Source organism: Photinus pyralis, unplaced genomic scaffold (assembly GCF_008802855.1).
Source record: "Photinus pyralis isolate 1611_PpyrPB1 unplaced genomic scaffold, Ppyr1.3 Ppyr1.4_LG5, whole genome shotgun sequence".
In the NCBI taxonomy this organism is placed as follows: Eukaryota; Metazoa; Arthropoda; class Insecta; order Coleoptera; family Lampyridae; genus Photinus; species Photinus pyralis.
Genome location: NW_022170596.1, coordinates 1,385,826 through 1,530,004, shown reverse-complemented (window position 1 = coordinate 1,530,004; position 144,179 = coordinate 1,385,826). Strand labels below are relative to the sequence as shown.

At 36.2% G+C, this 144,179-nt stretch overlaps 2 protein-coding genes across 3 annotated transcripts; both read left to right on the top strand.

The window, feature by feature from the left end:
- Window positions 1–20,167: 20,167 nt before the first annotated feature.
- Window positions 20,168–20,723, top strand: LOC116171421 (cytochrome b5-like). The gene has a single exon (XM_031488258.1). The coding sequence runs from the start codon at window positions 20,237–20,239 to the stop codon at window positions 20,627–20,629; it is 393 nt and encodes a 130-aa protein (XP_031344118.1). The 5' UTR covers window positions 20,168–20,236; the 3' UTR covers window positions 20,630–20,723.
- Window positions 20,724–48,686: 27,963 nt separating this feature from the next.
- Window positions 48,687–111,920, top strand: LOC116171420. Of its 2 annotated transcripts, none has more exons than XM_031488257.1 (5): window positions 48,687–48,899; window positions 63,723–64,711; window positions 68,412–68,487; window positions 88,725–88,824; window positions 111,674–111,920. In XM_031488257.1, the coding sequence occupies exons 2-5, from the start codon at window positions 63,818–63,820 to the stop codon at window positions 111,903–111,905; spliced, it is 1,302 nt and encodes a 433-aa protein (XP_031344117.1). In that variant the 5' UTR covers window positions 48,687–48,899; window positions 63,723–63,817; the 3' UTR covers window positions 111,906–111,920. The 2 variants fall into 2 exon arrangements, with proteins under 2 accessions (XP_031344117.1, XP_031344116.1); XM_031488256.1 differs by having other exon boundaries at window positions 48,687–49,054.
- The last annotated feature ends 32,259 nt before the right edge of the window (window positions 111,921–144,179 follow it).

Below are 144,179 nucleotides of genomic sequence, written 5' to 3'. Positions count from 1 at the left end.
GATAACCCTGAGGTGCTAAAAACAAATTAATTGTATTCTCATAAACGCCATTTATAACAATAACAAATCAGGTTGCAATTCGTTAATGTATTAAGAATTTCCAAGCGCAGGTCTAAATTCTATTGGATTCGGTGTCCACTAACACCAACTTGATATAACACGCAAGTAGGTGGTTAAATCGCCTTTACGTAAGTATACGAAAAACGAAAGTAGGTAGTCCTTGAGCGTAAAATTCTCATCAACAGTTTCATCAAATACACTACGATGCTAGTGCAAATATACTCGTACTACGAGGCAAACAACAACAATTGGCAATACGACGGAAAGCGGCAGTACTACAACGCTATAAAACAAAATGTTCATAAATACCTTTAATGTTTCTGTACCAGGAGATTTAGGTACATGTTCACGGTTTTCAATCCAAATGGAAATTATTGGCCCCCCAGCTGTGCTCTGCACGGACCAGCTACAGAAACCTGGCTGATGTTTCTTCGATGTAGAATTGAAATTGACTCCCAAGCTGTGCTCTGCACGGACCAAGTATAGACTTCTCGTTGTGTTACCGATGTATGTATGTACAAAAAGGGGTTGCTATTGGATTGGCTACAGTGCTCGATGCCACCAAAGGGATGGGCACTTCCGCCACTGGCAGTTGGATTAGGCGCTATTCCGGAAAGGAAAAGATCAACGTGTTTCTTTCCTCCGACACTCGAGGGATACCGGAGGCGGGCTGTTCAGGGTTTCCTGGCCCTCTTCAGCCAGAGAACGGAGAATGTAAGGATGGGTAAAGTTAAGGGATGGGAATGGAAGAAACGGAGTTTGGGTGCTGAGAGGGAACAATACTGCTCCAGCATTCGGCTCATTTCAACATATTGCTAGCATAATGCTAAGCTGCGTACGTCTGAGGAAAACCTTCTGACAAAACCCCGACTGCAACGTGCGTCGAGAACCCACCATCCTAGAGACACGAAGCCAACGGCAAGAGCGTGATACGCACGCCACCGAAATCCCAAATGCCACCCCAGAAAACAGCTGGAACAGGAGCCCCCAATGACTGACATCACCAAAATAGAACCGACGGCGACTACGTGGCAATCTGATGGAGGCCCTACAGACCCTAAAAACCACACTATAACGAATTTTTCCGGCGGTCAGCTAGCAGACATAGTCAGATTCTTCGAAGACCTGGAAAAACATTTTGCAGAAGCGTACGCCCCTTCGACAGCTTGTAAGAAAAAGGCAGAGAAACAGCTACGCGGTGGAAATCATATCCCCATTTCCAACTTGCCAACCGACGCATGAACTAGGTACCCACGTCGCCATTTCCGTACAAGGGCGCACGTCCTCCGTCTTGGTGCGGAGCCACACACAACTTCGTCTGCGGAAACCTGAGAGGGAAACTAACGGCATATAGTCCAGGCTAAATAGCTCCAACCGCTTCCCAAAAATACTTCAGTCTCAAAATGGACTCTCTCGTCGGAGACTACGTCCGCTCGGGAACAACCACCCTCACCTACAGGGGAGGCGCAAGAGAAGGCAATGCAAACGGTCCACCAAGCTCGATACCGCACCCGCTACGCGAACTACACACCAGCCCGCACTCAATATCAAGTAGGCGGCAGGGTGATGGAGAGATCCAGGGATCAACATACCGGGAACTTCAACATAAAATACACGGGTCTCTACACGACAGAAGCCCTGGCGGGCGGGCACGAATGTTGACTGGGTCAGACGAGGGAACGAATTAGTGAAGATACACGTGCACACGTGTTTTGTCATTGAACATTCAGTGGCGACAGACACATCTCGCTCTTATTTTTATTACATTGACCAGCTTCACTTACTCATCCCGAATATACACACGTGATGCTGTATCTATTATCTTACTTTATTTACACCTGAAATAAAATTGCATTTCTAACCGTCTGCGGTTAAATAAAAAAACCAATTTATGAATGAATGAAATAATTAATTTCCTTTCAATGCTCAAACACACCTCTTCATACACAGAACAGAAAATGCAACCAACGCGAGATTCGAGAAACTTGCGTTTGTATCCACCAGCACAGCATATATTGATTATTAATTCGAAAATATCTTTAGGTATATTCGCAGAAACCTACAAACCCCTTCTAGAAATTCTTATTAGAAAATTTCTTAGAAACTGATTTCGATATTTCCTGGAAACTGTTATGAAAACTTATTTAAACATTATTGGAAATGCTTGTGTTTTGTATGTGGGTATGAAGTTACCAATTTTTCGCTCAAGCAGAGAAGACAGCGGTGTCGCATCAAGTGACGATTGTACCGTACACGACCGTGACCGGTAGGTGAAGGAAAAGTCGGAGATACTGTCGATACGATACTTACTTAATAGTGCGCAATTGTTTTGTTAATTCCAATCTAAAATTCTCGCACTTGAGACTTGACTTATGAGGCTTATTATTCAGAAAGTCTACGTTTGCGACACGAGCGAGCTGGCGAGCGAGTGGAGTAAGTGCAGATCCCGGGTGAATAAGGGTTATTTGTGTTTTACATATGGCGTTATGCGGCTGTCATTTCCAATGTCTCCGATGGTTGCAAGGATTGCGAAATCTGTGAATTTTTTTATAAACTGATAGAAATCGGTTTCGAAACCTTTCTGAAAACCTTCATATGGCTCTTACTAGAGATATCGATGTTCATGGAAATATTCTTCGGTTCCAGAGACCCGTAGTAAGCTTTTCCAAAAAGGTTTTGGGTTGGCTTGGTAGCTTTTTGACAAGTACTCTTGGAAAACCTTTCAGGGAGCTCAATGGATTATAGAATTTCGTATCAAATTACCCGAACTCGGACCCTCTAAGAACATATCTACAACGTTTCTAAGAACATTTGTTACGGTTTCGTTAAGGCCGCTTGACATGGAGCAATACAACGCGCAAGAACTTGCAGAAAGAAATTGCAAGGTCAAATCCTTGCATGCAATAAGAATTGCATGGCATTTGACATGGTGCAATTCTATTTCAATTGCCACATGTCTGCCAACAGAAGAAAAATATGAATTTGTCAACAAAGTTGCTAACCTCAAATAAAAATGAAATTTTGACTGCTTGAAGAAACATGAAAATTACAAGAATAAATAAGATTAATAAAAACAAGTAATGAGTGCGTCTCTAAGCATCATAGTTGCCGCCGCTGTGTTTTACTAGGTTGGTGACACAAAACCAACTAGATTTATCCCTAGAATTGCGCGATTCATGCAAGAAAAATAGCACCGGTCCTATAAAAATTGCATGCAAGTCTCTTGCAGCAATTGATCAGCTGGCTTTGAACTGCGCATGCCTTTCGCAATTTTTCTTGCAACTTGCATGCAATTGCAATTTTTATTGCTCCATGTCAAGCGGGCTTTAGAATAGTTAGAACCTCACATAGACACGGAAAATTTGGTTAAAATTGCAACAGATTAACCACCATAAGTAGAGTTGCTTTTAAAATAGGCAGAACATGTTAGTTGTGTAATTTGATTTCTATCCAACGATTGCGTGTGTCCACCAAGCTTTTTCGTATTGCTATATTTCATTGATATCGTTTAGTTGTTTGGTCATACCTCAAGCGATGTAGGTTTAAGCAATGAAATAATTTATGTATATAGCACACATTAACCCCATAATTAAAATAAAAATAAGTATCCCCCATGTAATCTACATTGCTAAGAAACTTTTTATTGCTATCCCAGTTTTGATGGTGGTAGATAATAGAGCTCGATGCATGCGATTAAGATACGAAAAGGCGATATTTTCCCCATTTCTCCTCCCCATTTATTTTTAGACCAAATTATCCTTTACTATATTACCTTTCTGACGTCAGCGTTGAGTTTTACTAATGCGTAAAATGTCAGATAAGGGCTTTCACCGTTTACGAAAATAATTATAATTAAGGCTAAATACGTGTATTATCTGTATACGTATTAAATATCAATATTTCCAGTACATTACCCATAATTTTTATGGACTATCTTATCACATTCATATTTCTAAAGGGTTGAAAGTTGCGGATTCTCAGATATGTTAAATTAATAATGCGTATCTTATGTATTGGCACTGAGAGAAAACCATTTAATTTATCAACTTGTGAATGGGATTGTACGAGGGATTGTAACCATAATGTTTCATTTTCTATACAGATGCGTATGACTCGACACTTTCATTATTTCATATTTGAATTAATGTAGTACATCAAATTCGTCTCGCAAAACTTTCTTTTAAACGTTTAACGAAGCTTGTATTCAAATAACTCTCGTAAAAGCACCCCATTATTAATGGGAAGGTAAATCCCTATGTAACAATAACAACATTTCCACCATTATCTCAGTTTTCTTGTTGGACCTGCCGTTATGGATTTTTTTAGGTAAAGATTAATATTATGTAAAACGTAATGGTGCGATATACAGGGTGTAAATCGACGGCGTGTCATAAATGTAACGGGTGGTAGATTAGGAAGTTGTCCCACAAGGACCCAAGTCATAAAAGTTACACCTATTTATGCTAAATTCTAACATCATGAATAATGCAACTACAACGTTTGCTATTGCAAAATATGCGCAGACTGCGCAATGCCAACTTTCTTTCGTATGGAGATATTTCTTTGAAATATTAACTAAAGGTGCCAATTATTGGCCGGACAACGAAAATGGACAGAATTCCACGAAATTTGTAGTGTACATACTTGAAAATTGGAAGAAAATTAAAAACTCTTTACTCTTCTCCATACATAATATTATGGGGACGTTTAAGACGTATGGGGGAGATTTAGAGTTTTCAACTTTCTTCCAATTTTCACCGATGCCTACCCCATTTTGAGTAATAACATGAGATGGATACTTCCGATACTTGTTGAGTTGTGTCCCCCGCCTACTAGTGAGTAGTGAGTCATGAATTTTACCCAAAATAGTCATGAAACCTTCATTTTCATGCCTACTTTATGTCAGGAAAGTGTTAGTTTCCATGACGGAGGCAGACCAGTCTACTTTTCCTGCCGCCTGTCACTTTACCGGCCGCACTTGTCACTTTACCTGCCGCACCTGTCACATTGCTAAATGTCTATAAAGACTCCTGTCATCATTGACAGATTAACATTAATCAAAAGTTCTATATGAAAATTGAAATTTTATGTTAAAATACGATTTCGGGTAAAATTTAATACAAAACTCGTCAGTAAAATGACATTACTTGACTAGGAAATTAAAGTACTCAATATTTCCTTGCCAGTAATGTGTCATTTTCCTGACTTTTATGTAAATAACTATTACCTGTTTGAGGGTGGCTCCCAAACGAAACGCGTTAAACCCGGTTTATTTGGAAAAAGTGCTTCTTATTTTGATCCCAATTTTTATTTACATACTTATAACACCCTGTATATTTTTTATACTAAGAAAATGTGAAGGTGGTTTAAAAAAACGTAAATAAATCGTAAATTATATGAGATAGGTGAATGGAGTTTTATGTTTCCGTTGTGTTTTTAATTGGACGGACGCCACTGAAGAGCATTGCCCCTAACGCCTCACATTTTCAAATTACATGACATCAGATCACATAAAACATTTTATTTATGGAAAAATATCAATTTGGGATAGTTTTCCATTCAAAGGGTATTAAATCAAGTTCAAGCACTATTTGCGGTCAAAAAAGGTATCTAATGTGTTATTTTAAGAAGAAGATGCAGAATACGAAAAGTTAATGAAAGAAGAGTAATACCATTTAAAGTAAACCGGTCAACGGAATATCGAAGGATCCTCAGTATTATACCATCACCTCTTTAACGGCCATTTATTTTAATCTTACCACTTCGATCCATATATGCTACAAAGAATATAAAATTTGAAATGATTTTGACCGATTTTAAGGCGTGTTGCAGTGTCGTACGGACAGAAGGGTGGAGATTGAATGGCCCGTATGAATAAAAGGAAGCATATGCGTATACTTGCAAAATTCAAAGTAAATACTCGTAACTGCCCCTTCATAATGGTCTGTTTAGCATGGTTTAGCAGCGTTGCACTGCGTCCTGTCCTGCTGATCAGCAGCGCTGCTAAGTCGCCCAGTGCTTATGCCATATGCTTATACTTGCAAAATTCAAAGTAAATACTCGGAAGTGCTCGTACTTCCGAGAATTTACTTTGAATTTTGCAAGTATAAGCATATGCTCCCTTTTATTCATATGGGCCAATGAATCAATGGCCCGTATGAATAAAAGTAAGCAAATGCTTATACTTGCAAAATTCAAAGTAAATACTCGTAACTGCCCCTTCATACTGGTCTGTTTAGCATGATTTAGCAGCGCTGCACTGCGTCCTGTCCTTCTGCTTAGAAGCGCTGCTAAGTCGCCCAGTGCGAAGGAGCACTTACGAGTATTTACTTTGAATTTTGCAAGTATAAGCATTTGCTTACTTTTATTCATACGGGCCAATATCTTGTCTGGGACAACGAAATAATGCTTTTAGCCTTTTTTCTAACGATCTCGGGGGAAGAATATCTATTTTGAGATGTTTTGATGAAAATACATATAGTCAACAAAAATGCATCAAATTCATGGCTTGGGCATTGATATAATGCTCTTAGTCTTTTTCCCAACGATCTTCGTGCATGAATAACGATTTTGACATGTTTTGATCAAAATACTTGTGGCCTATCACGATAATGCGTTCAAAAACTTTACAACTCCAAATTCATGTCTAAAGAATAATTTTGGGTACATTTTGCTCTAAAACTTTTGACCTAGATCACAGAGAAGGGTTATATGGTTACACATGTAAGAGTCATAGAGAATAACCTAGCCAACTCCGAACTCGATATATGGACTAGGTCCTAGGGAATGAAATATGTTGATTTCTATTACGTTGAGCCCACAGCTTTCCTGTTCCTGATTCACTTCTTGAAAATCAATATCTCCTATGTTAATGTCCAACGTACCCGTACACCAAATTTCAGCACGATCGGCTACTTTAAAAAGAGAGATAATCCACACGGACGAATAGATGGACGGACAGACGGACGTACAAAAATCAAAAGCTATAAAAAGTAGCTGGGGATCTTAAATAAAAGTTATAGCGAACATAGATGAACAGGCGGACAAAAGGACGGACAACCATACAAAACTATAAAGGATCTGGGAACCTTAAGCAAAGAGTAATTATGGTTACTCTTTGCTTCACTCTTTGCCTTAAGTTAGTGTAGACTTGCAGTCTAAGTGGAGGTGTAGCAATTTTTTGTATTTTTGTTCGATCGTAAAATTAGTCTTACTTTTGTGTAAAGTTTAGAAAAATTATCTTTAAAGGTTCCCAAGAAACATGTAACTAACGCTCGCCATGAAAGACCCTGTACAGTGTAGGGGAGCATCAGATTGACTATATTATTTGGGTAAGTTTGATATTGAACATTTTTTTTTTATATATTATATTAACTGGATCGGCGCACATGGGTCATACACAGCTAGTTTAAAATTATTGTTTAACTAAATAAATAAATATATAATATAAGATGTTAATAAGAAAATAATAAATAAGAGTAATAGTAATCTAACTATGAACACTTTTAATCACCGTCATCAAGTAGGATATCCTGTGGAAGTCTGGGTTTTAGTCTAAGGTTTTGTGATCGTTGACCAAGTGCGTAATAAATTGAACCCGGACAGTTTCTCAGATCATGAAGGAATTTTGTTGTTGTGGTTTTTATGAATGCACTAATTGGAGAAATATTGAGTTCGCGGCTGACTTGAGCATTACGCACAAACCAGGGGGCATCGGTAGCTATTCTTAACACCTTGATATTGAACATGGATATTATTTTAAATAGAGATAAATAAAATTCCTTTTAGAAAATTTCTTCAGGCTACTAAAAAATCGTTTTAGGCCCTTCAATACTTGCCATTGACGTTTTGAGATACATCAAGACCACCTGAGCCTCTGGCAGGACTATTTAATCTTCAATGCTCACAAAAAGCCTCAAAGATCCTTCAAAGCTTCAGTAGTTAACATCTTGACAACTCTTCAAGGTTTTCCCAAAACTTTTTGTGACTTTTTAATATCCCTACTTGTCTTTCCACAGTGCCTTTTTGTGAGTTTTCAAGGCTCTACCGCCACTGCCATTATAGAGCCTTAAAGACCATTCTTTTAAAATCGTGTTCAAGGCGTCAGAACCTTGGGAGGCTTTATTCAATGACTAATGTTGTCTAAGGGCATACACAATCCTGTAAGCGTAAGGCCTCCAAAATCCGTTCAAGAAGTTTCCACACTTCTCATTCTTAATTAATGGTAACAGTTACTCCGTAATAGCACAGATGTAATTAGTATATTTAAATCTGTGGTGATAGTAATTGAAGCATCAAAAGTAAGTATGTCCCCCCATATATCAATATATCAGAAACGCAAATTTTTGAAAGTCTATAAACCGCAATTATTTAAAATAAGAACCTATTTTAAATCAAACGGAAAGTAACGTTTCGTGTATCGTATCTTATAAGTAAGTCTTGCCATATTTCATAGGGGGTGGATAGTTAAAAATTGCCTTAGTAAGTGGAGCGATTAACAAAATTACTGCATAAATTCTAATCGCCAGCAATTTGTATGATAATTTATTTCGTAATTGCACCTCGCTGGATGAGTAAATTACGTAAGTACAGCTGAGACTTTTTTTGTTTATTAAAGTAAACGCTGCATTACGATAACAGAGCGTAACGCTTTATTACGTGTATTATTTTTCATCAAAGTTAACTACTTTTTAATAGTTTTAACTTTTACCTTCTTATCAACGAGCTCCTAGCGAGTTTATAATTTTGCGGTGTCTGTCCGTCTGTCCGTCCGTTAGCACGATATCTCGATAACGAATGGACCGATTACGATGAAATGTGGTAAGTGGATTCTTTATTAAAGATCGGAGTTCGTGAATTTGCAATGTAGCCCAAAAAATAAGGAAGGCCCTTTTGACATATCCGTGAGTTATGAACCGAATTGCATGTAATTCAATATGCGTATAGCTTTAGCCATATAAAACGCAATTCCAAAAATTGAGCGTAATCGATCAACATTCACAGTGCCCTTTTCGCATCTCGACCATTTATAAACCGAATTGCAAACTTTTGTTTATGAAGGTATTTAAATGAAATTTGATACATAGCCACTTGGAATAAAACCAAATTTAACGCCAGTTTCAAAATTTCATTGCGCATGCGCAGTGTCAACTTTCTTATTTATGGAGAGATTTAAATGAAATTTGATACATAGCCACTTGGAATAAAAGCAAGTGTAGCGCCATCTTCCAAATTTGGTTTTGTGTAGGATGTGCAGCGCCAACTTTTTTATTTATGGAAGCAATTAAATGAAATTTCATACATATACACTTTAAATAAAAGCAAAACTAACATCAAACTTTGGTTTTGCACATGCTATAGCCATACCCAGGAGCTCGTTTTCTATATTTGTTTAGTTTATTTAAACGAACATTGAACGAATTCATTTACTAGTCAACAGTAATACTTACAAATGTCTAGAACGTGTCAGTTTGCATTTGATTTTTCACGGAAAGTAGTCACAAAAATGCTTGAATGTTACTTCTTAGGCATTAGAATAATGCGTTTGAACGTTTTTACTGCGAAACTGGTGCTAAATAACAAATAACGATTTTAACATCCCTTCGGATTCAGTAGAGAGCTTGGAATGCAATCGGTGTTGTGAGATCCCCGACACAGAGACAACTAGAGAGAGGGAAAGAGTTGAGAAAGCAGTTTACTGTGGCAAGGTGGGACTAACTGAGCAGCATACTGGAGAGAAAAGGCGACTAGACAGAAATGATGTTGATAAGCAGGCTATATCGGGGGCAGAGGACGGCTATAAGAGTAGGTAATAGTTAGATCAGGGTCGTTTGAAATTGGAAGAAGCCCTCATGAAATGGTACTGGAATGCTTGTAAAATAATACTGAAGTGAAGGTAGACGGTACAACATTTCCAATTTGCAGACCATATGATCCCTTTGGCAGAAAGTGTCCATGAACTGAATAGAATGCTGTAATATATACAACACTCATATGGTTTGCAAATTAATAAAAAGGTAATGAATATGGAGGAATCGGAAAGCTTAAATATCCAAGTAGGGGTAAGGGTTTAAAACAGGTGAACAGATACAAATTTTGGAACTGAAGTAACGGAGGAATGGAAAAGCATGGCCGAAATAAAAGCATGGCAAAGGAGGCGTTTAGGCAGAACAAGATATTACTTGCTAGAAAATTGAGTTACAGTTGAAGAGAAGGCCAGTTTGTGTGTGGAGCATCATATTAAAGATATACACAAACTTCTGGAATTTATTCAAATGGGATAAGTAGGAGAATCCATTATATTCGTCTTTGTATGGGAGTAAGGCTACAGCATCTGCAGCTTTGTTTGAGGTTAAATTGAAAATAATTCCCAAGATTTTCCTACTGAGGAGTGAGGACATATGTGGTTTTTGGTCCCAAACACTTACGTACTACTTTTCTCGCGTAATTTGATAACAAAACATGAAATCAACACCTATTAATAATAATAATAATAATAATAAATAGTCTTTATTGCATTAAATAAGAAAGAATATATAAAAATAAAATATAAAAAAATAATTCGGATGGCGACGACCATACCTAAAACTCCTTCTATTTAATTTGATTCGCATGACCATAACAACCATGGAATGTCGTTCGCACACTTCATTTTGTTTCAAACAAACCCGTACTTTTCCAAAAGTGTCGCTCTGGTTACGACAACACGAAGGGTTATCAATGAATGTAAAAAAACTTCAGGCATCATAGAGATAACTTCAGTTAGATCTCACGTAATCTCTCAGTAACTGAAACTGTTTGCGTAATGTATATATTTGAAATGAATTTTCGTCTAAACGGCGATGCTGTATGTACGTACAGCAGAAAAAAATGCGTTGATTTAGTGTAATTGTGACAAAAAGCAGGTAATATATGACTCACAGGCATGTTGGTTGCCTAGCGAACAGCTGGACATGACAAATGACCAAAATAGTCCTACGTAGATATCAACGGATAGAATTAATTTGTTTCCAACACACTTTTAAAACGGAACCGACAATTATGAAATCCGTTCTGTTGGTGTCTACCCTCCTTACACATTCTTATTTCTCCTTAGTGCCAATATACAGCATTCAAGCGGTGCAGACAGTATCTTTGAACTGATGAAACCAATTGAACTGTAAACCATTATTCCTTAAGAGCCATCCATTGCACAATTTCAGTTTTCTACAATGCCTCATGAAATCGGTGCATTAAAGTGAATTACGAGTAATAATTTTCAATAAAAGGCAACCGACGTAATCACTTGGTAGATAATGAGAAATCAATACCTACCATATGCTAAAATGTTTTGTGTAAAACTACAAGCGTGAAGAAACGATTGAAATTTCAATTGTTTCTTGAGAAAAGAGAACATTTGAAAAAAGAAATAAAAATAAATTTTGAGGGTATCGTCATGGAAGGGTAGTTTTAATTACGTCTAAATCGTTGTACAAGGTTTGACGATTTATTATCTGAATAATTAAAGGAATCGATAGTGTAACGTGATTATCACATTAATTTAACGTCAATGTATAGAGGGTCGTACTTTGTAATGGTGCATATCTGTATTGTAATCGTTGGTAAAAGGATGAGTGTAGTTACAAGTTCTGACACAAAGTTCCAGCTAGGTTATATTTCCAAAAAGATATGAGATATGAATGGAATGCCACTTATGAGTGGCAATCACAATTTGCCAATTGTAATAAATTGCGACTTATAAAATCCAATTGTCGTTTACCACTTTCCTTTAACAATCGTTACTTATAACTGATAATTTTTGATTCTAAGATTTTCACTTAATTATATTATAACGTAAATGTGTAATGAATTTTGAACAGGCAATCATTTTAAAAATATGTACAGGGCTGGTCCTTTGAAAACTTGAAATTTGTAAATCGCACACCCTGTATTTTATTCGATTGTTAGATTCTACGTTAAATTCTGAGACAGATCTTGTAATGATCTTAAGCCTCCTACTATATTGGCGGCTACCGCCAACTTCAAGTCACACCGGAAGATTTAACCATATTCTGTAGTAGCGGGAATGCCAAACTAACATGGCTGCCTATTTGAATGTTCTCGCTTAAGTTTCTCGCGAGAATCTGTCACTCGTCATGTAGGACACCTACGTTGTGTAGTAACTGAGTTCTAAGCAGGCACTGAGGGCGGTTTATGGGTAAGGAACACCAAAAGCAATAGCTGATTAAGTTTATATTGAAACTAATACCAATACGATTACAGAGGGACCCGCATAATGGTCCTTAGCGGCGCCCCTGCAGAGAGTCTTAAGTGGTTCTATACTACTCCGGCATTTACTTTACGAATTAGGAAAACTGCAGGAAAACCTAATTCGGAGTAGTCCTATAATGAACAACATCCAATGTACAGCACTTTTGAGCCCTCTCGAAACCGGGGTAACTACAACAAACACGCTATGAGTAACCAAAATGGAATCGAGCCATTCCCCAGGTTGTAATGATCTACATATATTACAACACATACATCAGATAAAACTAAGAGATGTTAAATATACCTCGCCGGGCGGGAGGATTACCCAGGCCCAGTGGGGTGCCTGAAGACGTGGGCTAAAGTTGTTGGGTTCGGAACGAGTGAAAATGTTAGTGTTAGGTTCACCAAGGCCCGTATAAACTTGAATAACTCGATCCCCTCTAAACATGCACACTTCCCTCTTGATTACTCACAGCCCCAAATAAGCAAATATAATGAAATGCAATAAAATAATCGAGAGTGACTAAAAAGCACAATACACAAATATGTACACATGCACAGATACAGCCCTACCGGCAATGAAACACGATTGACAATACCAACAAAGGTTACACATCAAGAGGTACAAGTGATTGAATTCAGTAGGTACATAAGTAAAGGGTTACAATCTGCATTCAAGTTAAACACATTTATAGATTAATTGAATAAAGCAAATACCTCACCTGATATAAAAAGCAAAAGCACACAGCAATGATTAAGGTATAACAAAATATCTCAAGACAAGCCGTACTTTACACTTCAGCCGGTTACAAGAAAAAGACCATGAACACACATGTTAAATCCTATTTATTGACCACCCCAAGCCACGCTGTAATTTGATCTGCTAATACCCCTAAAAACCACCCGAAAATCGCCCATTCCCTGCAGTTCACGCATTTCTAGGAAAAAACTGGACTGCAGGCGTTTGAAATGGTAAACACATGTGTTCTTCCTAGAATTCCATCCGTCTCATCTTCGCTCTCTTTCCATTTTCTGTAATCCCACCAGATTTCGGTTGGCAGCTTGTGTAACTAACATGATGTATAGGGTGCTTCGTATCGACAATCATATTCACAGGTCGTTGCTAAGGTTGGGGCATCTCAATCTATAGAATATCTATAATATTTTTTACCGTTTTCGAGATAAAGGCTGAAGAATTCTGAAAGAATCCAATTTTGAAGGTTTGCATCTAGATAACTACATACATCAAATAGAGCTTCAGTCTGAGCAAAAACACGTGAAAAGCGCATTTCAATAATTATAAAAATGTGGTTGGCCATGCAAAAACAAATCAATTATTTTCTTATGCAACTATCAATATGGTCTGCAGTGAGGTAGAAAAATTAGAAATCGTTTCCGTTTATGCAAAAAACAATAAGAGCAAAAGGGCACCAACCAAGAAGGGAATATTTAGAACAATATCCCGACCGTCATAAGTACCAAGCGTTAACACGTTGTTTAAAATTCAACAGCCTTTAGCTCAAAGACAATAGCGATTTATCCTCAGATTTATCATCATTTAATTAAAATGCTTTTTTAGGCTATCATCACAAAAACGTTGATTTTGTAGTCGCTTTTGCGGCCATAAAGTTTAACTTTATTGTACGCTTCTGTCAAACTTTACTTTATTGTACACATCTGTCAAACTGTACCTACTTATTTGAAACTGATGTGTGAGAAACAGTAATCTGTTTGATACAAAGCGTCTATCTGGTCTAGCCCCATCAAGGATTGGGCCATCCACGTGCGTTTTTTCCATTTTCGGACTTGTAGGAATGTTTCACACTATTTTGCATAATCACAATGTTCACATTTAAAATTATAGTTTGACGTTTCAATCTTTGCTGCTTGCAGACCTTTTTGAAGTGTTGAACCAAAACATGAGGAAGATGTTATTGCTTACATTATTATACGAAGAATCACCAGCAATTAACCGAGAACACAAGTAGCTGCCTATACCTACCATCAAAGTAGGTAATCAGGTTTTCTAATAATTGTACAGCATGTTAACTATAAGGTCTTGGAAGCCACAGTTACGAAAGACCTATTGCATTATTAAAATTTTGTACAACGGAGGAAGTTGCGATTGTACTTTTACTCTCAAACGCCTGCTCTTATATCATATATGAGTCTATGACTTAGGGTCGCAACGCTTGCAGCTTCCAAAATTTCATTTGGGGTATCTGAACTGTCGCTATCACCCATTTTGATACGCAAAAAACACACGCAAAGATGCTAATTATAATTACATATGACAGGAAATGCTTTGTTTTTAATTGTCTAAGATAACTATGATTTTCAGAAAAAAATGTTTATGAGAAATTTTTGAATTCTTTTTTGATGATCGCCTAAAAAATGTTGTGTGCACCTTGGCCAAAAGTGATTTGTTAGGCCTCATCTGAATTGCGGCCTCGGCTACCGCCTCGGCCACAAACAGCAGCTTCGGCCAAAAAAGATCACTTTTACGGCCTTGGTACACAAATCTAGAATGTAATGCTGTATTTGCATCAGACACTGTTTGTTCATTATTTTCGGGAATCAGAGTACACAATCGAAGAAAAAGAAATTGATCTGATGAAGAATTGTTATTAATAACATCATAACAAAACAAACATACCTAACATAAATTCAGAAAGATAACTAATTATAACAAATGTTCAAATAAACCACCATTTACTGCTAAACAATTACCCAATCTTTCGTAAAAGTTCCGTCTCACTCTAGCTAATTGGAAATGTGATATTTTGTCTTAGGTCTTCTATATCTTCAAATGTTCGTCCCGAGTAAACCACAGACTTTTAATGTCCCCAAAGAAAACAAGTATTAGTTGTGCACAACTCTTGTGCAGATAAAGCGCATTTTTTAAAACGGAATAGCTTAGTAAAAGGTTGGATTATAAGTTAGTAGCATCCTATTGATGTTTACTTTCTTGGTAGATGATTAATGGTAATATTTACACATAAATATTTGAAAACCTCCATGCTGCAGATATTTGCACTGAAAACTTTGACATCACCAATAGATATGTCTCGTCCTGACGTTCCACTTGCCTTTTATGAATACCCTTTTTCTAATAGATATGCCTCGTCCAGTCGATTTTTTGCCTTTGAGAGTACTTTCCTCCGACAAACGGTTTGCGAAATATTCGCTCTTAAAGTTTTGACATCACCAATGGATATCTTTCTTCTAGTAGACATCCTAATCGCTTTTTGTGAGTACCTCTTCCGAGAATCCGTTCTGGGGATATAAGGGAATATATTCGATAACAATAAGGGGTCGAGAAGGAGGACTATGGTTGGTAGAAATTAATTCCTTTGGTTGAGACTTTTCATATGAGTACTATGAAGTATAAAACCAGTTCCACTCACCCCCTCCAACCCCCTCTTTTGATAAGGGGTCAGAAAGAAGAGCGGTAGATGGTAGAAAACGGTTCCTTTCGTGGAGACTTTTAATTAGAATACTATGAAAGATAAAATTAATTTGTAACCCCCCCCCCGGGCCCCAGGCCACGTAAAATCCCTATTTGACTACCGTACTTTAATTTTTATAAAAGTTTTGTGTCGGATTAACTGTTACCATTTTAGAAACGAAAGCAATATGGGGCATAAGCTCGGTTTCGCCTCGCCTCACCACTTTATTTTATATATTAAGATTACCTTTCTTCCGCTTCTTTCTCATCACATGTGGGCATTGATCTATCGATTTTTAAATGAAGGCGTTTATTTTGCTCCACTCTCTACAAATGCATCACTTTTCCCTATAATTGATATAATCATGGATTCTGCTCGTCCTTTAGTCTTTGGGTACCCTATATTTTATTCTTTTTATTATCAGAAAATATACTATCTACGTTCATTGTCATCTGATGAAATTTTCTTGCTCAAAGCATTAATTAAAGAATTATCTCCGACGCTAAAAAGCTTAATGAATGTCAAGATAGTCTAGTATATCTCGTACTTCAAAAGGGAATTAGAAGGAAGGTTCATAAAAAAGCTTCTTGCTTCCATACAGTAATTTATAACTTGATCGAAACCAATTCCTCCGTGAGACTTTAATGGTCTCTCAGTACTCATTTATTTCGGTACTTATCAATCGCCAACGCTTAAATAATAAATTAAGCCAGGGTATCTACTCGTAAAAAGTCAAATCTTATTCTTAGTAATTTCCCCAGATATGCGGTGAATAATGTATGAAAAACAGTAAGTAGTTTTATCGCATTTACCTCAGACGGGAGATAATCGGATTTATTGAACCTCCCATTCGAAACACAGATTGAATAATTTCGATTAATTTAATCCATTTAAGTTTCATTACACATACATGGAATTTTAGAGAGTTTTACTTGCCTTCTTCCGTTTACATAAACAACGCTCGTTAATAGGGGAGCATCGTGCCTCCTTTAATCAATAATTCATGCTACCTTTTAGTTAAATGGAAATGTTTGCGATAATTTTTCTTCTACGGTCCTCTTCAGTCGTGGGTTAAAACTTGAATGTGGACAGATCGTCTGTGATTAACCGTCGCTCCAAAAAACCTTTGGCTGATCTAAAATTGCAAAAATGATTACATGACACTGTCACTCTTCATATTTTTCGCTTCGAAATTTGACTAAGAGTGCCTTCCTCTCACTCGATTTTTACTCAAGTACTTGCCGAATCCCAAATACGAAACAACCCCAACGAAAACCACTTTGTTTTTTATACATGTGAAGGTGTAGCAGAAAAACCGTCCCTCATTCGACGGTTTTTATTACCGGCAACACTGTATTATCTGAATGCGCTTTATTTTCTCGAATATTAGTTCTGTTCTGTTTAATTATGAAGCGGCACACGTATAAAATTTCCTATACCGCAAATTTGTAAATTCAACAAAGAAAGTCTAAAGCGACCGCCAGTTACAGTTCGATTCTACGTCCCGTCAGGCGTCCTTTGGCGTTTTCTCATCTCTGGCGGATCCACACTTTATAAAATGGGTACCTGGAGTTTATCTTTGAGGTAATAGGCGCATATGCAGGGCAGTGCTTTGCCACAACACCTCCCTGAAGTTTGTGCCAGGGATGGAAAGGATCAGCTCTAACGCACTAAATCCCGTATAACATCAAAAATCCTGAAATTTATACATCTGTTGTTACGGGAGCTCCCTAACGCATGTATGCACATTTGTTTGTAAAAAGGTAGCTTTTAATCTCACTTTGGCTGGCTGGCCGGCTAGCTGTAAAACGCTTGTAAAAAGACCAGGAGTGTACATGTACTTATCGGGGCCGTTTAGCTAACAACATTAGGGACGGGGCTACAATTTGTGGGGTCGGCGAAATCTGGGCGCCATCCCCGAGCGTGTTATACTAACCTGGAGATTTTTCAGTTTTTTCTATCTTCTACAGTTTTTCTACGATTGCTTTGAAATAAGTGTCATCGGAAAGAACTTGTCAACGCGCGCAACGCGTAACTACGTTTCATATCCTTTATATTAGTCTGTTTACCGATATTTAGTGAATTACTTTTGAATTATAAATTGAGTTATTTAAAGTTACGATTCTTTTGGTATCGTCAATATGTACGGGCCATTCGTTGCCGTGCTTTTGCTTAGTTAAAGTTATTGAGTATTAATTATGGTTTTAGTATACGAGTACCCGAGTGTCGGACGTTAGACATTGCTATCGGAATATTTATGTGCCGCGTTGTTCACTATCCTTCTTGTTATTTTGTTTGTGTTTTTATCTGTTACAGACAAAGTAGAAAAGCACCGTTTCTGACCTCAAAAGGTTGCAACCTGTAGTTCAATAGGCAATATTTCTATTTTTGAATTTAACAATTATACCTTTGTTTCTGTAGAAGTCTATTTTGACATTAATAACTTTCATGACTACGAGTGGATTGATCCCTTTTTGATTGATATGTCAGATTAAGATATTACAGTTTCCTATTTGTAATATTTGCCGGCCCGTGTAGCGCAGTTCAGTGGAAGCTCGACTGCGGTACAGGGTCCCTGGTTCGAATCCGGGTTCGGGCATGGATATTTGTAAATGTATAGTGGGTTGGGTTGGTAGAGCAGCCTCGGCTGAAACCCCGCCCACTTAAAAATAAAGGCAAAATAAAAAAATAAAAAAAATATTTATAATAGTGTTAAGTTTTATTCACGCGATGTTAAACCTTTTTGATCTTGAAGTGGAGGGGGCCGTGCAGTAGCCTTGGCGAAACGGTACGAAAACTAAAGCGTCAACAGGAGTTTGTCGCTCCTACTCCTGGTCAAAGACGGTCGGTTTTGGAAGCCACGGGTAATCAGAAGGAGAAAACGGAAAACTCCGGGGTATGGGTGGTCGGGCACTGGTGAATAATCTAAAACAGAATTACGGCACACGGGAAACGATTTACGAAATCTGGAACGAAATCACAAATTAACGGTATCAGCTACGAGAAAACGAACCAAGGAAAACACTGACTGACTGTATGAAAATATCAAGCGCTGACTTTGAAATGTAAAAAATCAAACCAAAATGACACGAAACCAAAAAAAAAATATGGAAATTGATCTCGGATTTTCTAGCCGGCCGGCATACTCGAGTGATAATTCCGAAAAATTAAATCTTTAATTCATTTCCAGTCTCCCTGGCGATCTCAAAATCTATATTAATTAAACGTGCTTCTAATACCACTAGGCACGATCTAATCAGACGAAGTTTGCTGCAAGTCAACTAATTAACTACGGTTAATTATACTCACTCATTGACAGACCGGATTAAATTTTCCAAATTCGCCAGAAAACTAAACAATTATGTTTAGCAGCTGGTTTTCCTTTTCAGCGGTTAAAACGACTTTACAAATTGAACGATTACTTTTACCTTCTACTTGTCACTCCTAGAAAATAAATACGTAGGAATTATTAATTTCCCGCTAGTAAGCGTCCCTAATTTATATTACGTCTCGATACCATGTGTTTATGTACCGGGTGATCCTCAAAGCTTGTAGATCTCACATCGAAAAATGGGCGCTTCATTACATTTTAAGTCTGCAGAGCCCAATTTTTCAGCAAGGTCTCGTTTTGAGCTAGCCGTCGCGTCGGTACCTTTTGAAAAAAATGTAGGTATTTACTGTAAGAATTAATACAATTTAGAATATTGTGGGCACTGTTTTTTGAAACGACCCGAATACTTTTACTTTCTACGGTAAGATGCCATGGTGCACCGATGCAATAAACCTGCGGATGATAAAATTATTATTATATAAAAATAAAATGCAATTAGTTTAGTGAAGAGTCTGGCGATGTATGAGTTAGAGCTTAAAAACTAGAAATCCTTTAATTTAGACATATGTAAACAGAGACTGTAGCTCTAAATGAAGATCAAATAAGTTTTAATGAACAGAAAATAGACAATTATTGAAGTGCATGGATATTACAATCACAAATAGAACGTGCATGAAAATAGTTTATTTGGTGGTGACAATGTTCGAAGTGAGTACTCACCGAGCGAAAGTAGTAGCGCAGATATAAATTAAATTATTACCTACCCTTGTATCATGTTGCATTTTAATTAATTTGAATGCAGGCAAAAACGTGTCTTCTACTTTTGTTATCGGTGGTCTCGATTGGATTTTGAACTAAACTGAACCATAAATTTTGTTGGAATTCTTGTGCGCCAATTAATGTACCTAATAATAAGAAAATTTGTTTTCCTTGCTTGATACACGCTATGATCTAACTAACGCACACCAATAGCAGCATTCAATATTTTTTTTACCATAGTTTTATTAATATGTTTTTTCAGTTAACTACCACAAAGATAAGATAAAAATTTGTTATGAAATTATTTCAGTCAGTTACCATTACGCTAACGTGTAGACCGTTTGGTAAAGTGCGTTCCAGCGTGTAACCGTCACAATTCCTATTAATAATGGTGCGATTAATTACAAGGAAGGAAGTCGAAAAGCATAAGAACGGATGGATTATTATACACAATAGTGTTTACGATATGTCGAAGTTTATACCCGAACATCCAGGTGGTGAAGAGGTTTTATTGGAACTAGAGGGATTCGACGCAACCGAGGGTTTTGAAGACGCCGGCCACACGCCGGACGCCAGAGGCATATTAGCTAAGCTTAAGGTTGGTGAATTGGAGAAAACGGAGCACACGGAATTCGAAGCTAAGACAGAAGATTGGTTAGTTTATACTCCAGATCCCAAAGAAGAAGAGCCACCTGCATCTGAAAATTCGCTCACCGTTCCCATTATAATCGGACTAGTGGCAATATTGATATGTTTCTTTTACTACTACTACTTCGTCTAAGTATTTAAATTTGTTTATATCCTACATAAGCAATTCGCAGTTATTGTAAAATTTTACTTACAAGATCTCCTTGAATAGATGACATTCACGCAGATTACTTACTCTTCCACTATGCATTTCATCAAGTAATCGCCAGATTGAAAGGCAACTATCAGCAGTTTGTGACATTAAGCTGTAGATTGGTAAGTAAAAGTGGTACGCTCTTTTGGGGTGCCCTTGGTTTCTTGGTAAGTTCTTCAAAGTAGGTACAAAAATTGCATTATTTGAGAGAGATGCCTTCGGTTTCTGTTAAATTTATTAAGGGCAATGGAATTTAAATAAGAAAATTGGATCGAACCTTAATATAACTGAAAACCAATTCGAAGTAGTGATTTTTTGGAACCGGAGCTGTTCTTATCGCTCAACGGAACAGAAATTTCGAAAACCCGAATCTCTTTTTTTTCACTTAGTAAAATATACGCTGCACGAATAGGCTTTGTGCACCTGCATTGCTATAGGTAGTTAAAAATAAATGGAAATTTTGCATTGTGCGATATGATGCAACTCCTAAAATATCAAATTTAGTATTGATGTTCTTTGGTATTCATGGTAAACAGTTCCAAACATGGCAGATTATTTGTCATTACATCGTTCCATATTAACTAATGGCCAATCGACAAAGCTGAATAGTTCGGTATCATTCAGGATGCAATGATGTTCATCTTCAATTAAATCTCTAAATTACAAACACGACCTTTTGGGAAATTTTATTTTAGATTAACAGAATTCCTGCTATCTTTCCTGAACCTTGACCTATAGTTGGACTTGCAACAAATAATGTTTCTCAACTTTTGGTCCCTTACAAATATCTTGACAAACGTTTCTGCCGTAGTTCGGTCATAATTTAAAAATGTCTGTTCTTTATTATCAACTGTTACAATCGTACTGATGAAATGACAAGTACACATGTCCGTTTAATCGTATGATGACCCATACTATTCCACATGTGTGAAAAATATGCGATTGTAACTATTGTTAAGTTGACTTTTGCAGGGGAACGTAATACCATAATATTATACTATGATAATGGTTGTGATCACCGAACTCTCTTTGCGGTAAATAGGAGGAAAGCAAATTCTCATTCTTCTCAGTTCAAGAATCGACACTATTGACAGTGTTTCCATTATATTCTCAGTTCAATCTCTGTCGCGCTTTATTTCCACGGGGTTAAGCTTCTTATAGTGTTTTTATTCAATGATAATACGCATGCCCGCGCTACTTCATTATAGCGTTCCATGGGTTAATTTGGTAGTCATTTTATATAAATAAAACGTCAGAAAACAATGTGTTTCTGCACAATTACTTGACCAAAACCACGATAATGCATAAGAACATGCTAGCGAATTGAAAAGTTCCGTATCACTTTTATTAATGAGAAAATGACGACAGAGGAAGGCGAATTCCTGCCATTTGCCTCTGGTTAATCTTCCCATATTATAATTAAATTGGGCCTGGTTCTTGTTATGTAATTATATGTAATATGCGCCGGCTAGTTGTCGGTCAGTGATCCTCTTCTGGCCTCAAAACTGTAAAAGGATAAATAATAAGTCAATAATCTGTATTCAATTATGAAACGGTTCTTATTTTCTTTGAGGTACCTTTTTGCTGCAATAGAGTAATATGCAGTAGAACCTCACTAATCCAAACTAATTGGGACCAGAGGTTGATCAGATCTGAATTGTTCGGTATAACAAAAATAACAATAAAACCATATATTTTGAATTATATATTGAGATATAAAGAGTTACACATCGTAGAAACATGAATAAATTCCTTTGAAACAACAAAATAATGTTCTAAATGTAAATAGTACCACATCATAAATATCAAAACGCCAGTATGTGCGCACATTTTGGTGAGCGAATTGTACAGCGTTCGCACTTTTGTTCAGATTATCCCGAATTTAGTCCGATTAGCGAGGTAGAGGTTACATTTTTAGCGTGTTTCGGGTTAACGCAAATTCGGATTAACGAGGTGCGGATTAGCAAGGCACTACTGTATTATTAAATGTGAAGTTGAAGCGATACAATCCTGGAAAGTAAATGGTTAAATGACATTCATACGCAAAAGCACACTTCACATTGATAAAAAAATATTTTGTATTTATATATGAAATAAACACACTGTATAATGAATAACCATCAGGTGCTAAAAGAAAACTAGTTATATATAAACACTGCACAATAATAATAAATCGGACTGCAATACTTTACAAGGAAATGGCATCCAGAAAAACATCAATGCAAATTGCAAGTAGGTGGTTCACTTACTTTATCCTTACATTCCCATTCTCTGGCTGAAGAGGCTCGGTCAAGCATGAGCGGCCAGCTTCAAGTGAGGTTTGTCAGATTAGCGGTATACCTCCCGGGAATGATACTCGCGAGTCAGCCTTTAGATTTGCTTGGGAAATCTCGGTGCGACAGCGATCAAGATAAAACAGCCTCTTTCTACGCCTTTCGGCCTGTGTAGGTTCAAGTACATGCTGTTTGGGTTCAAAAACGCTCCTGCCATTTTCCAACGCCTAACAGAAAGTTTCTCTACTTGCCGATTGTTTTTTCTGGCACAGTTACCACAATAACTGATACTCCTAAAAACGCCTATTTTACATACATTAAAGTGACACACCATCTTATTTAGACGAAATGTTTTTAGTATGAGTGGAAAAAAAATTTCTGTATTTACACGTTAAATAATTGCAAAAGTAATTAATTTATTGTGAAAGATGCGCTGTAAAGCTAGACGTGTAAGGCCCTTTTAGTATTTTAAACAAAAGTTTTAATTTTATAAGCCTCGGAATGTAATACACAAGGATTTAACTTCGTGAATAACATGAAACTACTTTAATGAAGTTTTAGCTGTACCAAATCGTATTATGTGATATACTGCGGAGAACATAAAACATAGATTGTGTCATTGTTACCTAATTATAATCGTTAAACTGCATTTCACGGCTGGTCACTATAAATTATATCTTACTCTGTAATTTGTTGTACATACGATACGCCTCGCTGGTCCATACTGCTGATGTGAAGTGAGGGTTAGTCGAAAATACGTTTAATTTTAGAAGTGAGGTGTTTTAACTGGAAACTTGATTGTAACTGATATCATTACATTTTAATGGGCCAAGAGCGTTATGAAAGTTAATTTTTATGTAATTTCGTGTAGCATGTAAAATTCGATTTGATCTGCCATTTAATTTAATATCTATTAATTAGGACGCTAATAGAATTCTCCTTCGTGACACTAATGTAGTAAATGTTGGATGGCCATTCTTGGCATTTAATATTTCCAATGTATACAGGGTCCTGCAACAGTGGTTCGTCTTTCTTAGCTCATAGCTCGTAAAAAATATAAAACAGCCTTTTGAGCAAATGTCAACACATGTTACACGAAAGTTATCTTATTTTTACGATGTCAAAAATAACTAATTTAATAGAACACCCTGTATATTTTTAGTTGTTCCGATGTCATTTGTTGACCTTTACATTGAGACCCATCCGCGTTTTGATTGTTTGCCAATGTTGCGATCTTATTAATTGTTTTCCGAATAATTCCACATAAGCAAGCATTACTTTTATTACTAATCGTATCGACCTTGTTCTTGAAGTTATGAAATAAATTTGAGTACCAGTAAAAGTGTGAAGTTGAATCCGCTCGATTACGAAAGGAAATGTAAAGTGTCCCAGTGATTGATCAGGTTTGTGTTTCTCTCACTTATAACAGTAGGCAGAGTTGGCGCTGCGTTACAATAAACTCGCCGCATAAATGGCCAACTAGGTCAGGGCTGGAAGATAAAATAAAAGCTTGAGATCTTGCACAGTAGTAGTTCGTTCTGGGTCACTTCGTTACCAATTACCAACAAGGTTTCTCCCCGTATGAAATTGAGAAGATACGAAGTAATCAATTCATGTATCAAAAAATACTGGTATATTCGAAATATCAGATCGCAAAATAAAATTGTCTCCACAAGACAAATACAAAATATTCCCCCAAATATCCAAAGCTCTCCTGTAGCGATTCCGGCCCTGTAACAGAAAGAAAATCTACGCACCTAAACCATTGAATAAAAAATAAGAGGGGTACAGCGGTGAACTAATTACTGCCTTACAGGCCAATGCATATTACTTCTGACCGTAAGCCAAGATCGAAAACATATGCACTAGGTGTGGCAGTATGTAGAAGTATAACTACCTAATTGCCCAAGTGTCTAGATGGTCGGTGCAATCAATACAATAACTTTAAGGTGGTCGTTATCTCCTTGATAACATCGACATGGACACATGGGTATTGCGCACAGTTACATTATATCTTCGCACGGAAATACTCTAATAGTTTTAGCACCCTCGAGCTGGACTGGGATTGTTCAGCAGGAAATACCCGGGGGAAGGAAAACCCCTCTAAAAGTACTACGTCGGGGCAACCGTCAGATATCGGATATCTGAAAAGAAAATGCACCAAAATAACGAAGCGTTAGCAAAAATGGCCTTACTTACCACGTGTAAAAATTTCTATTCAAATCCTCAATCACGAGATAAGTGCAAACCCAAATTCGAAATCATAATTAAAGGTGAATCCTCCATATAAACCTCCATATAAAAATCATCCCGCTCCTAAAACAATACACCCCTTTAAATCCAAGTCAATCGATTCACTCACTCATATTTAAGATCCCCAAGAAAGCCTAATCCCTGGTACTTAGACGATAGACTGTACCGGAAAAAGGAAATTCCACAACAGAAGAAGAAAAAGAGGAAATGGACCGGGAAGAATCCCTTAGCCGATATTGTTGCTCATAGGTTAAATACCCAATTTTACAGCTGACCGCAAATGGTCCTAAGAATATGGGAGCCAATTTCGCAGAGTAATCTAGTGGCATCAGACAAAGTTTAATTTTTCCGCCAGACCAGATCCCCTAGCTCATAGTTGATATGCCTACGTGGTAAGTCATAATGTCGTTTGTTTCCGTCACGGGTGTCTTTAATGAGTGTAATGATTTGGTAGTTATTCTACGTCAATCGGCTCATTGTCGGTCAAATCAGTGTCGAAGCTATCTCCTCGAATACAAAATTATTTCCCAGAATTAGCACTATTATAGGGAGTACCATCAATAGTTTCGTTTTTGAGGCTCGAAGAGCACAGGCTATCCAAGCTAAATGAACGTCCCAATGTTTGTGATTGTTCTTAACGTAAGTGGCGATTAATTGTTTTACCACACGATCCACCCCCTCCGCAGGATCAGCCGGTGGGTGATAAAAAGGAGAAAACGGAACTTGTACACGGTAGCGTTCGCAAAGATCCAAGAAAAGTCGCATGCGCATTTGCACACCATTGTCACAAATAAGAAATCGTAGACCACCATATACAAGAAATATAGAATCCTCGAAAGATTTAACAAGAGTTTTGGCATTCGCCGTCCTTCCAGGAAAAAGAAGTACAAATTTACTCATAAAACCAATACCAAAAAATGAGTTCACCTTTGATACGTTGATCGCGGTAAAGGCCCAATAAAACTCAAGCTGATCATCTGCCACGATTCATAAATGTTCGTGTATAATGGATTGTCTAAAATCTGAAGGAACTAGAAGTTTCTCATAGTCATGAAATTGTAAGGCGGAATTTGTATGCTACTGCAGAGAAATTAGTAAAAGACCATTTAGAAACCAGTTAGGGCCCGAATGACGATGGTACAAAACCGGGTATCGAGGCTAACTCCACGTAGTGTTGAAAGCTATTACTCCGGGAATTAGATCGACTTTTCATCGAAAAAAGCTCGCAAAGTCCCATTCGGAATTTAGTTTTTAATCCTCCGCTCCTTCATTGCCCCAGGGCCGCCAGATCTTCGAATCCGACTCTGTTGACGTTATATAAACGTGTTTATTAAAATTTATTCGAGCAACGAAAACACTTCTACATGAAATGACAATCATACACAGATTGAAATGAATAGGTACCTGTATGTCCTTCCGATAACTTCAGCTTTCTGATAATACAGACACATGTGCATGTAACACAAAGGTATGGAAAACGCATTGTCTGGGCATAATTCAATTAACCGCGTGTACAGTAGATCTAGAAAAACGGCAGAGCATTCATTGGATTTGACCCATTTTCAATATGTTTGCTACATGTGGTATATAGGTCAAACTGTGCAAAGTTTGAACGGAATCGGCCGAAACGTTTGACAATTATCGTGTTCACGGACGGACAGACGGACACCATCGACTCCCCTATAAAACTTCAGTTTCAGTGCAGAGTTAGAGAACTTCTGCAATAGGTAACTATCTACTTACCACCTATTATTGCTGAAAAATAAATCGTTATTCAACGTCTTCTTCGCCACTAATTATAATTCTAATTGGGTATGGCCTTTAGTTCCTCTCAACATTGTGAGTATGATAAATAAATCACGTGTCTCTACCGATGTGTTAATTGAAATGGTTTTTCGGTTTTTAAGTAAGTAGAACACGAGATTTGCGTTAAAAGGATTGTGATTGAGTTTCCATTACCTTTTCAGAGCAATTTACCACATAATGGAGAATGCGATTTGCATTTCTCTGCACATGCCGAAAATAGATTACCAAAGTCGCGTGCTTGAAAACACAAACTCTAGCGCATTATCCCCTTACGAAAAAAAAACAGTTTATGTCCCTTTCCTTTAGATATAAAATAGCGAAGCATACGCTTGTTACTGTGACCGGTAAAATAACAAGCCCTTCCAAACTTTTGCCTACTTTATTTTTCGTTCACATTAACGAAGACGCAAGGATTGTGAGTGTAGTATCTACCTACGTGTATTGGAATAAATTAGGATAAACAGAAGTTGCGATAATAGGGGTTAGTGCAATCTCGCGCCTGGTAGGCGTTAAAAGGTTGTGTAAGGGTACGTCGCGTTAGTGTGTTGCCATTAGTAACTTCGATGACGGAAACATGATTAAGCAAAATCGCTTCATCGAGGAAAAAGTGGGACGTAAATGAAGTACTACAGCAAATTGGCAAGGTACGATTTATTATAGTTGTGCGAATCGGTGATCGATTGAAGCATCATCCAAATGTTCTCATCTCCAAAAAGCAGCAAATTTAAATTCTATACGTTTCATTCCGTTTTATGTAAATCTTTCCAACTGTAATAGATAAATAGGGGTAATTACGATGTAGCGCGTAGAAATATAATGTAACTCGGCTAATGAAAGCCTTTCCCTTAGTTTGTGTAATTTAATATAAACGTGCTGGGTTTCAATGAAAAGTAACTCTGTTTATTTAGGGGTAATATGGAAGATTATATTGATGTCATCCCTAAGACAACTACTATGGCTCAATTAATTTCCATCATGTTAGTATTTTTAAGTAGGTATGTGCAAGAATGATGGTATAGTCGAATGTAAATAAGTCAAATACAATACTGTCTACAATTATTTCCGATCATCGGGTAGTCTCTGATGCAAATTGCATTTTTTTTACATTTGAAGGGTTTCCGACGCTTCTTACCACATGCTTTAAGGAGATTTCAATGGTAGTTTTATCCTTGGCAAATTGCATGTTAAATAATTTTGTGCAATAATGCCCTATGTTAATTCATTTATTTCGATTAAACATACAATGGCAGGTAGGCAATAATATGAATGACCATTTATCCCTTCGCTATTTGGTTCACAAGGTACTTATACCATTGCTGGTTTATTTCTAAAATGAGTTAAATCAAAATCAAACAAATATTCAATAACTGAAAGAAAAACATACTGTGCAACTTGCTTTTCCTAAAATTATCTATTATTGCTGCGTAACTAGATTTGTATATCCGCTTTTCTCCATGAAGGGTTTCGTATCTTCGTTACTAAATGCGTTTTTGTATGGAGCGTTATCTAAAACGACTACCGACAGACCCTCTAACTTTTGTAGCAATTGCTGCTCGAACCAATATAAAAATGTTCTTGCTTCATTTAACCGTTATAATTGCTTTTACTTAGATCTGCACCACCAATAAACCAATTTTCCCAGCATGCGTAAAGTATAATGTAAAATGTACCTGTAGCAGCATTTCTATTACTCGGAACATACAGGGTGAACATTTTGTCTGGAACACTGAATATATCTTCAAATCAACATTTATTTTAAAGAAGCTTTTCATCGTATCCAAAATTGTAAAAAGTTTACTACCAATCTGGGTACTTAAAATTTGTAGTCAGTAGCGTACTTGTGCATGGGGAAGGGGGTCAAGGGGGCATATTTTTTTTAATATCAACTACTGGTTTTTACATATTCTTAAGGAGTACTTTTTTTGATATAGCAGCATACAAACCTTACATAATCAATATTCCACAGCAAAATTAAGTGGGAACTTCGCTCGAAATTCTGTGAAACATTACACGTCACGTAGTTCCGTACATTTGTTTGTTTATCATTACCTTCAGGTTATTTAGCCATTTTAAACGTTCGTTTTATTACATGCGGTGCCCATTTTCTCATTATCGAAAATATTACTCTTATCTTTGTATGAACATCAACTTTACGTTTGCTTAAAATCAACAATTTGCGTATAAAAAAACCTATGCTATGACGGACCTGGAAGAATAAATATAACATTTTGGTGTTTGATATTATCAGTAAAAACGAATTGATTGCCCGAAATAGTATTTCCTGTTATGTTCTGTTCAGCCGGAAGTTTCAGTTTCGAAACTTAAATCCTTTTTTTGGGATTTCTATTGGTGCGATATAAGTTTAGTGAAGTTTTCCCCTTCTTATTTTCCTTCCAACACTTCGCTGACGAATTTGCGGATATATTTGACAAATTTTAAGGCGGTTTTCGGTATGTAACAAACAATTACGCATTATCCTTGGCTTTGATTTACTTTGAATAATCTTTTTTTTTTCGACTTTTTACCTCTTACTTCTGGCTTACTCTTTCCTTCATTATTACGTCTACCTGATTGATGCTTTCTACATCGATATTCCTAAGTGGATTTTCTCAATATTGCGCAAGAAAAATTCATTTGTGAAGGTCCGCCGCCATCTTAACAAATCAAGAACGCTGAGTTTCCACATTACCGGCTACGAAAATTTTACTTCAATTCTACCAATGAAGTTTGTTGACATACACTTTGATATTTGTTCCTGAATTGTAATCGCGTAAAGTATACCAAAGGAGGTTAACGAGCTTGTAAATTGCCCCAATACAATTATTTTACTTACGCTACTTGCTTCGCTACGAAGAATATACAGTTCCACACCCCATTTTGTCGACGATCACTTTTGATACTCTGAGATTTATTGCTGTTGGTTTGATTACATTGTATTCTTCAGATTAGCTGTGATATTTGAGAGTTTAGCTTCCGTTACAAGTTTTTGAAGTTACCGAGGCTTTGTCCGAAGCCGATATTTACAAGTTTTAGTCACGTTATTTGTTTTACACCGAAGAATTTGCTCATACTAATTTATTTACATTGTAAATTGATTAGATCAATAGAAATTTAGTTATTTGTTCATCGTAAAGTACTTTTCTAGAATTTAACGTCACGTTTATGCCTTCATATTTGATACTTTATAAGAAACCCGTGGTTGATCAAAATTTTGCTTTTTCTAGTATAAAGTTATTTGAATTATTGATTCCTATAACCTATTGAGTATTAATTACAGTATTTATACACGATTGCGTCCGTGTCAGACGTTAGCATTGCCATTTCGCAATATTCTTTGAGCAGCACGATTCATTACCCCTATTATTTGTTTGTTGTGTTATTGTCCGTTACAGATTTCCAGAACGAGCTCTTTTGACCTCACAAGGTTGCGAACTAAAGTTCAAAGGTTTCGATGCCTTGATTAACGTTTGATTACATACTGGTTTTCGATACAATCGAAATTCAGTTAGTCGCCAAACAAATTCTAACGCCCTTACCTTACGGAAGTTTGGTCTTTTTTCTCTAAATCTGAAATGCTCTGGTTTAACTGAAGACAAATAAATACAAATGAAATGATTGAATATAAAATAAGGTCCTCCCAATTCCGCTTTGTCTTAACACTAAAAAAAATTGTTAAGTTTTCTACAAGTACGGCAAATGCAAACTCTATATCGTGGCCACGTTTACTCCTAATGTACCTCCATTTAAACTTCAATAACAATAAGAAAAATGGGAACTTGTAAACCAAAATACAACCAAACGAACGGAAATCATATAAAAAGTATAATCTCGTTTAAAATGGATATACAATTTCCAAAAGAACCCAATATGCTTTTAGATGTGTTCAAATGATGATTGTTAAATAAGATACACATTTGTTCCATGCAATCAGTTTGCACCGATCGATTTCTTTAAGACTGTCTCTTCAATAACAAATTTAATGTAATTTCTTAAAAAGCACCGATCATAATTTTTTATACAAATCAAAAAGATTACCTGACCCTTGTTTCCCTTGAGTACAAACGGTACGGCCCATGCTTATTTTAGTTCCCAAACGACAGATTTTTAACACGTTTATTTTTATTTACTATTCATTACCTGATAAATGATTCGTGGTATTGATTCTTGATAAATTTTCAGATCCGAAAACGTATCACGTGGTGCCCATACCTTTACTGGACTCTACGGTAAGTTGTAGTGATGGTATCAACTATACATGATAATTCGTGTTACGACATTGACGTATTTTTAGCGCATTTTTGCAAATTTATTTGTAAAAAGGTAGCTTTTAATCTCACTTTGGCTTGCTGACTGGCTGGCAGTAAATGCGGGCGCGTAGAAGAACGCTTGTAAAAAGACGATGGGTGTAAATGTACCTATCGAGGCGGTGTAATTTACAACTTTAGGGACGGGGCTACAAGATATGTGGTCGGCGACATCTGGGCGCCATCCCCGAGCATGTTATACTAACCAGGAGATTTTTAGTTATTTTCTATCTTCTTCTACAGTTTTTCTCCGATTGTTTTCAAATTGGTGTCGTCGGAAAGATCTTGTCAACGTGCACAATTCCTGCGTGGCGGAATTTTACCAATTTAACCATCTTTTGTACGGCGCGCTTTGAGGGCACCCAAAAGTTTCTTAGAGCTCGAATCGCGGTCTCTTTCTCGTGTAGCTCGAGCTATAAGAAGTACCCAAAAATGGAGTACTATTTTGTGCCTGGTTTTTAGCGAAATACATCAAAATGCGAATTGCGAGTGAACGGGACGTCGGAACTGTGTACCGATAAAGAGAATGTGGTAGCCCCCGATAAGATCTTATTAATGATGGAGTCAAAACATCAAACTGTAATTGCGGGTGAACGGGATGTGGAAGGTGGGTACCGACAAAGGGAATATGGTAACCGCCGACGAGATCATACTGATGGTGGAGTCAAAACTTCAAACGTGTATTGTGGGTGAATGGGACGCCGGAACTGGACACCGACAAAGGAAATATGGTTGCTCCCGACAAGATCCTACTGATGGTGGAGTCAAAACTTCAAACACGAATTGCGGGTGAACGGGACATCGGAAGTGGGTATGGACAAAGGGAAATGGTAGCCCCCGAGAAAATTTTACTGACGGTGGAGTTAAAACTTCAAACGTACGTGCATTCAGTCAACACTGTCTAATAAAACACTGATCTGCCACACATAAATGCGCTGAAGTCCCTTCGATCTCACACGAAGGGTTTGATCATTGTTGTATTATGAGATTTCTTAGTAATAAAAGAGAATAGTCTGTTTCGCGTTAAGTTCAGCGGTGCATCACGTGCCAAAAAGCAAAATTTGTGTATTTTGTTGTTCTTGCAGTAATCGCATAAGTGGAAGCCTCTCGATAAGGTTGTCCAAGTTACCTGTTAAACTTTCCTACCACCAAAAAAAAACACCATTACGTCTCTATTTATCAAAGATAATGGTGTTTAAATCGAGATTAAAGCGAAAGTAAAGAAGGGAAGTTATAAAAGCATCATAGGCTCGGTGTTTGTGTTCTTTCTGCGCCATTTGCGATTAATCGCAGTTGACCGGATTTTAAGGATTATTAACTTTAAGGTAATAGAATTTTCGTTAAAATTTAACTTGCTCCTATCGATCGCTTGTGCGTGGTATTTTATCGTTGACCCTGAGTGCCTATTTTTCTTCAGATTTATTGATTGATTTATGTCGAATACATTTGTTTTATCTGTAAATAATTTAGCTTTGTGTTTAATCGAGCCCAAATTACGACCTAGATAAGATTCTATACGTACTCAGAATTATGCCAGGAGTTAATTAAAAAGTTGTAAGTAATTCTCTGCAGTTGTAGGAGCGATCAAGGCTGCCGAGTTTCTCAAATTGATAAAATTAAAATCTTATCGAGATTTTTCGTAATATCACAAGCCGGGCTTGCCCTGGAAAATTTTATAGTGAACATTTCCATGTTAAATTTTCGTTGGGAACCCCTGTATGTATACTGTTATCAGCTTATCACACAAAACTAATTGTATTAACATTTACTACCTATAGCAAGTAGAAAATCGTACTGGGATTTAGAAGTAGTACAGTACTAGTGTAATCCCAATCAGAAAATCTATCAGAAAACTGCACGTATATTTAATTAGTCCTTAAGCAGTACTAAATGGTTCTGCTGTTTGTTTATATCGTGGTACATTTCTCTCAATTGCCTTAGTTTGAAATCATATAAGCACCTAAAGCCTAAACGTTGTTGGGAAATTTAGGCCTGTAAGTTCTCCCCCAGATCAGTTCGCCACTGCAATATTTGACAGGGATTATTTTCCCCCGAAGGACCAGTACATAGAACTCCCCTTTGAGGGCGCGAGCATATCTTCGGGGCGAGTATTTTGCGAAAAATGTCTCGAATCCCACGTATACAGAATACTGGTGTGACTAAATCTTTTAAGATTTATTATTTATTGTATCTTAATCGACTATTGCTTTCCGGCGGAATTTCTGCATTATCGCAATGTCGTATTGGGAAATCAATAATTCAATTAATTTCTACAAATGGGAAACACGTGAGAACCAGCCGCCGGCGATCATAAATATAGGTAGTAATAGGGAAAATTTTCGAATAAGTTATTACTCCCTTCGGTTTTCCGGTGCCAAGTTAAAGTCACTTAAAAAGATTTCTACGTTAACAACTCTCAGTTTTTGCATTAAAATTTATAAGGGCTTAATATTTTCGAAGCACTTATTGTAAGTGGATACATACATTTCTACGCTAATGGTTCCTGTTTAAAAAATGACGTTGCTTTAGGCGAGGAATTTCGTGAAAAGTTCCGTCCATTATACCTACTTACTAAGTAACTTTCCCGGCTAGCACAAGTTTCCCTGCAGTTTATTATTGTTGGGCTGTAATAACTGTACTTACGACGATTCTAATTTTTCTTACTATAGGCTTATCGTCTAAATCACTGTCAGCCATTAAGATTTTTACTAGAAGTTTGGTGACACGCTGAAAACTTTAATAAATCAAAACTGTCATTCTACTGACACAAAACAGTCCATCAGTTACACAAAGTAACCTAAAATAAATGAAACGGGTAGATAGATACCTTTATAAAAACTAGGGCAGTTTTGTTTTGGCACTTTCTTCGTACCGTTTTCCTCGAGTGCTAATGTAAGATTATAATGATTAATGTTCCTTCCTTTCAAAAAACATTATCAGAAATTGCATTTAAATTGTGTAGAAAGTACTTACACGGCTTAAAATATTTACTTTTAATTGCAACTAAACTGAAAATAGATAAAGTGCAGCAGGTACAACATACATACGTGCAGTGCACACGTGAAACGTTACAAATTTATCGTTGCAGTAAAACCTTTATTATGTAACTAGAAAGGCGGTCAGTTTTGTTGTCGGTGACAGAAACGCAAAGTTCACATTAGCATATAAAGATTTTATTTCTTCTGGAATACACTTTTCGTGTCCAACTAAAAATGGAGCTCATAAATTATCCTCGGTAAGCAATGAATGTCCTACGAAGGGCCTTCAGGCGGCTTATTACTACGGTATTTTCAAAGCTGGTAAATTAATGTCAATGCGATTGTTTCACGTAAGCTTTAGTATTATATTATACATGTCGGGGGCGAATTAAATTATAGTGCACCGAAAACATGCAAAAAACGGATTAATATTCATAAAATCTAACGTGCGAACTTTCAAGGAAAACTCACGACATTTACGCGTGCATCTTAATAATTCCATACCTCTTCCGATTGGCAAAACGGTATAAATGAAAGGGCGTACAAAATGATTGACCTTTTCGTAGATCAGTATCGGTTTTTAATAACAACGGCGCATTTTCCGAATCTAGTTCATGTACAGTTTTGTCGGAATAATGTCAGCCTATGACAAGAGCTACGATGTGCTAGAGAAATTTCAAATTTTGGAACCATTTCTGACAGGTGAAGGTGCCTATGGCTGCAATAAACATCCTTAACGGATAATAATTTGCATCCTTGTCTCTTTATTTGGACTTGAATGGAATTTATAATAAATGAGGGGTCTAATGACCATTGACTGATTTTATTTATCTTATGTAGTAATGGATTTAAGACGATCTTTTATCAAATTGGATGATGTGTGAATAGATTTGCGATTATTATATGGAAAACTAATGCGAATCGATTTTTGACATTTGCGTTTCAGATTAAATATGGGATTTGAGTTTAAAAGCGCGTAAAAGTTGCAAAAATAATTTGTATAAAATTGGCTATAAAATAATGGAACAAGGCTCTCCTGCTGAAACAGTTCGAGATATCGATCTGCAGTTTGGAGGACTTCAATGGGACATTTTGATGCAAAAAATTCGATATGGTGACCTTATGAGAACCTATAGTTTTTTTAAATCCAAATCAAAAGGAATTCCGTTGCCTTAATTCTAGCGTTATCTGTAATCGATGGTTTCCCTATAGTACACATCAATAATGCCTTTCTCGAAGAGATCGTCCCTTAAAACTGGACATTATTCAATAGAACCCGGATCTCTTGAAGGAATACTGCTGAAGTTTTTTGAATTTCTTCTTCCTGTGCAATTGATCGGGTGTTGAACCATCCACCTACTTTTATCGTCTGGTTTCAACCGACTTTTCACACTCGCAATATAATTTATTGCTAACACACGGCAAAATCGAAACTAATTTAATTCGTTTCTTGAAACTTTCGCTTTCAATGATTGAAACTGTCACTCTAAATTCCTGGTTTATTCGCCGGAAACGTCCGCTCGTGTTTTTATAATTTTTCGATAGTTCTAGATACTGAATTTATCTCATGGTGGTTTTACCGAAAATGTTAATTATTACTCAATCACTTCCGCTTCTAACCGCACTACATATTCGTTTCGTAATGTTTATTTACTAACAAAAATGAACTTCCGTCCTTTTACCTGACCTCCACTTAAACGCGAATTAAAATTAACGTGGTTTTCCTGCTGACGGCTTCCCGTTTAGAGCCCCAAAAACATCCATTCCATCTCTACCTTTCCAATTAAAAAAAATGCCTTCAAATGCCGGTAAAAGTTTCAATCGGTTAATCGTTAACCAATCTCTTAGTTCGAGCTCACGCTGCTCCATAACGTATCACTATGAGTAATTCTAATTTAGTTGTTCTGGTCACTCAAAAGCCATTAAGATTGCCTTATCTTCCATCGGACTGGTCCTGGTACCTTTTCCCAAGTAATTAACCGACCTATGACGCATCCGGTGACCACTAGAATAAACAAACGTCTCATAGAAAACAGCCCTGTATACTTCATAATATGCAACCCCTAAAACCGTGAAAATTTTTAATCCGCCTCGGGCATCGCATTTAAAATGACGAAGCGTAAGCCACTTCCGCTATAATCAGAACTTGTACAAAATGTTTTAGCTGCAACGTGCTCGGTGAATAACCCCTATGTTCAAATTCTTTATAGATAGTGATCTATAATTATTGGCTCACCTTGTCCTTGGAGACACTGTATTATTGTTCATTTTACTAAATGGGAAACGTGGTGTACCGGTGGGAATTATTTTTATTAAGTAGGCAGGCCTAATAGTTTCTGGATGAATCCTAGTAATAGTAGTAGCAGTGAAACAATCACACTTAAAAAAATACACCCGGTTTCTCACGCTACCTTATTTATTAAACACTCACGTTCTTTTCCTAGTTCTAATTGCAGTTTTTTATATTAATCCGCAAACTAACGGTAGTACCAAATGTTCAGAAGTTTGAGTTAAAAAAAACTAGAATTTCTATGTTCAAGCAAACGAGATCTATGGTTTTAGATACATTTTATTTCCCTTATTTGCCTTTTATTTTTGAGTGGGCGGGGTTTCAGCCAAGGCTGCTCTACCAACCCAACCCACGATACATTTCAGAATGTGGTTTCATCAAGGGGCAAAATAAAATCTTAAAGTATAAGGATCACGAAGGATATTCGTGGCGTCTGCATGCCGAGAGGAAGGCTTCTGCGCTGCGAGAGTCAAGTACTCGTGAATGAAAGAGGTATCTGATTTTCGTGGAATGGCCGTCGAGGCACGACGGACAACCACACGGTCCAGAGGGAACATAAAGTTGCAGGCAAAATTACAAAGAGCGCGAGCGACGATTGAAGAAGGCCATCAAAGAAAGCAAAAAAAGATGTGGCAAGATTTGCTGGCAGAAGTCGATAACGATCCTTGGAGGCTACTGTACGGACCCAACAAGACTGTTCCTCGCCCATATCTCGGGAACCATTAGTCGTATGACTTAGGGGTAAAAAAAATTATTGGGTCAATCGGTCATTAGGAATCACTGGAAAATATTTTCAAGTTCTAAAGTGACCATAACTGCCATCTTAAATTTTAAAATTGCATTTTCTTTAAATTTCGCGTAATAAATTAAAATTTTTTTTCACATTTTTAAAGAGAAGCAGTTTATCTATCATTTTCGTAAAAAAACTCAGTTATTTCAAAAACAAAGATGGTTGAGTTTAATTGTTTTTGCAATAACCTGCTTTAACTCCTTAACGGTTTGACCGATTTTAGCAAATTTGGTATCGTTGGAAAGGGCATTCCTTGGGCAATAAGAATCAATAATGTAAAACTCTCGCCAGGAAAGATTGCCGGTTACAGCACACCTTGTGTCGATCTGCAATCTATGTTTTTCTTAAGATGCGAGCGACTTCCAGAATAGGAAGTCACACGACACTATCCCGGAAGTCGCTCACATCTTTAGAGAAACATAGATTGTAGACCAGAATCAAGTGTTGTGTGACCGGCAATCTTTCCTGGCGAGAGGTTTATATAGTTAATTTAGTTGAATCCTAGTTTTGGCACCATGACCCAAAATCCTAAAAAAAACAAAAAAACCAAATGGAATGATATGACTTCTTCTTTATGAAGAAGTAACCAAACATCCAAAGAGACCAGTGAACACCGTTTTTCGAAATGTCGTTCTTAACCTCAAATATTGGAAAAATGAAATTAATGAATTAATTAAAATGCTTAAACTGTATCTTAAATTTACTTTTGACGTATTTCCGGTATTTGTCGATGGCGCGAAAGTGCAACGTACAGAGACTTGTTCTTCTGAGAAAAGGTGAGAAACCGGTAGACAAGACGACGTCCTACCGTCCGACATGCCTGATAGACACCATGAACAAGGTTCTGGAAATCTTAATGAGACTAGAAGAGCACATCCTGTCGGAGGAAGGTTTTTCGCTGCGTCAGTATAGCTTCCGCAAAGGGATGTCGACAGTGGACGCAATCAAAAAGACTCTGCGCGGGGCAGTTACGTCTAAGAGCCACTAACGAAGCGATAACAAGTTACGATAGGCACTTGCCCCGTCGTTAGTGCTTTCAACGAGGGTAGGAAGTCAGCACTGCATCAAGGGGGGTCGTTTTCTCGTGCTGATACAAGTTATAAAGCACTAAGAGGCACTAACGATTGACACTTATCACGCCGTTCGTGCCTTTAATGACCGTGCTAATTTCACGGACTTTAGCAATTGGTTGGGGTATAAGGTAGTAGCATACTATATTATCGATGTTTATCTTCCTGCTAGATGATTAATGGAGAGGGGACACATAAACAAGGAGAATCAAGTCCTCAGAGAAATTCTCCTAAATTGTTCCCTTTCTGCAATTAAATTTATCTTTGTCAACACTGTTGCATTTGCAAAGCAACCAACAGTTACCGACGCGCACTTTAAGAAAAACATGTGAAAAACTGCTGGCATTATAGCAGAATAATTTTACACTGAACATTTTTTATTTGGAACTTTTTTCGATAACTCATGACATCATACTGGGAATACGTGGGGGAGGGGGAGGGGGTACGAAATGTCCACCCAAGTTTTTTTTTTTGCTTCCTATACACCCAACTAACTAACCCACAAAGGATTTTCTCTATACGCATACTTAGTACACACAGATGTGTTGTGAGCTACTGGACTGGATTATACAGGGTGGGTCATTAGTGTGTGGGTGGAAGATTGTGGGTTTGTAAACACACGTATTTAAAATTTATTGTCGGAGAATGTTGAAGGACTCTTAAGGCTACACCCTAAAAATATTTTCAACGAAATTATAATTGTTATGCTGGGTGATTTATATCAAAGTTGCATTTTTTTAAATGGAACCCTCTGTATATTATTAAATATGTATTTCGATTCCTTGGTCAATATTAGTGTGACTTTATGTATTACAAATGATGTCGAAAATCAGTCGTTTAGCTAATCATTCACTAATCATGAAATGTACTAACATACGCCGAACGGCTAAAGTTAATCTTCTTTTGTGTTAAACGAAATCACTCCGTCAATTTTCAAAATTTCTATCAAAGGTAACTCCATTATTTTAAATGGAAGAACTACCAAGTTTTTTATTGGATGAAATGCAGGATTTTATTACCTTTCAAACGATATACCTAAGCATCTCCGTATGTATCCCTTACCTATTTTCTGTAATTCAACAATTTCTAATAATTCACAGTGATTTTCAGTTTTCAAAGTCTCTCAGTAATCAGTAGGCCGTTCAAAATTATAAACAACAATTCGAATGAAAAAACTTTTACCACCAACAAAACAAAACAAAAACTTTTGTTTTTCATAGCACATATTAAAAGATAAAATAATCAATTTTGCATTTCAACCAATGCGTGAGCTTAAATATATCAATGTCATAGCAAGCCACGAAAGCTATATTGGAAAATAATAAATAAAACAAAATAAAATGAAAGAACATTTGTCAGTTTAGTTCATTGGCGTTTACAATTCGGTTCCTGATTGTTGATTAGTTAATTTGTTAGAAAAATGGAATTTGAATACTTTACCACGAATTTTTAATTACTAAATTTTTTGTTCTGCTACGAAATGTTCTGGTGCACATCGGAGAAGAAATGTGGTTTCATCATGATGGTGCCCTACCTTATTTTGGTATAAACATTAAAATGCAATAAAAAAAACTTGGTAGTTCCATTTAAAATCATGGAGTTACCTGATAGGAATTTTGAAAATTGACGGAGTGGTTTTGTTTAACACAAGAGAAGTTTAGCTTTAGCCGTTCGGCGTATAGTACATTTCAGGATTAGTGATACTGCGGAGTCACCGCCTTCTCAGTTTTATGGTAACTGCGATATTCCATTTTTACTGGACATCTACTTTTTGAAAAAATGACGAATTGCGGCTAAACGACTGATTTTAGACATCATTTGCAATACATAAAGTTACACTAAAATTGACCAAGGAATCGAAATACATTAAAAAAATGCAACTTTGATATAAATAACCCTGTATAACAATTGCAATTTTGTTGAAAATATTTTTAGGTTGTAGCCTTAAGGGTCCTTCAACATTTAAACGAAAGTGTCTGTTTATATAGTATTAGTACCAATAGCATTCGTTCATCAATGATCATTAGATTTCTCATATACTATAAATGCATTTCATTCGCATGAAACGACGAGGAATTCTTTACTTTCAGTGTAAACGTGCTTGATTTATCAATCAAAATGAGTCAATGTAAGTAATGTGTGTTGCATAAGTTTCGGTGATTTGCGTTTCAAACGAAATTTCCTTGGAAATTATATTGCACGATGTACTGCACACATTTTTCCCATTATTGAATACAACCCTCACCCATATAACACATTTAAAGTCTTCGATTCCAGATAGGTAAATATAAATAGACGATCGGGGTGCAAACATCTAAACGTATCGTAGCAGAAATCTATTGGAAAGAAAAATTTACGACTTGAACAAACACGGCACGGGTCTACGAAGAAAACGTTCCGTTTCAATTTTATAATATTTAAAGGGTGATTTGTGATCAGACGAAAGCGTAGAACATCGGGGCGACAAACTCGGGAAGAGATAAGCACATTTTCCTGTAAAAATGGAAACACCAGGTGAAATGAGAGACATATTTTCATATCTCGTCAAGCTAAGATTAACACAAAAAAACTTTCCAGAAACAGATATAGATTCTAATTAAGTACCTGGACGAAGAGAAGAATATAATTACGTAGTTTAATATTAAAATAAATTACTCGTTGGGGTGCCCGTACAACCCTTTTAAGCTAACCCAGTTAAGGCAAGAAATTTATAAGATGTAACCCTTTATTGTCGTGCAAGCTACGTAATATTTTATTACTTTTGTTTTGGCGTCAGTAATATTTTATAGCTCTTTACCTACTTAAAGTTTCCTGCATCATTCTGGCGAGATTACATTTAAAATATGGCCGTGTACCATTCTTAGTCAGAAACTTAAGCTTATCATCAAGGCAATGTATTGTCACATATTCTTTGTCATGATAACTGATGTTTGCTTTAGCTCAGCGCCGTAATTATCGTACCAAATGTAAATTACACCCTAAAGGGTAATGAATGGCATTATAAGTTAAGATTATTAATGACTTATACACGGGTGACGTTGGTGTCACATTTATTCACGATTCACGCAACGACGAAAAATTTTATCTATCGTTTGTCACTTGTAATAAACTTTTGGGATTTTAAATTATAAGCTACGAAATTAAGCGATTAGATTCAAATCGCAAGATTAAATTTATATATATCCGAACTGAATTTAAATATCTCGCATACCATATTTTATAAGGGTGCGTGCCTTTGTGTAACAATTCCAATTTCTATTATATATTATGTTGAGAGAAACGTCCTTTAGATGATTGCGTGAGAGCTCACTAACCTTCATAATGTTAACGAAAGGCATTGTAAGAAATAGCAAACTCCCCATAGTTTTTTTATAAACCTTTTCAGCGGATATGGCCATTTCTATGAATCTTCTTTTAATACGCTTCTTGTCAACATAAATCGACTACATCCCAGTCTTTTATTATATCATACTCATATATGAATACGGATGGGCTTATAGATCATTGTTATCTTCTCAAATCGAGACAATTTGTCAAGCAGTATTTTAGATTCACAGTCGCGCAGGTGGTACAGTATAGGGCCTTATATGGTGCATAAGTGCAATTTTAAACGAATAAAATAAATATCAGTTTAAAAATTCTCAAAAACTAAGACACTGACAAAAAGCTGTAATAAACTGTTTGTAGTTTTTTATGCCACATTAGCCAGTATATGAGAAAAAAATTACAAAAAAACTTTTTCAAATCGTTATGGTCCTCTAAAAGCTTGTGACACCCTTAAAAATTCTGAAGATAGTAACTGACTGAAACCAAAATAGGATGATTCCCCGTGCAATATACATTCAAAATTTGATCAAAATCGATTTGGGCGTTTTTGAGTTAAAAAATTTACATTTTTTTCAAGCCGGTATGGCCCTTTTAAACTTTTGACACCCCCAAAGGTGCAAACCTATATACATTCCAAGTTTTATCAAAATCTGTTCAGGCTGTTCACAAAAAAACGAACCACATATACAGGCTGATTTAAATTCGAGGGCCACCATGGGGATCTCAGAAACTGTAGGTACCTAGGTAGGTTTAAATTTGGCAAGGTTGCGTATTTTGGTTCTTAACAAAATGCCGTTTTGAAACTGAAAAAATTCCGATCACTTTCAGCGATATTCGCAAAAAAACTAAATTTTGCAAAATCGTTTTAATTTTTTACTGAATTTATTTAGAAAGATATTTCAAAATAAATGACACATTATTATGGCCACTTTTTTCGCCCTACAAGATACTACTTTAAAATTTTAAGTTTGACGTTTCGTGTCCAGTCAACCATTATCAACTTTTTTTTCTTATGGAAGACATTTTTACTTTTTGTGTGACGTGATAGAGATTTTTTTTCTGATTTCAAAAATGTTCACTATCTTGTAATAAGAAATAGAGTTATTAATTCGTAAAAACACAAGAAACTACGTACGTAAACTACCCAAGCAAAAGTTTTTTAGACAAAAAAGAAGATATTTTAACAATATTAAAAAATTGTGATGTTTTTATTTTTGCAATCAGAAAAAAATTCTCTATCAAATGCACAAAAAGTAAAATTTACTTCCATAAGAAAAAACAAATTTGATGATGGTTAACCGGAGACGAAACGTCGGATTTAAAATTTAAAACTAGCACCTTGTGGAGGCAAAAAAGTGGTCATAATAATGTGTTATTTATTTTGCAAAATGTTTCTAAATAACTTCAGTAAAAAATAAAAACGATCTTGCAAAATTTCGTTTTTTTTCCGGATATCTCCGAAAGTAATCGGAATTTTTTCAGTTTCAAAACTGCATTTTGCCAAATTTAAACTACCTACCTATCTCTTACAATTCCCTAGATTTCCATGGTCGCCCTCGAATTTGAATCAGCCTGTATACACACACACTCACCCAAACACATAGATTTCAAGCAACGTGCAGAAAAGCGCTAGAGAGAAGCTTTAGGAAGTCTTGCTGAGAAGTTAAGAGAAATTTATCGGAAGTTAAGCGGAATTTTTAGGAAATTGACATTGCGAAGTGAACGTATAACCGTAAATTTAAGAGAATTTACTGGTACCGGCCCGTAAGAAGGCGAAAGATGACGCATGCGTTGGAGAGATGGAGGAGATTGACACTATGGTGGATATAAAAGTAACGATAAAAGTCGAACTATAGAAACTCAAATTCATAACAGTATATCCACCACACTGTTATGAAGATACACTTCCCGAGTGTCTAAAAGATTCGTCGGGGAAGCTTTATAATTTGAATAATACAATTACGATTATACTTAATTTTGTATAATATTGTCTTAAATTACTTTGAGATCTTAATTTCCCATGGCAAACTGTTGATTGTACTTTTGCCGGAACATTTCACCGAAAAACAATCACAGCTTTGCGTATAAATCTGAACCCTTGGACATTTAAGACAATTAACAACTACGCGGGTATTTAATTTACCCTTACATTCTCTATACAGTTATATGCAATTGATAAATATATTCATCTGCACATAAGGATTAAATAAGTGGGCATTAAACTAATTTACTGAGAAATCGTCATCCGTTCTAAATAATAGTGAAGTGCGATCATTTTGTTTTTATCTGCTCTTACTTTCATTTTATCAATTATTTTGCTAAAACGTATAATTCGCCAATAAACATTTTAATCTCCACTTTCTCTAACACACAGTTTTTCTTACTTTTTTCCCCTAATGAATTCATTACTGATTAATCGTGATGTGAACCTACGTTACCGCATCCTGCCACAAAGGATGACGAATTTAAAATGGTCTTCGATAGAAAGTGTGTTTTTTCTTTCCTTAATTAGTTGTCATAATAATTGGACACTTTACATTCTCAATTCTGTATCGACACAAAAACTCAATCGAAGATATGATTAGAAATAAACTTTCCCAGATTAAAATCTTTTGTAGGCCTGCCACCATGAGAGTCACTGTGAGGCAAATTAGATTTCTGAATTAGCATACTGCTTCTGGTTTTAAGTGATACTTAAATCCCGGAAATTGTTTCCCATTTTGCTATTAAAAGGTGATTGCGATCGCCGATCCCATTTTGTCCATTTCGGTTGGGCTTTTCTCTTAAAAAATGGATGCACTTTCAAATTTTGATTTTTATTAAATCTTAGTTAATTTTCTCTTTTTTCACGAGGTAATGGGAGGGGGTTACAGATACCGTACGCCACTAACTTATTGTAAAATTTCAAAAATTTCCTAACGCCAAGGTGTTCATTCATACACTTCTGGTTGTCCTACTAACCGCACATTATCTAAAAAAGGTGGTTACCTTGGTGGTTACGATGACTTTTTTTAATTGTACCAGATCTTCTCTTGCTATAAAGCTGACTGTGTTGAACAGATATACAGGGTGCTTCCTATAGTACCTGCCACCGTTTGGGAGCGTGTAGGTGGTGCGTAGGGGAGTATTTTGATATAGGACACTTGGGGTCGGAAATCTAAAATAAGGGTGCCAGAGCCAAATTTACCTTCTGGAATTTCGCGCCTGTAGGTAGGCAACCCAACCGGCCGGCGGTGCACACGGAGCGATCTCAGGCGGCGATGTGTGGCTGACACTTGATCAGAATTTTGTTTAAACCCACGAAATCCCGTCTGCAACGACGCGTATCAAGTGAATAAACACTATGGCAATAGTATAATAATAGTTGGCTAGATGTAGGAAGTGCATTGAGAACAACGGTGGCCACGTTGAACACTTGTAAACGTTATTGCTTTTGACTGTCGTTTTCCCTCCTTCCCTCCCATGTCGCTTCCTCGCGCTAACTCGCTCTGCATCGCTCCGCGCGAAACGTCGGTCGGTTGGGTTGCCTACATACAGGCGTGAAATTCCAGAAGATAAATTTGGTTCTGGCGCCCTTATTTTAGATTTCCGACCCCAAGTGTCCTATATCAAAATACTCCCCTAGGCACCCCCTATACGCTCCCAAACGGTGGCAGGTACTATAGGAATCACCCTGTATATTCATGGTAAAAAAAATTGGGGAAACTAAGTCATTTCGGGGAACTGTGAGACTAGTCAAATTTTAAGGAAATTTGGTAATGTAGAAATTAGGTTACGGAAGGAGCAAGAAGTCTTGGTAACATAAGAGAAAATTCTGGAAAATATACATTTATTTCGTATATCAATTGGACAAATTTATACGTCACGTAAGGAAATCTGGTTAGTAGTTTTGGGACAATAAAATGCAAGCTCCAATAAAGTACTATTACATAATTTATACAGTGCTGTGTGAAGCAACCCGGTCGGCCAGTATGATCTACACAAAGATATAAAGTAGGTACTAAAATGCCACGCAGAAGGCTAGAAAAACTAGATTTACAAACAAAATTTAATTGCATTTATTTTCACAAACAATTTTTAAACTACACACTTGGCTTGCCCACGTTACTAGAGACTTAAACTTTACTGGGTTCGTAAACCCACGTGACAACATTTAAAAGCAGTTGCAAAACACCTAAAATTAACCCTTGCTTTTCCCCAATACTAATTAAATCTAATCCATACAAATTTAATGTTAATCAAACAGCACATACAATATATAAAATAAAATCACTTGATGCTATGCGTGTAACGGTGGCTCTATTTTTATATATTTTTTTTTAATTTTGTAGAGCTAAGTACAGTTCAGATTTTTGAGATTTAAGCGTTGGAGCAGTTTAGGCGTTACAGTACATGGTGGAAAACTTACAGTGTTGATTGGTCAATAAATTTTACGACGCGTGGAATTGCAAAGAAAGATTCGTATGTGAGTAATGGAATTAACAATAGTCTTTTCCACGACTTTTGATTTTTATGGAGTATTGTATTTTTAATGGGTTCCGGAGTTTGTAGGCTCCAGTGAGTCGGAGATAAATTTGATCTTAGTAGGGTTTTCATTGCAAAGATAACTGACATCGTATCACGAGGCGCTGAGAAAGTAAAATTCAGAACGTAGTTTTTTTAGATTCGTAGAGCCGGAGATCAACAAAAAATGTGGAGTGCTGTCTCATCGTCTGTGTAACATACTCTACCTATAAGATGGCGATTCTACCAAATCCATGCGGTGCATGTGTTTGTTTAGTTTGCAGTGCCTAGAAAGTGTGCCCACGAGTAACCTCAGGTTCTTTCTTGATAGCCCTTTACATAAACGCGCCAGGTTACGAGATTACTTATCTTTCAGACGCAGGGATGCCAGAGTGGCCTGTTCTCTCACGAGGAGATCTAGTGGAGGCAGACCCAGAAGAGCCTCCACGACGGCTGTGGGAGTTCTTCGCATCGCCCCTGTTCAAGCAAGACACGCAAGTCTTGCACATAATTAAGAAGTGCTTCATTTGTGGAGTGTAGTTCTAGGCCACCAGGCAATTGCTGCATAGGAGAGTGTAGGTCTTAATTCAACAGTATACAGTCACAAAGGATGGTCCTCAAAGTCTACCAATTGCGCGGCGACTTTACCAGAAAGTCCTATTTGCTTTTCCAGCATTGAATTAGATATGTTTGCTCCAATCCACCCTACGACACAGTGCAGGGCTGATTCTGTAGATCTTTCTGGGGAGCATGCGTATTGGTTAGGGTGCAGCGGAAACCGTGTTACCGCCGTATTCCTTATATATTCCTTATGTGTCACAGCCTTTCAAGTGTCTTAAGAAGAAAAGACATTAAACTGGTTGGGTGATATGCTTTAGGTATAGAGTAATCACCTTTGCTAAGTTTGGAGATAAAGACAATATTTACCTCTCTTTATTGTTTAGGTATGTATCTGAAAGCGATACAGCCCGTATATATTCTCACTAGATAACACATCCAGTCCCCATTACAGGAGGTACCATCTAACTGGCACCAGTCATTCTGAGTGGGAATGAAGACCCTCTGGCCAGTTGAGGTATGGTGCTGTGGTGGCTCCGTGAATGTCGACGTCTCACCACCTCGACTGTCTCTGAACGGTTGTCCGTGTAGGAACCATCCTCTCGTCTGAGGCTAGCTGGGTTGTAACATGAACCTTTTGCGAGAAAACTCTTCCAGGCCTCTCTCTCACGCCTCCTAATATCCTTCTTATATAGTCTTAGATTTACTCTCCCATGTGGCATGGTGAGCATTTTAGACACACTCTATAATTTATTGTTTTTCTCACGGTGTGCTATCAGTTTTGCTATCTCATATCATATCGGTTCGGGTGAGTTGCTGCTGGAGCAAACACTGACCACAGGTTGCGCAATCGGGCATTTTTCTCCTCTTCTGCTCAGCGCCGGAAATGCGCTTGCGTGGTTTGGTGCGGTGTTGAGGCTCGGCGACCTGCAACATAGGCTGAGGGGTATCCTAGGACGCTCCCTCTGGTTTAGTGTTTTGATCTAGTCCCCCATCGACCACGGAGCCCAACAAGGTGACGTCTATCCAGACGCCAGGCCTAAAGAGGGTTTTGTCTTTAGTCTTGGGGCCGTCACTATGGCCATCATATGCTGAGTCGAGACTGGCGTTACACGCCCCCTTGATCACTGAACCACCCAAGGCCACACAACCACAACATGGCCCAACACTGAGGGGGGAAAATAAGACAATGGCAAGTAAAGGAAGTGTGCAAGGAAGAGATATAAGAAAGTTTTGACGAAGTAGAATATGAAAATAGACATAATGGACCATCAAGACCCCCCGCTATCCACATACTGGGCAGAAGAATACATTGGTTAATTGCGTCGTCTTTCAATTCAGAAACAATAAATTACTGTTGACTCTTTCTCGTATATATCTTATCCCAAAAATACCTAACTATTAGGTAGTAAAGATTCTGATTTGCATGCCAGACACAACAAAAAAGTAACGAATCATTACAAGAGCGAAATAAACAGCTATTATAGTGTCATTAATTTGAAGGGTTTCTAACAAGAAGTTTGCTTCGAACTGATTGCACTGTCTTGAATGTAGCCCAATTATAGTTTAATTTAGAAAGTAGACTACATGATGAGTTTTATGCATGAATGAGCTAAGCTGGGTTTTCTGTCTGGAGGTCCCCTTTTTGAAGACGATTAACCTTGCAATCAATATGCGTGCGATAAATGTTCATATAACGCACCTTTTGTTATCTACCACCAATTACGGCCTTTTTCAATTACACGTTCAATAAGCGGACGAGGAACGCCGAACGAGTTTATTATCGCAATAATAAGTTTAAACATTTTCAATTACGTTTCGAACAGTACCGTAATTTCACTTTTCTACAAGATTGTTCGAGGTGATAGCGAAAAGTGTACCGCCCCACCGTGTTCTCTGTGTGTACTCGTCCTCTTATGTTTCTTATCGTAAAGTTTCACTCCAATATTAGCCGGTTTTTAATTTTATCGCAAATGACGTTCGTGTGTGAACGTGTTATACAGAGTGCCTATTTTCGTTCTGTTGCTAAATAACTAATTGCCAAACGGTTACGTGTACGTAAGTGCAATTAAGTGATCTACAGTAATGTTTATATTAAAATTGACGTCGCGTTATCCCTATTTCGACAATAATAATTCAGTTTGGGTGTTTGATTTAGTTACATAGTGCCACTTTTGATTACAGGATTTTAGTAATAGCTGCGCGTAGAGCAGGTAAATGTTATTGATATATTTAACGTATATATCCTAATTGTTCCAAATTAAGAAATTCGAATGGCGATATTGCCAAGAATTTGTCGCCGTGTTTATGTTATCAAAATTAATCTTAGCTCTCTGTGCAATATTATTATAAAAGTGCAAGTTTCATGGTTAATCCAATGCACCTTCGGAAAAATGAAAGATTTGTTATGCAACCTTGATCTTAATCTCATTTATCACGGTTACCGTTTTATAGATTTAGTTTTATGCACGTCTCTTTCTCAAACTATTAGGTACAATCTCCTTCTAAGAATGTTTATATGTCAAATAGACTAGCGATAAGATAATTTTGTTTTACATCATTCTTCAAGCAAACGTAATTCTTATTCTTAGCAAAACATTTTACGACCCAGGGACAGCTGTCAAAATACTACTCAATGTCGCTTTCAACAATTTTTCAAAACCGAGCTTCGTCACAAAACTCCCAAATAGGGTATATTTTAACGGCTCACGTAAGATCTACAGGTAATCCCTAGATCATTCAAATTACGTCACCATTATATTGTTATAAATAATATTCAAAACTCTTTGTTCATGCAGTTGCATGGCAATAAAAAAGTGGGAAATGATTTATTGCATGTGCGCTGTGTTCGTGCACGATACGATGCGAGATGTCAGTCGCATTTCTATTCAATTATTTAAAAATATCTACCCAACGAATAGGCATAACAGGTGCCACATTAAATTTACTCAATGTTTGAATTCCCTTGTAATAAACAAAAGTATTAATAGGCCGAGATTTTCTATTTGAACATTTTTAGTTATAAAGGTACGCACATTCTTAGCCAAGCTAAAATTACACCCTTTCAAATGTGAGGGTCGTGAAGATTGCACAGTCAATTGAACCAAGTGTTCTTCAGTGAAACAGTTCTGAAGATCATTAATATGTACCTAATACTAAAAGTGAGAATCCGAATTTAGTGAACAGAAATAATGAACAATATACCTTCAATGTATAAATCGAGGTATAAATATAATTTCTAACATAAATTTGATAATTTTCATTTGTCATTGTGGACCAAAGCGTTCCACACTCGGTTCCACAATGAAACACATATTAAAAATTTAAATGAAATTAAATTCTAGTCACTAGTGCATATAATGTTGAAATGAAAATACATATTATAATTTATACATTATTTATTAATCGTATCACCAGACTTTGTTTCGAAGTTTATATGCGTGTTGTCGTTTTGTTCTGCCAAATAGCCTTGGCTTTGGTAAGATTTTAATGTCATCTTGCATGTGGCCAGTGGCGTAACTGCTTTTAGGGGCCCTTTCACTTACGCTTAATTTAACCACTTGGATTTCCAATGACAACCGTCTTACATTCTTACAAATATTAATGGAAGTTCATTAGAAATACAGTCCAAAAGATTCAGATTCTTTAACAAAGATAACATCCTCATCGTCAGCGGAAAAAAAATCCAATGAAAAAACAGCCACGGAAAAAAAATCCTACGGAACAAAAATCCACCGGAAGTATAATCCATAGAATAATAATCCATGGAAACATAATCCATGGAAAAATAATCCATGGAAAATTAATCTATGGAAAAAGTACAGGATTTACCATCCAAGGAAAAAACGGAAAAACATCTACGGAAAAATCTGTATGAGAAAAAGGGAAGTACCTAAACCTGTGATAGCGTTACGTAAAAAAAAACAAAATAAATGCAAAATATAATAAGTTTTAATAACAACTAGGGCCAGGGCGTACTGTTGACAATACAAAATATGTATAAAGAAATGAAGTATAATAGTTTCAATGAACTATGTAAATCGAATAGTATGACCTACGGCTAAAATGAAATCTTCCATAGTTCGGGCCCCGTCTCTGTATTCTACGCAAAGGGTGTTTAGTCGTCTCTGCAAGTTTTCAGTTGTGGTGCATTTCTTCTTCGGCTGTACATTTCCAACGCCATATTGTAACAGTTTTGTGACATCGGATGCTACTTCTAATCGCATCTTGACAATCAAGGTCCAAATGGTAGGATGTTTATGACCAATAAGTTTCGAAAATCTGTGATTCCACCCTTCAACTTGATTATTGGTACGTTGCCCTCCGGCGATAGTTGTTGCATTCACATTCCAAATCTCCGGAGGGAAAGGAGGTGGAATGTTACGAACTCTCAAGGGCCCCTGTCCATTTGGATTACCTAATCGGCGGAAGGTGCCATGTACGTAAGTGGTATCAAAATAATCAACCAACTCCTCTGCTCCTTCGGAGATTACAGTTCGCAAATAATCCATTCCTCTTAAAACATCTGCTACAGGTAAGAAAGCTAGACCGTTCAGCATACCACAAAATAAATTAAATTCTTCATTTTCACGATAAAATGTCTGTTCGCCTAGGGACTGAATCTTTCGGTACGTGCTTTGATTAAGGTGGTAAAAACAACCACGTATTTGAACATGCTCTCCGAGAATACCTTTTGCAGCCTGAATCATGCTTTTTTCAAAATCCATGTTAACAGTTAGTGGATCTGGATATAGTTCTCTTGAATTACATTCTTCCATTAGGATACATAACATGTTTTCATACGTTGCTTGCGTTTTATGTTGCAATAAAGCATAAACAGCTGTAATGTAAAGCCCATGTACGGCAATCCTTATAACGTATAATTGCTGAAAATTTTTCGGGGCGAGCGAAAAATTGCCATCCATGTACCATGCTGTTGCCGCAGATAGGTGCCGCAGATTTGATTCCGTTGCAAATATCACAATTCGTTCCTCCGCATCTTGTCCGTTATCGTGAAGAAGGGAACGATCGTATTCCGGATCTCCGGTTGTACACCATTGAATAAAGCTCTTTATTCAATGATAGTACCTATTACATATTAGTATTAATTTAGTCAGTTTAGTGTAATGTGTAATAATTGACCTATACAGGGTGATTCAAATTCAAAGGCCACCATGGGGATCTCGGGAACTGTAAGAGATAGGTAGAGGTAGTTTACATTTGACAAAGTTACCCTTGATGGTAACATCATCTATTTTTAATAAGAAATAACGTTAATTCGTAAAAACGCAAGAAACTACTTACGTACGTTACTTAAGACAAAGGCAAAAAAGATATTTTACAAGCATTTGAAGAATGCAAGTAAGAGGATGAAGAAAAGAATGCATTAACCCATCGTTAAGTAACAATCCTGATAATTGCCTACAATATAATTTAGAAAATTAAGCCAGAAAAGAACACTGTTCTTTTAATTTAATATACATTCTTTTTTCCTGACTGTTTTTTCCTGGATTTTGTTTCCGCTGACTTTTTTTACCTGGCTTATTTTTCCGCTGGTTTTTTTTCCGTGCCTCTTTTTTCCTGGCTTTTTTTTCCGTAGTTTTTTTTTTCATTGGATTTTTTTTCCTAGAATTCCATCCTCATATCGATCTTCTGACGTTACTCGACTCTGACTTTCTAAAAAAGCTTGATTGTTAGGACTAGCTGCAGGAATTGCTTGTGAAGGTTTCGGGAATTGATCAATTTTGGCCAACTTATATTATCTTCGATGTGCAGAGTTTTTTTTTTGCTTTTCTTTTGGAGATCCCACTGGTATTTTCGTCCACTCTGAGAAGTATTTTTTAAAAATTTCAAACGACAAGTAGTGTTGACGTATATTGTAGGTATATATAGTCCAGTCAAATTAGCTTTAAAAGTAGTATAAACTGGGTGTTGTAATTTCACTCAACGAAACCAAGCGTACCCTATGTAAAAAAAATCCGCTGAATCGGAAAATCATAGTCCCCCTGGCCGGAAATGCCCGGAACATATTGTTGTTAACAAAAAACGAAGAAAAAATGACTTCGAATATCTCGTTAACTATTGCTCTGAGGGAGAGAATGAATAGAAATGAACTTGTTTACAATAAAATTTTCTATCTGATACAGTTGGTCCGGAATGCCCATTTTCAATTGTTATTGTTTTTTATAAAAAATGTGAAAAAATAATCTCTAATATTAACAGTTTGTTATTACCAAGTAAAATTCAACCGATATTTTTAAAAATCCGTATTTAGTAACTTCTTTTGATAACAAAACAATATGACAAACCCGATCCCCGTAAGTTTCATAGTAATTGATCAATTAGATTAACAAGTAATAGTATATTAAAGTATAAGTGGATATTAAGGTCTTTAAAACACGCGCGATTTTTCGAGCACGACGGCGTAGCCGGAGTGCTCGAAATAGAGCAAGTGTTTTAAAGACCAGTTATCCACGAATACTTTACGCTATTTTTTTTTATTACTACACTTTAAAATCGTCATAATTCCATAAAAATGGAAATAAGAACTAATACAAAATATGGTTTAATTAGTGATATAAAATCAGTATACCTTCCGTTGCTATGAAAATGAGAAAAACAAGAAATATTTTGAAATCTGTCACATCCTACTTTATTGTTGTCATCACAGTTATATGTGCTTATAAATGCTTAAAAATGAATTCTAACATTGATTGCTTAAGTAGAAAAGCAGAATCGCGGTTGATACCGCAAAAATCAGAAGACGCATATAAACGAGAGTACAAGTTTGTGTATTTGAAAACATCTGTTAGTAATATTTGATTTGAAGTTGCAAAGTATTCCTGTCAGATCAGTAATGAAAAAGTTGACATTTACTTCAATTTTGATGTTGTCATGGTAACTTTAAAACACGCTGAGGCGTACTTTAAATAAGCAATATAGGGTACCAATAAAAAAAAAAAATGGATGCTTTGTCTTTCAAACTGGGGGACTCCAAGAGCGTTCCCAATTTTTTAGCGTAACACAACGAAGTTGAGGTAAAGCTTATGTGCTCGTGTTTCCGTCCGTCCGTCCGTCCGTCCGTCCGTCCGTTCCATCGAGATCTCGGCCCCTGGGCCACCTAGAGACTTCGGGTTTTCGCTAATTGATAGCTGTTATGGTTTATATTTGCCCAATTCGATCAGTTTCATTTAACTCCATATTTTGCGCAGACTGCGCAATGCCAACTTTCATATTTATGGGGATATTTCTTTGAAATTTTAACCACAGACGCTTCTAGTAAAGGCAAACATTTCGCAAATAGTAAAAATAATGTGTGGGCATGCGCAGTGATGTGTGGGCATACTGCGCAATGCCAAATTTCTTATTTATGGAGATATTTCTTTGAAATTTTAACCACAGGCGCTTCTAGTAAAGGCAAACATTTCGCACATAGTAAAAATAATGTGTGGGCATGCGCAGTGATGTGGGCATACTGCGCAATGCCAAATTTCTTATTTATGGAGATATTTCTTTGAAATTTTAACCACAGGCGCTTCTAGTAAAGGTAAACATTTCGCACATAGTAAAAATTAAAAATTATGTGGGCCTGCGCAGTGACTGCGCAATGCTAATTTTCTTATTCATGGAGATATTTCTTTGAAATTTTAACCACAGGTGCTTCTAGTAAAGGCGAGAGTAAAGGCAAACATTTCGCACATAGTAAAAATTATGTGGGCATACGCAGTGACTGCACAGGCTGCTCATAGCCAACTATCTTATGTATGGTAATATTTCTTTGAAACTTTATTTTACTTATTTAACTCCTCTCTTTCTCTGGACGTGGACGTGCTTCAATATGCAGATTCGACATTTTGTGTGCTTTTGGTGACGATGCGTCGTTTCAATACTTTGTGTTACGCGGCAATACCCACGAGTGGGTTTTGGAACATTTTTTATACATAGTTTAACCCTAAAACAATCTTTTCCAATAATTGTCCCGACGATTCTTGCAAATCGACGGACTGTAGAATTGAAAATGAGCATTCCGGGCCAACTGTATCTTATAGAAAATTTTATTGTAAACAAGTTCATTTCTATTCATTCTCTCCCTCAGAGCAATAGTTAACGAGATATTCGAAGTCAATTGCGAAAAAACATTTTCTCATTTTTTCTTCGTTTTTTGTTAATAACAATATGTTCCGGGCGTTTCCGGTCAGGGGGACTATGATTTTCGGATTCAGCGGATTTTTTTACATAGCATACGCTTGGTTTCGTTGAGTGAAGTGACAACATCCAGCCCAAACCGTAATTTGACTGGACTAATAGCGACACCGCTGGAGATGCATTAACCTAAAATACAATGCTGTCATTTTCCAACAGTGTCGCAATTTTTATGTCGGCAAATTTCAACAATGTTAGTCTGCATATGTAGGAAATAGTTTCTTGATTTACTGTATTGTAAAATTTAGCGTCACTTTGCTTTCTGCGTTCAGCCAGAGTGCCGTTGTTTTATTTGAACTTTAGTTGTTCAGTTTTGTGTAACATTTGTCGCATAACAAAAGTTAATGTATTTAATTTTAATTGTAATTCTTTGTTTTATTGTGAATTCTATTGCCCTACCTGTAACTAGAGGTAGGTAACCCTTGAATTTGTTTGTTATTTACTTGTTTCACTTTAAATGTTATCCTTCTTATGATTTGTTTAAAATTGGCCAGTTGTTAATGTTCCTTCGATGTTTAAACTCGATTTAAACTAATCTTGTTTGAATTTATATGAATCTGCCTTTTTTTAATGCCTTTGACTGTCCGTGCAGAACTAACTGCAGGAGTGTTAAAATTACTTAGCGGCATTCATATCGAAATACAACTTTAGTTTAAGGTTACTCTGTCGAGGACCTTCAGATACCTTCTGGGCTGAAGAAGGCCCGGCTAGTTAACAAAGTATTTCATGTACTTTATGTAAAGAGACTTCGGAATGTTATCTTTCACAAATGGAAAAGAAGTGGAGTTGCTTTTAAATCTAATTGAGACAGATTTAAATTATTCAAATTCAAGAGGTACTTCCTCGGATTGTTAATTCTTCAATAATTTTTGAATATTGCATTATATTGTTCCAGATTTTTCATCCATATTTACCCTATGTGAACAATGTTTCGGAATTTTCTTCGGCTCGGTTCTTTTGTCCAACGAGTTCTAGGGAACACGGCGTGTCTTTGGCTTTAAATGCATTATCTCTCTTGGTATTATTTCCATTCATTTTACACTTTTGAATACACATGGCCACATCATGCACATATGCAAAAAGAAATTATTTTTTTAGTTTTCCTGTAAGAATTAATTTCTAATTCACCATCTTCATGACTATTAATAATGTTTCCCATAAAATATATAAGTAAATTTCCGTTTGTCCAAAAATTGCACCAGTGCATAATCGTCTATAATTGGTGAACGTTTTCCACAGCCAGAAGGTTCTACTCGAGGTTCTACTTCAGGTTGCCAATCTTCATCTCTCGAGTCTGATCATCACCAGCAGGGGACTCAACAATCTTTCTTTTATTCGCTTTGGGGACGGGGCTTTCTTTTCTTTGACGCTTCTCGATTCCCAGCCTTTCTGGCGTATTAGTTGCTACCATGGATCCTCGCATGGAGCTTCCTTTTTTCTTTAAAGTTTGTATGTAATAACACCGGATGCAGCCACGAAGCGACTGCGCAACTCAAAACCAAAAACCAAAACTCCCGCCAAAACTAACTGAAACTCGAGCTGAAACTCTTGGCACATGATTGTCAAGTAACAAATATGTCTAGTGATCGGACCTACATTGTGTTGTGAAACGAGTTGCTCGAGCATGTGTATGTGTCGCTCGCAGGGTCGATGACACCAACATAAGTAGAATACAAGAAATGGGGGACAGTGAAATTTAATTAAACACGTTCATGATAAAAACCATCAAATCCAAATTTAAATCAGGCTTGATCTCTCATAATCACACGAGAGTAGCTCTAGGGACTTCAATGATTACAAGGAAGGAAGAAAAGAACTACTGAAAACCTTTCAGGAAATGTACTTACTTACTTTCTTCTTTTCCAATGTTTGCATTTTATTTTACATTACAATAGTCCTCAATCTATACCATAACATCGGGGAATTTGATTTCTCTCATGATCGTGACTTTACATTGGTATGTAAAAATATTGTGCCATCATCTTTAACGGACAATTAATATCTTTATTACGTCTCTTATGTAACGGGGCCCCACATTCACACCAGGGTTACACAGGCGAAGAATACACATATATAGATAGGTCGAGTTCGGGCGCTTGCGTTTTCCTAGGACATAACATGTCTGTTAATAATAGTACATAGGGCTTACATTCGTGGTTTGAGCTCAGGCGTCAGCTGTTGTAGAGGGAAAAAAAGTGGTCATTATAATGTGTCATTTATTTCGAAATATCTTTATAACTATCTTCAGTAAAAATAAAAACGATTTTGCAAAATTTCGCTTTTTTTCGGATATCTCCGAAAGTAGTCGGAATTTTTGCAGTTTCAAAACTGCATTTTGTTAAGCATTAAAAACACGCAACTTTTGCCAAATTTAAACTACCTACCTATCTCTTACAGTTCCCGAGATCCCCATGGACCATGGTGGCCTTCCAATTTGAATCGGCCTGTATAGATCCCATAGATTCTAAAAACATATTGCGTAATTTATGTCTTGGGGTAGTCGTACCAAATTATGAGATGGCAAAATATGAACTTTCTGGATAATTAATATCGTCAAAATTCCTGTATGTATAATGGGCGCCAAAGTTCCAACTACTAAAATATTGACCTCTAGTCTAACTACCAAACCCCCGACTACCAAAGAACCCCGGGCCAACTACCGAAATCGAGCACCCCGAGTCAAACTGCCTAAGTATCCTTGGTCAACTGCCGAAATATGACCCCGCACCCCAGACCAGCTGCAGAAATATGATCTCGTACCACAGACTAACTGCCGAAATATGAGTTCTCTCCCGGGCCAACTTCCGAAATATGACCTCGCACTGGCCCGTGATGACCAGAACTTTCCCAAGGTCCCCAGAATTTTCCCACGGTCATCTTCCGGAATACTTGCTAACATCCTGCCGGTCGCGAAGTTCATTTTATCAGCCAAGTCTTCAGCTAACAGCGCTAGAATACTTATCATACGATTAGGGCGTTGTGCGCTGGTGCACCGTCCTGTTGAAACTTAACAGTTTGTAACTTTCATTTTTTTGTGTGCCGTGTATCGTTGTATTCGTAATAAAAAATGCTACTCAATACAGTGTGTACTTTTTTTACGGTTCATATAAAAAACAAAGTTGATTATTTCTCCAAAACGAAACGTTGTAATAAATATCTCCCAACGCTGTCTTTATAACAATATGTTCCGAGAGTTGGCGGATTCAGCGGATTTTTTTACAGAGAGTAGACTTGGTTTGTTTAACATCAATGTAATTCTATTAAATTATATTAAAAAAAGACGTAGAATTTTATGCAAAATTAGAATTTTCAACCAAATGCAGAGTTTCCCCCTTAAAAAATGTAACATTTTGGCCCTTACTTTGTGGTCGCACCATCGCACCAAATATTTTTGAGATAGGCAAAATCTCGGGCAAAATATTCTACCCTACCGCATCATTAGCATACGAAAACCAGGACAAAAGCACAATCTTCACAAATTCTTCCTTAGCGTAATTAGCTTTCCGCGCAGTCGTTGACTCATCCTATTCCTAATTGTGTTGCGTTTGCGTGCCATTTATTGTTTTTACCGAAAGTCACTTCCTTGATGCGACTAACGCTCCTCGCGAATCATCCTGTATATTAAACCAATACCTTTGGTATAATTTATTATAATTGTAATTTATTATCAATCGCATTTAGTGCAAATGTGTTTACCCAAAATCGCCCCGAAACCTTCATTGTCATACCTACTTTCTGTCAGGAAATTTTAGTTTCCATGGCAGACTACGTTTCCTGCCGCTTGTCACTTTACTGGCCGCACCTGTCACTTTACCGGCAGCACCGTCACTTTACCGGCCGCATTTGTGACAATTCCAAATGTCTATGACTCCTGTCATCACAGACTGATTGGCATTAATCAAAAATTCTTTATAAAAATTGAAATTTTATATTAAAATACGATTTCGGGTAAAATTTAATACAAAACTCGGCAGTAAAATGACATTACCTGACTCAGAAGTTAAAGTACTCGGCCCCAAAGGGGCCTCGCACTTCACTATTTCCTCGCCAGTCATGTATCATTTTCCGGACTTTTATGTAAATAACTATTACAGCCCTTCATTAAAAAAACTGTCCTTTGCGTCCCCAGCTGATTGTGGTACCTTGTTCCAGCACAGTTTGTTGGCCATTTCATTATTTTATAACACTCCAAGGTGTGCTCACATTTTTATGTTTACTTTTTAGTGGCGTTCGCCCATTTGCAGTCTCCGAGCGCGCCGGTGAAAACCGTACGCGCAATTAGTTGAAAATTCTCCATCTATTGTTTTCGTGCCGTCTCCGGCGACTCGTGAGCGCATTTTACGGTCCATTTTCCTTTCTAGATTGATTAAAAGGTCTAATAAAAAAATGAATGATAGGGCAATACTCGCTCGCAATATAATGTTAAAATTGAATGTATCCCGAGTATATATTATAATTTTATGTTCTAATATATCATCGTTTTTTCCCACTTTTTTATTTTTTTTACTCTTTAAGTAGATTGTAATAGCTCTCTTGGGTTTTCGTCCTCAAAACCTTTTACTTTTCGCCACGCTTGTCGCTCTCATCACTGCAGTCTTTAAAAAATGATGTGCGTATGTGGGTTAAAATTAACATTTTTGATTAACGATTAATTCGCCATTAATAGACAATGCTCTGGAATTGATTGTTTATTAAATCTTAGGACTTGTTATTTTAGGAGAAAACAACCAGTGTTGTGTGTATGTGTATATAGCATGTGATTTGCATAGTAACCATACCAAAACAATGCGTGCTATTCTGTAAACGGAATAGTACAAGTTCACATTGAAGGTGTAACTTTATACAAGTAACATGGGGGATTTTTCTTAGCCTGCTGAATGCTGATCTCGACGAAATTTATTCATTCATGATTTTTCTTCGTCAGTAGGTACACAGTTTCTAATGTCGTTGAACCTCTTCGTGTAAGTTGTAACTAAATTGCAGTTCAGCAATACTTTGCATTCATTTGCGTGTAGCTCCAGATAGCTTTAGTTTCATTAAGCTCTCTTTCGGTTTTCGTACTTAATCCTTGGAGGTCTACATTGCAGAAAATATCCGACTTTCTCAGCTGTAATAGGTATGTATAATCCATATTTCATAAAAATAAGACATCACTAAATGTAATCCATGACTTCCTGTTGCAATGTATCTTTAGATCTTGGTCCTTGTAGGTCCGGAAATATTTTCCCACATTTCATTTTGCATTTGTATTTTGTTCTGTGAAATTTATCCAAAGGGTGAGTTTGTTCGCTGTTCATCACGTAGATCTTTTAAACTAGCAGATACAGAATTTTAATGTTTATGTATTTGTTATTCAAATGTGTATTATGAACAATATCCACAGATATGCGTCTTCATTGAATAATGACGAGATTATAGACATTTTTTTTATTTAAATAGTGATTGGGTTGGGTTGAATGATAATTCAATTAATGTGGAGTTAGCCCCACATTTATAAAATTTTGCTGGTATAATTAGAGTTCTGGAGGCCAATATATTGGGGGGCAATTTCATGCAGCTCCCCATTGCAGCAAAAGCGCACTTAGCTAGACCATTAATAGCTCTACAGTTTCTGATAAGTCATCAAAATAGTAGGTACCGCTGCAAAAGATCTCGTCAAATATTCTAAAGCAATAACTCCTTATATTGACTTTACGGGGTGGCCAATTGAAAACAGTCGATGCCAATCTTGGCCACTTAACGACCGTTTTACCAGAAACGCCCGAACATGTCAATTTTAGTTTTTAGGCGGGCATCTAAATTAAATTTTTCCGAATTAGGTTTTCCTGTAGTTTTCCTAATTCGTAAGGTAAATACCGGAGTAGTATAGAACAACTTAAGACCTTCTGCAGAGGCACCTCTGTTAAAAAGTAATCGTAAACGATTTACCTAAAGTGCATTTCCACTTGCATTCATTTCCTATTTGTAAGATGCAACTTTTGTTAAAATTGTAAAAATCCGGCCACAAATATGAAAGATAGCGTTGCACATGTGCAATCCATTTTTGACGTGCTACTTCAATTTCAGTTTATAAGAAGAGTTTCATTTCAATGCTTTTCTAAATAAGAAAGTTGGAACTGCGCATGTGCAAACCTAAATTTTGAAGCTAACGTTAGATTTTCCTTTGTTCCAAGTGGCTACGTATCAAATTTCATTTAAATCCCTCCATAAATAAGAAAGTTGGCACTGCGCATGCGCAAAACCAAATTTTGAAACTTGGCGTTAATTTGCTTTTATTCCAAGTGGCTATGTATCAAATTTCATTTAAATCCCTCCATAAATAAGAAAGTTGGCACTGCGCATGCGCAAAACCAAATTTTGAAATTGCAAAATTATAAACGATCTCTAGGATCGTTAATAAACGGCAAAAGTGTAAAATTATGGAACATGTAAAAAAACGGTTTTTTGTTTTTTTTACAATAGGTAACTTTTTTGTAAGCGGTACAGAAAAAATTCCTTCCTTGGTACAAGACTCGACACCATAACGAACCAAATAGCGAAAAAAGTAGGACAATAGCTCTTAAGATAAAAAACTAGTAGCGTCGCAAAGTTAGCGGACGGACGGACGGACAAAGTGGCCCCAACGCTATCTTTCATATTTGTGGGCGGATTTTTACGATTTTAACAGAAGTTGCATCTTACAAATGGGAAATGAATGCAAGTGGAAATGCGCTTTATGTAAATCGTTTACGATTACTTTTTAACTTGTTATTTTTGAAGTCCAATTGGTAGTTCAAGAGAAATCTCGATTTAAATGGATTTGCCTCGGGATTTGCAGAGCCGTTTTAAATGTTTATTAATATAAGTAGGCGTTGAAAGAATTGATAGCTTGGCTCAGAAAATAGCATCTGACACTCTCATATAATGAAATGCAACTTGTCTATTTTTGTGATAGGTAACTTAAAAACAACGTCCGTCCCTCTGTACTATAGTTTCAAATTGTATATTAAGTTCAAAAAGATTAGTTTGTTCGTATAAATGAAATTGCAAATAGATACGGCCATTATAATTGGAAGCAAATAATTGCGTGTGTTACAGGTTTTGAAAATTCGGCCAATTAAAAATATTCATTTAAATTTGCCGGGAATTTTTTGGGAGGAGCTTAACTGCATCTGTTTTGTGAACAGTTAATAGATCTTGTCTTAAGAACTAATGTTTTCTTTTTCTCGTTATTTTGTTCGTTATGGTGTGGGGGCTTGCACCAAGGAAGGATTTTTTCTGTGTCTCTTCAAAGACAGTTATAGTTAGACGTTATAGTAAACAAGTATAAATTGTGCACAACTCTTGTGCAAATAAAGCGCATTTTTTTAAATCGAAATAGCTTAGTAAATGGTTGCGTTATTAGGTAGTAGCATGCTATATTTATCGATGTTTTCTTTCTAGGTAAATGATTAATGGGAATGGGGCTCTTTACACATAAAAATGTAAAGGTCGCCTGACATACATTAAAAATCTACGCTATATAATGCAAAAAGAATCGAGCTCTTAGAGAAATGATCGCATTTTCCCTTTGTAGGTACCTTTCTCCAACATTTTCGACCGATTTTCGAGATATTCACAATTATGTTTTTACATCGCCGGCAGATCTGTCTCGTCTACACGTTCTTTCTGTCCTTTGAGGATACACTCCTCCGACACTTGGTTTTGCGAATATTTGCACTGAAAGTTTTACATCACCAATAGATAAGTCTCGTCATGGCGTTCCACTTGCCCTGTATAATTGGTCTTTAAAGCACTTGCAACGTTAAAGGCACTCCGCTTTGCGTCGTGCCCTTAAACTCGTTGCGCGTGCTTTAAAGACTTGATTATACACTTGTATCTTAATATACTATTTCATGGATCCAAAAACGTGGATCTGTACTGTCACTGAAACTGTTGTCACTATACATAGCCATTCTGCCAAGAATCTGGTTCTCGATCGGTTTCACGTTCATAGGCCAATTACAAGTAAAACATAAATAGGCAACGCTTACCTCAATGTAAATTAGATGTCATCCAGAGAAGTGAGCTCAGTTCTCGGATCCATAAACCTGCAAACAAAAGAAAACTCCCAAGCCGCGGAGCTCGGAATGCAATGAACTGTACAAAGCCCGAAGGGCCTCGGCTCTCCAGAACTCCAGACCATAACTTAATAGAGTTCGCAGAGATAATAAATAAGTACTGAAAGTAATAAATTGATTAAGTCAATTAAGAATTCAATCGCCAAATATTTATAACATATGGTTGGCGGCAATTAAAATTCCATGCGTTTTCAAACAAACGCCTCAGCTTTTCCAACGAATTGTCACTTCGTATGGTTCTCGACAGAAAGAGTCTCTTCCTCGCCGTTTTTAATTATTATTTATTGGTAATTTATTTGCTGTGGATCCCCTGTTGTGCCGAAAAAAGCTCTGAAAACAAGTCTTAAAAGATTTGTTGTAGGTAGATACTAAAAATATATGAGTAATTCAGTAACGGTGATCTACTCATTCAAAAGTATACAATGTATAGGTCAATAACAATTATAGCGAATCTTTCATTTTTCTTATCTTCAAGTTAAACTATTTCCCTATTGTTAATTACATTATCCATATCTCATAGATAATAAACTAATATTAGCAGTGATACATTTAAACACTCAAACTGAATTTATTTCTGTAGACATGTCACATGAGCACGGCCGCTTCACTAAGAAACGTAAAAAAAATGAGGTCGCATCCAGGTACGCGGATTGAAGAAAAAACTGTCCTTATATCATGACCGGTGACGGTGCAGTGATGAAACGTGTTGAAGCTTCGAAGTATTCGGGCGATACCAACAGTGAACAGTTTCTGAGAGGTCGTAAGCTTGGTATTGATAATCGTGTACGTAATGGTGTTAAAGACTTGAGTAGGAAAAATAGTGTTGAAGTGAAAAACTCTAAACATACGACCGCTGATATGGTTACACGGGTTTTGGAGGACGCACCCAAAAACGACAAAGTTAACAGGCGAAAGTCCGATAATATGGAAGACACGAAGGCGTTGCACAGAAAAACTCGCGTGTTCATAGAAAACGACCTTCCTGACGATGTGGTGGAAATGAGAGAGAGAAGAGATTCGTTATACTCCCTGGAGGAGCACGACGAGGAACGCGATGATATTGTAGATCCGAAGAAACAGAACGCGGACAAATCCAATACCCAACCTCCACCAAAGAAGAATTCGAAAGCTTTGATAGGAAACGTGTTCAGAAGGAAATCAAAGAAGGAGGATGTCGCGGAGAAACCGTTCAAAACTAAAAGTAAAGAGTCTGAGGTCGACGAGAAAGAGGAGAAACCTTCGCGACTAAATCGTACTCCGTCATTTCGCAAGAAGTTGTCGAATTTTATTAATAAGGACGCGCCGGGATTCTTGCGTCGGTCTTTTAGTTTCAAAGATATAAGTAAGCAGAGGGAAAAAGATAGATCGAGGGAGAAGTTGGTGGCGATGAAAAATTCCGAATGGGCTTCGTCGTTGCAGTCATTAGTCGAAACGGACATTGCAATTAGTTACAATGATCTTAGTTTCATCAATTATGATTTTCAAAACGAGGTTACTTACCGAAAGGCTGTGTCTTTCTCGGCACCATCCAGTAAGGGATTGTCTAGGGCGCAGAGCTTCATTGATAATGTAAGTACTGATTTTAATTTTTACTTAACAATTTTCAACTTCAAACTTAGTGGCTCAATTCCAAGTTTTGCATACAAAATTGAGCACCACCACATTATAAATTCAGCCTAGGTCCACTACTCTCTATTTAAACTGATAAGTTCTGTTGTCACAAGTTACGATAGCCGTAATGGCTCAAGTAATACAGTACTTTAGCGGAGGCCAATTTCAGAATGACTATATATTTTCCGATAGGTAAAAAACGGATAAAATTAAAAAAAAATTAATACTAATTCAAGGAGTTTCAAGGCAGATTTTAAAAATATAAAAACATTCCACATGAAATTTTTTTAATTTTTTTAAATATATGAACTTTTTGGAATTTTTTATATCCTTTTTGAATTTTGGAATCACTTGAATCGTTTTTTAATATTATCTCTGGTGTTTTATGTCTTTGAGGAGAGAATTTAATATGCTTTCTTTTTAGATTAAAATATACAGGGTATTCTCTATTTAAAAAAATGAGGTTGAGGCCGATAACTTTTATATCTGACCTCGTCTAAATTTTGAAAACGGCAGGCTATTATTATAACAAGTCAAACTTTGGGCGTTTTAGAGAACTAGTTCTAAAACGACACATTTGGACCTTCAGTTTATTTAGAAAAACAGTATTTGTTTTTGTGCTCTCCGTGACCAATTTTTTGACATTTGGTTGTTATACCGTGTATATCGGACAATATACATATCGGCCCAATAATACCAATAATCCAAAATAGTCGGGGGAACCGAATTTAGGGAACGAAAATGCATCATTTGCAGTATTCGCATATACTACTATTGTTGGATAATGAATCTTTCTGCAAAGGTATCAGAAAATCAAAATAGATAAAGGGTGTAGAATTGCTCAAAAGTGGTTAAATGATCTTTAGACTCGTGGAAATCAAATGAAACTTTCCGCAATCAGGCGAAATCCTAGATTTTCACAATCTTGTCACAGTTTTCTTCCTAGCGGTTCGCCTCTTCCACGTTCTTGATTACTTAACTATGAGCTGAACATTTTGTCTGGAACACTGGATATATTTTCACAACAATATTTTTTGAAAAGAAGCTCTTTATGGTATACGATCTACGCACATACTTTAAATTTGTGGTCAGTGGCGTACCTCTGCATGGTTAAAGGGGGCATATTTTGTTTTTTGATACATATTCTTGAAGAGTTTTGGATATAGCAACATAATTTTTGATAACATAAATTACCATTACCATTTCTTTAAAAAATTTTTGTTTTATTATGCGGAACATCAAACTGAAACCAGCTGTTAAATTACAAAACCCCGCGGAACGTCCTTAATTATGTATAGATATAAGCACGTGTGTACTCTGAACTAAAGTGCGCGTGTTTTATCATGAATCATAATATTCACTAAACGAGCTGGGTTGCCATATTTTCGTAAATCTTAGTTTTAGGGATCATGGTTACAGAGTGTAATATGTCAATATTTTCGTTTCTGAATCCTCATTATACCTATCTAAAATAAACTTAGCAGCCATTTTTTTTATAACACATTTTAAACCGCTTCTAAGATTCATTTAAAATCGTTTGTTAAGTTATGTATAAAATTAATTGTTTCTTATAAAGTACATCGTCAATGGTAAGTTACCTTATACAGTACTACTAAAAGTACGCTGGTTCATTTTTCGTACCTAATTTTGTTGACTCTATTACCATGGTTACTGCCTATGCCAGCCTTGAGAAACATTAAAACTGTCAATCACGAAAACATTAAACGGCTACGTTTCAACGTCCATCAGAGCAAAAAAAGAAGAAACGATTAACGTCCATCACCAAACAAGCAACGACCAACGTCTTCCTCTGCTATTTAAAACCTTTCTTCTCTCACCTTCCGCCTCTCTTTTACTAGAATTTGCGGTTTCGAAATTAAAAACCTCTGTTTTTTATCTTGAAACTAATTATCTTACGCAGCGTGCACAAATTTTCTTATCGCAACGACCGGATTTAAATGAGATAAATGTAACAAACCATTTCAAGCAAATATTTGTAGATGTTCCTTATCATTAATTCTGATGCAAATTAAAGCCGATTTCAAATTCGAATTGACATGATTGAACTTGTGTTCAATCGCAATAAATAACCACATTTATTGTCAAAAATAATCGAATTTCAACATACGGGGTGACCTATCGTTATTTTAGATGCCGATACCCAAATATAACGTCCGCATAATGTAACTTACACACCAAACAACACGAATTTTATTTAATATTATCTCTACGTGCTGCTAAATACGTAAATTGATATCGGTCCGCTTGGAAGAGGTTGTCTTTGGCTACTGTCACGGTAATAAAAATTTGAAAACGAAATCAACTTAGTTCGAACTTCGAACCCGCAAGGTTTCGATATCTGCCGCCACGCTTCTCCGTCACGGCACCCCACTACTCTTATCTATAATTGTTGTGCTGAAACACCGACACGGAACCAACGCAATACTGACGGCTCGCGCCTATTCGCAGAAAGCGGTACATAAATACCTTTTTTCTGAAACTACTTTAGAAACAACGGGCGATCAAAAATGAGTTGCTGTCGAGTCACCTTTGGAAGTTCAAGTTAAGTACGATTTCGCATGTAAATAAAAATTCGAAAAGTGACTCGACAGCAACTTATTTTTGATCGCATAGTACTTCTCTCTAAAAAAGGGTGAAAAAATGTCATTTTCCTCTCTACTAAGGAAAGTAAAAAAACAAGTTAAAAAGTAATCGTAACCGATTTACTGAAAGCACATTTCCACTTGCATTCATTTCCCATTTGTAAGATGCAACTTCTGTTAAAAACGTTAGATCTTCCTTTATTCCAAACGCCTATGCATCAAATTTCGTTTAAATTCTTCCATAAATATAAAAGTTGGCACTGCGCATGCGCAAAAATAAATTTTGAAACTGGCGTTAGATTTTCCTTTATTCCAAGTGCCTATGTATCAAATTTCATTCAAATACTTTTATAAATTAAAAAGTTTGCCATTCGGTTTATAAATGGTCGAGATGCGAAAAGGGCACTGTGAATTTTGAATCGATTGGACTCAACTTTTGGTATTGCGTATTATATGGCTAAAGAAAAAAATCCTTTCTTGGTGCAAGCCTCGACACCATAACGAACCAAATAGCGAAAAAAGTAGAACAATAGCTCTTAAGATAAAGAACTAGTAGCGTCTCAACGAACGAGCGGACGGACGGACGGACAAAGTGGCTACAATAGCGCATTTTTTTTACTTTTGTGGAAATGCGCTAACAATGGCTACGATAATTTTAATAGTGACATTTAAAATTGAAAAATATCCGTATCTAGATTGGTAATGTGTCACACTTCATTATTGCTTTCAATTTTGATTGAAGTTTCAGGAAAAATTATGTGTAAAACTTGAGAAGAAAGTGTTTTTCAACTCGAGTTCAAAGTTCAAATTGAAGAACAACTATTACCCTAGCATCTCCGTTCGTTCTTCATTTGTTTATAGTAAAATTGTCAAATAATTGCAAAATTAATACTTTTACTTTAAAGTACAATTTTGTATTTAAAATACCATTTGATTGGATACTGACAAAAAATGAAAGAGGAAACGCAAGACTCTTAGAGATGTCCCTCCCAAACAAAACATATGGGACCCTCAGTTTATATAGAGAAAATTCTTATTTTGGTTTTCTGTTTCAGAGCACTTCGCCCTCCCATCGCAAATCAAGTCTTTCACGAGGAGTGTCGTTTCCAAACCATTATCAGTCATCCTTAGGTAAGTTGTATTTTATTTACTACTCGATTTACTAGATTGAAACTATACCGGTTTTACGCACGTAATCCTATTTTAATGTAAGTAGAGCTGGAAAAATATACACTATACAGTCTGTTTCAAATTGAGTCGGCACTATTACTAACTTCCTTTGATGTAGAGTTGGAAAGATGGTTAACCACAGACCACATAACTTCGAGTTTATTTTGCGTTACAATGATTTTCAAAATTCTCTTAATTATTACCGAGGTGTAAGTTCGTTTTAACATAAACTCGAAGTTTGTTTTCCACGATTTAAGGAACGCATATGTCAATACTGGGGGATACACTTAGGAGCAATAAATTAATGTGAACAAACGACGCGATTTTGTGATTTTTATGGATATTTATGGATCGAAATAAAATAATTGATAAATCTGTCATATGATGTAATTGCATAGGTACAGGATGTTCCATATAAAAAGTCACATTTTTGTTATTATCTGAAAAATGCGATCTTGTTTTGTTTAAATTGCAGATTTAGGTTCAGTAGACAAAAATACACAATTTTGCTAATTTAATCGCCTTTCTAACTCTACAATTAAGAAAGTTAGCAATAGTACCGACTTAATTTGAAACAGACTGTGACTGTATACTCGTTTTGAATTTGACAATGCAACATAATATGACTCAATTTGTCATTGTTTCAGTGAAATAATGAAATGGTCTGTGAAATGATATTTGTTAATACTTTTTTTGTAAAGCGTTGTAAACCATTGATAATCTATCTTGCTTAAATTTGCTGTCGCTAAACTTTGGATTTAGAAGCAGCCGTGTAATTGCCACAAATTGGATACGCTATTTCGCATCATAAAAAGATTTTCATCTTGAGCAAAACAAAGTTAAATTATTCCTTTTATTTCTTATGCTATAGAATGATTAATGCATTTTATTATCGGTGTATACTCCTAATGGATCGTGGAAAGTTTCATAATTACTCCTCTTGGTTTCTAAGCATTACTTTCCTTGTGCCATTTTTCGTAAGGTATTAAAGGTGCATTCTTTTGTCCGGAAGGTGCAAGAAAATTATCTACTTTTTATTGTAGGCATTACCGATCAATGACTTTTAACTTTTTTGTATATTGCTCAAGTAAAACAATTACATTGTTATAGCAATACATCATACACATGTTCAGTAATATTGTACTATTCTCGAGATAGGAAACTTATCCTTCACCTACATGTTCTACATAATAACTTATGGTCTGAATTATAGTTAACATTGCGTATTGGTCGCGTTGATCTATTATTTACCTTGCTACTACAGTCATTTGGTTATAAAAAAAACAGAGATCTTTGTACCTTTGTCGCTCGCGCCTGCATATTTAAATTAAAACACAAATTTCAGAAGACGCCTATTTTAGCAAGAGTTCAAGCTTCGAGTAAACGAGTAATAGAAGGCCTTCGACAACAAACGTTTTATACTATTTTCATTGTTGGGCCCTTCAATTGTAATTAAAAAACTTCTTAACTTTCCCTTAGAAAATTCCTGCACATCCTATAGATCGGGAGATGGTGACAATTTGTCTGGTGTGATTTGCTACAAATATGCATTTGAAATCTAGGGCTGTCATTGTTTAAATTGCGTGACAGTTCTGTCAATATAAGAGTCGCTGATACGAACCTTTGTGTATCCTCACCCGTTCCTCCAAAAGTAACGCCGGTAGCATCAGAAACGTCGAAGCGTCACCTCAGAATTAATACAACCGCCAAAAGTGTATCTGCTTTTTAGGGAATGTTTCGGAAGAAAAAAAAAATCCCGTATGTAATGGTTTTGTCCGGCCGTCCGTATGTTCTTCATCTAACACCCCGCTGGATCTAGCCCCCCCACTATTGTGAATCAATTTAAGAATGGTATCCAATTTATGAGCTATTTAGGAGCTTTTCATATCGCAAGCTTAAAATTTTAGAGCTCGCTTTAATCACTAGGAATCGAACATTTCTTATGGGGTGGCCGAGTCTACTTGGATTCAACCCCCTCACTGATCAGAATTACTTTTATCAAATTGAATTTTGTACTGGAATTACGTGCTATTTAAGAGCTTTCATTTACAAGTAATTGTAATTTAAGAGCAAATAGATGTCATCCTGGGAGCGGCCAGGTCTATTCTGGCGTAGCCCCTAATCTGCTTTTCTTTATTTATTACAAATTAATCTTTGTCCATGAATTACGAGCTGTTGAAAAGTTTTCATTTAATAAGTAAGTCTAATTTTGGAGCTTCACCCTCAATAGATCAAATAGTCAATCGTTGAGGGCGGCCAGGTCCATTTCACAGTAGCCTTACCTCTGAGCTACCGGTTAGTTGCATCAGCACGTACTCTCTGTCAGTTTTGAGTGCATTTGTTTGTGTAAAAAGTGAAAACTTGGGGTAGTCTTGAATGTTTTCTCATCAGTGTTAGTAACTATAATCGGACCAATCCGAGGACCAATCTATCTCTTCTTTTGATCTATTACGGAATCCAGAAGCGTTTCTTTTTGTATCGTAAAAACCTAAATTCCAAGAGCCAGAGGGCCGAAGTAGATGCGTGGCTGAATAGATGATCAGCAACTACTGGCTCCAACTTCGGAGCACCAGGCGCCACACCGTTGTATTAAGTTGGCTTACACGTGTGCAGGGGGCTCGACGCGTGTGGACATTTCTTTCCCCCATACTCGTGGCACTCTTATGGCCCAAGAAAAACAGAAAACACAACAAACTACTCCGAGAGTAGCGATATTAAAGAGCCTAAAAAACTCTCCGGAGCGGCGCACCGGAAGCTAGTAAAGATGAGACAGGTACCAGGAGGCTCTCGGTAAGAGGACATATGGCGAATCAAAGCCTGGATCCTTGACAGAGTCGACGCTTTTCTCCAATTTACGGAATGTCGCCACAAGGGAGAGCGCTGCTGATCACATGCGCAATCCATGGTATCGGTGGACTCCTTGAGGTCAGAGGTAGCGAGAGCAGCTCCAGGGGGAGGGGGGGGGTGAGGTTTTGATACTTCGAAACGAAGACCGTAAGGGCACATGCCTGGATCCTCAAGTGGAACTTGAGAAGATCCCCAAAAGGATCGAAACCCAAAAAGCTGAGGGTGAGGCATTCGCTTAATCTTTGATGAAATCTCTAAAAGTAAAATACCTCGGTAGGATAACTGAGAGGATAACCAAAACAGTTTGTGATAAAAAAAACTGTTTAAGATGATAATCCCCGCTCGATACGGATGGTAGGCAGGATAATACTAGTAAGGTAAAGCTGAATGGAATCGTGTAGGTATTACACAAATGGCTCAAAAACCACGGAGGGCACCGGCTGTGGAGTGTACGGAAGCAATTGACAGGGCTTCAGAATCTAGGACAACAAGCAACCTTGGTCCAAGCCGAGGTATACGCAATCCTGACGACAGTTGCTCAATTATATTAACAGAAAACCTTACTAAAAGGAAGATCTTTAGAGTAACAGACAACAAAGCACCGATTGCAGAATTAGACTTATATGTAGTCAATTCAGGACTTTTCCTTGGATGCAAACAAGTACTAAACGCACTAGGAAGCTGTAACACAGTCACAAGTGGAACTGACCGCCCCATCGATTATATCTATTTGCTCTTTTAAGGGTGGCGCTCAAAAATTGAAATTACTTGTAAATGAAAGCTCTTAAATAGCTCGTAATTCCAGTACAAAATTTAATTTGAAAAAAGTAATTCTGATCAGTGGGGGGGCTGAGTCCAAGTAGACTCGGTCACCCCATAAGAAATGTTCGATTCCTAGTGATTAAAGCGAGCTCTAAAATTTTAAGCTTGCGATATGAAAAGCTCCTAAATAGCTCATAAATTGGATACCATTCTTAAATTGATTCACAATGGTGGAGGGGCTAGGTCCAGCGGGGTGAAAATCTTTGGGCATGCGACGTCACTGCACCTGCTGGAGTGGATATGAAGTGTTTTGCCAAAACCACCGCCGTTAAAGTATTACACATTGCGGCGCTCGTACGCCAAAACTATGGATTTTGCAAAAATTAGGTACATAAGTTGCAGGAAATTTTTCCTAATGAAAACGGAGCTATTGTAAAAAACGATCATTTCTCAATATGGCGGCGCGTGCGGCAAAGATACGAGGTGGCCAAGTTGAAATTCGGAAAGAGTACATCAAAAATATATACAATTATTACTCATTTTCGAATCTCTGGGAATACTGGCCACTAAACTACCAAAAATAATGCCACCATATACCATAAGAAATGCGTCAAGATCGTAAATAAATAGTAGACCGAGAGCCCGCGTAGAAAATACCTCGTCATAGGGTACAAAAGGTTTGATGTAACTAGGCCGTAGAATGTCACCGTGTGATTCCAAAATCGCCCGTCTGTCGGCCCACGGCGGTCAACTTAGCGTGGGGGCGAATTTTGAAAACTGTTCCAAATCACATAATACCTCGTCACTGGTACACGTATGATTTTTTGCAATCTGATTCGGAAATGTGCACCCAAATCATAGTTGCAGCGGCAGACGATTTATCTGGGCAACTTTCCCGAGCAGACGCGTTTAAAAACATTCAAAAATTGTTAAATAGCTCGTCATAAGGTACACGCTCGAATTATAGCTTAAAATAAAGCTCTTTGAATGTAGAATTTGGGAAAACCATGAAAAACGCGGCAGACGGTCGTATAACTATAGCAGACGCCTTTGAAATTTGTAGTTCCATCTTCGTTTAACGCATTACTCCCCGTGCGGTAAAGCGAGAGCGCTGGCACTCAAGCACGGTCTGCTTGTAAAAACGGATCTACAGCTGGAAGTAGGTACCTACACCTAAATTAAATGTAGGCGTTCCACAAATAATAGGATTTATGTCACAAAACATGAACACAAATATTAAAAAATATTTCTGCACTTTACTACACTACATTATTAATGTAAATAACGACTAACACAACATACAAAACGCTATAAAAAGTGTTTAGAATGGCAATATAACAAAAAAAAAACGAATACGCTAGGGGTGCGGGGTATATACTAAAACTAAGGGAAATCTTCCATTAAATATCCCCATAACTATCTAAATGATGTTGTTTTTAAAACTTCGTTGTTTCATTTTACCTAAATTGCAAATTACACCCGATGGTTCGTTTTGAAATGAAAGTCTTGTATAGGTATATCGTTACGGCATTTGACATTGTTTTATTATTTTGAATTTTGGCACCATCAATGTTTTTTGTAATGTGATTTCCAAACAAAATTCACCAGGTGATATTGATTGAAAATTCAGTTTTCATATTTACTATAGAATAACACATATCTTACGTACTTTATTAGATGTGAAACAAATTAAATGAGATACCTATATTAAATCAAGGGAGGGGAGTGTGCCAACACCCTCAAACGGACGGTGATACAGACACCGTATAAAGGAAGCGTACCTCAAACTAAAGCGTTTCTCAATTAAAGGTCCCAAATCTAACTTTTTTTCAGATCAAGGGGTGAGACTATCGAGTTAAAGAAACCCAATTATTATTCTTAAAACCTTAGCAAGATAAGATCTACGTTCTTTGGAACTGCCATTTACGATAAACGGAAAACAATTCTTGTGTCACCCTCTGCATACGTATACAGTTGAGGCTGTTTTGAACTTCCCTATGTATATAGCCCTCTAAACATAAAATTTGTAACATATATCTTCTATCTTCACAATTTACCTCGCAATTTACATACCGGGTTGATCTTCCCAAACCGCACGGTCCGTATCCTAAAACCGAACATACAGAATTAACATAAGAAAAGGGTTTTTTGTAGATCGTTGCTCCCCATGTTAACTTGGAGGGTTTATAATGACTCCAATCGAAAGAAGATTTTTTTCTCATCTAATGATGTATGAAATAGGTTCATTTTCAGGTGTATTTCTCTGTAAGACAAAAAGCAGATTCAAACGTTATTCAAATCCAAATCAATATTAGTTTCTGATGACTGGCATTAATTTTTTTGTAAAATGCAGTTCACTCAGGAAAAAGTATTTATAATAAACAACGTTTACAGCGGAAATATTTACTCTTGTACGCGATATTTGATTTCCCTACATTTTAATGATCGTCCCATTCCGTCTGTGTCAAAATCCACTATGCGATAAAAAATGAGTTGCTGTCGAGTTACCTTTGGAATTTTTGTTTACATGGAAAATCGTACTTAACTTGAACTTCCAAAGGCGACTCGACAGCAACTCATTTATGATCGCCCGTTGTTTCAATTTTTCAGAAAATTTCCATGGCGTAACATGATTTTGTTAATTGGATTTATTGACGAATTTTTGATAAAATAATGAGAAATACACATTGATGGTGCCAAAATTCAAAATAGTAAAATAATGTAAATGCCGTAACGATACCTATACAAGACTTTCATTTCAAAACGAACCATTGCAATTTTGATAAAATAAATCGATGAAGTTTTAAAGACACCTTCATTTAGATAGTTATGGGGATATTTAATGGAAGATTTCCCTCAGTTTTGGCATTTACCGCCGCACCCCTTGCGTACCTATTCGTTTGTTTTTGTTATATTGCCATTCTAAACACTTTTATAACGGTTTGTATTTCATAAATCCTATTATTTGTGGAAGCCTGCATTTAATTTAGGTGTAGGTACCTACTTCCAGCTGTAGATCCGTTTTTACAAGCAGCGCGTGCTTGAGTGACAGCGCTCTCGCTTTACCGCACGGGGAGTAATGCGTTAAACGAAGATGGAGCTACAAATTTCAAAGGCGTCTGCTATAGTTATACGACCGTCTGACGCGTTTTTCATGGTTTTCCCAAATTCTACATTCAAAGAGCTTTATTTTAAGCTATAATTCGAGCGTGTACCTTATGACGAGGTATTTAACAATTTTTGAATGTTTTTAAACGCGTCTGCTCGGGAAAGTTGCCCAGATAAATCGTCTGCTGCTGCAACTATGAATTTGGTGCACATTTCCGAATCAGATTGCAAAAAATCATACGTGTACCAGTGACGAGGTATTATGTGATTTGGAACAGTTTTCAAAATTCGACCCCACGCTAAGTTGACCGCCGCGGGCCGGCAGACGGGCGATTTTGGAATCACACGGTGACATTCTACGGCCTAGTTACATCAAACCTTTTGTACCCTATGACGAGGTATTTTCTACGCGGGCTCTCGGTCTACTATTTATTTACGATCTTGACGCATTTCTTATGGTATATGGTGGCATTATTTTTGGTAGTTTAGTGGCCAGTATTCCCAGAGATTCGAAAATGAGTAATAATTGTATATATTTTTGATGTACTCTTTCCGAATTTCAACTTGGCCACCTCGTATCTTTGCCGCACGCGCCGCCATATTGAGAAATGATCGTTTTTTACAATAGCTCCGTTTTCATTAGGAAAAATTTCTTGCAACTTATGTACCTAATTTTTGCAAAATCCATAGTTTTGGCGTACGAGAGCCGCAATGTGTAATACTTTAACGGCGGTGGTTTTGGCAAAACACTTCATATCCACTCCAGCATGCTACCCCAAAGATTTTCACCCCGCTGGCGCGGGCTCCCGGTCTATAGTGTCGATGGCCCACAAATTCGTTTACCAAAGAGCTTACTGGATATACTGCCACAAATTGGTGGTCGTGTTTAAAAGGTACAAGAAAAGTCTCGTGAAAAGTATTACAAAAGACACAATCACAGATCTGATGACAAAACCAAGCCCAAGTGTCGTTCTCGTTCGTGTACAGCCGCGCAGCGCGTTTCACTACAGAGGACATACAATAAATTATATCTTTTTCATTTTCCAGATGAGATCAGATTTTCATTAAGCGAGTAGGTATACGATTGAGATACTTACTTGGTATTTCATGATGTCACGCGCGTACTTTATTTTCCCTAACAACGCAATTTATCACCGAGAAGACTATAAAAACAAGTTTAAAAACCCTTCTCAAAGTCATTAAGTAGAACTAAATTAGTTGCGGGGAAAATCAATATATGGGCCTGATGGTTTTGATACAAATATATCTCGTCAGCAAATTAGATTATTGAGTGAATTTATTGTGACTTCTTCTTACTAGGTTCGGGGTAGGTGTGCAAGTTGATATCCTAGAAAACTATGTCTAATTTCTATTATTGCGGACGTAAGCAATTAAAATCTCTTTGCAGACTTGCTCAAACAAAAAAAACACGGTGCTAATTAATGGAGTTCGTATTTAAATTGTTTACTCTAAATTAGACTGTCGCTTTTATTTTTCAATTGTTAAACATAATTTCGTTTTCATCTTGTATAATTGGGTGTAATTTATAATCTGAGCCAGAGAAACATGTACAAGCTGGATCTTCGCAACGGCGAGGAATAGAAATGCGGAGGAAAAGTTCCCCTTTTTAGAATAAAAAAAAACGCGTCCGAAATTTTTAAAAAACCTTTAAAAATAACTGAGATATCACCGAAAAACTTGAAAATGTCAAATTTTGTTTTCATTTGCTGTCGGAAGTGGACGGTTTCCGTTAGCACCTTCTATTGGCACTTTTTTTCGGAGAATCTGAATCTGTTCAGTATTTTCATAGCACCCTAAATGTAGAAGGTACAGGCTACTACCGTTGAGTGAAGGATCTTATTTAATTACTCAATGCTACTACTTTATTTTAGTATTTCTTATGGGCGCCATATTAGATTTTACGGAATGAGATAGAGGACAAAGAAAGAAAAATCTTATTCTCATTCTGTAAAAATTCAATGTGTCGCCTATAAGAACTAAGACAGAGTACCCTGTAGCTTCTACATTTAGCGTGTTGTGGAAATTCTGATAACATGCAGATTCTCCGAAAAAAAGTGGCATTAGACGGTGCTAACGGCAACCGACTATTTCCCACCGTTTAAACCAGGTAAAATGAAAACAAATGTCATCAAATGAATGTCCCGCAAAACAAAAAATTTTAAAGGTTGGTAATAATAGATTATCATTTGCCTAATTCCAGTGGTGTATGTAGAATCACTCTCCAAGGAGTAATAATTTATTTTTAATTTACAAATAAGTTGTTGTTATTTAAATTGTTATTAAATCAATCACAATAATTACGTCGATTCTCATAATCAAGAGCATGCAGTTGCTGTAGAACAGAAACCCGGTACGGATATATGTATACGTAGATCTTTATGCAAAATTCGTTGGCATGTTGCATAAGACACTCCTGTAATTCGAAAATAAAGTTAGTAGGTATAATATTCATTCTACGTGTACCACTTACCAGCTTGGGCACTTAACTAACGGATTGATTTTCTGAAACTCGCTTCCATTCTTTGTCTTCGACCACTTCATCGTTTCTTAGTAATGGATGACCTGTTTTTTCTTCTTTGCAAATGCAATTCTTGTTTTCAAATCTATCAACGATTCGTTTCTTATGATTGGCAAATGCTTTATAAGAAATAATAACATCGGGATACTCTTCCTTCCATAAACTGCTCTCGATAGGACTGGAGGATCCTCAAGAAGGGGATTTTTAACCTACAAATGCACATTAGTCTGATTTAACCGTTATTTAATTACTTACTTCAACAAATTCTTGAATTTACAGCGTAGTTTTGGAAAGAACTGTTTGATAATACAGATTGGAAAAGTAAATTAAAAACATCAACAAATTAACGAAATAACGACGGCACTGGTGACTAATAAAAATTAGTAAAATAACTAAAAATATATCATCGCCAATTCTATCCCGTAAAAAACACTAGAATTGTACGCGCGAAATTCAAACTGACATCAGTTCTAATGATTCACCCGGTATAAATTAAATGCGGCGAAATGATATGGTTCTTTTTAACAGCCATCTTCATGGTTGACGATTGTACGTCGACATCTTCTCTTCCATTGTGCGCATATTATTCATGCTAATTCTAATTTCGACTGGGCATGCGCCGCACATACAAGTCGGAATAGTATATGCAGGACAGGCGATACACAGGGCGTATTAAGGATAATTTCGTTGAAGGAATTTCACACTAATAACTAAAAGTACCTATGTAAGAACATTATTTGGGGGACGCAACAGCATTTCTATTGAATTGCCGGGTGTCCGCATTCTTGAACAGTTTAGGAAGGATGACATTTTACTGTAATTTGACAGGGGCTGTACTAAAGTAATTGGATTTGACTAGAGTGCGTGTTATTTGCCACAGCAATGCGCAACCCTCACTCCATGTAATAAATAAATATGATATATCAATGATATGGGTCCAGATTAATTGGAATTGCTGCATTTTCCAAACAATACCCTGATATTCATTGCATCTGGAAATTAAAAGGACATGTAACGTTAAATGCATTGATAATTCAATTAATCCAACTTCGTGTACCGTAGTTGTAACTAAAGCAAACTTTAATTTAAAGTTGAGGATCTTCAACCATATACACACTATTTCCCTTTTAGCTAAATATAGGAAACAATTTGCAGGTACTTCATAACTATATAATAATTACAATACGAAGTTTGATTCGCGATTTTATGAGCAAGAATGTTGCTAGAAACGCTCGAAAATTAGTTCGACTTATTATAAGATAATTTTAATTACAGTGAAGCGTAGCAGAATAATATTTATGACATTTAATAGTTTTTATTGGTTTTGATCAGGGTGCTTCAGAACACTCGTACCACTGGATGGGCGTTTCCTGAGATGGGTATTAAATTTGACCAAACCATCACCCTGTTGTTGGTCCCAAAAAATGACTTCAAAAGGTTAAAACAATTAGGATTTCAACACAAAATTTGATTGAGTCATTTTCACAAACATTTTTTTAAACTTTATTTTACAAATAATCAATCGGCTTGCCCAAACTAATATGAAACTTAAAATTTATTTCGTTCCTAAACGCACGATTTTTAAACAATTACTCAAACTTTAAATGTAACATGGAACTTTGACTTTTCCCAACACTATCTAAATTAAATCTACTCCAAAATAAATTTAATGTTCATGAAACAAGACAGACAAAATGGTACGCGGTCGTAATCTCCCACTGGTGCTTTTATTGAAATGAGAAAAGATCTCCTTAATCCACCTGGCCTCAATTCACTAATCAAGTACGACACCATATGCGGTGTGAGCTGTGACGTCAAATCTTTGTGGTCTAAATTCTACTGCAATCTCTGTTTTACATCAGCTGTGTTTCTTCTTGGCCATAGTCTGTTTTTATCTAAATTACGATCAATTGTCGTTCATGTTTGTTGTAATTATTGAAAACCATATTCTTAGTTGAATAAGAAAATTAATGATTAAAATGCGACGTTTAACAATCAATAATAACATCTGTATTTCCATGGCCAACTACATTTTTATAATTATTAAAATGCGCTTTTCACGTGTTTCTGCTCAGACTAAAGCTTTAGGCCGTGTTCTCACCAAAAGAGACCGGCGACCGCAACGCAATTGCAATCAGACCGCAACTTCAGTTGAGTTGCTCTTGTGTACTTACTGAAATCAACTGTTTTTGAAGTCTCTTGTTTCGGTAGTCGTGAACAAAATGTCATCCTCGCCAGATGAAGATATAGCAGCTGCATACTTGCTAGTGAAAAAGCGTAAAAAGAAAACATACCGACAATTTTGGGTTAAACCTTTTTATACCATAAATTTTGGACATAGTTCTTATATAGTGGCACGGGAATTGAATAATGATCCTGTAGAATTCCATGTTACCGTATGAGCAAACACATCTTTAAAATTCATGTGTGTACTTCGACGAGGGCCACAAAATTCAAAGATCTTGCTGTTTCGTCCGCCATGACTAAGCAATTCTTGGCAACTGTAGACCGCAGTTGGCGACGGCGACGTAGTATGCCGCGCTGCCAGCAACCAATTAGCAACTGGTTGCGTTGCAGTTGAGTTACCTTTTAGTAGGTAGCCCCGAGTCGCGTTGCTGTTGCATTGCAATTGCGTTGCGGTCGCCAGTTTCTTTTGGTGAGAACACGGCTTTAAAGCAATCTAGATTTGACTTTTAGGACACCCTAATGTATAAATACCAAATTTAAAAAAATTGCGCTTGGTCCAAACAACCTATGTATGAAACTTATTTTTGCAAAACCTGATAGAAAAGGGTTACAGAGGGAGGGGGGTTCAAAATATTAGTGAATATCCCTGTATATAATGTAATGCCTATAGCTACTGTGCAAGGTGTAACTCACAGATGCAAATTATAAATACCCTTTATATTTTTACATGTTTTTATTCTCCAGATAATTTTACACCTGATACTGGTCTACATAAATCGTTATTGTAGTTCATCACTTTCGTTTATATATGAATCTTATCTTGAACACTTTGTATCTTATTCTGAATCATAACCCCCTGTTTCGTATTGACCGGTTTCTATTTAAGGTTCCATGGTTTTCCTGACATGGATTTGGTTACTACTGGCATCAACTTTTACTAATAGTCCAGTTATACACACGCAACATGTGTAACATATAAATTTATAACACGAGCGCGTTGAGTTTTAAATACTTTGTAATGTCAATAATCGAAAACTTCACTGCAACTTCCAATTCAAATGTGCACACTGAATTCGTCTAAGAAAATCCGCTCGTTTTGTACTTACATAAAACTTAAACGTTCTGTCAAATACGACTAAACATCTAAAAACCGACGTATTTAAATCTCTTAAATCACTAACTAACGTTCTTCAATAAGCCTATAATTACACAAACTGACCTCTACCACACAGCAACCGGACCAAACCAAAAAAACGAACGGCGAAAGGCCAAAGGCAAAAGGTAATTGGCCACGGCAAATAGCCACGTTACAAACTTCTGCTAACACTTTTCCCCTGTCTTGTCCCATCTTTGATTCCACTTCCAAATTATTTAGTTCAATTTAAAAAATCTCTTATTTAAACGCGCACTTGCGCCAAATATCTGTTGAACAAATTAATTAATGTTTAGCTATAATTCTTATCTACGAAAGGAGAAAAATATGAGATAAAAAATTTAACAAATCATATGCAAATGATTTCCAGATATTCCTTCTCTTATAACACGTAAATTTACACAACAATATCGATGTTAAAACTAAGACTAAACAATACAATTTGCTTATATAGCACACAAAAAGCTTCTAGAGAATTGTTATCGTCCGTGACTTTATTGACTAGATAACGACTTGATGGCGCCCTTAGATGTTTCGGAACCAGATTTTCCGAAAAGATCAGGAGTACGAAGGAAATGTTTTGGGACATTGATTTATGTATATTCAATTCTAAAGAACGTAATCATTTGGGGATTCATTGAAAGCCGTCCCTTTTTCGTGACTTACTTCACGAGAACAGTTTGGGGGTTTATTTTTTGTTTAGCAGAAGTAGCTGTGGTACATCGTGGATTACCTGCATAATAGTACAATATATGTAGCTTGTTTTTTTTTAAATGCACACGTATGTCCCAATTTTTAATAAATTAAATCCAGGATTAAATCTCTCATATGCAGCAGACTGGGGCGCAGTCTTTCAATTCAATTATTGCTGCGATCCTTTATTTGCGTAGTACGTACCATTTCATTGTGCAAATATTTCAATAATGTCAATACCTAATTTGCATTATCAAAAAAATTAAATGCCGGAAATTAATCGAAACGAGCATCGAATGCATGCATATATATCCAGCGACTCGCGCTAATAACTACGCTTTAATCAAATGCCCCATGTTGCATTAATTTATCTCGCAGTGATATAACGCTTCCGCAATTTGTCTAAACTAATACGTAATGATATATTCCATACAGCCCCAAACTGATTTCAATTTAATTATTTTTTGATTAATTGCATCATTACCGTTTGTTGTAATTAGGTGCGGTTTCAATTCACACGCTGAAAAATTACGGCGCAATTCTTTTGCGAGAATTTTGAACGTTTTAAGGTATGCGAGAAAAGTTATTGACCAATAAAATTTGTTACACTAACAGTTTAATTGCTACGGCCTTGTAAAATGTAATTGTTATTGAAGATTTGCCAGGCTTTACCGTGAATTAGGAACTCGAAATGAATTTATTATGTGTGCTTGATGTGTGTACTAAAACGACGAATTGGGCTGGCAATTTGTCAATCCTCGTGCCACTTCTCTTTAACTGAAAGCCTGAAAGAGAGCTTGTACCTAGGCATCATTTGTATTAGCTTACAACAAATTGCTGAACCTTTTAGGGAGATTAATAACATCAACCCCTTTATATTCGACGTTAATCGTTTTTGGTATACTATGTCAGGTAGTACCCTGTACCACTCAATTACATACTTCTAGCAAGTAACATTCATAAATAAATCATAACAATAAACCAAATCAAAATTTCCTTTCTACTTAGCACCTGGATCTGGATGTATTCATGTACCTACATGCCATAATACTGCAATGCAATTTTAAAATTAATCAGTAGAGAAGTAGAAAATTAATCAGTATCTGTGATTATTGCACTGCTATCGCAATCCGCGATTCATCAAAACACTACAATTAAGAACAGCGTCGCCTTGTTATATCATTTCTCAAACAAACTCTTAAACTTGGATTACATTTCGTAGCAATCAAGAATGTTCCCAATTTTTTCCATATATTCGCACTTTGACATCACCGATAGATATGTGTCGTCTAGATGTTAAATTTTCTTTTATGAGTACCCTTTTCCGTTACTCCATTCTCGAGATATTAGGCCCACCAATCGTAACGGTGCTTTTCAGTAATGTCCTAATTTTTTACATTTTGTAGATACGGTCCTGAACTGCCGACTTTCCAAATGCGTTTAAAAACGTATGGCAGATGTGAGTCATGGGATAAGACGTAATTGTCTTAGGTTACAGGAAAAATGTTTGTTTGTATTACAGTGGGTGTTATCTGGGTTGCTGCGTCATGAGGGATTTACACTCGGAAAATTGTTCCGCGCCAGAAGATTTGTAGCAGGGGTCGGGAACCTTTTGTTGTAGAAGGCCCAAATATTTTACGCGGAGATTAGTGCGGGCCGTACTTGGATCACATGTAATTACAGTATACCTACAATATTTGTCTGGAAGTTGGAAGTGTTGAAACCACCATCAGCAAGATCTTGTCGAGGGCTATCACTATCCCTTTGCCGGTACGGTACCCACTTCCGACGTTACGTTCTCTTGTAATTCGTATTTTGGTTGGTTTGGCAAAAAACATTCGAGCGTTTATTGGCAACACGAGAAAGAGAGACCGTGATTCGAGCTCTAAGAAACTTTTGGGGCGCTCAAAGTAGACTACCCATCGAAAACACGCGTCTTCATTTATGGTTAAACACAATAAACCATGTATAATGATCAAGGACTAATTATGTAAACAAGTTTATCGAAAAGCTGTACAATATTTGACTGGAGATGCACAAGTTACCGTTGAATAAATTACTTATTCAATGCATTTACTGCATTTTTCTATAATGACACCTTCTGTAATTACCTGGTTTTTAGGTAATTAGTGGACTAGATTAGCATTGTTTGTTATAACATTTTTTAATTACCCCTTTATTTCTATTGTTCTAATCATTTTTACTGATTTATAGATTTTTATAGTTATTAGGTACATGTGCATGAATGAATTCACTTAGGTATGGTAGATCCTAAAAAAACCGGCACTTCGAACACCTAAAATAAATCTTTCTTTACTTATATACAAGGGTGAACAACAACAAAAATTGTATGTTTTTCATAAAAATGGTAGCTAACATTTAAAATTCTGTTACAATGATTAAAAGTATAACATTTATACTGATTCTAAATAAATCCTTATCTTTTCAAAAATTAATAACAATTGTACATTTAGCGATTTACTTATTTATATCTATGCACGACCCATGGAGAATTTTTCCGAACGTCTTTTGTGCGGTAAGATGACTTCACTTTTTTGCCCTGAATTCAATGGTAAAAATAAAATGTATGTACCGCTAATATGTGAAAAAATGCGTGTCATGTGTCATTTGTTATCTATTGGGCGCAACTTTATGGAAAGCAAAGGGCATGTGCATCTTTTGCTTTTGGTCGCATTTCTCGAAATAGATAATTTTCACGAAGACTTACTCTTAGTCCAGTATGCAGATAATTTTGACCTGCAAAAGGTGGTGTAAAAGATTTTATTGTTTTAAATGGTCCATTTGGGTCCAAATAACATGTATTTGAAGAGTACGCACAAATTTTTTCCCGGCACAACTTTTGGCAGCCAAAAAACCTCAAAATTTTTGGCATTTTTTTAGTTTTTCGCTTAAAACTCGAAAACGGTCCATATTTTATGAATAACACTTCTTTAGAAAATTAAAGAAATTCAAAATTATGCGTCGATCAAAAAAAACAAACAAAATCGGTCCAATAGAAAAATGTTTACAAGCGATCAAAAAACGCCCATTTTTTCCAACGAATTTCAAAAATTGGTCCAATTTTAAATTGTTGGTACTTTTTGAACTCTCTGATTGATGTTCTACAATCTTTAGGGAGCGGGGGTAGTGGATTTTATCGTTCCTTAGGAGCCACAACGCATTAAAAAAAGGTTAACTCACTTCTTTAGAAAAGTTGGAAAAAATGGGCGTTTTTTGATCGCTTGTAAAAAATTTTCTATTGGGCCGATTTTGGTTGTTTTTTTTTTGATCGACGCAGAATTTTGTTTTCTTTAATTTACTAAAGAAGTGTTATTCATAAAATATGGACCGTTTTCGAGTTTTAAGCGAAAAATTGAAAAAAGTCCGAACGTTTTGAGGTTTTTTGGCTGGCAAAAGTTGTGCCGAGAAAAAATTGGTGTGCACTCTTCAAATACATGTTATTTGGCTCGTTTACACCACATTTTGCAGGAATCGGCCCTTCTGACTGCTCCGCATACTGGATTATCTGAGGAAACTGATAAATTTAGTACCGCCGTTCTTTTCATCATTGCAAAGAATATCCACTATCGAGAATTTGTTAGACTTCAACTACAAAAGCAGCATTTCATAAGAAAGTTTAGCTATTTTTCCAATATGGCTGATTGACTACAGAGGAGCCTTAAAGTTGTTACATACAACAACGGCCCCGGTAGGTTAACGTACACTTCATGTCTTTCTACAGCGTTCTTCTACGAGACCGCGTTTGTTGTCAGCGGGCCAAAGTGACATTAAAAGCTACTCTTAACTTACCGTAAGTAATGTAATGTAAAATGAAATAAAACAAAATATTTATGAAAATTATTTTGCATCGAGAATCTTGCGGGCCACGGGTTGAACAGCCATCAATGAATCTGATTGGATGTTTGAAGTTAGTTGATTGGTGGAAAAAATTTGCGTCAAGGGGTGGGGGTTAAACTAAAAGCATACTATTTACTGTCGATTTTTATTAAAATCGAGAATGATAATGCAAAATGCGTGAGCATGTTATTTTGGTTGTATAAAATTAGGCGTCTTTCAGAAGGATTTTTGTCATTTAAAAGTAGACATAGGAACTCCCTGTCTACTTCTAAATAAATAGCACTGTATATACACATATGACATTTAACATTGCATAAAACAATAAATCTATTTGCAATTCTCCTTTACATATAGAAAATAACTATCTAACTTAATTACTTCACGTTAACATTAACGACAAGGGAATGTCAGGAAACTTTACAGTTAATTGTACTTCCGCAACTTCAGTATTCAGGTGATCAATTGTAGAGCAATTCTTCATGGCAGTGGCAATGATAAACGGTAAGAAAAACCACAAAGGCACTTTATAGTTTACCTGCCCGTTAGTAGCTCCGGTATTTCAGATAATCATAGGAGTAGCAGTTCGTCAATCTAAGATACCATGTGTTAGATCAGTTCCAGCTAATCGACCGATATCGATCAACGATTCGAAAATCAATGTTGGCATTCCCACGTTACACTCTCCTACCACACTAAAAGCGCATTCAGTCACTCATTAAAACTGAGGGTACTTTCAACGCAGTAACTGAACGATACAAACCATCGGGGTCAGCTAACGAGACTTCTACAGCTTGGTTTTCGATCGTGAATGAAATAAATTTAAAAAGGGATACGATTTAAAATTACCTTCGAGTGATAAGAAGTTACAGAAATGTCCGTTATAGTGGTAATAAATAATCCGGGACAATCTGTTTTCGAAAGAAGATTCGAAAAAGTTTTCGGGCGTAAAACGGGAAGGGCGATTTAATTTAGACGGCACTGGCTTTTTTTTGAATTACAGATGTAATATTGGCTTTTTGACGGTGGAAAAACTTCTTTTAACTGAGTTTAACTGAATACAAGACCTTAAAGAAGGGATTTACATAAGAAATAAGTGAGTGGTCGATAAACACAACATTCCTACATACCTACTTCACGTCTTTAGTTCGACTTAAACGGTAACTTTTAACAATCTCTTAGAGCACTCAACTAACTTTTCTACAAAACTTTCCAACTGACAAGGCTTCTACCACAGAAAGCTACGATTCACGTTTTCCTCTGTTATTTAAAACAATCTTTCCTCTCTCAGTTCCGCTTTTCGAACCATCTACTCCTTCTTATTACAGCGTCCAAATAAAGATCTGTGCTTACGTCGGCCAAAAACATCGACCGGAGATAACTCTTTATTTTATTATTATATAATTGTAATGAGACACATACAGGGTAACCCAACATTATTGTAGCCTGTAGGTGCTGAAAGCAAATAAAACATCCGCATGACGTAGGTTACACAACAATACATATTGTTTTGTATCAAAATATTTTTTATATTTTTTTGGTCCGTTATTTCGCTAAAATTTTTTTCAATTCATTTTCGAATTTTTCATTTTTTTACGTGCTGACTACCTCGCTGACTACTGTTGAATAGGCAATACAATAAAGATGCGGCCAACGAAATGTAATATATTAGCAATTACTTTAATACTGTTTGTTAAAACATAATCCTGAAGCATTCATTTTAACCAACCTGAACCATTTCAAAGGTTGATTGTTTAAATTTGAATATTTCCATTTCTTTATTAAACACTGATGATACTTCTGGTAATTAACTACTTTTTTTTAAGCTTATATTTCTCTTGTACTAAATATATTAAGACAAATTTTGATTATTTCGTGTGTTACTGTTTTCTATTAAAACGTTGGTTTGCAAGAATTTTAACGTCTTGCTTGTTGAATTACAAGTTATCCATAATTAGTTCGTGTAATATATTGCACTAGATGGATTTTGTATACCTATTTTGTCTAAAAGTAGTAATTTTTCTTGTAATTCTTTCGCTGCTTCTAAAACGTCACAATTTCTCGGTCCTGTTGTGAAATTTAGTGTCAAGTTCTCGTTCTTTAAAATATTTTCAATTTTGTCCTCGTCACTATTTGAGAAGAATCGCAATTGGTAACGTAGAAATTGTGTTTGTGAACACCGTGTAGTAAGTGTTGTAAAATTCCTCCGTTAGATCTCGCGTGCTACGAAATTAAATCCATTTTTACTTCCCCACTTGTTTTTGCTTCTCCTTGCCCCTATAAAAGCAGGATTTTGTATTTCACAGAACACTTTTCCCCGAGAACTCGCTAACCAACCACATATTAATCCAGCACCTATCATTTCTTAATTATCCCCAGCATTACCTTTGCTACTAAGCAGCTTTCCGTTTAATTCATTATTAATTTCTCACGAGACTTGTTTATTTGTATTTAGTTTTGTTTCATTTTCCATCTTATTTGCTTTACTAGGCGTAACGACAATTCGGATAGGAAAATAGCCGGTCTACTTGCGTTACCTAGTACTGCTAACTTTTAAGTTCGTACTATAGGCCTATAGATCTGACTCAAACACGATTGACTCCGTGATAGCCAAAAGAGTCAACTGGCTTCTAATAAGAGTTGTTTGAATCGATCGGAAGATTCCTCTTAAGAGACGTATGCCGAGTAAATCCTAGCCGAGCTTATTTGGAAACCAGAAGGGCAGTACAGCATTCCGTTTTAACGAAAGTCGAGACGAAAGTAGTTATCCGAGGGCAAATCCATAAGTGGTACAAAGGCATTTAATGCAATATACTTATTTTGTTAACAATAATAATAATAATAATTTCTTTATTGCCCAACAGATATGCGCCAATTATAGGACAAAAATACGTGAAATTTACAACATAAAGATATGATAACGATGATTTAAGTACAAATTAACAGTATATGATAAATACATAAACAAATTAAAAAACAAATTTTGTTTTAACTAGATTTGTAATATATACGAGAGGCAGTGGACTATACTTATAACACAAATTTTATTTTCAGAACTGCACGACTCTGGTACAATATCTCTTCCATCTTTACACCCTTTCAATCGAGAAAATGATGGCCTTTCAACTGAAACCTTGGATCGGTCCCAAAAATAGTAAGTACTCACTACAATCTTTTTCAACTACATACATTGTGATATACTTACAAAAAATGACTTATTATTGCCTCATAATTGCATTTATTTGTCGTTTTTTTCAATGCCGGTTGTTAGAAAGTAGAATTCACTTTTGCCCCTTGACTTAAATTTAATATCAAGGTTCGTCTCGTTTATTTTCGGCACTTATTAATGGTAGGTAGGTAGGTACAACCTAATTTTGCACGCGTAAACGTAAACGTTTAGTTTATCGATTCTGATTAACGAGTGGGTTTCTACGTTACTACCGAGTGCTAAATTTCATCTGAAATACTACTAGAGCGAAGTTACTACAATCGTAGAAAATTGTTTCTCCGTGTTTAACGTGAAATTACATTTAGAACTAATTTTGTTCCCAAACCTACAGGTTAAACTTTATAGAACATGAACACACTCCGACTAAGTGTTGAAAACTGAAATTTCAATGAGACATTAACTCAAATTTACACAAACATGAATCATTTTGTAGATATTAGTCCAAAATGAATTAATTAATTTCAAAGGCCCCGCCGTTGCGTTGACAATTATGTATTAAAACTACTGGGAAGCACTTCACTGATACGCTATCTTCAATTGTTTGCTTTATGACCGATATAATCGATAAACAGCATGGCAAAGTTCCAATATAACACAATCATGCATTTATGAGATGACATCTAATTTGTTTCGCGAATTTCTAATCGTACTTACATTAGAGGATTCATAAAAAACAGTCCATTTCGATCCTTCAAATCCATACGCGAGGGAGCGTCGTAGGCACAACCATTCACATAACCAGATGATATTCTGGTTTTATATGCTTTTATGGCCTTTATGAGGCCATTACATGAAAATGTTTCGATGTTTATTGTAATGATATAATTTACCTTGGATCTCGTGTGGCTCTTTTATCGAGTTTTAGCACTTTTTCATGTGGAATATATATATATATTCCTCCCCGAAATTATGATCCGTGTACTTCTCTGCGCAAGATATTCAAACTTTTATAGCGATTTTGCATTGTTTGAATGTGGATGGGTAAATCGATAATTTATCTACTAATTAGTTAGGTATATTTTAATTACGACTAAAAAAGTTTTCCAATCAGCCATTTTAATCACACAGTTTGTTACATTTAAGACTCATCTCTGTTCTTAATAGGTACAGAAGAAGTGCAGAAGATGTTATTCCTACTACGAAGTTTGACGGAAGGTTTATTTTATCACCCCAACTGGCTTCCCTTTACAATAAATTGTAAAATGCGACGCCTCATTTTAAATCCGATAAAATTCTCTTTTGGATGGCTTGGGTATGAATTCATTTTAAAAAATCCAGACAGATACAAAATAAATGATTTTACACATTTCATGTTTTGATTGGATATTAAGTGCTTAAAATTTTGCCCACTATAGTGCACAGACAATAGTTTGGAAAAGTGCGTCATTGACATTAACAAAAGTCCACAAAGATTGTTGATTCATCCACTGCTAAAATACAAACCATAATGTGACGGAACTCCATCTTGCTGAAAGTGAACAGTTCTCAGTACCGGATGCATATTTGTAAACGGCAGACGCGTCCGCATGCTTGCGAAAATTGAACCTTTCCCAAAAACGTTTTTGAAAAGCAAGGTTGTACAAAAATGCTGCGAAGTTTTCTGAAGGGATAACGCGTCGGCAGTCTATGTTCATGTAGAACAGATTAAGGAAATGTAATATAATATTCAAGAATGACAAGGAAATGCAGAATAATAAGGAAATTTGTTTACTACGTCCATTTTTTTCATCAATTTTGTGTCGATCTCATTTCCATTATGCGAGATTTCTTTTATTTTTTTCCGTGTTGGGACAAAGTTCGGGTTTGGGTCCCTCCCTTTACCAAATCCTAGGACCGCCACTGGCTATAGTCTTACGTTTGATGTAGTAGTATAGTTCAATAAGCGGTTAGCGATCAAGTATAATTATATACAATGATAGGTATAAGAGTTAAAAATCTACTAAAATTAACCATATACTTTTCTAATGTGATAAAGAAAAGCAACAAACTTGGTATGTGCATTTCTTCCCAAAACTTTCCATGCAGCATAGTCCAAATGTGATTGTGTGTGGACAGGAACACCTCTCATTTTCTTCAAAATTCTAACTTGTGCGGCTAACCAGGATCTTTCAATGCCTTGCTTCGATTTTTGAGTCCACATCATTTTCTTGTTGAATGCAAATATCCCAGTTGATCCACATGCTGGCCATTCATCAGAGTAAATATATGATCCAACATTAACTCCTCTTTGCATGATAGGAAACAAGGTAGCTCTATCTCTTCGGTCGCCATAAAAATGTCCACCAGAACACTTAAAACAATTCATCCGTTTATCCCTTTCATTCCATATCGTCAAACTACCCTTTCCTGTATCATAAGGTAACATCATACTGTTATGCACCATTGGACGGGAGCTGTCCACTTAATTAATGAGACCTGACCTAAAATTTCTACGGTTTTCGCTGAATCCAAATTTTGTTTATCATACCTTATACCGTCGCCGTTTATTTTACTTCATTGGTTCCTTACAGGCGAATAGAATTGGGCCTCTGACCCGCATGGCTTAATTTTAAGATTTCTTGGTTCTTTTCGCACACTGCTGTAGAGGCTTCGTCATATCCATTGTACAGTATGTCCTATTCTGGTTGAGACTGCAGTGTATCTCAGCTGTTTTCAAAGATAAAGACTTACGGTTTTCGCCACCCTGCGCCACTTTTTTGTGAAACATTTAATACCACAATCATAATCAATTTAACTACGTTTTTTTTAGATACAGGGTGAAAACTAAAAGTTTGACTTTTTGCGATGTTATATCTTACTGCTCATGTAAGGTAATGTAAGAAAGGTAAAAACTGACTATTTTAGATACTTTTTGCAGATGACAGTGGTGTAGTAAAAAAACTTTGATTACATTGATGTATCGCAAGCTATATTTTTTAATATAATTAGATTATTAGAATATATTATGCCATATTTTGCAAATTTTTGAATGTCCGTCATCTATTTTTACTTTTCCGGACCCATAGGGTTGATAAACTATTGTTTTCATCACAGAAAAAAGTTCGCTGTCCGTTGTTGTAGTTCTTGTCCGTCTTGTTAGCACGATAACTCCGTGCGCACGTAGGCGCAGAGGTAAATTTCTTATTTTTGGGCAGATCTTTCCTACTATAATTTCAACAGTAGCACCTTTTGGTACGAGTCAATCGATCCATTACATTAAGCTTGTGGAAAATCCACGTGCGTACGATTGCGCAGAGGTGAATTTTTTATTTATGAACCAATTTTACTGAAATTTTAACAGTAGCAGCTGTTAATAAAAGCAACTCGATGGATTGTATTTAACATGTCAAAATCTGCTTTCGCGCATATGCAAAAGTAAAATAATGAAAATATTGTAAACATAAAAAGAAGAAATACTAAGAAGAAGTACTGATTTTTGTGAAATTTTAGCAGTATGTACCTGCAAGCAAATTGAACATTCATGTTATTAATTGCCACATCGATTAGGTAGAGATGCATGAGAAGTAATTAGATTAAAAGGAAAGTGCTGGGCCTCAACAGGTGCTACCATGCGGAAAAGTTAAGTTTTGAGATACTCATTTCTATTGATTAGTATCGGCTGTCTTAATTACCATGGATGCAATATATAAAACAAAATCTCCGTGCATCCATGGCCTACTATTTATGAACATTACAAAAATAAGGTTTTCATGACTGAAATAAAAAAAACACATCAATGTAATCAAGAAAAAGAGTTAATAACAATCGACGTTAAGATATACAGGGTGTTCGTTTAAAAAATACCAACATTGGGTCAAATCTCATCAGAAACTGTGGTACACAAATTTTGGTTGGATACGTCACTGGTTTCTACGTAGAAATATCTAAACTAGGAAGTTTATATGGGAAGCAAGATATAACATTCCAAAAAGTCAAACTTTTTGTTTTCACCCTGTATCTAAAAAAAGTTCCACAAAAAAAGTGGCACATGGGATGTGTCAAATTCGTTTGTTTTGTGTTTGTCTTGTTTTTATCTCTTGTATTCGGGTAAAAAAGAACTCCCCTCCTTTTTTGACGGAAATACATGTTTCCGGCTAAACGTCTGAACGGAATTTAGATTTTGTTATCATCTTTAGGCAAAAGCTGAAATCACATTTTCGATTCTGTAGCAATGTATGCATGAATTGATCGTCAATGATAAATATAAAAATTCACCAAACCAAAGAGTAGGACAAGAAAAGATTAGAATAAAGACGAGACGCAAGGCTCTCAAAACGACGATAGAAGTAAGAAAGAGAAAGAGAGAGAAATCGGCGAAGAAATGCGGATCAATAAGGATTGATACTAACGGGAAAGACAAAATATCACGATATTCCGATATGGAAGAACAAATGAAAGATGGAGAGTAGAAGAAAGGGGAGGAGAATAAGAGCATCTTATCTAGGAATGTAGAGAAGCAGAAAGAACGAAGAAAAGTAGGAAAGAAGCGAACCAGTCTAACACACCAAATAATGCACCGGGCTATATGGGTCTTTCCGGATTCCGCTCAAAACATTACAGCTGAAAGGACAAATTCTCTGCGCATTTTTACCTAAGTCGTTAAAGTAAACGCAGATATACATATTAACCTTTCGAGTTAATCTGTGAATCCAAAAATTGACGTCATATTTTTTCAAAACACAACAATAAAGTCCGATGAGCAAACTAATTAATCAAAGGTAAATAACCGCAAATTTATATCAGTAAATACAACACTACGCGTAACATGATAACTGATAAGATAGCTACTGTAGTCCGATGAGGTAATTCCATTTAATCTCTAGTTTTTGAATTTTTTGGAAAACATTCCGTTATTGCGCAATTAATTAATGACACATTTTTTGTTGTAGAAAATATTGCGTCGAATTTTACTAAATAACCAGAACAATACATTAATGTATCATCATCAAGTTTGTTACTAATTTTAACAAATACTAAATGTGTAACAAATGTAGCAAACGAGCCCCTGAGTCACTGAAAATTTCTTGGGTGTTGATCAACATAATACTGAAAACAGAATTGGAAATTTCGAAACCGTTCGCGAGTTATTATGTACACAGACTGACGGAAGGACGAACGGACGGACAGAAAGTTCAAAATCATGAACTCGTCCTTCAGGGTGATACAGTTGAACCTCTTTGTGACTTGGTTTTCTTCATAGTACAACTTATTCGAAATGAGGTTACCGAAGGTACGGGCAAACTTGCCTTTCTAGTTAACTTTCGCAATTTAAAAAGTTCTTTACTTGTAATAATTAACTGTATTAAGAACAGTTGAGTATGCGAAAGCGCTGCACCCAAACGGATTGTTTTTCTCGGAATTTTATTAACACGAGCGCTGGGTTATCTACTTATATAGCCAATTTAACTTGGGGCGCCGGTAAAAACGGAACGAAAGCTTGCACACTATTTTATGATCGAGGCTGAAACTCTTTATTCTTGTTCTCTAATTTTCTATATATACGTTCCCCAGTACGAGGCAGACGAAACGGCCCTGACGAAATTGTCACGATGGCGTGCCCTGTAATCGTATAATCTGCGCTGATTTAATTTCTGCATAGACCAAGACGATGATACACAACTTCGCCGCTAGCCCGGGGGCGGCCGTAATGGCAACTACAGCGCATGCTTTTCTCAACAAGCTCGTTTTATCGCCAGACCTACTCGCATTCATCTCTCGTATGAAGCGGTAAATTTTCCTATACCATTCGAAAAAATGCAAAGCAAGCTACCGTTATACTAAAGCATTTTTAGGAGTTTCTTATGCTCCTGAAGGCTGTTCGAAATTTGTAGTAACCGTTGGTAAACTCGAGAAGGCTAAAAATACAGTATCATGCTTTTTTATTAGCGTATTTGGTCTTCAAATTTGATGATTTTTCCAAATTCAGCATAAAAAATAGGGTTACCATTTAAAAACACCTTTGCGAAAATATTTATGGTGATAGTTCCAGACTTTACACTCGCACTGTATAATAATGACTTTATGACGCATATATTTTTTTAGTAGAACAATTGTTAAAGCCGTTGCACGCGTTTATTACACGTGTTGCTCTGTACGTAGCCTAGGATCGCAAGGGAAATTTTTTTGGCGCTTCTACGAACAGAAAGAGGTATAAATGCGTAGGTGGAAAGTGTAAGTGTCATTTGCGCAATTTTGATTTTGAAAAACATGGAAGCTATTCATAAATATCCATTAAAGAGAATGGAAAACCATACCTACCCTACGTGGGTCACCAGAGATTTATTACGGCCATGACCATTACAACTTGAGATTATTGAAAGTTTGCACGCACACGCACCAAACACGAGAAGAACCCTAGACATAAATGTTAAATATGAACAAGCTGGAACAAGCTTTGTAAATGAGTCTCATCCTCTATTGATCAATTTTAATGAATTCTTTAATCCCGTTAAAGCTTTGTCGCTAACAAAGGTACTATTAAGGAAAGCCACAATTCGCATGCAATTTGTTCTGTTTCCGTACCCGTCTGCCCTTTCAATTTGGCATCAGACTTTCGCAATAAATGGTTTACGATTTTCAATAATATGTTTTAAGGGCGGCGGTCTGCAATTTTCTCGTTTTCGTCACAATAGATGATCAAACGGATAGATATCCGTCATTAAAAGTATTCTCCAAAATACTTTGCTGGACAAAATCGCTTCGTCCGTAAGATAATGACGTCTATATCGTCGTATGTTGTCGCTTTTAATTTCGCGGACGATGAGCTTAAGGCCATTTTGGCGAGGATCAAAAGGAATAATTCTTTTTATCCCCTCAAATCTTCATTACTACAATCTTACCATACAAGGTTTTTGCGTTTAACGCCGTTTCTTTATACATTGACTCACTAATTAAAATTCCCTTTTTCCCAAGCGAAGGAGTGATCACCTTCACTTGAATGAGTATAGTTTCGTGCTTTTTTCTTTACAAAATATGGAAAAGTTGCTGAACAATCTTTTGTTATAGTTTCAATCAATATCAGAAAGCTCCACACTTTCATTAAAGCTAACGACCTATCGTCATATTATTTCTACAATTTATTTGACCCAGAAAAGCTTAGTGGCACGTTATTAGCACCATTTATCTTGTGGTTCAATTATGTCTTAATTTTTTATACAATGTGATCATAAAAGAGTGAACTTATATGGCGAACCTGTACTAAACACAAACTGAATAATGCAACATTTTTGTATACTTCAGCTTTACCTTGAAGATATTAATAAAGTTTTGTGCCATTTTACTAATTAGGAACACCCTTCTCATTAGTATCTATTCCAGTCGTTAGCAACAAAATCCTACTCAAATCATTCAATAAGTTTAAAGTTTTTCGCAAGTAAAGTAGAATTTTTTCTGGCTGTAGAAAATTCATAGTCCTTCGTATATTGTTCGTGATGCAACGTGATCTGTTTGATGATTGCAGTGCCAGGAAAATTTTCGGCATTTTACGTTGTTTGTTTTCAATGAGTCTGCGTGTTGGGTCAAATTACGTCATTTTTAATAGGTACTACATTAGTTAGCTCATCATGCGGTAAAGCCACCGTGGAAATTGCTTAACTTGAGTTTTTTTAATTAATAACGACTTTTAGAACCGTGATTGGTAATAATAAAGATACTAACCAATAGAAAATTTAGACATCGCCATTTTTGGTGAATGATTTACCCAATTAAACGAGGTGATGATTCAGAGTTGAATTAATATACTTATAGTTGAGATCGCAAGATTTTAAGGAAAATGGGATTTAGATTTTCTTGATGGGAAATATTTTGAATAAATTATCTTGTTTCCGAACGGCAGTTTCAAATCATAAGGGCAGTTTAAAGAGGTGTAAAATTTTCCGCGCGCGTTAAAGAAAAACGTTGGCTTGTAGTCTTATCTTAATACATGAATCGCGTGAAATGTAATAAACCTTTATCGAGTGGCGAAATTGTAACTAAAACTGTCTATATTTTCAATAATAAACTCAGTTCAATCGGTCTCATTGTGAGAGACACTTTCGAAATTATCTTTATGTGCATGTGTTTACTGAGGATTTTCTCTAATTATACTGAACAGTAACAAAGTTTATTAAAGTGAGTGTACGTAAAGCACGTTTTTGGAATTTTAATAAAAAAAAATTCCGTGATAATAACTATCATCAGAAGAATTCATTATCGGCGAGTTTACCAATGCAATTTTTTGAAAGAACACATCTGATAACCTCTGTATTTGAACTATCTGTATTACAACTATACGTTTGGTTCAAGAATTTAAAATTTATTCCATGATTTCAATGAATCAATCAGCCAAATTCAAGGGCTCATTTATTCAAGTTGAATTAATGTTCGATTCAAAGAGTCAAAAATCCAACCTTACTTCAACTTCAAATCTAAATAAACAATTTATAACAGCGATAAAATTTAAACAAGAATTACGCAATTACAAACAAAGGGAAACACAAATTGAAATACAATAAAGTAACTCTGTGCTTATTCGCAAATAACCCACCTGATTGAAATATTGTCATATACAGGGTGTCCCGTCATTATTTTTGATGTTTAGACCGAAATAACGTCTCGATGATGTCGGTCTGTCGATCCGTCTGTACCCTCATTTCCGGCTAAACGACTGAACCGATTGGAACTAAGTTTGGTACACATAAAAGGAAGAGGGTCATGTAGAACTTTTGATTAATATCAATGTGTCAGTGCTGACGGGAATCATTAGACATTTCCAATGTGACAGGCGGCAGGAAAAGGAGTCTGGGAAAGTAACATGGGACAGGAAAAGTGTTATCGCCACTGTCATGGAAACTAAAATTTCCTGATATAAAGTAGGCATGAAAGTGAAGGTTTCCTGACGATTTCGGGAAATCCGTTATTTGTACAACTAGAGAAGAAAATAGAGTTTTTCAACTCAAGTTCAACGTTCGAGTTCAATTGATCGAGAGTTGAAAAACACTTTCTTCTGAAGTTTAGCACATATTTTTTTCTGAAATTGCAATGAAAATTGAAAAAGTATCGTATGCAATAATTAATTTGGGCACACAGCAATCTAGATAGAGGCATGTTTCAATTTTAAATGTCATTATTAAGATTAACGCAGTAATTGTTTTTTTACTTTCCTCACTAGAGAGGAAAATCACATTTTCTTCACCTTCTTTAGAGACGAAAGTAGTTGTTTCTAAAGTAGTTTCAGAAAAAAATATATTTACCACTATAGTGATTACTAGTTTTATAAGGAGTTCCACTTTATGTTTTAATTCTTTGATTTGTGTGAAATTCAGGATTAGTATTCTCATGTCGAATGATTGGAAATGTGGTAAATTTCATTATTTTGCTAAATTTGTTACTAGAATTTGTAGTTTGTTATTTTAACTGAAGTCGATAAGAAAACGCATTAAGAATTTGAATTAATAATGTCTAAAAATTTAATTGAGATAAGAGTTTAACATCATAATAATCGTGCTGTTTTATATTTAGAAATGAAATAGGTATGTTCGGGATTGATACCTAATGACAAATTGCGCGAAAAGTTGTTTAGTTAGATACGTTACATTCAATGTAAATAAGTAATTAAGTGTACCAAATCAGAATTAAAACCAATGGAAAAGTAAAACAAAAAGGGAAACCTTAAAGAGATATTGTTCCAAAACATGTATATTGGATACCACATTAAAAATAAATACCTAATCAAGTCCAAATGTGCAGCGGAAGCATTTTTGAATACTGCTAAAAAACATTAAAGAGGAGACTGAGATGAGACTTTTCCAGCGAATTATCGCTGCTACAGAGGTTTTGAGAACTATTTTTCGAAATTATGTTCATCGAATACAATCGATTTCGCTCTCTTTACGACAGCTTCGTGAAGAGTTATTGAATCCGACTGCTTAGTTGAAAATGTGCTTGTTTTTGAGTTAGCAATTAGGGTCCAAACGAAAAGTGTGCACTTGTATGTAATAAAAATAGTGGTTACTATTAACAATGACCACTATCTCCAATTATGTGGACTGGTGGCAAATTGTTTACCTATAGTTTTGGATACCATAAAAAAACTTAAAAAATAGTATATTAAGATACAAGTGTATAATCAAGTCTTTAAAGCACCCGCAACGAGTTTAAGGGCACGACACAAAGCGGAGTGCCTTTAACGTTGCAAGTGCTTTAAAGACCAATTGTACACGTGTATCTTATAGTATTTTTTATTATACCGCAGTATAATTTAAAAATAGGAAATTCAATGAAATCATATTGACGTTATGCTCGAATGCATGTCTAATTAAGTGGGCTGGGTGTTCGTAATTTCACGATTGCCATGGAAATGTCACTTGACGTTTGCTTATAAAAATCGTCGTCTTTATGAATAAAACGATTTCCGTTGAAAAAGATAATACACCGTTCATTAAATCGCTTGTTGTAAAATCTAAACAAACGTTGGTAGGTGTAAAATCCAACTCCAGTAAAGCCTATTATAAAGAATATGAAAAGTTGTTTTCATGGATGAATAGGAAGTTACTTACGAATAAAGTCTTAAATGCATCGATAATGCTGGCATATATGAAGGAAATGTCAAAGGTATTTAAATCTTCTATCTTTTGGTGCATTCATTCAAAACTTCACTTATTGCTGGGACTAAAAAGTGGAACAGATTTGGAAGCATACCCTAAATCAGGCGCGTTTGTAAAAGCTTCAACCAAAGGATAGGTACAAGCCAAAGAAATGTTCTGCATTTACAGAAAGCGACTTAGGAAGATTTTTTATTTCACCCAGATGACAGTTTCAAAAGTCATACTTGAAGTATCGTTACTTAGCAACTTTAAAGCACGTGTGTTTTAAAGGCCTTTTTTCGCACGCATTTGAGTGTTTAAAACGGAGATTGTGATTCAGGTATAATAAAAAAAGTGTTTCAGTTACAATTTTCACCCTGTATACTTAAATAGCAACAAATAAACTTTACCCATGATTCATCTATATCGAGGTGACGTATTCACTTAAGTACACTCGACCGGTCATCTTGCACAATAAGGGTCATGCAAATAAATACTACAAATGCTATCATCAGCAATTAAGAAAACTACCTACCCCTTGCGGATTCTCCACCTGCAGCTGCGTAGCTCGTCATTGTTGGTTGTTGGTTCATCCTCTTTGTTATATCCTTAAGGTGGTTTGTACGTTTTCTTGTAACTTTTAAATTGTGGGCGGTCCGTTTTGTTGCCGGCGTGGGGAGTATTATGCAGCCGCACTCCGCAGGCATCCCACCTCTTCGCATATAAATCGATCGAGATCTTGGCGACGGAATATCGTAGAACCTTCGGATTTTCCGCGTGAGATTCGCACTATCGTGTTTATTCCTGGATCGTTTAGTCTGAAAGCTGAAAGCCATTCCCATTCAAGTCAATAATTTATGAATGTATAGGTTTTATATGAAAATGCGTTTTATAAATCGACCGAGATCTCGACCCCTGATGGGCCACTAAGCTTCAGGTTTGCGCTAATTGATAGCTTTGTTTAATCTAGCGAAAGTCCGAACTCGATACATGACCTAGGGAACGAAATATGTTGATTTCTATTATTTTGAGCCTCGTCTTGAGCGCACAGTTTTTCCTGTTCCCGATTCACTCGAAGTCCTATAGCTTTTGTTCCAGTTGAGCCTGCTTTCTGAAAATCAGTAGCGTCCTTCCTTAATGTCCAAAGTACCTGTACGCCAATTTCAATACGATCGCCCACTTTCAAAAGAGTTATAGCGCACACAGACGGACGGACGGACGGACAAGTACGAGTATAAGAATCTGAGGATTGATTCTTAATAATTTAGTGACAGTGCTGTGTTGTAAAAGGGCGAAGTCAATCTTTAGTGGCTAACTTTTAGGTGATAGTAGTTCATATCCATTCGATAAAGTTGTCACTTACCAATTACAACGAGCTGTATAGCTTTTTTTCCGATATGAACTTCCATCTTTTCTAGAAGTGCGCCCCATTTGCATACAAGTCACAATCTAACACAAAAGCCGAAAGCAAAAGTAGCCGATACGAGATACACGGGTGTATACGTACTTTTTGATTTGGTTTACGCAAGGTATACGGTAATCTGATGTTCCTGGTAAAACTCTCAGGTTTACTCATATGAAACGTTACAATGTATTCCCGGAGTATTAGAATGATGCGGTTCACAAACTCTTATCCGCAAATTGCATTAATAGGTGTTTGTTTATCGCTGTTACTAAAAAATATAGACAAATCATACTAGATTATTGCTTACCTACTAAATTTATTCTTATTTTGCTTTTTTACACCAATTTAAGCAAAATTACCGCTTGTAGTATGTGAATTGTGAACAAAACATTGATTTTTTGGGGTCTCTCCCATAATATTAAAAAAATAAATAAACTAAACAAATATAAACAACGAGCTCCTGGGGTATGGCTATAGTATGTGCAAAACCAAATTTTAAACCTGATGTTAGTTTTGCTTTTATTTAAAGTGTGTATGTATGAAATTTCATCTAATTGAATTATGAAAGTTGGCACTGCACATCCTACACAAAACCAAATTTATAAAATGGCGATTCATTTGCTTTTATTCCAAGTGGCTAAGTATCAAATTTCATTTGAATGTTTCCATAAATAAGAAAGTTAGCACTGCCCATGCGCAAAACGAAATTTTGAAACTGGCGTTAAATTTGGTTTTATTCCAAGTGGATATGTATCAAATTTTATTTAAATCCCTCCATAAATAAGAAAGTTGGCACTGTGCATGCGCAAAACCAAATTTTGAAACTGGCGTTAAATTTGCTTGTATTCCAAGTGGTTATGTATCAAATTTCATTTAAATCCTTCATAAATAAAAAAGTTTGCAATTCGGTTTATAAATGGTCGAGATGGGAAAAGGGCACAGTGAATGCTGATCGATTAGGCTCAATTTTTGGAATTCCGTTTTATATGGCCAAAGCTATACGCATATTGAATTTCATGCAATTCGGTTCATAACTCACAGAGATGTCAAAAGGGCCTTCCTTATTTTTTGGGCTACATTGCCAATCCACGAACTCAGATCTACAAATTTGATAAAGAATACATCTACTAAATTTTATCGTAATCGGTTCATTCGTTATCGAGTTATCGTGACACCGCAAAATTATAAACTCGCTAGGAGCTCGTTAATAAATACCTATCTTTCTGTCCTCAGTTTTCGTTTGCTATTGGCCGAACTCACTTAGGTGCACCTCCCTCTAGTTTACAAGTCACAGGAATAGAGACACCCAATATCGTCAAAATCCATACAGTTTTTACAAAATTTTGGGTTTATTTTTTAAAATATTTTGAAATGAAAAGAAGCAATGAATAGCAAATAAAAAACTGTATCGAGTTACGTGGAATTTTTTTCTTATCGAGTCATTTTTTTTATGTCGCTCTCCTTCTTTAATTTTTTATGCGAACTACGTCAAACACATGTTCAAAATCATGACGTAACTTGAAACATATAGTCATTAAGGATCTATCCTAAAAGACAGAATCCATTTTTAATAAAAATTGGAGCTATAAAACTGTAAAAACGTATGCGTCGCCTTGATAAAGTACCCATAAGGATACACTAGCGGCTAGCCGGTTTCCTACAATCCACATTTTGTATATATCATTTTAACTCAATATTTACTACATTCGTGATAATCTACTCCTATCCTTCAGATTGACTGTATAATTTCTGAATTTTCCCAAAACATCTTTTTCAGGTACAATTTGTATTACATACCAAACATGTTTGTTCTTTGCTAATACTAATAAAATTCTAGTTGAATTAGATTAACAAAATTTATTTTTAACCGTACATTTGCATGTGAGTTTTGCCCTATTCTGTTAACCCAGTTTACTTTTAGCTCATTTATACTTTTTTTTCACAATTTAAAGTCAATGGAAACAGAAAAAGCAACCGTGAACGATAACTTGGCACCAATCTACGTAGAAAATTTCTCTATTTTCGCTTACTGTCTTTGTAACAAACGAGAGATTTAAAGTTTTCAACTGAGTGCTCTTTTATATTTCGCTTATACTGCTAAACCTAAAATCTGCCTTTGCCTTTTTACCACCCGCACGGTCAGTAAGGGAGGTATTGCATTGGGATAAAAAATGACTCCTCTCATTTCCTGCTAAACGGCTGCATCGATTGGAACATAAATATTAGTAGGTACACATATTCATAAGACATCAAAGGAAGAGTTTAAAAGCTTTTGGCATAGCGCATTCGCAAGTGTGTCAAATTCTCATCCCACGGATTGGCGCAAACAAAATTTTCTACGCATATTCTTAGACAAGAAAGGGCTGAAAAGAACGCGCATGCGCAGGTCTGCGGGTGTTATGTGTGCTAGTCACAGAACATTTTTGCGAATTGGTATCACAGAAATTCCTTTTTTCTTATAGGAATGGCGAGAAGGTGAATAATGTTCTCTCTTTGAACAGACTTTTACTAAGGGAAGTAGTCGGGAAGTAGGTAGTTAATTCGGAGGGAAATCTACTGTAAATTCACTTTTCACTAAATCGGAATATTTTGAAAATTTGAGAATATACTAATGTTGTAGTTTATATTTTCAAGTTGGTGGCACTTCCGGTTATACCGGAAGTTGGTGCTAACTTTATTTTCAATAGAGCACCCTATACATATATTATTTCATCTTTTATTTCAACGTAAAGTTCTGTATCTCTCTTCATAGAAAAAATTTGTAATTATGATTTGGGTTGCAAACGTCGTTTTTGACAGATGAGATTATGATTTACAAAACAGCATTGCTGAATATTAGCTAATTATATTTTTTCATTTCCGGTTCTACCGCATGTTGATAGCAATTTTCTTATTTTAAATAGAACACCCTGTATTTTTCTCATCTACATGAAAATCTACGTCGTTTGATACCACATTTCCCCTATAACCCAGCATCAAAGGTTTTCAAGATTTTTCAAAATTCAAAAATCGACAATACTGACAATGATTTAAATTTGATCGCCCTTCTGCAGGGTGTTTTAAAACTAATGGTCAACTTTATTAATTTCTAACCTTAAAAAGTTGATTTTTTCAAATTATACATGCTTTATTTTCTGGCATTTTCAAATGTCGAAAAAAATTCTACATCAGATACATACAAGCAGACAAACACTCATTTCTATTTATATAGACTACAAACTATACAGGGTGTTTGTTAACCATGCGGCAAAAATGAAAGAGGCAACTTCGCAACCAGACGCTTCATCAAAAATCATCAAATGGTAGAATATTCTTAAGCTGGGTATCCATTTGTAACAATTGACCCGTAACGTTACAACGAATATGTTACGATACGGCTAGTCGAGTCGGCGACTGTTGCATATTGACCCCTACCCAATTCGATACGCGGAACAGTTACAAGCCGTACCACCATTTGTCGGTTTTTACTCGTCGCATCATGGAAATGACACAGATACAGCGGTGACTGGTTGTGCCGTGTCGTTATCAATCAAATTCAAACTGAGACCGTTGTATCGTAACCCCATTCCGAATTTCAAATTCTCTGGACGCGACGTGTCAAGTTTGCAACGTTGCGTAACATGTTGTGTTGTTACGTTACGGGTCATTTGTTACAAATGGATACCCAGCTTTGGAATATTTCCAAGAATAACCTCTTCAATTTTTACCGCATATTTAACAAACACTCTGTATAGAAATAGCAGGTCCTGCGAATGTCACGTAGTTTAAAGTTCCTTAAAGCTCGAATCGCGGTCTCTCTTTCTCGTGTGGTCAGTAGAAGCTCGAGCTATGAGAAGTGCCCCAAAAATTGAGTACTATTTTGTGAAGGGTTTTTAGCGAAATCTACTAAAATGCGAATTGCGGGTAAATGGGACGTCAGAAGTGGGCACTAACAAAGGGAATGTGGTTACCCCCGACAAAATGTTACTGATGGTGGAGTCAAAACTTCAAACGAGAATTGCGAGTGAACGGGACGTAGGAAGTGGGTACCGATAAAGGGAATGTGGTACCCTTTGACAAGATCTTATTGATGGTCGAGTCAAAACTGGCTAATAGAATACTGAATATACTGAAGTCCCTTTGATAATTTTTTAAGTACGGGCGCTCTTCATCATTGCAAAGCATGTCTGGTAAATAAGACACTTACTAATATAAAAATAAACTTGTAACAAATATAGCAAACGTGCTCCTGGATCACTGAACATTTAATCTTCTCCCTTGGGTGATGATAAAGAAAATACGAAAATTCGAAAGGGTTTGGGAGTTATCTTGTCCACAGACGGACGGACGGACGGACGGACGGACAGAAAGTCCTAAATCATAAACTCGCTTTTTGTCGCTCGTTAATAATAGCGCTCACCATGTAGTTTCACTGCCGGTAATATATTGCGCATTTGTTAATTATTGTATCGACCTGCAATTTAGCATCGACCGCCCTTTACGTGGTATTAAAGGATTACTTGTAGTATCTTCCTTGGATTGCATTGCACCTGCCGTTTTTACATGAACTGAATGTTTCGTATCGAGTAGCTTTTATACAATGTATTAAAGAAGGGTTACTTGTGGGACGTCCCGCCAACTGAACAACAGCAACAGAGATTCCCACCCTAATTTGCCGTAACGCATACCCCAAAAATGTTCAAAATACTTTTATCCTACATGGTAATTATTGTTGTTAAGACATCAAATTTTATTTGTTCCTTGCAATCGCAGCATGTATTTGGGTTAAATCCTTCTTTTTCATTCTGTTATGATAGGATAGACCACTTTACATTTGTGTTAATATTTTATAAAAGAAAACAATTGTGTGTGCTTCCATGATTTTTCTTTAACTTTCGAAAGCTGTCGGATACCAAACTCCACTGAGATTTTTCAGCATACTTACTGGCAAAACGGTTATGTAAATATTTCAAGGTGAAAAATGTATCTTTCGTGTAAGGGATTTGCTGGTATAAGTAATCTGCTATAAGAAATGATGTTTAGTTTGGTATTTGTATTGGCGATTACTACAATATACCTTCACCATTTTATATAATATTAAAGGGGAATTAATTTGTATATTGTAGGCAACTTAGCATAACTATTCAGCCCTGTGATCTATCACTAACGTTAAACTTAACGTGCAGGTTGTCTGTCAAACTCGTCATTTTGCCTATACAACGCAAAATTAGGTTTTGTGGCAGCTATAAGTTTGATGTTTCTGATACATCACAGGGCTGATTATCATTAGTAATATTAAGGATAACAAGTACCTAATCCCTGGTAAGCTGTAAAGTAGCTGTTACCTATTAGGTATACGTATTATTTGTAGATTATACAGTTATACACGATTCTATAGTATTGTGAGATGTTACAGAGGAATTGGTATACGCAGAATCTTTTTAGACCACCGTTGTTTTGCTTAATAAAATTACACGCGCTGTTCTCGCTACACCCTAGCCCTACCTCACTGAGCTCAATTTTGTTATAGACACTGTAACTTTTAAAGCTTTAGCTTTCCCTTCTACATTCAACAGTTTCATAGCAAGGATTTTGCGCTAATGAATTTCGGTATCCTTTGTTCACGAACTTATTAACGATCGTGTTTCTAAATTAAAATAACACATATTTAATATCAGTCCAGGGAATAGAGGGTTTTAACATTTTCCCATTAACAGTCTTTGTCCGAAAAAATTAGTTACTCCAACCAAATTCGCTTTCAGCAATTTAACAAAAAAAAATCCGTCCACAAACAAGAAAGTTAGCACTGCGCATGCCCAACCTATTCTTATAAAACTGAATACTTACCGAACGATCTTCGAGATCTTCACGCATCCATAAATTTTACAACACACCTTGAGAAGCTGATTCTGTCTTACCAGATCAGCATAGCTTGTAAAACAATTTTTTTTAATTTGGTATTAGTTTTACTTTTATTTGAGGTGCCTATATACAAAGTTCCTTGGAGTTTACGTCAACTTTACAGTAGATTTGTCACATTTTAATGATTAAATTTTGGCCAATAAATTTGCCCGATTAATAAATTATCAAAGCCACCTTACACGACCCGGTCCATTACACAATGTGACAGAAACGCAGGGAATTTAATGAATGTGCTATTTATGACTTTGTAGAAAATTTAATATTACAAGATAAAATAAGGCGTTTTATAGCTGTATTGTACAAATGTCATTCAAAAAGTAACCAGAGTATGTTCAGAATAAAGCTAAACAAAAATGTATTGTTTGTAGATATAAAAGGGGTTGAAAAGCGTATTCATTAATGAAATTCTTTGCATTTCGCTATTTCACGTCAATGGTTTTGGATTGACGTTTTTTCAGAGATGTATCGGTGGTCAAAAAATTATTTGGTTTTATTATTTCACAGTACTGTCATATGTGATGCAAATATTAATGGAATTTACTATCTAAATGCAATAATTTGTTAAACAAGAAAATATAGGACAAAGACAACTCATTTAATTACAAAAGAAATTTTAATGTGAAATGTACTCGTAAAACTTATTCAAAAGTGAAAATTAAGCACACAGTAGAGTGAAATTAGCCCGTAACCGCGTAAATTTGGACACATGTGGTGAAATCCTGCAATGACAATAACCCAGTCTGCAAATACACAGGTAGAAATTCAATAATTAAATTGTGTATCAGATTATGAGAATTATGGGGTTATTTTGAGTGAACGCAAAAGAGTGTACTATATTTAAAAGAGGAAATAAAGTAGTCCAGGGTCAAGTGAAAATAGTTGTTGAGATGATCTGGGGGATTTATACGAAATAACCACAAAGTGTGGTCGTTTCATTTGAATTATATTTCAGGGTTTGTTTTTCCTTTTAGAATTGTTTGTAAATGCGTAATTCTTGTTTAAATTATTGCTTTGTCATTATTCAATTTAGATAACGGGTTGGAAGTAAGAAACATCTGGTCAATTTGAATGTGTTATAAAAAGTTACATCTGGTCGTTGCGATAGGGACTTTTTTGTTAGGCGAAGTTTCATGTCAGCGGAAGTGGAAATGTTTGGCACGTTCCGTCGTGATTTGCGATTGATTTGACAACAACGAGTTTATTTCTGGGTGTTTCCTTAAATATTGGAAGCAACGAGAAAACGGGGCTTTTTCTTTCGTGGCGGTTCGAGAGCGCAACAATTTTCAGGCAGTCAGTCAAAACGTATTTCGATAGTATTGTAATACAGTATGCAGAAGAAGTTAAGCAATCTTAATAAAAGATTTAAGTTATTACATCGTTAAGTGAAGTTACATAAGTTCGAGTTAAGTCTTTTACAGCGTTTTATCCTTTAACGGAAATAGTTGTAGTTAGTAAAAGTTGAATAAAGTAAGCAGTTCTAGTACAGCTTAATGTTTTTTCCTTGTAAATTGAGTCGGTAATTTTTTAATTGATTTACTTCTATTAGTTGTATTTAGTTTTTATGATCAATTTCAAACGGGGAACTTGAAAAATTGAAATTTTTTACGTGAGTTTAAAGTTATATTTGGTCCAGTGTTGATAAAAAGTTGTTATCGAACAAGAATTAATTCGGCAATGTCACGTGCGAGATGAGCGATGCAGGTGCTTTATCAGTTCTAGCGGCGTAGATGGAATTTCAAGTGTAGTCGGGAATAACGACGTTAATTTTGAGGTGGATATTGCTAATATAGGAAGAATGACGAGTTGTCTTAACTTAATCATCCCCATGTTAGTTAAATAATGCGGAAACATTTTTACTGTGTGCAAGAAGTTTTTACACATGGAGTTTCGAGTTTAAAACGTTTGCGTTATTAAGAAAGAAGAAATAATTGCTGTAATACAGAAAAGTCGTACCATTCCAACAGTCACAAAGTCAAGTGTTATTGTCTTCGAGCCAGTTGTGGTGTTTTAAAAGCGAGTTGTTTTTGTTTCTGAGAAGAATCTGTCAGATACGTGTTGAAGTCTGGGTTTTGCCGAACATCGCATATTTCTTCCGATTAGTTTATTGGATTGTTTTAACAGAACTGTGAGTACTTTTTGAGATCTGAGATCTCTTAATTTGTTTTTAGATTGGCCGTTTGTAAACGGGGAGTACTATATTTAAAAGGTACTGTTAACCTGACATTTTTTACAGGATTTTCTTGTACTTCAGTCTTTTTTATGACGTGTGTTAGAATAAATTCTTGTAATTTTGTATCCCTCTGAACGTGAACGGTGTGGTGTCGTAAATTTTGATAAACCAAATCTGTGCAAAATGCACGCGTGCCCAAAGCGAAAGATGCAAAAGATCCCCATTAATCTTTTATAGAATTCGGAAATTTCTAGAAGGGCTCAGTCTTAAAATTCATGCTATTTAAGCGCGCTTCCAACAATACCGAACACGACCCATTTTGATGACGTTTTCTGCAACATTGAATGAACTACGGTTAATTATACTCACTTAATTGGCCTGGTTGAAATTTCTAAATTCATTAGTCCACTTATATCCATTTTTATTTGGAATGTTTATGTAAATCGCAAAGGTCGGTGTTAATTACGCCCACTGCACGGATTTGCATTATACTCGTGTTCAATTAATATTGGGAAGCTAAAGTCGTTTATTAATGAATGAAGGGAGCTGATTTTCTCTCGTCTTCCAAAGGACGGTCTTCGGAGACTGCAAGAATAATTAAAATATCTCCACGGGAACAATGAGAAAATTGAACAATTAGATACGGCATCTTGTTTTCCGTTCGATTCCATTCATATACTGGGTGTGCATTAAATCGGGTAGAATCCCTGTACGAACACAGGTACATCTTGAGAACATAAAATAGACCACTTAATATAAAACTTTCTGCGAACAACGCTGAAAACATGGGTAACAACCCTACGCCTACGCCGTAGCAATTTTAACTTACTCCTTCAGGATCATTAAATGGTAAAACACAGACCTAAACGAAGCTTTATTTAGTCTACTAAAACGTTCCCCGTGTAAGTGAGGAAAATGACAGATTCTCGCACTCGTAAAAGTTGTCAACAGTAGACTATTAAATGTTGACAAAGTTGCACCTGTTGAGGCGTAACGGAAATTACTCGTCCAAATAATTTCACGCAGATCATCTACTGGTGCATTAAATAATATAGGTACTATTTTCCAGTAGTTTAACGGGTTTAGTCTAGCGAATCCCAGAATACGTCTACAACAGAAACGCTCGTTACTTAATCGCATATTGTTATTCAAGGCACTTGTCGAGTCTTTCTGTATCAAAAATAGTAGTTGTAATGTATAATTATATGTTGCAAGTTAAATCTATAGTGACATTTAATTAAACATCCAAACGTGACTTATTTATCAAAGTTTTAACGAGTTATTGGATGAAAATTCATTTTTTTTATTGGAACTCCGAAAGCATACGAAGGAGAACTATTTTGCAATAGTTTTCGGAGTCACTCAATTACATTATTAAAGAAGTTTTGCTAATCCTCACTTCGTAAACTATTGCGCGAGTACAGTAAAAATAAATAAACTGCTTGTCTCGTAGTGTTATACTTTCACGGGGTTTAAGGGGAATCACCGTATATTATTCCAGACTGCCTAAGTGTAATAAAGAGCTTCGGAGCCTTAGGAGAGCGTGCGATATACTTACAGACAGTTGTGATTTAATACCAGAATACAATTATGATTTCTTGCTCTGCTGAGAAATTATCTTCCTGTAGATTAGTAGATATAAATCAAGCTGCAGCTTGGCATTCATAACGAGAGTGTACTTATTTTTTACAATACTACCACTCATTCTCATACAGCTCTATTAAGAGTAGGTACACGGTTTCAATTACGCTTATTTGTTTTATGGTAATTTTATGCGTCGGTAACCTACATATATCAAAATTTTGTAATCAATAATCGAGAACTGCGCAGTCTTTCATATTATGTTAAAGCAGAGAATGTTGTCTGTGGTTAAAGTAAGGTGTCACTACCCCATTTAATGGTTTAAGTAGACGCCTTAACTTTTTTTAATCGCTTGATTCTGATACTTTTCCAGCTGGCTTACGTTGCTTTTACCCTCTTGGTGCTAAGCGCCCCTAATTCTGAATGTAAAGTGGTAATGACCATTAGGTGATTCTATACCATTCCTCAAATGTGCGTGTTTAACCGTTCAAATTGTATTTATTTGATTTGAATTTTGAAGTTTGACACCAATATATCTGTATGATGCTTAAAAAAAAACTAAATATAATTTCATATCAACGACGAATTTGTGACTTCAGTACGAGTACAACTATTTCGCATGTCAAAAGTTGAAAAGCATGAAATATGTGAACTTTAAAACAAAAACGATGAGTTGTTATGCGAACTGTAACTAGTTTGAAACTACATTCTAAATATATGCACGGGGGCATTATAAATGTTTACTGAAAATTAGTTGTACTAAAAGCGTTATCAATCCGTGCGGCACAATGCGACATTTTTTCCTTTCAAGGAATATACGGAATTAATAAATCGCTTGATCGCCTGTCAGTGGAATCAGATAAGAAATATGTTTCCAGCCTAGGAAATTTATACACACAAAGTTAGCGATGCGTTTTCTGTACAACGAATTGAAAACGTAGAGGTTTCACGGAAAGTTCAAACTTTCAATATTTTAAAGGCGAAGAAGTGTACTTTCAGTAGATTTTTACTTCAGTAATTTTACATTTCAAATTCCAAAGCAATCTTTGAAAGTGCTTTTAATAAATTTCCACGCCACAAAACTTTTTTAATACTACACGCATACTCCTTATTTTGCCCTAAAATTAATGTGTAATTTTATAATGAAAAGACGTTTAATTTGGTTTGTTTATTAAGTCGCAGGAGACCCTCGAGTATCTGTTCGGAAGACGGTAGTAAATCCAGACCCCTCGGAAATGGAAGCTTTAAAGTCGGCGGAAACGGTTGTGCCAAGCTGAAGCGACATAATGCTTGCAGACAGAAAAGTCGCGATATTATTTCTGTGAGTGAAGACCCCAAATACGTCTTGGAGGATAACGTAAGTAGCACATTTTCATTTGTTCTGTTTACTTACGACGTATTTTTTTGACCTATTAAACCGAAAATGTGTTTCCAAATTTGTTTGATATGTGCGCAAGTGTTGAACGCGATTTCGTGTAGTTTGCGTTGGTTGAATTAGAAAAAGCCCCACATTTTTAATTGAAGTGTCACATGCCATCGTTCTATCTATTTAGTTAACTAACTGTGCGGAAGAGGAACATGGATTTAATCAGAGATCTACACAAATACCAAACAATAGAAGTTGGTTTCTTACGAAATCCCTTAAAGTAATCAGATTGCGAGCCCTTACGCAATTTGAGGTAATGAGAAACATTAACCGTTAAATTAATATTACAGTTAGTATTATGCAAGAGAGAAATATGCCAATTTTATTTTGATTTTCTCATTAGATTTTAAGATTTGTCTCAAGTTTATAATAATTAATAATTCACACTGGCCACTGATTAATTGCCTAGTATCTATGCAAATTTGAACTTTCACTTGCAACCTTGCCGAATCTAAGCATATTATCATCCATTGTCTCATAGTAACGAATACAATTTTGGAACCTGAAATTTTCACAGCTTTTATTATGCCGTAAACATTGCGTCTTTTTTATTGCGTGTAATAAAATCTTTACTAATGTGTAAGAGGCCCATTTGGAATACGCCATTCGAACGGTGATTTTAGTTGTTTTGTTGCTTCGGCTACAGATGGTGGCAGGTTTACCCTCTGAAACTTTTATTCACTGGGTTCAACTAAATTGTAAATTCCAACCAACTGACCGACAAAGTGGACGATGGAAACTTTGACTAGGTAAGTTAAAACTAGAGATCGCTGTATTTCTATTTAATACGTACGTTAGTAACATTTGCTACAGTGGTATTGACAAAATACCTTGATGTACCTAATTTTGGTGAAATAACATTTTTAGTAAATCTAGATTGTACTAATCTATACGAGGTTACGATGAAATTGAAGCAAAGATTTTTTCTTGTGATCGTTATTTGCATGTATTTTGTTATAAGCTTACGCTGTAAGTTCAAAATCAACCTACATTGAAATAGGAAACTTAAAATTTGTTACCGAACTCTAAACCGCATGTAGGGAAATAGCAGATAACATGAGCAATCCAGAACTTTCCCTTAACTTGCAAAGCAAAACCAAAAGAGTTGGTTAGACGCTTTCTATGATTTGGAAATGGACACTATAATGGCTAAATTTCTAAAGTACCACAAGGATTACATATCTAGCTTATATGGTTACAGTTTACGTTACAGTTGTGAAGTGAAACTCGCCTATATCTGGTGGTGAAGTGGTAATAGTCGCGACATTGATATTCAGTTTTTAAATACGAGGAACATCCTCGACATGTGTGCGGTATTTAATCACTTAAATTTGCATGGAAAACCCTGAAATTTAATTGAAACAGGCACTCTGAGATTCGTCCGGATATTTGAGCAATTTTGGGAGTGAATTAGGTTAGGATTGATGTCAAGTTCGTGGCGAATGGACGACATATCTGTGATAATTATATCGCGGTAATTGAATTACTATTTAAGTTGCGATCGTGGGGACAGGGTTATCTATTCTAGGATGTAAAGTGGTAATGATCGCTCCTAATCCTTCATTTTTGATTACTGAAATGATCATATTGAACTGCGTGATTAAATTAAATTTATTTGGGGTTCCCAAATGTGTTTGAGCATAATTTTTAAGTAGCATAAATCCACCCGCTTATCTTTAGTAATTTAGGGGGAGTGTTAGGTCAACAGGAAATAAATGTACAGATTTATAGAAGATCATTTATCGAGTACTAAATTTTCTATAAAAAAATAAGCAACGGCATAAATATTTATGTCTTTCATCCACCATTGAAGAGATTCGACGCCTAGTCCCAACCATTTACAGATGAAATGAATATTTTCGACATAAATCAATCAAATAATCTGAAATAAAAATAGGCGTTCGGCTCAGAATAACACGCAATAAGCGATCAATTCATTAAAGAAATCATAATTGCCTTAAAGTGTCGATAATGCAAAATCTCCGGTCGTAAATGCGACGCACAAACAAAGAAACGTCAAGTGATATTGCTTCGAAACTTCACTTCCCGACTTCAATTATATCATTCGAATCTCAATTTAGACGACACTAATTTCGTTGCAATTATAATTATAGTATTGTCCCTTTGATAGTGGATAGAACCCCCTTTACCAGGTACTGGGAAAGTTCTTTGTAATTGTAAAACACGCTTCCGATTAAATCGATTAACGACGTTGTCTTGAAACTGGTTAGCTTTGCAGCGATAAGAAAACTTCTTATCTTCGAGATAAACTTTTACAAATACTACTGTGATGTATTGCTATTGTGTGCTTCCCATTGCTATGTGCGCGAAATAGTAAACTTAAGAGTTGTCATATTATTACGTGTGTTTACTTTCAGTTATTTTACTATACTTAATAAAATTATTGCAATTTATAAGTTATTATTTGCCCTTAGTATCGCAGTTGCGCTTCTACGCCACTTCGCCACACATGCCAACTTCATAAAAGGAGCCCGCCCAGACAGCACTTAGGTACACCAAAGGTTCCTACCCCCATTCCTCCGTATCCAGATTCAGAGCCCCCTCTCAATAAAGGATAGGACCCTATTTAGTCTTAGTTGCTTCATCCTCCCCGGTTTCAGATAACTGTTCCCATGGTCCGTCTTTGCTTAAGGCGTCACAGTGACAGACCACATGTTCGGTAGTTTCATCTGCCTCGCCACAGAACCTACACGTAGACTCTTCTACAAGCCCAGTGTTAAGCATGTGATGGTTGACCATCTAGTGTTCCGTAGGGACACCGGTGATCTTCCTAATCGGGCTTCTATTCAGTTTCAGAAGACCCAGATTTGGCAAGGTTAAAATTGCCAGGGCCTGGCCGGTTGCTTGTTCCCACTGTGCCTGGAATATTGAGTGATCGCCCTGTTTTTAATCGTGGCCCTGATAATGGAGGGAGCAATTCCTGCGGTAGGCTCGGGCATTTATCGTTAACAATATATGAAATTCACATGCAGTGGTCTCATCGTTATTGCATGTGCCGAATTCAAACAAGAAAACCTGCTTGACGTATCTTAACATAATGTGCAAATAACCACATGAATCGGCGTTTTGTAGACGCTGTTTAAATTCTGTAGTATTTTCTCACGAATTCAAAGGTTACTTCAACGTTGGAGAGGGTGGGGGCATATGACAAGTTGGTATTGGTTGATTTTGACCAGACTAACATAAACTGCTGTGGGCGTTGTGACTAAAGTTGATGCGTTGCACTTGTGATGCAAGTCACCTCTGTATGTGTATGTAAAATGGTAATGGTCCTCGTCTTCTTGTAAAATTGGATGTATTCTTAAAATGTCCACGTTGAACCATGTTTGAAATTTGCAAATTAAATTTATTACTTCGGTACTATTAATGATTTTGTATTCTATCATCCATTTGCTTCCCGATTCGTTCATCCGCGAAACATCGTTTTTCTATTTTTAGTAATAAACCGTTACTTTTATATGAAAAAATCCCATAAAAATGAATACGTGTTGGTTGTAGGTACCTAAACCGTGACGAAATTGTGCTTTTTATTGAAATATTGCAATCAAATGCCATGCGGTTATTACATTAATCACGAATATGAGTGCAATTAAACTATCGCGTCGGTTTTTTGTGCCGAACTAGTTTATTAAATCCCGAAACCGCCTACCGTATCGCTTTACTTGTAAAATGAACAACGTATGTAGCTCGAATGAGTTTTAGTCGCCTCCGGCATGAAATACTATATTATAATGTTCAGCTTTGTTTCAACTCAATAGTAGAACTGTTGTGTAATTAATTGGATGCTAATACCTGCAGAAATGAATTTCCTAAACCGCAATACTTTTTATACTGTTCCCTTGCTGCTACACACCGCACACTTTATACAGCAAAGGTCGAAATTTATTGCCGTTTAAGCTGTAAACATTGCGGTATCTGCGGCGTACCTTAAATTTCGACATAGATACAATATTTATTTTTGCAAAAAGGCCCGGAGCTCTTTATTGATTAAAAATTCGCAGACAGGATTTCGATTTGAGCTGTGGCGTAGCAATACCACTGAAAGCGACATGTCTAAAATTGGAAACTATTTACGATCCGAAACTGCACGCCTATAAATTGGGGTGATAAATAACCCAACAATTAATCGATCACCGTTTGTCTTCGCTAATAATCTCATTGTATAGCAAAAACGATGGTGGATATGCATAGTGTTTAATTTCGCTCATGTTAAATAAAAACAGCAGAATTAAAAAGAAAAATCATTTTGGCGGCGAAGGTGAAATTGCATTTTCATCTGAAACAAGTTGGGCTGTAAATTACCATTCTAATTAAAAGGTGAAGGGAATGAAAGTAACACGGAAGTAAAAGACCTTCTCACTAAGGTTGTCTTTTACGTGCCAGATTGACATTAATTTAAGCTTTTCTGTATCAAGGCTTTTCGTTCTTTCCGCTTACGTGTAAACTGCTAAAAAGCAAACGCCTCTAGAAAGATATTTGCAACTTTCAGTTTCTATATCGCTTAGAAAAATTTTGGGAAGTGAAATAATAGTAGCAAAGTTGGTATTGAAACGTAAACTATAGGAAGGGAACGGAAATTAGCCGTTAATCTTTACAATTCGACCTTGCTGGGTGTTGAAACAACTTTTATGATAGATTGAAGCGTGTCGACATAGAAAACTTTTCAAACATGATTATAAGGGCGACAATTTTAGGCACAAATGTGATAAAAGGAAGCAGGAGAATATTTTAAAGCGGAGTTTGATGTGAGTTACGTTTTTACCTTTTCTACCGCATATATAGTCAACTTACTAACTAGGAACACGCAGCATGAATTCTTTATGATTGCTCCCTAACCGCGCGAAAGAAACGCCCACGCATCAACGTTTATGGGATAAATTTAAATTGAATTTGCAACGTTTAGGAAAAGAGGTTTTTGTTAAAATTGCAGTATCTTATATCCAACAGGTGTTATTCATGCTAGATGTTTATTTATTCGAGTTGAGAATTTGTATCTGCTAGCCCTATAAACAACCCATACTAAGCCATTTTATCAATTTCGTATACTACTATCTTTTAACCACTAAAAGAATAATACTCAAGAAATGTTTAAGCCAGTTATTGCATCTTTTAAAACTAATATTGCTAATATTGAAGTTAATTTGACACTAAACTAATTTGACAGTAAACTGTAGGAAATAGAAAATTTCAACATTTTAAGCAATATAATTGTACACACGTTCGTTTAAGTACGCAATCGACCGATTTATTGTGTGAAAAGGTTGTTAGTATGAACGCGCCCTTACTATTGGTGTGAACGCACCTTTTTTTGTATAATTTAGTGGCTAACCTTAAGTTGATAAATGATTGTGTACCTTCGATAAATGTTCTTAAGTACGTTCTATGTTATATTTATATATCGCACTTGAATCTATTCTTCCACTGGTAATAACAAAACTATTAAAGGTGTCGTGCGTTTATGCACACACAATCCTGCTTATTTGCCCCCAATCAAAGGCAATACAATTACCGATCTCGATCCTGCCAGGCCATGTCAAGTTCAGAACACGATTGATTCTAGAAAAACGCATTTTTCCAGCTACTGATTCATTTTCTGAACACTATATTCGAAGTTTGAAAATAAAAAATTTAGGTATTAGATGACAAAACCTAGTACCGGAGACTGGAGATACAATAATTTGATTCTAGCGCAATTCCTTAAAAACTGTTTCTGTTAGTTTAATATTTTTAATATTATATTGTTGTGTAAACAACGTCAGATGGACATTATTTAGGCTGAAATAATACCGAAGGTAATCGTGGGCCTTCCTGTATGTGTAAATCCTCGTACACATCTGCTAGAAGAAAAATCATAATATTGACATTTCTCGTCTCGATCAACTTACGAAATATTCAAAATTTATTACACAACTTTTGGTTAACATCCGAAATCATTCTGGGACACGAATAGAAAAAAACTGACATGAAGAGTCTACCTGGGTCGCACAATGGATTAAGTTTATTCCGAAGCACAATGAAACAAAATTAAAAGAACATTCTTGAAAGAAAGAAAAGCGACGGAACTCTTGGTACGTCCTTCTCCAATATGAAATGGCAATTCTTCGAAACACCTTATCTACTAAAAGCGATAAAACACGTGCGTTAATTAACTTTTGCCTGATAAACCTCCTAATCGCGACGAACAGATGTGTCTTACTTGTAACGCTTCTAAATTGAATACATTAAAAAAGCGATAATATTTAAGAATTTCGCAATTACAAAAGGTCTAAAAGGAAAAAAACCATCACTTAGATACGAATTCAAATGAAACGAACTACGAATGAACAGATTTACCTAATAGATTGAAATATTCTCATATACCGGATGTTTCGTAATTATTTTTGGTGTTTAGACCGAAATAACGCCTATATGGTTTACGTAACAATAGTTATTCCATTTTACTTTAAAACACAACTTTTGATATAGTTTTACATTCTACGATCTATGTTAAAGAAGTAAAATTTGCCTTGAAGGTTGCGAAGTAATGTTACGTCAAATATGACATATGAAACTATATTGATCGCTTTCTGCAAATGCAAAAGATGTCTTTGGTTCGTATTCTTTGTTGGAAGTTTTCACAAACGCACGTAGTTTACAGTAGGTATGCTGCCAAATCTGTTCCACTTTTTAATCGCAGTATTGATTGAAGTTTTGAATGAATGCACCAAAGGGTAGAAGATTTAAATACTTTTGACCTTTCCTTCATGTATACCAGCATTAACGCGCATTTAAGAGTTTGTTTGAAATGTGCTTCCTATTCATCCACGCCAACAACCTTTCATATTATTTATAATAGGCTTTTGCATTTACATTTTGCAGGTACCAACTTTTTCTGCTTTTGCAACAAGCCCCTGAATTAGAATTTTTAAAGTTGCAAAAAATGTTCTGCGGTGTCTTCCCATTCAAATCTTGGTCGTGATGATGTAAAGAGTTTATCTGGATGATTGGAGTCAACGACATATGTCATTTTTACGCAGGAGTTTTCAATGAGATTGTGTTCTTTATTTGCGGGCGATCGGAATGCAGTCTTATTATACCGAGCTCATGCGATAAGTTTGTAGATTTTTTTTTAAACTGCTTGTGTTTTGGGAAACGTCTGGGATTGGTAGCGAAAAAGACACGTTAACCAATGAAAAATTAAACTTGGCCATTTTGAAAGTTAATCCGCCATTGTGGGCGTTTAACATTTTACACAGAAACCAAGAAGGGATAATTACTACGAATATTGATTAATTAATTAAACTCTCAGCACCATAGCTGCCAGAAGTAGCCCGAATTTATGAAAGATTCCTTAAACAGGTTTCCACGTAGTTTAACAATTACAAAGGGAATAGATAGACCTTTTAACGCCGGATCAGATCTTTGAGTCTAAATTTTAGATCCACGGTCGCAATCTCTAATTTAGAGTCTGGGGTTTGTAGTTCTGACTAGAGTTTTGAATATTGAATTCAAAATGTGGATGTTACACTCCAAAATCTCATTCTCATTATTTCGAGCCATGAATGTAGAGTGGCGAGTTTGAATCATTGAATGTAAAACTGAGAATGTTACATTCAAACTCGCATTCAAATATTTCAGAATAGAATCGAACGTCTAAACACCGTCCATATGTTCCACTATGTACAGGGTGTAAATCGAAAAGTGGAACATAGGCGTTTAACATGGGAAATTACTTTTTCTTTGTGCAAACGTTTCCTAATTATTTTGCGCAAAAATACTTCAAATAAAAGTTATAGAGATATAAATTCTGCATTTAAATCATGTGAAACGATTATTCTACCTCTTTTTGTACGCGAAAAAATTAATATAAAGATTCTGTTTTCACGAGTTTTTAGTCTAAGTAGCCATATGGACTATGATAAAAGAAAAACATAGTCCATGTCTACTTAGACTAAAAACTCGTGAAAACAGAATCTTTATATTAATTTTTTCGCCTACAAGAAGAGGTAGAATAATCGTTTCACATGATTTAGATGTTTTATATCTCTAGAATTCTCTAGAATTTATATCTCTATAACTTTTATTTGAAGTATTTTTGCGCAAAATAATTAGGAAACGTTTGCGCAAAGAAAAAGTAATTTCCCATGTTAAACGCCTATGTTCCACTTTTCGATTTACACTCTGTACTTGCAATGTCATAATTGCATAATTTAAAAAATCACATAGAAACTCATAGATGTCCCTAAATATATTTTACGGTTCGGCCATGTTGAGCACCTTTGTCACATGTTATTATATCCTTTAAGAGAGCCAAGGTCACTGTCATAAGACCCAAAAATGAATACTCTGTACGTCTAATTAAAGATGACCTTACGTTGCCGAAAAAAACAAGAACTGGTATCACATTCAGGTTAACAACTTTCATTGTTTCAACTAATCTACATTAAGAATTCGCCTGTTACTGTTGTTATAACGTGAATCCATCAGTATCTGATAACAAATATTGGAAACACTTCGGTCGCTCACGCCTTTGGGAAATGTTGACTGCAGACAGCTGAGGGCTTGCCCGAAGGAAGAACTAAATCCGGCTCGTATTCAATAGCACTGATTCTTGAACTCCTAGAAATCTATTGCAAAAGGTTTCACACCGCTGTCTTTTTTCGTTCTCGAGTGAGACGAAGAACAGACGGACGGACAAAAGCATCACGTAAAAGCAATTTCTATACAAAAAATTTCACAAAAAACTCGTTCATTCCCCCAATGGTCAGTATAAAAGTAGGAACCTCCCCAACGGTGACTACTTTCATGGGTTTTCAATAATAACGTCTTCATCAGAAAAGACTCGTACAGATACTTTTTATTTGGAGGGCCACTAGGACAAATTCCATTACGTATAAAGTTTTCAGCCGACGGTAAATGTTTTTCAACTCGCAAAGGGTGTTGTTGTCGAGCAGATCATCATTTAGCCTTGACTGTTTGTTAAATAATTGCATGGTTTTATTAATTTTGTCAGTCGACATATTTAACGTCAAATATTGAGCTTTTTTTTGAATATTGGTGAACCGGTTTTCAGGGCACCAAATTTAGTAAGTGTTTTAGTAGTACAAGTTCAATTCTGATTTTCACATATTGTAGAGAATAAATCTTCCCTTACTTTGACATGGTGAATATTAGTTTGGGGGATTAAATTATAAACAGTGCCACCTGAACCAACCAGTAATCAAAACGACGACTGGTCGCGACTACGACCAACAACATTTTTATTCTTAAATTTGACATTCTAATAGTCATTTATGCCAAAGAAGAGTGAGCGGTTGAATAAAGGGCGTCCACCACCTTACCTCGAGGAATTTGTTACTGGAAGTTTATCTGACGATTCAAACGACGACAAAGACTTGGATGTAACAATCAAAATGGAAGATTCTAGGGTTACATCAGTTTTGGAAGTACTTACGAATCAGATTACATTGATGCAAGCACAGCTGGTGCAAAATACAGAGGTACAGACAAGGATGGAAGAGAAGAATAATGAACTTCATCAGAAACTGGAAGCTACAAACCGACAGCTAGCTGAAGTTCAGCGAACGATGAAAATTGAAGTCTCTCCTACAAGTCGATCATCAGCTATATTAAATAATACAGTCCCAGTAACATTACCTGCACAGCTTGATACGCCTTCGCCTTCGATAACTCCGACAAGAAATTCTACACAACAGTCAACACTTTCATGTTCAATTTCTAGTTTTTCTGTTTACCCAAATAACCCTGTATATTGGCAACAGCATCCATCGTTACCTGTCAGAAAGTATTTAGTAGCTTTGCCAAAGTTTGATGGAAATGCTTGTGACTGGCTGGTATTCAATGCAGAGTATAAAAGAACTACGACAGAGTTTGCATATACTTCTTCAGAAAATACAACGAGACTAAACAGTAGTTTGCAAGGGAAAGCTCGTGAGCTTGTTCAATGGTTGTTAATTCACGACGACATGGCGGAGAAGATCATGGAGAGATTGTATAGCAGGTTTGGTCGACCAGAACTTTTAGTGGACGCACAAATTACATGTTGAAGAACATTCCCGAAATCTGTGAAAATAATGTGGGACAAATTATTCCTTTTGCTGACAAAGTGATAAACTTTAGTCACTTTATGTTAACTTGTTCTAGTCAACATCAGCTTGCCGATCCCACACTGCTCAATGGGTTGATCTTAAAGCTCCCAATGAATATGAGAATTGCATGGGCTTCTCATATTAGCTCACTGACTGGTGTCCCGTCTATATTAGATTTTAGTAACTGGATTGAAGTTAAAGCCGACAACATAGCCAGAGTTCCTGTGTGCAATTCTTTGATTTCTCCGACAGAGAAAAAGACGACTGAAGAGTAAATCTTAAATAAAGTAATTGACCGACCTTCCTAGTTTTTAGATTATCAGAAAAAAATAAATGTAAAACCAAAACAATTCAAAAATGAAATATTTAAATACAATTTGAATAAATTCAGTGGCGGAGACTTGATTTATATAACGTACTTGAAAATTTGGAGCGGTTAAAAGATAAGGAGTACTTACGGCGCGGTTTGTTGAGCAGAACGATGGTCGAGTAGGGTTTGTTTCTTCTATTGCAAATTTAGGGTTTCAAAAAATTGAGTTTCGGCACGACACACGACAGTAGAAATAAGTATATATATTCGCAAGCAGCAAGATTGGAACTTGTTTCTTCCGTTCTGTTCACAACACATTTCCTCCTTCCACGAACATTTTGCGTGCGCACTAAGTAAGTACTATGCGACCAAAAATGAGTTGCTGTCGAGTCACCTTTGGAATTTTTGTTTACATGGGAAATCGTACTTACCTAAACTTCCAAAGGCGACTCGACAGCAACTCATTTTTGATCGCCCGTTACAAGGACGGACACAAACGGCAGGGAAAATCAAAATTATGACGAGTAATAACAAAACCAGGAAATTTTTAAATTAAGGAAAACGTACGTTATTTATGTATGCAACAACGACATCAAAGAAATATCAAATGCTTCACACTTCCAACGTTACAAGTAAGAAAGAAATGAATTGTGTCTTATGCGAAAGGAACCATTTGATCGCTAACTGCCCGGATTTTTTGAATAAATCTACAGATGATAAATGGAAGTTAGTAACAGAAAAGAAATTGTGTTTTTCTTGTTTGAAATTTGGACATTCTACTAGAATGTGCCGCATTAGAAAGTCTTGCAATAAGAATGGATGTAACAGAGTTCATCATCCTCAATTACACAGTGAATGTCAAGATAATAAATCTACGCCAACGGTTTTAAATATGGAAGTATCCTGTCATGCTGCGTTGAAAGCAAATGAATCCAAGGTGTTGTTTAAAGTAGTTCCAGTAAAATTATACAATAGAGGAGAAGTTGTTTCCACGTATGCATTGATTGATGAGGGATCAAGCGTAAGCCTGATCAAGAGAACCTTAGCTGTACGTTTGAAGTTGAAGGGACCTATGCGAAAGTTGAATCTCCAATGGTTCGGAGACCACTGCAGTTCTGAAGAAACTGAAATCGTTAAATTTAATATATCTGGAATCCATAACAATGCCGAAGTGTTCGAGATGAGGAATGTGTGTACCGTAAACAATCTTTGTCTTCCAATGCAAACTGTAGACATGAATCAGCTTCATTCCAAATATGACTACTTACAAAATCTTCCTATGACGCCCGACCAGAGAGCTATTAATAGGATTGGACTTTTGTCATTTGGGATTATCGAACAGAAAGATTCAACAAACATCAAATGGACCTATTGTTGCAGAAAGTCCTCTTGGTTGGATAGTTTATGGAAGAACAGTTGACAATGAGATACAATCAAGTCCAGAAAGAATGTTTCATGTGAGAGGGTACTTTGACGACATCCATTCTATTGTAAAAGACTATTTTACCACTGAAAACTTTGGTGTTGAACTATCAACAACACCAAGAGAGTCTTCTGAAACGGTTCGAGCGCGTCAACTGTTGGAATCAACAACAAAAAAGGTCAAAGGTCGTTACGAAAGTGGTCTATTATGGAAAAACGATGACATAGTTTTACCAGATAGTTACCCAATGGCAATCAGTCGATTGAGAAATGTTGAAAACACTGAAAAAAGAACCTGTTTACGGTATGAAGTACAAGGAAACTATTGCCAGCTACGTGCAGAAAGGATATGCTCGTAAATTGTTATCTGCTTTTTCTTAAATGCTGGCTTTCCTACATCACCAGGTCACTTTAAGTGCCTATTCTGTGCGCTCTTCGCATGCTTACTCCATATTTTCCACATGAACTTCTAATTCCATTGAAAGTATGTATCAGGAAAATATTTCGACAAATAAAACAGTTGATCCCGCTCGCAATTTAATTGCGACATAGAGTGCGTAAATTTTAACTTTGTACATACGAATGTCCTATGTTCAATTCTTAAATATACAAGTCAAATACCCCTTAAGATATGCAACCAATCTTAGCTACTTTCACATTTTTCAAATGTTTTTCAGTAAACGTCAATATGTGACGAATTATTTATTAAGTTAAGATTATTAATTATATTTTTAATAAAATGTATACAAAGGAAGAAAAAAGGAAAAAGCATTAAAATCATTAAAAAACTTCATGTTGATGGTTGAATTGTTAATGAACATTACATCAGAAAAAGAACTTGCCGTGTTTTACTGTAGAAATTAAGATAAATATTTTAGCGTACGTAGAAAACAATCCAATTGCAGCTTCATTGTGTGTTTGCTTCCATTACGGCTTCAAATTTTTCAGGAATATCTATGAGAACCATTCGAATTTGATAGTACTTACTAAAAAGAATGAGGAACATCAATGCATGAATTAATGCCGTTTATAATTCAAGCCCTTCTGTAGGATTTGGCAAAGCTGCGTTTGCACACATTAGTAGTCCAGCCGCCTTCACGAGAGAGCTACTCTTTCTCACGTTATTCAAAACGGTAGGCACCTTCCAATTTGATTTATTGCGGTGCGAAATGCTTACTAACTTACACCTTCTCTTTGCATTTATCTTGATCTGACATGTTTTAAAAGGTAGAAGCCAGAGGTAGGCTAAAATACTAAGCTTCCCTGTATCCACAATAATTAGAAAAAGCGTTAACAATGCGTTTGTAGTGATTTTTAGTTTTCTACCTCCAACAATTCTCAAAGGAGACCTCGAGCAGCACCTCAGCACCACAGCAATCCGTCTATAAAAATTTCAGATAGTTATCAAGAAGTATATAAAGTAAAAGATTTAATCCTGCAAAAACGTTACCACTTTAAGAAACCCTTCTATCGAGTTTGAGAGTTGTTTGTCTTTATTTTATTAGAAAAGTGGAATTGAATATCCACATCACCGTCGTAATAAAATGTAATTGATTCAATCATTATTTTCTCTTTCTCCACTAAAGCAATAACTTTTGAAATTTGAGTTTGATTAAGATGTCAATTTAATTGACGTTGGAAAAAGACGGGCAGAGAATTAAAACTGTTTACAAATGAAATTGAATTTCACAAACTAGAGTTCTTTTTCTAAATAAAACTGCCAAAGCAGACATCGACGCCGCCTATTGTAAAAAATAATTAGCGAAACTCGATGCTCCGTTATATAAAGATTTTAAAGATAAGAAACTTACTTACGCCTCCAGACAATAATTTATTTTCGGCGTGACTTTATTACTAAGTTAAAATCTCAGTTCTCAACCCCTACGTTCGGAATATTATTTTAGAGGTTTTATTGAAACAAAAAGGAAGCATATTGCTTTGTTTATTCTTTCCTTTCTTTCTCCACTTTCGCATTTTATTACCGCATCAAATATTTTGAACATATGAACTTTCGGGACCGCGCCGTGATCCTTTAGTCTTTACTTTTGCTTCTTTGTCGTAAATCATCAGCTATTTTTGTTTTTTCTTATACGTTTATTCTGCACTATGTTATGATCAATACGACTTACGCGTGGTATCATGATTGTTAGGGTGGATTGCAACAGACGGTCGGCATCGAGGGGTAAGATATTGAAGCTGGATCGTTGAGCGGTGCGGTGTCGTTTCTGGTGCCACGGTTTCCTGCTTTAAGGCTCCTCTGTAGTCAATTTGTATTTCAATGTTATTGCAATTGGTTAGACCACCAACAATACACATCTCTAGACGATGTACCTACTCCTTGAGTGAGACCAACGATGTATCTCTATCCTTTCCAGTTTTGCATATGCTCTTCATTTATTGTTAAACACACGTATCCCGCTTAGAAATTTAGCTAAAAAGGGGAATTGGAACATTTTTTGTAGCAGTTAAAATGAACAAGTGCAATCGAATTTCTTTGAAATGGTAGGCTCAGAATGTGAAAACTATTGGGCGCAACTTTCTCGCCAATTTATTTGTAAAAATCAAAATTTGTCGTTCCTTTATTTTTTTGATAAGCGGATATTCCTGATATCTGATCATATTGAAAAAATAAGTAGCACTTGCCTCTCTAAGTCTCGACTGAGTAGTATTGCGAATTGTGATACTGTGCTACCCGCTTGTGTGGTGGTCATGCGTTAGTCCAAAAAATCAAAACGGTGCCACATTTCTGCACAAGAACAAATTTGCGGCAAAAATGCTTCTAATTATTGGTACAGTCGTATTCGGCCTAGGGGTTTAGCTAAAAATTGAGCTAATATTTGATACCTTCCTAAACAAATTTCTTGAAGCATCCTGATAGAATGAAAAAGGTTTTAGAAATCAAAAATTATTTCCAATGTACCTACAATAAATATGCATTTAGTACACGTTTCGTCTTGGGAATATGTGACATTATGATTCACAAATCAACAACATTCATGAACATTAGCTAATTATATAGTAATTTATCTAATCCATATCATTAGAAACTGCGTAACAATGTGCAGGATAATGCCAGGTAGTTTCTTTTGTTTTCCCTTTCAAGTAATGAGTTGACGCCTCAGGAGTTATAGTGCAATATGAGTTGCCTATCCTTACGTTAGTGTTTTGATTTTTTTCTAAAGATCGCGATACATATTTTTTAAAATATGTATATGCATTATCATAATACGTGGAAATAATATTTTTGAGCACCGTCGTAGGAAATACTGTCGGATTTCCAAATTGGTGCTGTAGGTTTTTCTACTCCCATTACAACGGCTGTTATTTACGAAAAACGATTTTTCTATTCATCGATCTTCCTAAAAAACTAAGACCGATATTTCAACTTTTTTAAGTACCGCCATTCTTTTCATCATTGCAAAGAATATCCACTATCGAGAATAGACTGCAACTACAAAAGCAGCATTTCATAAGAAAGTTCCGCAATATGGCGGATTGACTACAGAGGAGCCTTAAGCTTATGATTTCTATAGACCATCCAAACTGATCACGTTATAAACAGTAGTGAATTTAAAGAAATGAAACGGCGAAAGGGGCAATTCTGTTGGCCACAGAAACACTTAATATACAGAAAGTGAGAACAGTTAATAACATTATGTAAACATTGCCCGGATTTTTCTTATTTTACTCTCCAAACCAATAACTTGGTAAGGGTAAGTTCAAACTGTTCTTTTGTACCTTTAATCTTATCGTCAGCAATAAAAGAATATTTGGAAATTAATCGTCTCTAGCGTCCAACAACTACCGGCTTTATGGTTCAGTGGCAAAGCGTTGGACTATAAATCCGGAGGTTCGGTGTTCGAACCTGGGTTGAGGTGAATTTTTCATCTGTGGCAGAGATGGGAATTACCTTAAGACCAGTTTCCAGCATTCTGCCGGTTTTCCTGCAGTTTTCCTAATTCGTAAGGTAAATACTGGAGTAGTATAGAACAACTTAAGACCTTCTGCAGAGGCACCTCTAAAAAGCATTATGCAGGTCACTCGGTAATTGGGCGCAAGCAGGGGCGGTTTTATACATCTACTCGGGTGGGGGTGGGGGGGGGGCGAAAATAAAAAAGCTACAGAATTGCAAATGCAGAGGTGCGCGGGAATTTTTTAAGGAGCTTTGACCCAATTTCAGCTGTTTTTTGTTAAACTATCTATTGCCGCATTAATTTCCGAATACCCAACATTCTGTATCACATTCAATTAACTTAACTTGCCAAATATTATCCCAATCCAATTTAAGCATGAACTTTAAAAAAAAGCAACAAAAAGCATTTAACGCGCCATTGTTCAAAAAAGGCAAAATAAAAATAGGCTCAAACGCTTTTATTTTTCATGAAACGTATAGATCCAAAACTAATAACCATTACATTCCGCATTCAAAATTAACGTATAAGCAAAATGCCATAAATCCACACCATATTCATTATTATGCGGTGGTAATCGGTGCTGAGTGCAGTCGTGACTCGTGAGTCGCAGTCTGGACAATACGCGATTCCACCCCCGCCGGCATTATTTTGTATTTTATTAAATTTTACTTTTCCGTCAGGTGGTTTGTGGTTAGGTCTATTATTCGATTATTATGTAAACCTAATGAAATAAAAAACAATCGAGCAGTATGTTGGGGGGGGGGGCGATCGCCCCTGTCGCCCCCCCCCCCCAAACCGCCTCTGGGCGCAAGCCTGTTGAGGGCCCAGAACAAGAGAGGGATAATAAATAAATAAACTACTGTACCTCTAAGGGAATGGAACTAGATTTTAAACAAAAACAATTAACGTTTATCTAGTTTAATTCAACCTCAACAACATGTGCTCACAAGTATGCACTTTTTGGTTATACTACTCTATAATAATTAAAAGTTTCGATTATAAGTTTAGTAGGTTAAAGAGCAAACTATCCTAAGAATTACTATTGAATCACACAGTTATTTTTAATTAGCTACCGACCAACACAGTAATCATTTAATTCAGTTCAGACATTATTGATAAGAATTTGTAAAGTCAATTAGGGACAAACTGCAAATGTCCCCAAATGCACCACAGAAAGTGACGGTAATTTATGGAAAAACTGCAAACAAAGAGAAAAGTTTCACGAACTTCATTGCGGCATCAAATTTGACAGTCACGAGCGAGATGCGTTAGAACAAAATAGCCCCTACTAATTATTGAAAGGGCGTTTGTGTATACGGTAGTTTACCGTTTACAAGTTCAAGTGAAAACAGGGCGGCGACTTAAACGCCAATTTGGTGAATAGATTAAAACTTCCTCCCGGTCGAATTTTCGAAGGTAACCGTTTAAGTGTTTAATCTTGCCCGAACCGTTCGTGTAATCCTTTGCGTATACACCGCAAATAACAAAAAATGCTAATGGTAATATAAACAGTGATTGAGAGTAAACTGAAGTCGTTTTCGATTGTTTTTAAATAAGAAAGTGTGATTTGTAGAATGAATATGTAAACTGTGTTTTCTGTTTCTAAAGATGGCCAGCTTCAGCACTATTCGCTATGATATTGTAACGTTTTTAACTTTAAGGCTCATTTTAAAATAATATATATTTTATTTAAACAACAATCAAGAATATGCCTACTCGTAGTTTATTTTTCAATTAAAGAAATTTATATACAGTGTGTTCATTTGAAAACTTCCCACCACGGATTTGTCGAAAACCACTGATTAAAACTGAAAAAACGCCGAGACACGTCAAAATATTTGTCAATTTTTTCAACCAAAAACTACTTCACTCCTTTTCACACTCTGGCCCCCAGGGTTATTCCCTTAAAAGTTTTAAATGGCAAGTGGTATCGAGTAATAGCTTGTTTGAAAGGTCTTTCGAAGTCCTTTATTTTGACGCTTGATTTTTTAAAATCGGTCGATTCGTTTTCGAGAAAATTAGGAAAATCTTTATTTATCTTAATTTGTTCAGATAGAAAACAAAAACAAACGAAAATATCACTTTTTATTTCAATAAGTGTTCAAAATAGTGCTCGGTATTGGCCAAACAATGATATAGGCGATTGGTGAATGTATAAATAAAGAACCACGAATTTGTTTATTTCTCTCTAGCGATCGATTTCGGGCAGAATTTGCCCATCATCAGGCTTAGCTAAAATTCGTGATTCTTTATTATTTATACATTCAGGACCAGAAATAATGGAGAACTTCATCGCAGATATAGACGATGTTCAAATTCGTGACCGACATTTTCAAAAACATGTGGGATATCATTGCTAGTGTGTAAACCATTTTGGAAGTAAAATCTGAATCAATATAGTTATTTTTCTACAACTGTCAAAAAAACCTGTCATTTTCTGACGCATTTCGAAACGCGAAGTACTAGATTTTTAAATGGTCAATTAATAAGTAAGGTTGCTCTTGACAATGTGCGCGAAATCGTCAACAGTGAAAAAAAGTATTTCGGGCAAGTGACAAAGTTGAACTTAAATAGCAAATTTAATTAACAATCGGTTCAGTTGTCGAAAAAATATTGTATATAACGCTAGCGCGAAGTTATTTCGGGCATTTGACTGATACCTTCAGTCTCAATGCGCGAAATTGAACTTCGCGCTCATGTTATAATATAAATAATTATTATATAACAAGAGCGCGAAGTGCAATTTCGCGCATTGAGACTGAAGGTATTTTGACGAGGCGAAGCCGAGTTAAAATATCAGTCGAGTGCGCGAAATAACTTCGCGGTAGCGTTATATATGTTACGGTAAGGGTACATAATGTGGTAATTGTATACAATTACCGGTAATTGTATACATTTACCGTGTAACAGTTTAGTTTATTCATATTCAAATTTCAAAATTACCGCTTGCTAGGTTAGGTAGGATATAGGTGAGATGGCGTCACTTGTACGCGTGTTTCTTTCCTCGCGCAGAATCGCGTTATTTTTTTTTTTTCATTTCCGTTTTTAAGCCAACGAGGTTGTACTTGTTGTAGAGCGTGGCATTGTGAATTCTTCTTAAACCAGTGGGTAATATTTGCCATCATTCACGTGAAATCTCTGGCAATTTTACCTATTTCATTGGCGTTGTCGAGTAGTGTAACTCAGAAGCCGTTTTCTCCATTGCGAGGCTATATATCTGGTTGAAGTTCATCGCCCTACCTACATATTCACAATTTGAGGTTGGATAATTTCCATATTTCATTGATTTAAGTATTTTTCATTACCCTCCTGACGATTTCAGGTATGTTATTAAAAATCTCGTTAAGGGAGTGTTACATCTTCATTACTTTTAGGGGGTCCATGTAGTAGATGAATTCTTGTACCGGTCAATCCTTGTACAGACGAATCCTTGTATGGTATAGTTTATAGTATATCCTTGCACATTCTTGTGTGCGGAGGACATTGACCTGGCATTATTTTGGGATAGTAAATGAATTTGCATCTTGCGAATATTCCGGAGTACGAACACCTGTTGATTGCCGGCAGCTATCCGGCGTACCACCGAGTAGATAAGCGCTAACACCTAAACGATACCGGGAGCGACCAGCTGATTGTGGAATTTTCGGAAGATACGATCTTTTACACAACCCTTTTTTTTATTTGCTTCAATACCGTTAATCTAGTGTAACCTTCCGACGATTTATGATTGGAGCTTTGTATTTTGTTCGCATCTAGTGTTTGAGGTCGTGGCTCTCTTCAAGAGCAACGCACCTGTATTTAACGTATGGGTAAACGAGCCGGCTACGAGTAAGCTCTTTTTTTTTGGCCCTTCCGGCTCATATAATCGTTCCGAGCGTTGTAGCTTGGGGTTTGTTTTTGTGTTACAGAACTGGAACTTCGAAGGAGAGCTCTTTTTCGGAGAAGACAGCGTATGTGTTATTCAAGGTAAGATTTTTAATTTACTTGTACCCAGTGTTGCCTATATGAGTTGTTATTCGGGTTAACTTAATTCAATCTTTGAATCCATTGAAATCTTAACTACATTTTTGCTCGATCATTGTTGTAGGGGTCTGGTAACGTAATTATTAGGGAAGTGTTCATGAATTTATTTGGGGATTATTTTTGTCATTTAAAGTATTTGTTATTGTCGTATTGAAGATACATTTTATTTGCCGATCCTGCACCGTTTTTGCCAGGATTAATAAATCAGAATTGCTCGTAGTGAATTTATTATTTGGCTCTCTTGTGTTTTCCCAATTTCTATACAGGAGAGGTCAGAATTTGTGCAAAATTGGGTGGCGCTCAACTAATCATTTCTAGTGACTACCAAAGATCAAAAACTTATGTTATATGCCCAAACGAACAAACCGCTGTGGAAGATTCTCATCTCGAGCCCTTCTTTTAATTAAGAATCTGAGCTAGCTGGCCGTTTATGCGGCGGGGTTTGAGTTTTACAGCGCCGAACTAACCTCACGTTATAACCGGAGTCTTTGGTAAAAGTAGAAAATAATCTTAAAAAACCCTCTATTTCCTACTTTTACCGGTAATTGTATACAATCGCCAGAGGAGCTTGGTGAAAGTAATACCAGTTACCAGTGACTTTGGTGATTGTATACAATCACCAATTATGTACTTTTACCGTAACATATACAATATTTTAGAGGGTGTTTCAAATCGGGTGGGATTGTATTGTATAGGTAACTTTGTTATTATTGAGGGCAACTTACGTTAAATGGGCAAAGTTTAATCACACCCAAAATATCAGGAAATTTCCCGGTAGCAAATTTCCGTTCCCTATACAAGATGGTGATCGGTTGCACGAACTCGTATAGGACATGGAAGCAGTGAATGTTTTTACATATCCTATCCGATTTCGTGATTTGCTAGCATATTTGATAGACAGTGTCAAGTTATAAAAGAAGTGAAGTGAAGAAGACGCAAAGAAAAATGTAGAACAGCGAACAAAATTTAGACCCGAATTTTGCGAAGTAGATGCAGTTAACTGGATCACAGCCGTCTATAATTACAAGCCATGCTGAGAAGTTTGGCAACATTGTTCGAAAGTCAATCGGTGGGCCGATTCAAGTTTTAATGGCGTCTTGTTTCTCTTGAAAAATGGCATTTTTCCTCTCTCCTGTGTTTCGCCTTGGTGGTTTTAATACAGAAGAAAGATACTTAGGCAGCTTACAATTGTACATATATTTTATTTATTTACAAAAATGGATAATAACATTTTTATTTGACTTTAAAATTCGGAACGCTGTAAATTGGTAAATGCATTATAATGTGTTTTCCATCGAGATCTACGAAATTGGTGAACTTCTGTCGAAAGAGGTCGAGGTAAAGCACACGCTTGAGCACTTAATTTCGGCAAAAGGACAGTAAATCGCTCTGCATCAGCGAGGTTTTATCAACGACCAGGTGTGATTCGGAATGGCAGACTTTAAGTCAGTCGCTACTCCAGTGGGTCTAGGTACGAAGCTTTTAAAGAGGGGAGCACCGTAGACTTCAAATTCCCGTACCTAGAACTCCAGGGACGGTTCCTTCAGAAAATCGACTTGACATGTCCGTGCTAGAATACCTGAAATACAAACTAATTGTGTTTTTTCACGATAAACACTTACCGTACTTACGTACCACGTAGTGTGTAGGTCATATTTGAGCTTGTACAGGTACTTTGAACAAATACAAGTGCTTGTAAAGGGTCCAGTAACGAGTAGCCTGCTTTAGAGGTTATGACAACAAATCGATATATTTCGTTTAGCAACTTACCTGAATAATAATTTCTGTTGATTCCATACGGAGTAACACAAATTTACGCAATCTCGCTCTGTTAAAACAAGTAAATAGGAATATTACACCAAAAACACATATAAAATACACCTGAAATCTGTCAAGTTGAATTAGGAAATCGGCCTACCATGCAGTGTTGCCATAATTCTCAGCACGGCTTGTAATTATAGACGGTTGTGACTGGATCAAAGATTATTCAAAAGTTACAAAATCAAACTGGATTGTCCAACGGAATTACCAAGATCCAAAAAAATCGTAAAATATTTCATAGTTTTCATTATTTTTTGTCTGTATCCAAAATTGGTTCCAATGTTTTGAAAATGCAAATGAGGATAGTGCAATGTTCACATTACACATAATTGGTCACGATCACGAAATCAGATAGGATATGTAAATACATTCACTACTTCCATATCCTGTACCGATCACCATCTTGTATAGGGAACGGAAATTTGCGTCCCGGTACGATCATTCGAAAAACGGGATCTGACTTACTTTCCAATATCGGACTAGGTCGTTCTAAGGAACAAACCTTAGCCCGATTCTTGAATCTTCATGAACGAATATCTGGCTCTAACGAAAGGTTCAACTTCCACAGCATAAACCTAGAAGAAGGTACAAAATAATCAGGTGGTTTAAACAAAATGGCCATACTCACATAATCAGTGAAAACCAACATATAGCCTCGCAAAAACTCGGAGAAAAATGTAGTAAACGCGTCCAAAGAAATCTATAAGAACATAGGTTCAAATCGCCAGAAATAATTATGCTTGGTAATTGCAATTAGAACCACATGATTTTCACCTTATACTGCTTAAGGTGTCAAACTACGGCGCAGTGCAGTAAAAATGATATGGAAGAGGAAGTAGAAAAAGTAAAGAATGTGCCTAGTGGCCTGCACGACAAAAGGATCCACCAGGAGGTGGTGCTAGCTAATGCAATGACAAATAAAATTTGAGTATGGTAAATTACGGTAATCATAAAACAAATGCGACTGTTTATGTAATAGTGAAAATAAATTATGTTATAGCGCTTGTTGCGTATTTTCGTGGAAATCGCTATTGGCGGTTTGTGGTTCGTCCGTCCGTCACACATACTACTTCTATGTGATTGAACCGATATGGGACTCATTGAAAGGGTTTGGTGCAAGGATTCCGTGCGTAACGATATTTTGGTTTTGCGCATGAGCAGTGTCAAACATTTGGATTAACGCATGTACAATGCTGACTTTTTTAAAGAAGGTATTTAAATGAAATTTTATGTGTAAACACTACGAATACAAGTGAACGTTTCCAAATATTGTTTTGCGCATGCACAGTGCCAACTTTTTTTATTTACAAAAGCATTCAAATGAAATTTGATACATAGGCACTTGGAATAAAAGCAAACCTAACACAAGTTTCAAAATTTGATTTTGCGTATCCGCAGCCGCACTGCCAGCTTTCTTATTTACCAAAGCATTTAAATTACATTTTTTTAAATATTTATATATACGCTCCACCATTAGGTAGTATCCCAACTGTGATAAAAGTAGTCAAATAAGTCATTTTACAATTGACAATGTATATTTGTTGATACCTTTAATTCAGCTGTAGCCCGGTCAAAATAGACGTAAAAATACTCATCAAATAACAAAAACTCCGACTGAGCTGAATTTTAGTAGAGACTTTGGGTACGCCAGTAGAAATAAAGTGCCAAAAGGCTCCATAGATCCCATGTGTGCTAAAAAAGTTATTAAAAGTCAAACGTCCACATTTTGGGTTTTTTGGATTTTTCTCAACAACTGTAAGTGTTATCAAACATATATAGTTTAGACAAAAATTGTAGATCAAAAAATTATCTACAAAAACAGTTCTTACACTTTTTCTCGTAAGAATCACCATTCCTAAGATATCGCCTTTCTAAGGGTTGCAGGATTTACATTCCATATGATATGCAAACAAATGCCACGTATATACACAGTCAGGCAATAAGTAAAAGTGCCTATTTGTATCACTTAGGTATATACAATTCAGAGAAAATGCACTTAAAAGATACTCAGAAGAGTATGAATCAGTTTAAAATATTAACAGAAATCAGAATCTATGAATCCACTTTTTTTCAGACCAGCGTAAACGTGAAAAATGCAAATGTCCATAATGACAATTTTTCTCTTTCTGTTTGGCCGGCAATAATCTCAAAATTATTTTTTAGGCTATCATCACAAAAACGTTGATTTTGTGGTCGCTTTTGCGGCCATAAAGTTTCACTTTATTGTACGCTTCTGTCAAACTTTATACTTTATTGTACACATCTGTCAAACTGTACCTACTTATTTGAAACTGATGTGTGAGAAACAGTAATCTGTTTGATACAAAGCGTCTATCTGGTCTAGCCCCATCAAGGATTGGGCCATCCACGTGCGTTTTTTTCATTTTCGAACTTGTAGGAATATTTCACACTATTTTGCATAATCACAATGTTCACATTTAAAATTATAGTTTGACGTTTCAATCTTTGCTGCTTGCAGACCTTTTTGAAGTGTAGAACCAAAACATGAGGGAGATGTTATTGCTTACATTATTATACGAAGAATCACCAGCAATTAACCGAGAACACAAGTAGCTACCTATACCTACCATCAAAGTAGGTAATCTGATTTCTAATAATTGTACAGCATGTTAACTATAAGGTCTTGGAAGCCACAGTTACGAAGGACGTATTGCATTTGACATTATTTCGGGCGCCTTCTTGTGCAACGGAGGAAGTTGCGATTGTACTTTTACTCTGAAACGCCTGCTCTTATATTATATATGACTTAGGTTCGCAACGCTTGCAGCTTCCAAAATTTCATTTGGGGTATCTGAACTGTCGCTATCACCCATTTTGATACGCACAAAACACACGCAAAGATGCAAATTTTAATTACATACGACAGGAAATGCTTTGTTTTTAATTGTCTAAGATAACTATGATTTTCAGAAAAAATATGTTTATGAGCAAATTTTTGAATTCTTTTTTATGATCGCCTAAAAAATGTTGTGTGCACCTTGGCCAAAAGTGATTTGTTAGGCCTCATCTGAATTGCGGCCTCGGCTACCGCCTCGGCCACAAACAGCAGCTTCGGCCAAAAAAGATCACTTTTACGGCCTTGGTACACAAATAACTATTAAAAAAATAGTACAACATGTATATGTTTTTTTATTTTTTTAATTAATTCTTACTACCTAATATTCTTGTGTTGAAAAATAGAATATATACAGAGTGTCCCATTTAAAAATGTTTGTAAAAAATTGTTATGGCCAATGAATTCTTTACTTCTTGTTTTAGAGTTTTAGTCTAATTTGAAACAAATAGGTGCATACCTACTATTTTAAATAACGAAGTTCGTGTTGACTTCTTTAAGTAGCAAGCCCGCTGGTTCTGCAAACCCTCATGCGAAAGGACGCACGGACGCAAGCACCTTATGAAAATAAGCTACCGAGTAGTCCTCAAAATTAATGGAATCCTTTCATAATAAAATGATAGTTACCGTTTAAAGTTTTGTTCTTTCGTGATGCCATATTTGGGGTGGATCAATTTACCTTACCGTGCACGTAGGCCTATATGGTCTCCTGCATTTCGTACTGCACTAATTACCTACGTATTGAACCGAATTAGTAACATCCCACCCACAAATGCAAAACGATGTAAGTGTGATAAGGAAATGAACCATTTTAAGTGCCCGATGGCGTGCACCTTGTATCATTCACGAAAAACGTGATCTCCCCAGACCTATTTATTCGAATACACCTTCCCATTTTATTTCCGTTCCATTCGACCAAATGGATATTAAAATGAAGGGGGTGGCAAATTAAGTGCCGCAAAAACTCTTCCTTTCGGGCTCGATCGACTTCGTGCACCAAATATCAAAATTGTTAAATATTTGATGGTGAGTTGTTGCATGCTGCGTTACATAAGGGTGAATAAGCTTCCTGGCGGCGCCTATACGTGGGTTAACGGACGTCGAGACGCAACCGAAACTCGTGAATCCAAAGTCAGTCGTTGAACGAATACAGGAACAATAACGTCTCGGTTTAGATGCAAGGCAACGACGCGAGTTGAATGTTTTACTATAAATACGTGTTATTCGTTTTTGATACATTTTATAACGTGTGTCTGTTTAATTAAAAATATAATAATAATAATCTATAAAAATGAACATTTAAGAGAAAATATAGAAAACTTAATTTTGATGTGTTTTTGTCGTCGATAGCTAATATTGAAAATTAATATAAGAATTAATCGGTGTCCCCTTTGGTGACAGATGGTTGTACCTCTTAATTTTTTCAATTCTCGAGCTACGTTAAGGTACATATCAGATGAGACTTACAGTGTCGAGGTTGAGCTTTAATAATTCAATTTTGCTGAGAGGATTTGCAAGTAATTAAAAGCTTTTTGTTGTGTGTTTAAGGCGTCTCTTGTTTATGTTGAGTTTGAATGCCGGGTTTTAAATATTAATAACAGTAGTACGTTAGATAGAATTTTGTGTACCCAGATTATTCAATTAACGTAATTTTAATGCCCTTGGAAATTTTACTGAACACGAAAGGTGTAATCGGGGCCATTTCTGTGTTTGGAAAATGATCACAAAATAGTTTGTAGGTAGATGTTATCTGTAACAATTTCTGATGTTTGGATTGAATGTTCATGAAATCACTTTTCCGAACTTGTGCATTTTCTCAAAACCGGAGGGTTTGTGACTTCACGTGTCTTAATTAACACAAGCCACATTTTTTACACTCATGCGAACTATCGGTACAGATTTATTGCAACGGCTTCTGCTGATATTTCTTACCTTTTAATAATCCTCTCTGAGTCTTGGTGGTACATGAAATAAAGTACCTAACTTTCAATTCAAGAGTTAGTTACAGTTAAAATTATTAGACAGAACATTAAATTTTCTAAAATAATATTTGCCACTATAACTCGAATTTTTTTATACGTACGTCAAATGTGACAATTCGCTGATCATATTCAAACAGCGAAGTATCGTTTCGTTGCTAGGAGCAGAGAATCGGAAAACAGGCAGAGAAAGTTTACTCTGCCTCCTTTCCACTTCTCTGCCTCTTTTGATTTCTATACCTGTGTTGCCTCATACGTCAAACTTCCGACTTGTCAGTGAAAACTCACTTCTCATCGTTGGTCAACAATATACTATTATATAGGGCGGGCAATCAGCTAGGTAATAACGTACTCGACTATTTTGACACTTTTTAGATGTTAGTCATTTTAGCACTGAACGCCACCCGGATATTTCGAATCGCTCTGTATATATTTTTTATACGACTACGATAATTTCGAGAATAATTTGCTATTCTACGATTAATAAAAATGTCAAATATTTTTTTCAATTTTTTCTATTACGTTAACATAACAGTCAATTTGTTATTTATTTATTTTCATTGACATCGTATAAATTATGAATAAGGAAGAATCATTGTCTGTAGAATCAAAAAAATGTAAATAACGTGCAAAGTATTCAACTCATTTTACCTACTCATAATATCAGCTGGCAACGTTTTATATCCATATCGCCAATTCTTCCAAAAACGGCGCAATGTTGTAGGTATGTTTCCATTGATCGATCAGTGTTCGCTTCCCAATTGAGGCATGTAGTCTAGAGTGGCTATAGCCTATACAGGGAGTTAGTTCTGAGTATGTAAGGAAAAAATTGGGTGACAGAGGGAGCCAAAACAAATATTTCTTCCAAAATAAACCGCGGACCCAAGGAGTTGTTTGGGAGATCAAAAATCAGAAGGTGGTGAAATTGCCATACCTTCTTTAATTTCTTGAGTTCTTGAGTTACAAAGACATGTGGCACCCTTTAAGTAGGTTTTTATCGGTATGCCCTTTCCGAGAAAAATTCTTACCTCAAGGTGGCGTACTTATAAACGAAGAAGCGATAAAAATCTAATTTTGACCAAATTAGGTATCTGAGAGTTCTTGAATATGAAAATCACGAATTTGATTTTCTCCTTTGGAAGGGTAGCAGCAATTTGGAAAATTGGATGGTCGAACGCTTTTTTTACAATACATCGCCAGGTAAAAAATAGAATAATAATAATATAATAGTCGTTTATTGAGTTGCCGTATACTTTACAAGTTTATAAAAGTAACTAAAAAGAATGACAATAGTGACAACCCAAAAAGGCGAAGTTCATATTGGTACGGCATCCATACCATCTGCTCTCCCACTCAACCCTTTTAAAATAAATTGTTAAACCATTTATGGCAGCTAATAGATATTGGAGAAACAAGCAAAAGATAAACAGAAAACGCCATTAATTTATTGTTTCTGAGGTAAAGACTTGTAAAGGAGCCTCTTAAATGACGGCGTGTCACAAGATTTTAAAGCCGTGGTTACTCATTGAAAGTGGAACTCGCAAGATAATTGACGAATTTGAATCCGGCACAGGAAATGGCCATAATTACCCTTACAATTTAGGATTTTGACACCCAACAAAAGCACGAACTAATTGTCTTTAACCATTTTACCGGTTGCCGTTTTATTTATAATATTAGCACCTCGTGGAAACATATTATGTGCGCAACTTTGATTGATAAACTGGTTTTTTAACAAAACTTGCCATGTCCAAAAATAGCGTAACGAAATGCCGGCAGAATGTTCGAAAATGATCTAAGGAAATTCCCATCTATGCCACAGATGAAAAATTCACCTCAACCCAGGTTCGAACATGCGACCTCTCGGCTATATAGCCCAACGTTCTACCACTGAGCCACACAGACGTTTTTATATCTAAGAATATGTGTACCAAATTTGGTTCCACCGTTTCGAGAGTACAGACGGACCGACAAATCGACATCATCGAGATTTTCTCTGATTCAGATTCATGGTGCTTCAAAACGTGTATTTCCGGTAAAAAAGTGGGAAGTCATTATTTACCCTAATGCAATAGCTACCTTACTAACGTGCGGGTGGTAAAAAGTACACTGTTCACGGTTAAAAATTATATATCAGCCGTCCATTAGTTTTCGACGACACGACGAAGTTCTTTTGTTTCATAAAACCGCTTCTTATTATTGGTTTTGTTCGAAAGGGCAGCTGTTCGCCTTGAGAGCTTGGCGAAGTATTTTGTTTTACGAGATCTAAAAGTGCATGGGTTCTCTTCGAAAGTGTGAGTAAGAATTCCGCTCTTCCACCAGATTTTTATTTAAATACCCGCCGAATCCCAAATACGAAACGGACCCACCGCACCCAAAATGTTCACTCTGTTTTTTGTACACCCAAGGAATTAGCAGAAAATACTCCTCTCATTCTCCGCTGCGACGATTTTTGGAACCTTTCGACTTTTTTCTGAACAATGTGTTCTTATCGTAACCCGTTTTATTTTCTTGAATAGTAGTTCTGTTGTCTTTCATTATGACGCGGTACACGTATAAAATTTTCTATATCAGCAAATTCTTAACCAAAAATCTTTAAAGCCCAAAACCACCACCTGTGTGCAACCCAACACATTTTCAATCAACTTGTGAGCGGGAATTGTAGAATAGCGTCTTTTAGGACCGTACATGCTGCCACCATGAATGGATTTTGTTCGACAATTTCCTTAACTCATGAAGTACGTACCCAGCAACTTTAATTAACTTCTTGTCATTTTTGATGACCGACTAAGAGTTGCAATGGCATTTTTTCGATTTTTTAAAAAGTACTCGTAGTTTCAGATTCGGGATTTTCATGTTCAAAAACAGATCGTTTTTGATCCTCCCTTCAGCGATGCTTTGTTCTAAGCATTGGCGTTGATGAACGGTAATTGGTAGAGTCATGGGACTTTCACCATTTTGTCTGGCCGGCAAATTAACAAAAAGAACCGTTAATGATAATTGCTAAGACCCGAAACTGTCTTCGCCCCTTGCAACATGAATTTCATACAACAAATCGCCTGGAAATCATCTGTAATTGCATGAAAATTTTAGAAAATCAGTTGTAGTCATGAAATGAAATTATTTGTACCCACTACCAACAAACTGTCAAAATGTGGGTGTATAGTCTATGGGTAAATAGTATACAGGGTGTTCTCAATCGAGTGGAATTGAACGGGTAATTTAAAGAGCTGTGACCCCACGTTGGGCGCAAAATAAATAATGCTCTGGCCCCACGTTGGGCACAAAATATATAATGCTGTGTGTAGTGGCGTGCGGTCAACTACACCACCCACACCTGACCCGCTAGCTCAAATCAAAAGAAAATTAAACTTAAAATTTAATGATCTCTCCTCGTACATATCTCCGGCAATTGCTACAAAACAAAATCCTAATAATGACTTAAAATTAGTAGGTACCTAATTTAAGAGACTTAGTAGCCTCGATCAAAAATCAAAGACACAAATTTTGGTTAATACCTGAAATAAATCTTGGGCACGAATAAAAGAAACACATGAACATGAAAACTCTTATCTGGATCGAACAATGAATTCAAATAAACACACAGTTAATTGAATGATAAAGACCAAAGAATTTGCATATTTCTAAACTCATACGCAATAAATAACTAAACAAGACCTGAAATACAGATGGACACAAACCCGTTACATTTACCCCACACGCAGGTGGTCAACATAAATCCGTGCTACTGCATTCACTCGTGGCCTAATTTTCACCTCTGGTGATACCTTTTAAAGTGCTTTCACTTTTTGCAATTTCACTCGTCGGTCGTATGTACACTTTGAGAAACGTGATTGGTATCTTAACTTTTTTTAGTTACTCGACCTTAACCATACTTTGAAGACGTATAGCGTTTATCGTATCCCATTTTGTTACAAATGAAATTTGTCCTATATCTCGGGTTGCGTATTTCGTGTATTCTAGCAAAACGTATAAACGTAATACGGTCGGAATGAGAAACGAAATCGAAAGCATGTCGCAACGTAGGCAGAGCTCAGATGTATAGTACACAGTAAAGCTGTCAGTCTAATGCACGACATTCAGCTGTGATGCGGACTGTGTGGTATACAGTGATACAATGATTCTCAGCTTGTCAGTAGCAGCATGTACTAACTAAAAGCTTTGAGAAGGCTCGACCAGAAAACGTGACATACATGTCGTGGGCACAAGTTGCATCACCTTTGTCCACTGTGGTTCGATGCACGTTGAGACTAAAATGAATTCAAATTGTGGCGTATTCACTTAGAAGTTTGTCTCAGAGAATTTAATCATTTGCAAAGTTTTGCATTTCGACTTCATTAGTCTCCCGCCGATTTTACTCTACTCTACAGGTAATTTGCAGGTAAACACTTTTTCGTGATTAAATTTTCAATTTATTTTGCAAAATTCCATATTTACACTAAATTCAATTTAGGGTCCGTTTGAGAAATTTGTATTCCTCTTCCAGTAAAGTAGAAAAGGTATGTTTCCACGCAAATGTTTCTCGGCCTTCATTCATTTCGATCGGTACCTTCCTTACTTCGAAAGTGTATATTACGTTAAGGATCCAGATTTATGACGTAGGCAAATGCCATTACGGAGACTTGTTTCTGCAAAAAATGCCCGATGGCGATAATATAAGACTGAAACGTTCCATTTCCGGTTAGAAGATTGGAATTGGGTAGTTGATGAATATCGAAGGAGAGGATAATAACATTCACTACTTATCGGTTTTAAATGTAAAGTGTTCTCACCTTACAAATTTATGCGAAATGCAGTGGAATAGCTATTAATTTTCCTATGTTGCGTATGTGGATTCTACACTCTGCATTTAATAATTTAATAGGCATGATATTCGCACTTTAGAAGATGCGACTGGAAGGGCACAAATTCTCCTTAACCATTAATGATATATAGTTAAATCAGAATAAATGCATTTTACTAACTAAACTAAACCTGTACATAGTGTCCCAATTTCCATGTCCTTCGCGAGACGCTCATACATAGATTCCCTTTTGTGACTCATCGTCTTTGAAATTGACTAATATACACATTTAAAGCGTATTTAATAGTTTCGAAGTGAATTTATTGTTAATTATGCGTATTAGTTTGTCACGGGTTCGAACCCAAGCGCGCCCTTTTTGTATTATTTTAATTAAAAGGAATGATTGCAGGTATAATGTAAAACATACCAAGAAATACTTCATTTATACGAATCGAAATGCGGTTTAGCGGTAAGCGGAAATCTGAAGCGAGAGCGTATTTTTCAATATTGCACGATTTTCGCGACACAGCTGCTGTCTGTCTCTAACGCTTACCAAATTTCCAAAAAAAGGCATTCTAAATTTGAGGAAGCTAATAACACAAATTTTATGTTCCAATTTCTGTAGAAAATCATCGCTGTCACGAAAAAAAATCTTCCAGCAAAAACCATTTAAGCGCTTGATGTATATTCTAAATGAATCACAATAGACGTACTAAGGAAACGAGTGGGTTTTTTCTACTTTTGTTATCGGATCTCCCTTTGAGGCGTCCAATTAGTGATACTTTCGGAAAGCCTCCAGCCAAAGCGTCGCTAATTAATAAACCTCGGTCTTAATTTCTGAAAGTTTTTACTACCCTAAAAGCCGTAAATGTAATCATTAAAATTTTGATGATGTTAGTCACTGAAATTTTACTCGGAATTAAATTGTACAAGTGAAGTACATGAGATGGGTAGGCACTTTTTAATTTTTCATTTTTCATAGACAGAGAATATGACCGCTTTAATGGCGGTGGTGGCAAT

Coding starts and splice junctions, on each gene's coding strand:
- LOC116171420 (XM_031488257.1), top strand. CDS start 63,818: ATGACCGGTGACGGTGCAGTGATGAAACGTGTTGAAGCTTCGAAGTAT. Junction 68,488..88,724: donor CCATTATCAGTCATCCTTAG/GTAAGTTGTATT, acceptor TTTTATTTTCAG/AACTGCACGACTCTGGTACA. Junction 88,825..111,673: donor TTGGATCGGTCCCAAAAATA/GTAAGTACTCAC, acceptor TTGTTTATTAAG/TCGCAGGAGACCCTCGAGTA.
- LOC116171421 (XM_031488258.1), top strand. CDS start 20,237: ATGGTGCGATTAATTACAAGGAAGGAAGTCGAAAAGCATAAGAACGGA.